The following is a 144,179-nucleotide window of genomic DNA, read 5'->3' as shown; positions in this document are numbered from 1 at the left end:
AAGCAGTCAACTCGCAGCCCGAACCGCAGGGAGCGCCGGGCTGGATGTTACCACAGCAACCGCGATCACAACAGAGAATAGCAGAGTGCATAAGGGACCAATGAATGACGTGGGACCCACTGGAAATGGGCTAAGTGCACTATTACTCGGACGTCCTAGCGTAACCTTGCAAGGTCTATTTGTTTTACCAGGAGTTATTGATGCAGACTATACATTTTGGTTATTGATCTGAAAGATTGTTTGTTCACTATCCCTTTACATGAATTTGACAAATGCTAATTTGCTTTTTCGATACCTAGTAGGAACAACATGGTGCCTTGTCAACGATATCAGTGGACGGTATTATCGCAAGGCATGAAAAACAATCCCACAATATGTCAATGGTATGCAACAGAAAAAGGTACATCGTGTGGATTTAGAGACACCAGTAAGTTTATATGTAGCCATTGCCAACTATCATCCCATGGGATTACTGGGCCAGTGGAAGGAGCGCTGGCAGGATCCGCTACACGTTATAGAGTGGCTGTTTTTATCCGTTCAATAACAAAACAAAACAAAACAAAACAAAAGCGTGCTGGGTATGAATGCAATTATATACTACTGTAAGACAAGGACCCAAGGAGCTCTCTTTATCTTTTGTTGAGAGGCTACAAGAAGCAGTTGAAAAGCAAGTTTTTGATGTTGGTTTACAAGATACTCTAGTTACGCAATTAGCTAGGGATAATGCTAATGCTGATTGTCAAAAGATCATTGAAGCTTTACCTGGAAAAACAGATTTGAATGCTATGATAAAGGCATGTGCAAAAGTGGGTACTGTGGAACATAAGGCTCAGGAGATGCAATGTTTTGGATGTGGAAAGAAGGGACACACTAAAGCGCAGAGGTACAGCAACTGATTACAGAAATAGAAAGCAGGCTACATTCCAAATTTGTACATCGTATTGATTTGAATCAGGAAAAACAAATTATCACTTTGTTTGATAGGCAAATTCCGTATGCAATAATTGGTCAATGGAATTCAGAATGATCAAATGCGTTACATGTATTGGAATTGGTTGTTTCTACCTTTAAGAACAAAGAAAACTGTCCCCATGACTGCAGAGCTATTGGCACAGATTATCATCAAAGGACGGATGCGATGTCGGGACCTTGTGGCCAGAGATCCTGCATCACTAACCGTTCCTATTGCAGCTCAGTATTTTGAGTGGTGTATGGCTAATAGCTTTGCTTTGCAAACAGCCATGGAGAATTTCTCGGGACAGGTTGTTTACCACTTGCCCTCCCATACTGTTATAAAATTGAGTGCGGAACTTCCAATTGCCACGAGAGTGTTGTGCGCAGACACTCCTGTGGAGGGAATTACCATTTTTATGGATGGATCTGGAAAAACAGGCAAGGTGGGCCTTGTCTGGTATTCTGACGGCAAGTGGGAATCTATGATAGTACAACAAGAGGGTTCACCTCAGGTGGTAGAATTACGAGCTGTATTAGAAATATTTCAGAATTTTCCCATTCCCTTTAATTTGGTTACTGATTCAGCATATGTAGCTGACATTATAAAGCAATTGGATAGATCTGTTATAGAGCATAAACGTAATCAGTGTGTTTTTGAATTGCTGCGAGCTCTGTGGCAAGAAATTCAAGTCCGACATGCATTGTTTTATGTTTTATATGTAAGAAATCATACTAATTTGCCTGGGTTTATTGCAGAAGGCAATGCTCGAGTGGACTCTTTGGTTTCTGACCCCACAAATTCTACTGCAATGACTGTACAGGTGCTGGACATTAAACAGCAGGCACGTATATCACATGAGTTTTTTCATCAAGGACATCGGGCACTGCGACGACAATTTCATTTGTCACACAGTGATGCTCGGAATATTGTGGCTATGTGTCCTGATTGTCAGCAACTGCCGCAACCTACGCCGATACAAGGAACCAATCCTCGAGGACTGCAGGCCTTGGACATTTGGCAAACAGATGTAACTCACATTGCTGAATTTGACAGGTTAAAATATGTGCATGTAACGATTGACACTTTTTCTTCTTTGATTATAGCTACAGTGCAAACAGGCGAATCCAGCAAACATGTTCAATGACACAGGCGTTCTGCTATTGCGGCCCTGGGCATTCCACAGACAATTAAAACGGACAATGGCCCAGGCTATGTGGCACGCGCCAGACAGGACTTTTTCCAACTGTGGGGTATAACACATGTAACGGGCGTCCCACATTCACCAACGGGACAAGCTATTGTGGAGCGCGTGAATCAAACTCTGAAACACCTTTTTCAAAAACAAAAAGGGGGAGAGCCAGGGCTATCTCCTCCTGACAGGTTGTGTAAAGCGCTTTATGTACTAAACTTTTTACGCTTGCCACAGGACTACTCTGTACCTCCAGCAGTAAAACATGGTGCAGGGTTAAAGGGAGGTATGGAGGATTTTCAGAAAGAACAGGAACAAGCCAAAGTGATGGTAAAAAATGGGGTGACTGGTGTGTGGGAAGGTCCAATGAAATTAATAACGTTGGGTCGAGGGTATGCATGTGTCGTTACAGATACAGGAGCCAAATGGGTACCAGCTAAGTGGGTTAAGCCGTGGCTACAAAAACAACCCGAACCACATGAGCCAACTCAGGATCTGCCTCGGAACACTGACCTCTCGAGAGATCCAGTGCCCTGACTGCGGGAAGTGTGAAAAAAGGTTTGCATGGGAGGTATAGAAAAGGGAGCAAAAGGCGCAGTCATGATGAAGCAAGGGGTTGTTTTTTCTGTGTTAAGCCTGCTTTGGATCCTGGACCTGACAAAAGGTCATCAACCGATAGTCCTTCCACCGACACCGTGGAAGGGGAGTCACAACGTTTGGGTGACTCTGATGCGGAGCCTGAACCCGACACAGTTTTGTGCCTCCTTAGCTCAGCCTGAGCAACCCTTTCATACATATCTAGTGGGGGTCCCCTTAAAGGGATCTGAAAGCAAATATTACCAAAGGGTCTATTCCTAATTTGTGGGGATAGGACTTGGCCAAGGTTGCCAGTAAGAAGGTGGGAAGTTCATGTACGATAAGCAAATTAAGTCTACTAATGCCTACACAAAAAGTCATACTAACCATACTAACCTACATAAGGCCAGGTAAAAAAGAAGTGTCGCTAACATAGGGATAGAATGTAACGATGCTGCACAAGGACTAACACAATTGCGAAATTTAGCTTGCTGGGTTGCAAAAAGAGCTGATCAAACTTCTAGAATTTTAGGAACATTAGCCAATGATGTAGATAGTATCTGACATGCTACCTTACAAAATAGAGCTGCTATAGACTTTTTATTATTAGTGCATGGTCATGGATGTCAGGATTTTGATGGGATGTGTTGCATGGATCTGAATGATCACTCCAAGTCAATTCATAAGCAGATCAAAGAGCTCATGGATACCACACAGAAAATATGGGAACAGCATGGGTTCCTGGATGGCTGGTTGGATTCATTAAAATGCTATTGATGGGATTGTTCGTGATTTGTATTATCATGCTTGTATTACCATTTTTATTCTCCTGCTTGCAAAGGGCCCTGCAGCGGATGATAAACACGGCCTTTCTGGCTCAAGAAAAGAAAGGGGGAATTGTAGAGGGGTTTTTGGAGGAGAATGGTCATGTAATGAGCCAGAAGTATGAGAGTATGGAGTGAGGGCCTAGCTGCGTGACAAGATTCATGTAGCTAGTGTCAACAAGCCGACCTTGGAGAGATGAGGAAAAACAGCAGTTGAGCAAACAAGAATTGAGGGAGTAGCCGGTGGGAGCCGAACACGGAGGAGAAGAAACAAGAACTGATGGAGCCAATTAAGAAAAGACCAGTGGCAGAGCAGTGACCAATCAACACATCAAAGAAGAGTATGTTTCGTAATATTAACCAATAGCAATGCACATGCTTACAGCCAGGGAAAGTACAAAATGTATAAAAGGGACAGCTTATGCTTAATAAAGCGTCTTCACTTTGATTCACATTGGATTGTGTGGAGGCGTGTTCCTTCGCCTCACTCTGCGCTCCAGCCTGCAGAGGAGCATTTGCAATCTCAGGCATCCACTCCTATTAACACCTTGGTGGATGTGAAGGAGCAACAGGAGCCTCTATATGAAACAGTCTTCAGAGAATCAGACGATCCTTACGATCCTGATTTCACAGATCCAGACATACAGTCCAATTTATACCCACCATTAACATCGGTAAAAGAAACGGCTGCGGACGTCCCTTCGGTACAGGGGATCTCGCAGCCGGCAGCAGCAGCGGCTACGGCCAGAGCACCATTAACACCAACAGCTCCTCCGTATCCTGCGTCTGCCGAGCCACGTATTGGCTTTGCTGAAAAGGCACCAGAGTCTCGTGTAACGAAATACAAAAGGCTGGCAGAAAAATGTAGAGAGGAAGCCAATCGTAAAGGAGATTTTACCATGCTGACGGCGATGCCGGTAATCTATCGCCCAAATCACCCTCCTGAGTATCAATACCTTACTTATGAAATGATTAAGGAAGTACGGAAGGCGGTGAGAGACTATGGTTTGCACAGTAACTATACTTCAAATTTAGTAACAGTCATTGAGGAATCCTATACTATGACTCCACATGATTGGAAGTCATTTTTACGGATGATTTTAACACCTGCACAATATTCAGTGTGGCTGGCAGAGTACCAGGAGGCTGCTTCTGCAGACACTTTGGAAAATAGGCAAGCTGGCTTAGATGAATATTTGGGAATTAATCACTATGTGACACCAGAGGTACAGGCACGGCTACCTCAACAGCGTTTACAACAGATATCTGCATTGGCTTTAAAGTGTCTGAAATGTGTTGCAGAGGCAGGGAAACGCCAGCCCTCTTTTGCGGCAGTCAGGCAAGGAGCTTCAGAGCCCTGTTACATTTATTGACCGTTTACAAGCTGCATTGAGCAGGCAGATTGATGATGAAAATACAGTAGAAACGCTGTTATTACAATTGGCTTATGAAAATGCAAATGCAGATTGTCAAAACATTTTGGCCCCTCTAAGAAACTCTTACAAAAGTATAGCAGAATTTATTAAAGCCTGTCAGAACATGGGTTCCGAAGAGCATAAAGCTACTTTACTTGCAAGTGCCTTGGCTCAGCAACTCATTGTGGGACGAGCAGAAATGAAATGTTTTGAGTGTAATCAAATGGGACATATTAGAAAGAACTGCCCAAAGCTGACAGTAAAGAGAAAAGATGAGCAGAAAGGATCAAAAAGACCCAGAACACCCAGAGGATTATGTCCTAAGTGTGAAAAGGGCTATCATTGGAGCAATCAGTGTCGATCAAGGTTTGATAAGGATGGAAACCCCATGCAGGGAAACTGGAGGAGGGGCGCGAGGCCCGGTGCCCTCCAATACAAGAGGGTCTGTTGTGCACATGCTCAGCCCGAGAATCCGATAAATGGACAATCTCAGAACTCATTGCCAGCACAGCTGGCAGCACCGGGTTGGATCTGGCCTCAGCCACCGATACAGAATTGAATGATAAAAGGACTAAGATCATAGATACCAATGTATATGGGCCTCTCCCTTCTGGACTGGTAGGATTGATTTTTGGGCGTTCTTCTGTGGGAAAGCAAAATATATTTGTCATACCCGGAGTTATTGTTTCAGATTATATGGGCCAAATTAAAATCATGTTATGGACATCAGAACCACCTTGTTTTATACCTAAAGGTCAGTGTGTGGCGCAGTTGCTATTGATACCATATACTGTGCCAGTGGCTAATCCACATCCACGCGGAACAGGAGGATTTGGTAGTACTAATACGCCACAGGTGTTGTGGAATCAAAAGGTAACTAATGATCGGCCTATGCTCACAATAAAAATTGATGGACGGTTATTCACAGGTCTGTTAGATACTGGAGCAGACGTGTCCATCATCAGGAAAAATGACTGGCCGTCAGATTGGCCTCTTAAACAAGTAGCTGCTGCTGTGAATGGAGTAGGAGGGTTGCAAATTCCATTGCAAAGTGCACGTACTCTGTGTGTGGTGGGCCCTGAAGGAAAAACAGCAACCTTAGTTCCTTTTGTTCTTTCAGTTCCTTTTACATTGTGTGGACGTGATCTTTTAGCTCAGTGGGGAATTGTATTGTCAGCTATGATGGCGCATTTAACCCAAGGGTCACTGATCTCTTACCCGGGCTCAAACTGACTTGGCTAACAACAAAACCGGTTTGGGTAAATCAGTGGCCCCTTAACGGGGAGGAAAAAAAAAACAGGCAGAGGAATGAACAATTAAGGGCTGGACATATTGTACCCTCAACTAGCCCTTGGAATACTCCTATATTTGTGATACCAAAGAAATCTGGCAAATGGCAATTACTGCAGGATCTTAGAGCTGTCAATGCAGTAATGCAGCCTATGGGAGCTTTACAGCCAGGTACACCCAGGCCAGCAATGATCCCTTCTGACTGGCAGTTATATATAATTGATTTGAAGGACTGCTTTTTTACTATACCTCTCCATCCTGACGATCAGCCACATTTTGCTTTCTCTGTACCTTCCATTAATAATCAGGCACCTATGAAAAGGTACCAATGGACAGTTCTCCCACAGGCCATGATGAACAGTCCCAGGATTTGTCAGTCAGTGGTCTCTACTGTGGCAGAGCTGACTCGAAGTGTTTTTAAACAGTCCCAGGACTAAACAATAACAGTTGTTCTCTCACCCAGTGTCCCTTCCCCAACAAAGGAAGGGAACTGGAAAAGGAGGGAGACTCGTGGATTGAAGTTGAACAAATTTAATAACATAAAGAAACCAATATCATAGAATGGTTTGGGTTAGAAGGGTTCTTAAAGATCATCTAGTTCCAACCCCCCTGCCACAGGCAGGGACACCTTTCTGCTACACCAGGTTGCTCAAAGCCTCATCCAACCTGGCCTTAAACACTGCCAGGGAGGGGGCAGCCACAACTTCTCTGGGCAACCTGTTCCAGTGTCTCACCACCCTCACAGTAAAGAATTTCTTCCTAATATCTAATCTAAATCTACCCTTTTTCAGTTTAAAACCATTCCCACTCATCCTGTCACTACTTGCCCTTGTAAAAAGTCCCTCTCCCACTTTCCTGTAGGCCCCTTTCAGATACTGGAAAGCTGCTATGAGGTCTCCCCGGTGCCTTCTCTTCTCCAGGCTGAACAGCCCCAACTCCCTCAGCGTGTCTTCATAGGAGAGGTGCTCCAGCCCTCTGATCATCTTCATTGCCTCCTCTGGACTCACTCCAACAGCTCCAAGTCCTTCTTATGTTGGTGGCCCCAGAGCTGAATGCAGTACTCCAGGTGGGGTCTCATGAGAGCAGAGTAAAGGGGCAGAATCACCTCCCTCGACCTGCTGGCCACGCTACTTTTGATGCAGCAACACAAAACACACAAAATTATACTTAGCCAACAGAGTTGCAGCAAATTGCTCCAGGAATAACAATCATTGAGTATGAGAAAGAGAAAGGACAGAGGAACAAAAAAAGAGCCCCTCCCTCTCCAGCAAGCTTTCCCTTTTATAGTCTGAGGGGGATGAAGAAAGGCTACAAGGCCCTAGGACGGTTGGTGAAAGAGTCTGGGGCACAAGTTGTTTTCTCCTCCCTCCTTCCATTTTCAGGTGATGACGTGGGATGGAATAGTAGGATTCTCTCTATTAATGCCTGGCTACGAGACTGGTGCTACAGGCAGGGCTTTGGGTTCTTTGATAATGGCTGGTTTTATAAGACACCAGGCGTGATGGTAATACATGGGAAAGGTTTATGTCGTAAGGGCAAAAGGGTTCTGGGACAGGAATTAGCAGGGCTCATTTGGAGAGCTTTAAACTAGATTCGAAGGGGGATGGGGTAGTAGCTGGGCTTGCACCACTGGGGCAACGCTCTAGTGTTGAGGTAGACCAGGAGGCCTCCCATCCCCCTGGGGTGAAATCGGTGTGCTCAGCTCGCTCCCTGAAATGCCTGTACACCAATGCACGCAGCATGGGGAATAAACAGGAGGAGTTGGAAATCCGTGTTCGGTCGGGGGTCTATGATCTAGTGGCAATTACAGAGACTTGGTGGGACACCTCGCATGACTGGAATGTGGTCATGGATGGCTATGTCCTGTTCAGGAAAGACAGGCCACTAAGAAGAGGTGGTGGAGTTGCTCTTTATGTGAGTGAGCAGCTAGAATGTATTGAGTTCTGTCCAGGGGCGGATCAGGAGCGAGTTGAGAGTTTGTGGGTGCGAATTAAGGGGCAGGCTGGCAGGGGTGATACTGTTGTGGGTGTCTATTACAGGCCACCAGATCAGGATGAGGAGGGTGATGAGGCCTTCTACAGGCAGCTGAGAGCAGTCTCTCAATTACAGGGCCTGGTTGTTGTGGGGGATTTCAACTACCCTGATATTTGCTGGGAGGCCTACTCAGCCAGCCATCCTCAGTCCAGGAGGTTCCTCCAGTGCATTGATGATAACTTTCTGATGCAAATGGTGGATGAGCCAACTAGGAGAGGAGCGCTGCTGGATCTTATCCTCACTAACAAGGAGGGTCTGGTTGAAGAGGTGAAGGTTGAGGGAAGCCTTGGTTGTAGTGACCATGAGATGGTAGAGTTCAGGATCTCATGTGGCAGGAACAGAATAGCTAGCAGAATCACAACCCTGGACTTCAGGAGGGCCAACTTTGGCCTTTTCAAGCAATTGCTAGGGGAAATCCCATGGGACAGGGTACTAGAAGGTAAGGGGGCCCAAGATAGTTGGTTAGCATTCAAGGACTGCTTCTTCTGAGCTCAAGATCAGAGCATCCCAGCAGGTAGGAAGTCAAGGAAGGGTACCAGGAGACCTGCATGGTTAAACAGGGAACTGCTGGGCAAACTCAAGTGGAAGAAGAGGGTGTACAGATCATGGAAGGAGGGGCTGGCCACTTGGGAGGAATATAAGTCTGTTGTCAGAGGATGTAGGGAGGCAACTAGGAAAGCTAAGGCCTCCTTGGAATTAAACCTTGCAAGAGAGGTCAAGGACAACAGAAAGGGCTTCTTCAAATACATTGCAGGTAAAGCCAACACTAGAGGCAATGTAGGCCCACTGATGAATGAGGTGGGGGCCCTGGAGACAGAGGATAAAAAGAAGGCGGAGTTACTGAATGCCTTCTTTGCCTCTGTCTATACTGCTGGAGGCTGTCCTGAGGAGCCCCGGACCCCTGCGGCCCCAGAGGAAGTCAGGATAGAGGAGGAATCTGTCTTGGTTGATGAGGGCTGGGTCAGGGACCAATTAAGCAATCTGGACATTCATAAATCCATGGGCCCTGATGGGATGCACCCGCGGGTGCTGAGGGAGCTGGCGGAAGTCATTGCTAGGCCACTCTCCATCATCTTTGCTAAGTCGTGGGCAACGGGAGAGGTGCCTGAGGACAGGAGGAAAGCGAATGTCACTCCAGTCTTCAAAAAGGGCAAGAAGGAGGACCCGGGTAACTATAGACCGGTCAGCCTCACCTCCATCCCCGGAAAGGTGATAGAACAACTTGTCCTTGGTGCTGTCTCTAGGCACATCAAGGATAGGGGGATCATTAGGGGCACTCAGCATGGCTTCACCAAGGGGAAGTCATGCTTAACCAACCTGATAGCCTTTTATGAGGACATAACCCGGTGGATAGATGATGGTAAAGCTGTGGATGTGGTCTATCTCGATTTCAGTAAAGCGTTTGACACGGTCTCCCACAGCATCCTTGCAGCTAAACTGAGGAAGTGTTGTCTGGATGATCGGGTAGTGAGGTGGATTGTGAACTGGCTGAAGGAAAGAAGCCAGAGAGTGGTGGTCAATGGGACAGAGTCCAGTTGGAGGCCTGTGTCTAGCGGAGTCCCTCAAGGGTCGGTACTGGGACCAGTTCTATTCAATATATTCATTAATGACTTGGATGAGGGAATAGAGTGCACTGTCAGCAAGTTTGCTGATGACACAAAACTGGGAGGAGTGGCTGACACACCGGAAGGCTGCGCAGCCATTCAGAGGGACCTGGACAGGCTGGAGAGTTGGGCGGGGAGAAATTTAATGAAATATAACAAGGGCAAGTGTAGAGTCCTGCATCTGGGCAAGAACAACCCCATGTACCAGTACAAGTTGGGGGCTGACCTGTTGGAGACCAGCGTAGGGGAAAGGGACCTGGGGGTCCTAGTGGACAGCAGGATGACCATGAGCCAGCAGTGTGCCCTTGTGGCCAAGAAGGCCAATGGCATCCTGGGGTGTATTAGAAGGGGTGTGGTTAGTAGGTCACGAGAGGTTCTCCTCCCCCTCTACTCTGCCCTGGTGAGGCCGCATCTGGAATATTGTGTCCAGTTCTGGGCCCCTCAGTTCAAGAAGGACAGGGAACTGCTAGAGAGAGTCCAGCGCAGAGCCACGAAGATGATTAAGGGAGTGGAACATCTCCCTTATGAGGAGAGGCTGAGGGAGCTGGGTCTCTTTAGCTTAGAGAAGAGGAGACTGAGGGGTGACCTCATTAATGTTTATAAATATGTAAAGGGCAAGTGTCATGAGGATGGAGCCAGGCTCTTCTCAGTGACATCCCTTGACAGGACAAGGGGCAATGGGTGCAAGCTGGAACACAGGAGGTTCCACATAAATATGAGGAAAAACTTCTTTACGGTGAGGGTGACCGAACACTGGAACAGGCTGCCCAGAGAGGTTGTGGAGTCTCCTTCTCTGGAGACATTCAAAACCCGCCTGGACGCGTTCCTGTGTGATATGGTCTAGGTAATCCTGCTCTGGCAAGGGGGATTGGACTAGATGATCTTTCAAGGTCCCTTCCAATCCCTAACATTCTGTGATTCTGTGATTCTGTGAAAATACACGTTTGTCCCTATCCTCCACCTGGCTGGAGGCAGGGCCCCTCTAATCCTGAACATAGTGTTCGTTATCGACATTTCGGTTCGAGCGGCTCACATAGATTTGATCCCCATTATTCACATCTGGTAAATAGGGATCCAAAGCCCATCTACGCTGTCTGGAGAGCTTCCCATTGGAAACTGGAGCAATAAGTTTCCTGGAAGAAGCCCCGTTCATAATAAGTTCACCTTGCAACTCAAGTATGCATGTCCGTAAAGCCGAGGTAGGTTTTCCATCCCATTTCCTCCTGTCTTCTCCATGGTCACGCAGGAAAAAACACAGGGTGCCTCGTGATGTATATACCCTCTCTCCTGAGCAGGTCTTGCAGGGGAACGCTGTCTCCTGATGGCTGAGACATTCATCGGTGCAGGCGGTGAGCGGGGTCTGTCCTCCATCTGGGACAATTTTTCCAACACCATACCAAGCAGTTCTGTGGATTTGTCAAACGTTTTTTCCACAGCAGAGACGCTCGCCCATGGGGAGGAAAAGAGATTGTCTGCATATTGCTGCATCTGATTACCTATGTCACCCACCATTGGTGCCTCGGCATCTGCCCAGCTAAATAATGCTAATGTGTTGCCACACGATGGTGGCACAGTCAGTACCCACTTGCGCCACATGGGTCTGGTAACTCTGAGTGCATCTGGATCTACTGGTGTCTGTGGGTCATCCAGGTCATCAAAAATTAGCTCCCACACAGCTATTTCCCTTAGATTCTTAACACCTCTCTCAATGGTTGTCCACTTGCCTGAGTAGTATATGACATCATCCCTAAAGAGATACCTGTTCCTTACGCTTTGCAGGAGTCGCTGCCAGAGAGTGAGGGGCTGTGCACCACTTGCGAGACCTCTATCAATACCCACTTCTCTAGCCATTGGTCCCAGCTGCTTGGTTTCTTTACCATCTAACTCGAAACCATCAGCTCCATTATCCCAGCAGTGGAGCAGCCAAGTAACAAGTTGTTCACCTTCATGATGGCTGTAATCTCTACGTATATCTCACAGCTCACTCAGGGATAGGGATCAAGTGGTTAAATCTGGCTCACCCTCCTGTGATGTCCCTGTTAGGCCATCACAATCTGCTCTTTTTGTGTTTTTCCTCTTCTGTACAGGGGCGACCGATACTGGCACTGGTTGGGTCCCTAGGTTAGCCACATCACCCATCACTGGGGGCTGATTAGCTGCAGCCCTTGTTGCCAAGGTCTGGGTCATTGCAGCAAGTGCTTCCTGGAGCTGAGTAATCACAGTGCCCAGTGCAGAGATCTGAATAGCCTCTGGGGTAGCTGGGGTGCCTGCTATAGGGACTGGCAGGGTCTGAGTATCTGCGATGCCAGTCAGGGGTGCTGGGGCAGCTGCAGTGTCTGTCATAGGGGCCAGGGCTACTGTGGGGCCCCTTACAGTGGTTACAGCAGCTGTGCTGTATCCACCCTTATACCCATGTTTAAGTGAGACCAAGAACTGAAAGACATTCAAAAGGCCTGACAATATGAGCATGGTGGTTGAAACATCCCAAGGGTATTCAAAATTCTCAAAAGCCATTGAGATCAGCCTCGAGGGAAAAGGAAAGTACATGTCACCCACTCCCATTCCATAGAAATCAGAAGTGGGCACAGTTCCAAAAGAATTTGTAATACCATAAACCAATGCCAAACCACATAGCAGAGTGATACCTCTCAGTCCATGCCCAGAAGTGACAAACCACACAAAACCAGTAACAAACAGCGGCAAAGCCACACATTTGATTAGCCACCACAAAAGCAACTGTAAAACCAAACCCCAGAGAATTCCACCCAGTGGCCCTGCTACTGACACCAACATAATGAATGCTCGTAACAAAAGCAGTGAAATCTGTGAAACCTTCAACCCTCCGAGACTCTTAGAGCAAAAAGTCTATGGTTCTCACAGGTGATCTATTTACCTTGGGCGCCAAATAAACTGTCCCTGTTTAGCCCGCACCCAGGGCTAGACAATAACAGTTTTTCTCTCACCCAATGTCCCTTCACTGACCAATGAAGGGAATTGGGAAAAGGAGGGAGTCTCGTGGGTTGAAGTTGAACAGATTTAATAAAATAAAAAAAACAATATCAATGATAACACAAAACACACAAAATTATACTTAGCTACAGAGTTGCAGCAAGTTGCTCCAGGAATAGCAATCATTGAGAATGCAGAAGAGGGAGAGAAGAGGGGGGGAAAGAAAGAGGGGGGGAAAGAAAGAGAGAGAACGAACTCCACCTCTCTCCAGCAGGCTTTCCCTTTTATAGTGAACTTTATGTTAGTGATATAGAATATACCTGTGGGCCAACCTGGGTCAGCTTCTCTGGGTTTAATTGCTAATGGCCTTGATCACCATGGCTGGCCACAAACTAAAATAAAATGTAACAGAAACTTGATTCTATAAATTTTATCCCCAGGAAACCAGGACACTACTGTGAAGAAAATTAACTCTATCCCAGCCAATCTAGCACATGCTCCACTCCTTATTCCATACCATTTATGTCATGCTCAGGTCTCACACTATCCAATAGGTGACTCCAGTGAACCAACAGGTGCCCCTTTTCACTCCTTTCACACACACATTCTCACTTTTGAGTGCTTCTCTTTCCCTCAGGTTCAGCCCTAGGTTTCCCGAAGCAGTCTCTGGTACAAAGTCTCATAAAGTAATTTAATTAAGTGGTACAGCGGTCGATAGATAAAGCTTGAGCTGGATGCCTCTGCAGAGGGACCCTGAGCAAAGAAATCCCTGAGCAATTATACCTTGTCAATCTAATGTTTCCCACCCCTCACGCAACAATTCAGACCAGTAGTAATATTAGGGTCTGGGGTCTTCCTGTTCCTCATTGGGTCCCTTCATTGTCTCTAGGCGGGCTATTTTTCTTCTTATCTCCAAGGCTCCGGCTTCTGCTGATGGCTGTAGCTTCCTTATCTTCCAGCCTGAACCGGCTCTGGGGCCTTCTCCTACTTAACTAGGTAGAAGCTCAAGAGAAGTTCAGCATATATCTAGGTGAAAGTTCACAGCTTGCAGCCTAAGGCTTCAACAAATTTAGCTACTAATGCTAAGCAAGGCTATTAATCCTAACAATTCTTAACATATCTGTCTCAGGAAAAACAGAAATGCCCATCCCTCTCTTTACAAAGGTTCAAGTACTTGACTTGAAGACCCAACTCATGTTCCAAATAAAAAAAAAAAAAAAAAAAAAGCAACGTTGCTTCTGCTTTCAATAGGAGCAAGACACTGGCTACCTGACCTTTGTGTAATGGGTTTTGTTCAGAGGTCTTCCCAGTAATTGAACTGGATTTTCCATAGGCCTTATGCATACATTTTTACAACTAGGCAGACTTAGAAAAAAATGCGATTCTTGAATTCCTGGCTGTCCAGAATTCATATACTCTGAGTACTCTGAGCCATACTGTGTCATATGTGTGCACTCTGATAGTTGCATACTCCATCTATGGCCAAAAGGGAAATGTAAAGCAAACAAGTGATGTAGCTTAGATGTGTTGGTCCAATCAAAACTAAACTGCAAGAGGAAATGAGGTGATATAATGTTGTGGTTTTAACCTGTCTGGCAGCCAACCACCACACAGCTACTCACTCACCCTCCCCTGCCCTGGGGTGATGGAGGAGAGTATCAGAGGGGTAAAGGTAGGGAGACTCATAGGTTGAGAAAAAAGCAATTTAATAAATGAAATAAAATTAAAATAATAATGATAATAACAGAAATAGAATATACAAATGAGTGATGCACAATGCAATTGCTCACCACCTGCTGACCAAGGACCAGCCCATTCCCGGCTAATGATCCCAGAGGAGAGAGAACCTGAAACCACAATCCCAGAAAAGAGAGAAAGCTTCCTGGCCACCTCTCATCTATATACTGAGCGTGACATTGCATAATATGGAATATTCCCTTGGCCAATTTGGATCCATTGCTCTGGCTATGCTCCCTCCCAGCTTCTTGTGCACCTGCACACTAGCAAACCATGGAAGTTGAAAAGTCCTTGGTTTCTCAGCAACAACTAAAAACATCAGTATATTATTAACATTCTTCTCATACCAAATCCCATACTAAATCCAAAACATAGTGCTATTGCAGCTACTAAAAAGAAAATTATCTCTATCCCAGCTGAAACCAGGACAGTATCCACCCCTTATTCCATACCATTTACATCATGCTCAGGTCCCACACTTTCCAATTAATCACTACCACTTTTCCTGGTTTTTGATATATGCACACGGATATCATTCCCTTCAAAATGTCTATTGAGTTCATGTTGTCCATAACTTTGGGTTCCATTTTCATGACAGTCTTTTCAAGGCAGAAGAGATGATTTGGTGCAATCCATGCCCATGGTCTGCAGGTTAAAGATGCCGATCCCAAGGAAGTTGCTGTGCACCAGTTGTTGAAACCAGTTCTGGCTCCATCAAAGTTTATTCTCCATTAATCTGTGTGATTCTTAATATAGTCCCATTAGTATAATATATAGCAACCATAGCAATGATGATTTGCAGTGGCAGGGTTATTTAGCAATTAATATCATACAATTCAACTCATTGGCTATTTTCACCCAAAATCAAATTCCCTTGAGGTACACATCAAGTATCCCCGTCCTTCTGCATCACCCACCAAGTGCACCCAGGTCCTTGAGCAAAAGCAATCCCACAAATGTGTTTACTTTTACCCGAGGTAGGAATAATCCAGACTGTCTTCCCCAGCATGTTTTTAATGTGCACTACAGGGACTTTATCCCCTTCTATAGTATGTAAAAGTTTTGATTGGGCAGGGCCAGCTCGATTGGCAGATCCTCTAGTGTTGGCTAACCAGGTGGCTTTTGCTAAATGTGTATCCCCATGTTTGAAAGTTCTACCACCCATTGCTCTCAGTATAGTTTTTAGCAATCCATTGTATCGTTCGATTTTCCTGGAGGCTGGTGCATGATAAGGGATGTGGTATACCCATTCAGTGCCATGTTCTTTGGCCCAAGTGTCTATGAGATTCATTTGGAAGTGAGTACCGTTGTCTGATTCAATTCTTTCTGGGGTGCCATGTCTCCACAAAATCTGCTTCTCAAGGCCCAGGATAGTGTTCCAGGCACTGGCATGGGGCATTGCATATGTTTCCAACCATCCAGTGATTGCTTCCACCATTGGGAGCACATAGCACTTGCCGTAACAGGTTTGTGGGAGTGTGATATAATGAATCTGCCAGGCCTCCCCATATTTATATTTTAAACATAGTCCTCCATACCAGAGGGGTTTTAACCCCTTGGCTTGTTTAATTGCAGCACATGTTTCACATTCATGGATAACCTATGCAATAGTATCCATGGTCAAATCCACCCCTCGCTCATGAGCCCATCTATATGTTGCATTCCTTCCTTGATGGCCTGAGGTGTCACAGATCCAGCAAGCTATAAATTTTTCACCCTTATGTTTCCAGTCCAGATCTACCTGAGCCACTTCCATCTTAGCAGCCTGATGCACCTGCTGGTTGTTCTGATGTTCTTCAGTGGCCCGACTCTTGGGTACATGAGCATCTATGTAACGTATTTTTACAACTAGCTTCTCTACCCAGGCAGCAATATCTTGCCACAAGGGGGCAGCCCAGATAGGTTTGCCTCTGCACTGCCAGTTGCTCTGCTTCCATTGCTGTAAGCACCCCCACAGGGCATTTGCCACCATCAATGAGTCAGTGTATAGATAAAGTGCTGGCCATTTTTCTCATTCAGCAATATCTAAAGCCAGTTAGATGGCTTTTACTTCTGCAAACTGTCTCAATTCAACTTTTCCTTCAGCAGCTTCTGCAACTCATCATGTGGGACTCCACACAGCAGCTTTCGGCCTTTGATGTTTTCCTACGATGCAACAAGACCCATCAGTGAACAGGGCATATCACTTCTCATTATCTGGTAGCTCATTATATGGTGGGGCCTCTTCAGCACGCATCACCTCCTCCTTGGGCGACATTCTGAAATCTTTGCCTTCTGGCCAGTTCATGATCATTTCCAAAATTCCTGGGCGATTGGGGTTCCCTATTGGAGCCTGTTGTGTGATCAGTGCGACCCACCTACTCCCTGTGGCCTCAGTTGCATGATGTGTAGAGGGGACCCTCCTTCTGAACATCTAGCCCAGCACCAGCAGTTGGGGTGCTAGGAGGAGCTGTGCTTCAGTACCAATCACTTCCAAAGCAACTCAAACTCCCTCATATGCTGTCAATATCTCTTTTTCAGCTGGAGTATATCAGGCCTTGGATCCTCTGTATCCCTGACTCCAAAACCCCAGGGGTCGACCTCTAGTCTCCCCTGCTGTCTTTTGCCAGAAGTTCCAGGTAGGGCCATTCTCCCTGGCTACAGTGTAGAGCACATTTTTTACATCTTGTCCTGTCCAGACTGGCCCAAGGGCTACTTCATGAACTATTTCCTGTTTAATTTGTTCAAAGGCCTGTCATTGCTCAGGGCCCCATGTAAAATCATTCTTCTTTCAGGTCACTTCATAGAGAGGGTTTACAATCTGGCTGTAATCTGGAATATGCATTCTCCAGAAACCTACAACACCTAAGAAAGCTTGTGCTTCCTTTTTGTTAGTTGGTGGGGACATAACTGTTGTTTTGTTGATCACATCCTGTGGGATATGATGACATCCATCTTGCCATTTTATTCCTAAAAATTGAATCTTTTGTGCAGGTCCCTTGACCTTACTTTGTTTTATGGCAAAATTGGCTCTCAGAAGGATTTGGATTATTTTCTCCCCTTTCTCAAAAACAACTTCTGCTGTATTGCCCCATACAATGATATCATCAATGTATTGCAGGTGTTCCAGAGCTTCACCCTGTTCCAGTGCATTATGAATCAGTCCATGGCAAATAGTTGGGCTGTGTTTCTAGCCCCAGGGCAGTCGATTCCAGGTGTACTGGACACTCATCCAAGTGAAAGCAAACTGTGGCCTGCACTCTGCTGCCAAAGGGATTGAGAAAAACACATTAGCGATATCAGCTGTGGCACATCACTTGGCTACCTTTGACTCCAGTTTGTACTGAAGTTCTAGTCCGTCTGGCACAGCAGCACTCGGCAGCAGCATGACTTCATTCAGGCCACGATAGTCTACTGTTAATTTCCACTCTCCATTAGACTTTCGCACTGGCCATATGAGACTGTTGAAGGGGGAGCGTGTTTTACTGATCACTCCTTGGCTCTCCAGTCGATGAATCAGCTTATGGATAGGAAACACAGAGTCTTGGTTGATGCAATATTGTCACCAGTGCACTGTTGTACTAGCGATTAGTACCTGTTGTTCTTTGACCCTCACCAATCCCACAACAGAAGGGTCCTCTGAGAGACCAGGCAAAGTAGACAGCCGTTTGATTTCCTCCATCTCCAAGGCAGCTATACTAAAAGCCCATCAGTACCCTTTTGGGTCCTTAAAATACCCTCTCCTGAGGTAATCTATGCTGAGAATGCACAGAGCTTCTGGGCCAGTCACAGTGGGGTGCTTTTGCCACTCATTCCCAGTTAGGCTCACTTCTGCCTCTAATACAGTCAGCTGTTGGACCCTCCTGTCACTCCAGAAATACAAATGAGTTCTGCCCCTTTAAAAGTTGATGGCATTGGGGTGCATTGGGTACTGGTGTACACTAGAGCCTGATACTTCTGTGGTTCTGATGTGCCAGGCCATTGAATCCACACAGTCCAGTAAATTCAATTGTCCCTTTCCTCCACTTGGCTGGAGGCAGGCCCCCTCTAATGCTGGTCATAGTATTCATTACTGATGAATGGGTTCGTGTGGTATGCACAGGTCTCAGTCTCATCTTGGTTACTCACTACTTTGTGAACACGGATCAGAAGTTCTCCTCATACGACTGAGAGTAAAGTCAACCCTCCTACTGTTTGGGGAACTGATTACTGGAAACTGGAGCAGCAACTCTCCTGGAAGAACACCTTGCAACTCACATACCCGCCCTTCTAGGATCGAGGTAGGTTTTCCATCCCATCTTTTCATGTCTTCTCCATGGTCACACAGGTAAAACCACAGTGTGCCCCGTGGTGTATACCATCTCTCTTGAGCAGGGGGATGCTTGCTCCTAATAGCAGAGATGTTGGTCTGAACAGGTGGGGGTAGAACCTATCCTCGAATTGCTGGAACTCTTGGGACAGTTTCTCCACATGTTTCTCCAAGATGTCTGGCAGTTTCTCCACAGCTGAGATGCAGGCCCACAGAGAGGAAGAGAGACTGTCTTCAAATCCCCAGAGTTGGGTAGCCACATCACTCATGGTTGGTGCCTCATCATCTTCCTTTAATTCTACTGCTGCCAATGAGTTGGCATACAATGCTGGTGCACTCTGTATAACCTTCCGCCACATGGATCGTGTGCACTGGACTTCATCTGGGTCGTCAGGTAATGTCACATCCTTTGGGTCATAATAAATCAGCTCCCACACAGCTAGTTCCCTCAGATACTAGATGCCTCTCTCCATGCTGGCCCACTTGCCTGGATTACATATAATCTCCTCAAAGATATACCTTTCCTTCACAACTGACAAAGAGCCACCTCCAAAGACTGCAGGCTTGTGCCCCTCTTCCAATTGCTTTATCAATGCCCCCTTCCCTAGAAAGGGATCCCAGCTGCCTGGCTTCTCTACCCTCTAAATTCAAGCTACTGGCCCCATTATCCCAGCATCTGAGCAGCCAAGTGACAAGGTGCTCACCTTGATGATGGTTGAAATGTTTTCATATATCCCACAGCTCACTCAGGGATAGAGATTGGGTGGTTACAGTCTCATCTTCCCTTTCCTCCTCCTCTTCTCCCTTAGGAAGATCATAAGGAGGATCTTCTTCATCCCTTTCTAAACGTGCTGACTTTTGTGCCCATTTCTTCTTCTGTACAGGGGTGACTGATACTGGCATGGGTTGGTTCTCTGGTCCATCTGCAGTGCTTCTCACCAGGGTTGGAGTAACTGTTGCAGGGGTTGGAGTAGCTGCAGTGTCTGTCACGGGGGTTGAAGTAGCCACAGTGTCTGTTGCTGGGGTTGGAGTAACTGTACCTGCCACGGAGGTTGGAGGTTGGAATAACTGCAGTATCTGTCACTGGGGTTGAAATAGCCGCACAGCGCCCGCATCTGCACTGAGCACCAGTAGCAGATAGAGTGGTCTTTTTAGATAGTTGTTTAACCCTAAGCAAAATCAAAGCTTGACAATACATTCAGGAACGTGCTGATTCCTAGCAATAGGACCATTCTGGTTCCTAGCAATAGGACCATGCTGGTTTCAACATCCCAAGGATATTCAAAATTTTCAAACGCTATTGTAATGAGCCTGGTGGAGAAGGGAAAGATGTGGGAAGGTGTCTACACAGGTGGCTCCCCAAGAAAAAAAGAAGTTAATTGTTAATAGTCTCCAGGAGATGGCACCCAAAGTACCATGGTGACAGCAATGCTGAGTACAAATACCAGATTAGTTTCAGGACCAGTGATTCTGTCATATTGTAAGTCAGTATTGCCTAGTACAACAACATGATAACTAGCCCATTTCCCACAGGTGATAAATAGCACAACAGGGAACATATATTGCAAGTAAAGTATTACAAAATGCAACTTTAAGAGCAAACATACCAACTCTGAGAGCAAATAAATCAACATTGTGACCAGCAACTATCAAACTAATATAACAAATGCTTATAACAAATTTGTTCTAACACATCCCAGTCAGATTTGTTCTTATCGCAACCTGTTGAGCCCCATGTTGGGTACCAAAAAAGGACTGTTATGGTTTTAACCTGACCAGCAAGCCAAACACCATGCAGCTGCTCACTCACCCTCCCCCACCCTGGGTGATGGAGAGTATCAGAGGGGTAAAGGTAGGAAGACGCATAGGTTGAGACAAAACCAATTTAATAAATGAAATAAAACTAAAATAATAATGATAATAGAAATAGTAGAATATACAAATGAGTGATGCACAATGCAATTGCTCATCACCTGCTGACCAAGGACCAGCCCGTTCCTGGCTAACAATCCCAGAGGAGAGAGATCCCGATACCACAGTCCCAGAAAAGAGAGAAAGCTTCCCAGCCACCTCTCATCTCTATACTGAGCATGACATTGCATAATATGGAATATTCCCTTGGCCAATTTGGATCCATTGCTCTGGTTATGCTCCCTCCCAGCTTCTTGTGCACCTGCACACTAGCAAAGCATGGGGAGTTGAAGAGTCCTTGATTTCTTAGCAACAACTAAAAACATCAGTGTATTATTAACATTCTTATACCAAATCCCATACTAAATGCAAAACATAGTGCTATTGTAGCTACTAAAAAGAAAATTAGCTCTATCCCAGCTGAAACCAGGACATATAATTACATGTTACATAGCTAGCACATCAATCACAAGATGTGTTTTGCACTTTGAAGCTGACCATGTAGCCTGCGTATTTTTGGAATACATATTTTACCTTTGAACTTAGGCTAAGCTAGCATTACAAGAAATTGTTGCTCTCTGCATGGAAGATTTTTTTAATGAGAGACAACAAAAGACCATCTGTTGGGAGACAGGCAGCTGACCCTGACCCTGCTGTCACTGACAGCTCTCTCTACTGTATCTTATTCCCTGCCCAGAAGATCCTTCCAGTAATATTGTTCCAGAATGACTGGAAGCCACTCATAACAGATTATAACAGCACACAGTGAGGCCTCTGTATCCTTTATACATAGGAAAATGTCAATAGATGATAGGTATTGGGATAGTGTGACACAATGCAGTGGGATTCTGCTTCTTTAAATCCATTGACTTATAGAATTTCATAGGAGAATTACAATTAATATTTTAGCTCTCAGGCCAGAGTAGGCAGCTGCAGGGAGTCAGAGAGAGGATTTTCTGAAGTCTCAGAATGCTCAAGACTGATCAGTAATAAATGGAAAAAAAAAATATCAGGTTCTGCTGTGGTGAAGAAAAGAAGTGGCAGGGCTCAGCAAGTGCATTTGAGGGTTTTGTTCTAAAGAACTGATTGGAAGCAGGGAAAGAGGAACTGGGAGTGAGTTTAGGGGGTTTTAATGGGAAGGATGACTGGAAAAAATCAGGTCTGTGGAAAGGAGTGGAATTATAGAAAGAGGAAGAGAAAAGGATCAGGGAAATTACAGGGCTTTGTGGAGTTTCTCCACACACTCACTAGTCCTCATGCCTTCAGAGGACAGGATACAGGACAAGTCCTTCTGCCTCCCTCACTTCCCAGTAGCCTCTCCTCCCTCCACAATCCATTCCTGTCTTAAAACCTAGAGGCCTCTTCTTCCTTATAACTTCCTTCCTCTTCCTTCCATTCAATGGCTGTCAGTTCTCATCCTCCCAGAGCAAGCATTCACCTGACTCTGCACAGACAGGATAGGGAAGGGATGACCAAAAATAAGCACAGAATCACAGAATCAACCAGGTTGGAAGAGACCTCTGGGATCATCGAGTCCAACCATTGCCCTGACACCACCCTGTCAACTAGACCATAGCACTAAGTGACATGTCCAGTCTTTTCTTAAACACATCCAGAGATGGTGACTCCACCACCTCCCTGGGCAGCCCATTCCAATGTCTAATAACCCTTTCTGAAAAGAAATTCTTCCTGATGTCCAACCTGAACCTCCCCTGGTGAAGCTTGAGGCTATGTCCTCTTGTCCTATCGCTAGTTGCCTGGGAGAAGAGGCCAACTCCCACTTCACTACAACCTCCCTTCAGGTAGTTGTAGACTGCAATAAGGTCACCTCTGAGCCTCCTCTTCTCCAGGCTAAACAACCCCAGCTCCCTCAGCCGTTCCTCATAGGTCAGACCCTCCAGACCCTTCACCAGCTTGGTCGCCCTCCTCTGGACTCGCTCCAACACCTCAACATCTTTCTTGAAGTGCGGGGCCAAGAACTGGACACAGTATTCAAGGTGTGGCCTCACCAGTGCCGAGTACAGAGGGACGATCACTTCCCTAGACCGGCTGGCTACACTATTCCTAAGAGAGGCCAGGATGCCATTGGCCTTCTTGGCCACCTGGGCACACTGCTGGCTCATGTTTAGCCAGCTGTCCATCAGCACCCCCAGGTCTCTTTCCGCCGGGCCGCTTTCTAACCACTCTTCCCCCAGCCTGTAGCGCTGCATGGGGTTGTTGTGGCCGAAGTGTAAGACCCGGCACTTGTTCTTGTTGAACCTCATGCCGTTGGTCTAGGCCCATCTATCTAACCTGTCCAGATCCCTCTGTAGGGCCTTCCTACCCTCTAGCAGATCGACACTCCCACCCAGCTTGGTGTCATCTGCAAATTTGCAGAGGGTGCACTCAATTCCTACGTCTAGATCATCTATAAAGATATTGAACAGCACCGGCCCCAGAACTGAGCCCTGGGGAACACCGCTAGTGACCGGCCGCCAGTTGGACTTTGCCCCATTCACCACCACTCTCTGGGCTCGGCCATCCAGCCAGTTTTTAACCCAGTGAAGAGTCCACCTATCCAAGCCCCAGGGAGGTTGTTGCCAGGTGTTAAAGAAAATTGGCAGAGTCCAGGTCTCTAGGTTTGCTGGTTTTATTAAACAACTCAGAGTTGGACCACCACCGCAGTGAATGGTACCTGACTCAAATTCACTATCGGTTTATATAGAAACTAATAATCAATTACATCATAAACTTTTCATAAGCTTCTGTTAAAATTCTACTAGCTATTTCAATTCTTCTTTTCTTCAATTGTTAGATGTCCACAAAAGTCCATTGTCAGGAGTCCACAAAAGTCCATTCTTTTCCATTGCTTAGCTGATCTTTATTTCTGGTTCTGCTCCAACTCCGCTCGACACCCCGTCCTTAATGTTCTTGCTGTGATCAGCGTCCCGTCTTGATCCGGGTTGACCAGAGTCTGGTTTCCACTGCCAGCATCTCCTAAGTATTAACCTAAAATAGCTAAAGTCTATTTAGAACTTTATTTCTATTAATGTTTATTTCTAAGTATCCTGTATTTCTTCTAAGGTAAAGAAAAGGTTAACCATACATCCCCTTTACTAAAATCATCAGAAGGTAATACTTCTAGGCCTGCTCCTGCTTAGCTACTCTTTAAGCTTTGATTGATGATTTGTTCAGTCATAGGTCAGGATTACACAAGGAGCTTTGAGAACAATATTCATGGATTGTGAAAGCCCACCTGTGTTTATCAGACAGACTTATATTTATTATTCTATTCTTCATTCTATTCCACCCCTATTAATCCTTGTCTCCCTAACTCATGAGAACTTTTTCATCAATTATGTGAAAATTTCTATAACAATTCCCTCCTTTTGTTTTTATTGCATCCCTGCAATTATTTGTATCTCCATGATGATCCTATTCTTGAAGCAAAGGAAGAAAAACATCTCATACAGCCTTATCCTAACACTAGTATAATCACAAGGATAATAATTATAAACAAGACAATTACAATCAGCTTCTTTATCCATAAAGCTAAGTCTGGGAACCAAGATATGAGCCAAGAGAGTGTTTCAGTAGATCCTCATGAGGCATCGTCCTTTTCTACCTTTTGCATCATAGAACTCACTTCCCAAATTTTGCGCACATTTGTGAGCAGTTCTCCAGATAGGTCTGTGTACGTACAGCAACTGATACTTAAAACTGTACATACTTCTCCTTGTGAGGCTAATATCATATCTAGAGCCATTCTGGTTTGAATTGTAAATTTTAGAGAGTTTTGTAATTTCTTTTTGCAATGTCAGAAATCCATGCATTGAGGCATTGGCTAATTTTTCTATCATCTCCCCAGATATATTTATTATTGTTTTTTTCCAAATTGATAAATAATTCCCCTGGGCTCAATCTTTGGATAGCTAGACGTAAAAATGAGTTCCCCAGTCTTTGTCTTAATTGCTGCAAAGAAGTCTGCAGATCGCCAAGAATAATTATTATAAAGCACACGAGAGGCATTGGTATTGGAATCTTGGTAACGAATAGCAAATCTTACACAAGGTGAAATAGCAACATTTACAGATGGAAAAAAAAAAAAGGAACAAACGAAAATATTTCATCTTTCCTCGGGTTCCTTGCGGACATGAGAATGATGGATGCAGGTCTCTTTCCCTGCAACTTTGACAGCATAAAAAGAAGTTAAAAGTACAACATAGGGTCCTTCCCACTTTGGTTCAAATCTATTTTTCCTCTTAAAGTTTTTTATCAATACTTTGTCTCCTGGTTGAATATTATGTACTTGTATCTCAGGAGATCCACCTTGATACCAATAGGTATGCTTTCACATTTCAAAGAAAGAATTTTGCAAGTACAGTATATATTGTGTCACTCGTTCATCTCCATCCAATAAACTTGTTTTTGCTGGCAAATAAGTGCCTGGAACAGCCAAAACTCACCCAAACAATATTTCTGCTGGCGATAACCCAACAGGTTGTCTGGGTGTGTTCCGAATGTCCCATAGAACCAAATTCAAAGCCTCTGGCCATTTCAATCCAGTTGTTTTACACACTTTAACAATTTTTTCCTTTATGGTCCCATTCATTCTCTCTACCTGTCCAGAGGACTCAGGGTGATAGGGTGTATGTAACTTCCCTGTGACTCCTAAAGCATTGTAAACTTATAACAGAATCGCCGCCGAAAAATGAGCTCCTCTATCCGAATCAATTACTTCAGGAACTCCATATCGGGGTATTAATTTTTTTAGCAAAGCTTTAACTACAGTTTTTGAATCATTCTTTCTTGCTGGGAAGGCTTCTACCCATCCTGATGATTGATCTACAATCACTAACAAGTATGAATACCCCATTGCCTTTGGCATTTCAGCATAATCAATTTGTAATCTTTGAAAAGGAAACACCGCGGGCGTGTTACCTTGAGGTGGCTGAATCCTAGTGGTAGCATATTGTCGGCAAAGTTTACAGCTTTCAGTAATCTTTTTTACTGCGGAGTAGGTTCCGGGTGCAGCCCACAGCTGTTGAATTCTCAGTGCAAGTCCCTCAGGTCCCCCATGGCATTTTTCATGGAACCACCGAACAAGAGGTAGTAAATACCTTTTTGGGAGTAGGGGCTTGTTGCCCAATGTCCATTGTCCATTCCATTGTTCTGCTCCAAGTCGTCTCCAAAATTACATTTCTTCCTCTGGAAGAGCCTCATACATCTCTTCTGCACTTGGAAGCCTGTCAAGTTTCTCTGCTACACACAAAGCTGCCGTAATAAGGTGAATTTGTTTGGCTGCAGCTTTCGCAGCTTGATCAGCCAAGCAATTTCCTCGCGACAGTGCACCTCAGCGGTTCGTGTGAGCTTTTATATGAATTACTGCTATTTGTGCAGGTAACTGTATAGCTTCTAAAAGTTCACGTACCTCCTTCCCATGTGCAATGTTTTTTTCCAGCTGAAGTCAAAAATCCTCTTTCTTTCCACAGGGTACCTGTAGCATGACAAACTCCAAAAGCGTATTTCAAGTCAGTGTAAATATCAGTTCTTTGACCTTTTGCCAACTTTGCAGCCTCAGTAAGCGCTATGATTTCCGCACCTTGTGCCCCCACAGCAACAGGAAGAGGATTAGCTTTTAACACAGGTTTTTTTCTGCTGTTACTGCAAAGCCAGTATACCTTTTTCCTTCTTCGTAAAAGGACGAGCCGTCTGTAAAAATGTTGATGTCTGGGTCACTCGGGGGTTGGTCTTGAAGATCATTACGTGGTTTACTGGAAATTGCTAACACCTAGGTACAGTCATGTTGATCTTTTTCCCCTTCAGTCGGCAAAGGTATTGAAGTGGCTGGATTCAAAGTATTTCATCTTTTAAGTGTGATGTTGTCAGCCAAAAGTAAAACCAGTTCATATCTATGTGCCCGTTGTGGTGAAAGTGATTTTTCTGCATATTGTTTCAATAATATTTCAACTTCATGGGGTACGCATACAGTTAGGGGATGTCCCAGCACTATTGATCTACATTTTTCTACCATTTCTGCTGCCGCAGCTACTGATTTTATACAAAATGGTGTTCCTTGTATAACTGGATCTAATTGAGCAGAGAAATATGCTACTGGTCTTTCATGTGGTCCTAAAGTTTGGACTAACACTCCTCTAGCATTTCCCTTTCACTCATCACAATACAATTTGAAAGGTTTACTATAATCTGGTAAACCTAAAGCCGGTGCTTGCATTAAGGCACCTTTCAGAGTTGTAAAAGCTTTTTGCCTCTCCGGACCCCATTTGATTGGTTCAATTTCCTCATTTTGTGTGGCAGCATGAAAGGGTTTTGCCAATTCGCTGAAATTGGGTATCCAAGGGCAACAAAATCCCACTTGTCCTAAAAACCCCCGAATTTGTTTCTTTGTTACAGGCCTAGGTAATTCTTGGATTATCTTAATTCGCTCAGGATCTCTCTCTCTCGTACCTGGACTTAATATAAATCCAAGGTACTTCACTTTTTGCTGGCAGAACTGCAATTTTGATGGAGATGCTCAGTGACCTTTTGCAACCAACTTATTACATAAATATCGAGTGTCTGTAACACAATCCTTCTTTGAACGACATACTAACAATAAATTATCTACATATTGTATTAATTCAGACTTGCATGGAAAAACCAAATCAGCCAAATCTCCTTTCAAAATTTGGGAGAATATTGTTGGTGAGCTTGTAAATCCCTGGGGTAACAGAGTCCAGGTTAATTGCTTCCCTTGCCAAGTGAAGGCAAAGATGTGCTGGCTTTCCTCAGCCACAGGTGTGCTAAAGAAAGCTCCAGTCAAATCCAATACAGTGTAAAATTTTCCCCAGATAGGTATTTGAGTAATAATCAAATTTGGATCAGGTACTACTGGATGGGGAACAATTACAAATTCATTTACTGCTCTTAAATCTTGTACAAATCTATAGTCTGGATCCCCATCTTTGTCAAGTCAGTGTTTACTAACCAGGAGTATGGATGTATTAAAAGAACTTTGACATTCTTTTAAAATCCCCTTTTCCAAAAATGATTTTATTTGTTTTCCAATACTTGGGATGGCTTCTGCCACAATTGGGTATTGCCTAATAGAAGGGGGAGTCTCTCCTTTTGTTTTAATCACTACAGGTTCTGCAGATTTTAACAGTCCAATATCATCTCTGGAGAGACTCCATAATTTTTTAGGTACATTCTTTAACTCTTTTGGGATTTTCAGCTCACCTTCTTGAATTTCTACAGTTTGCATTCCCATTATGATCAATTGAATTCCTTTGAGAGTTAAAGCTATGCATGTTTCCAATTCCTGCAATAAATCTCTCCCAAATAGTGAAATAGGAGAAGTTGGCGAAATAACAAATCAACCCCATATCAAATGATCATCAAAAACAATAGGAAGGGGAAGAGAAAGCGGTAACTTCTCTTCACCCAAAATTCCAGTAACCTTTACAAATTCATCAGATAGCGGTGACACATGAAAATTTAACAATTATAAAGTTGCACCAGTATCTATTAAGAACTTAACAGGAGTGCCATTTACCTTAGCTGTGATAAGTCCCTCATTATCTACCTTAATCCCAGAGTCCCGATCCATAAATTTCTCAGCGAGAATGTGGATGCCCCGGTCTTTCCGCTCCGTCTCTCCCACTGTTGTTGGAAGGTGGTATCAGAGGACAATAACGGACGATGTGCCCTAAATTACCACAGCAAAAACATTCCAGAGTATCAGTTCGAGAAGGAATGAATCTTTGTCTTCCTTGGTCTCCCCTTCCACGACCTCGCGAAAAACCTCTTCCCCTGCCGTGTTGGTAATTCTGAGTAATTGCGGCTGCCAAAAGGTTGATCTCTCTCTCTCTCGCTGCTTTCTTTCTTTTCTATGATCTTGTTTCTTTTGCTCTTTACTTCTCCCATCATATACAAAGGTGGCAATACTAAGAATCTTTGTGAGGCTTTCGCCTTGCCACCCTGGCATATGTTTCTCGAAATATTTATTAATATCAGGTGCAGATTGATCCACAAATACAGTGATTGCAAGGGGTTCCTGAAAATTGTCCCTTGTCATTCCTCCATATTTCAGGAGAGTAGCTTTTAACTGACTCCAGTAACCACTGGGATGTTCATCAGGTTTTTGCCTACATTCCATTACCTTTGTCCAATTAGTAATTTTTTCGCCAGCTTGCCGAACAGCCTCCACCAGTTGCTGTAAGGCTTCTCCTTGGAGTCTGGCGCCATCCTCAGTGGCCAAATTCCAATTTGGGTTTTGATCGGACCAGGGCTGTGGCCCTTGAGTTTGACCTCTTTGTGCAATTTCCCGATCCTTTTGGAAGATTTTTTTTTTCCCCCCTCTCTTTTGCTGTAAAGAGCTCTCTCATGAGAGTCTTTACATCATTCCAATTTGGAGAATAATCAGTAAAAATGCCAGATAGCATCTGAGCACATTTTTCAGCATCCTCTCTGATGCGTGGCATTTTTAATTGCCAATTTACTAAATCTCCTTGTTTCCAAGGTTCATGTCTCACAACAGCCTGGATTGATGAAACTTCTGGCGGAGCTCCAGGTCCAGCTCTAGGGTTTGGGATGTATTCCAACCTCATGGGATACATGCCAAATCCCTTGTCAGTGAAAGGGTTCGATTCCTCCAGCACGGGCGCTGAAGGAATGGAAGGTTTCACTTGTTTAGGCTCTCTCTTGCCCTTCATTGTATTTGACCAATAATACCAAATATACCAAAAATCAATATCTTGACTCCCTGCATCCTCGAGGATTATACTTAAAATTTTAACTTACGTGCATCAAAGGTCCCTTAGAGGGCCAGATGACTCTAGGTCCTCCACCTCGGACCCTAGTTAAAAATGGCCATTCTTCTTGACACAGCAAGAAGATCACTCCTTGGTTCTCCAGTTGACAGATCAGCTCATGGATGCCAACAAGGCATGTGCTCACAATGGTGGAAGCAAGTACTGGCTGGTTGGAAACATACACCATGCCACTGGCCGTAACACTATTATGGGCCTTGAAAAGCAGATTTTGTGGTGACATGGCACTCTGGAAAGAATCGAGTCAGACAAGGGGACTCATTTCTGAAATAGCCTCATAGACACCTGGGCTAAAGAGCATGGTGTTGAATGGATATATCGCATCCCCTCCCATGCACCAGCCATCAGGAAAGTGGAACGATGTAATGCACTGTTGAAGACTACATTGAAAGCAATGAGTGATGGGACTTTCAAAAATTGGGATGAACCCTTAGCAAAGGCCACCTGGTTAGTTAATAGCAGGGGATCTGTCAATCGGGCTGGTCCTGCTCAATCCGAGCTGTTGCGCGCTGTAGAGGGGGATAAAGTCCCTGTGGTTCATGCAAGAAATATGTTGGGGAAACCAGTTTGGATTACTCCTGCCTCGAGCAAAGGCAAACCCATGCATGGAATTGCTTTTGCTCAAGGACCTGGGTGCACCTGGTGGATGATGCAGGAGGATGGGGGAGTTAGATGTGTACCTCAAGGAGATTTGATTTTGGGTGAGAATAGCCAATATCTTGACCTGAATGATGCTAATTGTCATTTATCACAGTAATAATCACCCCAGACCCTCAACATGGGCTGCACCAGATACACCAGCTGCAAGTTCCAGATGCAATACATTATCCTGCTGTGCCCAGCTTCACCAGTCCATGACACTGTACTGAGCCCTGGCCCTGATCTGCTGACCAAGTGAATCCCACACCATTTTTTTTTTTTCCTGCCCTGAAAGACTATTATGGGAAATGGAACCCACAGTTTTCGACTAAATTGATTTAATGGACTTCTTAGAGAGAAAGCCTATAGACTAAAGAGAATGATATCTGTGTGTATATATGGATATATGTATGTTGAGAGATGGGGAAAATAGTAGCAACTTGATGTAAATGATATAGAATAAGGGGTGGAATCCTGTCCTGGTTTCCTGGGGATAACATTTATAGAATGAAGTTTCTGTTACATTTGGTTTCAGTTTGTGGCCAGCCATGGTGATCAAGGCCATTAGCAGTTAAATCCAGGGCAGCTGACCCAGGCTGGCCCACAGGTGTATTCTGTAAGATTAATGTCAGGTTCACTATAAAGGGGAAAGCTTACTAGGGATAGCTGGTTCTCTTTTTGCTCTTGTTTCTTCTCTCCTTTCCTATTTTTCTCAATGATTGTTATCTCTGGAGGGACTTGCCACCATTTTGTTGGCTAGGTATACTTTTGTGTGTTTTGTATTAGTATTGATATTGGTTTCTTTATTTTATTAAGTCTGTTTAAATTTTAACCTATGAGTCTTCTTCCTTTTCCCAGTTCCCTTTCTTGGTTGTGGAGAGGACATTTTGTGATAGAACAACTGCTTTTTGTTTAGCTCTGGGTGCTGCCTAAATGAAGACAGCCTGTTAATTCATTGACATGTAACTCTGTTAATACTGAGGGGGAATTAAGGCTATAGATTAATGTTACTGTGAACACATGAAAAATCATAAGTAGTGATAGTAAAATAACCAGAGACTAGGAGAATCCTTTAAGCAAAGCTATATGTATAGTGATGTTGTGCAAAAAGCACAGTATGTGTGTGTTTAGAGCAAATGATCCTCATTAGTATTGATCACTTATCCTTCATTTTCCCCCTGTTCAGCAGTTTGGCATGCATATTAATGCAGTGTCTGAGAACTGAGATGTGGGCAAAATTAATGTTTTTCACATGTTCCCTCTTTGATATCTAGGTTTCAGAAGTCTCGGACATATTACTGTGTACAAACAGATGTTGGTAAAATTCCCAATAATTTTAGTAGGATACAAATGGAAACTTCCAATAGAGACATTTTAACCTAGCTCCTACCAGGTCCTACCTACTTTTCCTGATATCATTCCTGCTGCAGTTCATGAAGTTCTTGTTTATCTCAGCTAGGACAGCGAGCAGAACATACTCTGTGGATTTGGTCTCCAGACAGATAACTGCCAAGAGGTTTCAATAAACCACATCAGCTGACTCATAATCCTCATGGAGGAGGGGTAGATGGGAATTGTAGTGTGGGCAGCTCTAACTTAATTTCAGATAACTTTACATTACTATCATCTGAATTATTTTTGAAATGTGATTCTATCTTTCTATGCATCCCACATTCTCATAGTGAATGATGTATCATACTGAAAAACAATGAGAGGAATAGGAAGTTAACAATTGTGGCTGTACTACACTAAATGTTCAAAACACAACATTAAATCCACTGTTGAAATCAGGCACTTAAGAAGAAAATGCTAGATTTAAGACTTCCTGTGCAGCTTTAATTTGGTCTGCATGTACCTTTCTATTATGATTGCTGTCTAATTATATAACTACCATATATTTTCCACTTGACTACAATCTTATTCAGTTTTCCTTTTTCTTTACTGTTATTGCTGTGTGTGGCCCCATGTATTTACTCACCACTTGTCAAATCCTGTCTGAGGACTGCATTATTCATTGCTTTGGAAAGCATTATGATATTATCTAAATGCTTCACAGATATTAATTAGTTAATTTCACAACAGTCCTTTAAGGTGAGAGATTATTATTATTGCTTTTTTTTTTCAGAAGCAGGAATGAGGCACAGAAAGTTAAAGGTCAAAGTATCTTGATTTTTGGGTACCTAATATAAGACAGACAGGATCTTGTAATATTTAGCATCACAGCCAGACCACTTTTAATATTATCTTCAAGTACAGCTCTGAGTGCCTAACACTGCTGCAGACCAGGTCTTGACATTCCAGCTCAGACCTGCTGTAGTCAAACAAAGCGTGGGCTAATGGAGCCAGGTATTTCTGCTAGCCTTTCTCTCCACATCTGGAGGTAATAACTGTAGGGGGTTGTATCTGGTAACATAAGGGATCAGTCCAGTCATTCTGTAAATGCAGGCAATTAATTCCATATTAGTTTGTACAAAAGGCATAGCTGACATGTAGCAGTCTCCTATGGCAGCCAATTTAGAGGCAGAAAGCTACCCCTTAATGAACTCACCCACGCATATGAGATGTGGATGTTAAGGGTAACAAGCTCTTGAATACAAGTGGACTGCAGCAGCTGCATTTTGGAAACCCCTAATGCCTTTTGCATGTTCAAATGAGGCTGAATTTTGCAAGTGGTCATGCACCTGATATGTAATTGGTATGTAGCAAGCATCTTTTGTAACCCCATTACCTAGTTATCTAAATGCTTACTTGGAACTTGAATATGGATAAAAATAAGCCTAAAATATGTGAAAATAATGCTGGACATTTTAGGTCAGGAAATTAAAATTATTATCAAAGTATGCAAAGTGACTTCAAAGACTAAAATTGAACATCTGCTAAGAAATATTAACTTCAAGTTTTTACATAATCAGAGTGTAGAACTGCAGCAGTAGAATAACTTAAAAAAAACCCCACACGTTTCCATCTTGCAGAATAGTCCAGTGTCTTTTTATAGTATAGTCAGGATGCATTGTTCACTCTGGGAACAAGTAAAATAAGAAGAACAGGAAACTGAATTTGATCTCTCAAAGTAGCACAGCCCTCTTGCACAATTTAAGTACCTAATCTTAGAGTATGCTGCTTTTCTATGGTGGTAGAATAGTCCCAAGATTACAGAATTACCAGTCATTTGTATGTTGGTCCCAAATCTCTATTGCTATGCAGTCTTTGCATGTTAGTCCTCCCAGAATTATCATAGAATCATAGAATGGTTTGGGTTGGAAGGGACCTTAAAGGTCATCTAGTTCCACCCCCCCTGCCATGGGCAGGGACACCTTCCACTAGACCAGGTTGCTCAAAGCCTCATCCAACCTGGCTTTAAACACTGCCAGGGAGGGGGCATCCACAACCTCTCTGGGCAACCTGTTCCACTGTCTCACCACCCTCACAGTAAAGGATTTCTTCCTAATATCTAATCTAAATCTACCCTATTTCAGTTTAAAACCATTCCCTCTTGTCCTATCACTACTTGCCCTTGTAAAAAGCCCCTCTCCCGCTTTCTTGTAGGCCCCCTTTGGGTACTGGAAGGCTGCTATGAGGTCTCCCCGGAGCCTTCTCTTCTCCAGGCTGAACAGCCCCAACTCCCTCAGCCTCCCTTCATAGGAGAGGTGCTCCAGCCCTCTAATCATCTTCGTGGCCCTCCTCTGGACTCGCTTCAACAGCTCCAAGTCCTTCTTATGTTGGGGGCCCCAGAGCTGAATGCAGTACTCTAGGTGGGGTCTCACAAGAGCAGAGTAGAGGGGCAGAATCACCTCCCTCGACCTGCTGGCCACGCTGCTTTTGATGCAGCCCAGGATATAGTTGGCCTTCTGGGCTGCAAGCGCTCAGTGCTGGCTCATGTTGAGCTTCTCATCAACCATCACCCCCAAGTCCTTCTCCTCAGGGCTGCTCTCAATCCATTCTCCGCCCAGCCTGTATTTGTGCTTGGGATTGCCCTGACCCACATGCAGGACCTTGCACTTGGCCTTGTTGAACTTCATGCGGTTTGCACAGGCCCAGCTCTCAAGCCTGTCAAGGTCCCTCTGGATGGCATCCCTTTCCTCCAGCGTGTCGACTGCACCGCACAGCTGGGTGTTGTCAGCAAACTTGCTGAGTGCGCACTCAATCCCACTGTCCATGTCGCCAACAAAGATGTTAAACAGGACTGGTCCCAATACTGACCCCTGAGGAACACTGTACATAGAAGAGCTCATTACTATTGTTTGCTCACTGATTGCTAACTGCTCTCTATGGCTTCTTATACCCAGGAATAATGAAGCATGGTTTGGCAACTGAGGCACTAATTCTTGTTCCTGAGCAGAAAAGGGGCCTCTCTCTGAATTACACAGATTCAGGTGGGAGAACTAAATCAAAACCAACATGCAAACTGTATCGAAGTGGACCATTGCCTCGCAGGGAGGAACTAGAAAGCATCCCCTCCTCAGTTAGGTCATGTGCTTAACCCTAAATTCTTGTACACTAAAAAAAACCCCACAAAAACATTGCTAAAAAGAAATATAACATTGCAGGAGCTGAAAAAAAAAATGCCATAGGCTGTAAACTGCTGGTATGTGACTTAATAGTCTGTCATTGTTCTTAATCCTGTTGTTTTCTTTGTTATTTGTTTCCACAACAATTCCAGCAGTGATAGAAAACGAATAGCAGTGAGAGAGTGTGGAGTCCATCTGAAACTGTCTGGTGGTTCTTTCTTTCTTAGATTGTTGCTAGAATAAGGTTTAATTCTGCAGCCTTTACTTCTCTGATATCCCCACTGAATGCTGTGGGAATAGCAATGTGAGTAGGGAGTTGGTTAACTGGACAATCACTCATTATTCAACATCCAACTGCCTTTGGCTACTATCACACAGTATACTTTGCTGAGTGAGAGCTTGCTTGTACACTAGTAATCATATTTCCTCTGTTTTAGAACATTTCTCTCTATCCATTATATCTTTCACTCTCATCTTCTGCTTCTAACTTCTTTATCCATCCATCAGTCATTCTCTGTATAACTGAATATATTTTGAATTGATAAAAAAAATGCCAACAACACTAACTCCTTTGACTGTATGTCAAAGCCCCCTCTGTGGTTTGTGGTTCTGCTTATGGTTAACTCTTCTGAATGATCTTCCTGTGGCTTTGTCCATCCCTAGCACAAAGAAGCCTCACCTCACTTATTTATAAATAAGAGTCCATACTCTCTGGCCATCTGTAAGTAGCTTTGACTGGCCCCAAAGAATGCTACAGTCTATTTGGAATAGCTAACATACTTAAAAATGCCCAGTAAAGATCTGAATTATTTTTGAAAACTTCTCTCCAAGAAAAGGTTCTAACTTAAAAGTCTTAAAAATATGATTATGAAACTATCCTATTAGCCTGTGCAGATCTAATTTTCCTACTTGGTACAGCAAAGATTAATATGGAAAAAAGCTTCTGCTGTGAAAATAAAACAGTTTCTATAACATGGGAGTTGAATCTGCCTTTATAAACATTAGAGCACTCTCATGATCTCACTAGAAATATTTTATTTCTTGCACAACATGCTATCTAAACATAAACCTTGGCACAGTAAAGTTTAATTAAGGGTCATCTTACCTTCATTAGTACAACAGACAAACAGTAGATTTTTGCACAGCAATTCTGCTCTATATTATAAAAAAAATAACTGTGTTAATAAATATTTGTTAGGAGAAAAGTATTGTAGTAATGGAAAGTGCTACCTTACCTATTAATCAGGTATCTGGCCATATTTTATAAATGTTTACGTGTACACAGATCATTGCTTAGAGGGTATGGTAAAGACTGAGTGAGATTATGTCAGTATGTTATGTGACACAATGACTTTTTTAAGAAGAAAAGCAAGTCTACCATCAGTTTTTTCCAACCTATGTGGCATGGCTTTACACTGATGGAATCTTTGCATATAGGTGAGTGTAGAAAGCAGGCCAGAAAATGTTTTCAGATTTTTCAAATACTAACATATATGAAGAGAAGCTCAAAGTAGGAGAAATAAGTTTTAAATTTCAAACATAACACTTCATTAAAGTGTTCACTACTCATGTCTGTGGAATATCATAACTGTCCAAGTTTTGTAAATTAAGATTCACCGTAAAATTAATCTGTGATATTAAAGAAAAGTCTGGCCAAGTGCTGTCTTCTGAGCTGAACCCATACTATGAAAGAACATGTCATTTCAAAACTAGTATGGATGATAATTTTAAAAATAAGGATGTAAATTATGCACTGATATACACTATGTACAACTAAAGTGAAGATAAAAGGATTATGTGGTTTATATATCAGAATTTGGTCCTCAGATTCAACTGAAAACTGTATCTGCAAAAAAGGATTTGTAACATGAGATTTTACCACCTCTGCAGCCTTCCAGACATCACCAAAATCAGGAAATTAAGACAGCATGAGAATATTGTTCTAACTCCAACACTGAAGGAAATAACAATTCTGACATAGAAGCTAGATTTTGGTTGTCTTTCTCCATGTGGACAGGCAAGGGGAAGCAGTATTTTTACCAATGAATTACTGGCTTTCCTTCTAAGACTGGAAACCTGGGGGGGGGCTGGCTTTGTGATACAAATAGATGGTCCATAGAACTGAAATGTGGCTACCAACAAATTTCACATTATCCCCTAAGTCAGCATATGAAGACAGCAGTGTTGGGCCACTATCAATCCACTATCAGTTACTCTAAACTTGAGATTTTGGGGCAAGCCTCCCACTCCCAATGCCAACCCACCCAGTCTCCTTGTCAGTTACAGATGCTCATCATAGAAGTTAATTCCCAAGGTACGTTGACATCAAACAGCACATTTATGTCACTTCAGAAAGGAATTGTTCACTAACCATAGCCAACTCTTTCCAGAAATCCTTCACAAATCACAGAAGTTGTTCTTTAAGGACTTTCTGGATGAGGTACTTCTACCCTGGAATCAGTATCTGACTGCCTTACAGACCAACATGTTGACTCTCAGCCTCAATGAGTTTTAGGCTGAGTGATCAGGGATTCTTTGCTTGGCCCTAGGGATCTTACCCATCTTGGTGATGCATGGTGATGGATGACTTGCATGGCATTTGGAGAAATTTTCATGAATTCTTGATGTTAAAGAAGAATCTCATGGGACTGATTCCAGTTGTGCTTACAAGACCAGTCACAAAGGATGCAGGGTGCAGTAAAGCAGGATGCCTTAAATCAGTGGCTTCATTTAGCATCTAGTGCCAAAGTCACAGACTTCAGCTAAAGCCACAAGCTACCTTCATATCAAGGGCCATTCAGCTGATATCTCATTGCTAGCAAATACTCAAAGTATTGCCCATAGCTCTAAAATTTCCTAAATACATGGGAATTTTTATTCTTTAATGTAGTTTTGACTCTAGCACTCACGTCATATTACAATAGTTTCATGGTAGCTGAGCAACGAAGTGTGTTCAGTTATACCTTTAGTCCCTTCCAGCACTTCATAGTGAAAATATTAAATCTCAGAATTCATTTAGCAAGTTCAATTATTTTCTTCCAAGTAAATATTTTGACAAACATATCCAGAGCTTCAGTACACCATAACTATTCAATTAATTCTAGCTATTTAACTTCAAGTGTTAACTTTGTTTTTAGGAGAAGCTATAAAAAATGAGATATTTTTTTGGTGCTAATTACAGGTTAGCATGTTTTGTGTGTAATTTAGGTCCTAGACTTTCCAGCCCTTACCCCTAGAAGCCTTAGACAGTACCTAATTTTAAACAACAAAAATATTCCTAATCCCAAAACTTCATAGGTGAGATTTTCAGTACTTCTATTATTTTTAATAAAGTGGTCAACCTCAAAACATGCAAACCCGAAGATCATCCTTGTCTCTAAATTGGAGAGACATGGACTTGACGGATGGACCACTCAGTGGATAAGGAATTGGCTGGATGGTCGCACTCAAAGAGTTGAGATCAGTTGTGATCAACGGCTTAATGTCCAAATGGAGACCAGTGACGAGTGGCATTCCTCAGGGAATGGGCTCTGTTTAATATCTTTGTCGGCGACATGGACAGTGGGATTGAGTGCAACCTTGGCAAGTTTTCAGATGACATCAAGCTGTGTGGTGTGGTTGACATGCTGGAGGGAAGGGATGCCATCCAGAGGGACCTTGACAGGCTTGAGAGGTAGACCCGTGTGAGCTGCATGAAGTTCAACAAGGCAAAGTGCAAGGTCTTGCACATGGGTCAGGGCAATTGTCCTGGTTTGGCCTAAACCAGGCCGATTTTCCTTTCAGTGATTTTTACTTTCAGCTAAGTCTCCTCTAAATAACTGCACTTTCTGAAACTAACTGCATGTTTTTGCAGACAGTGTCTGCTTCCAGGACTGATAACGCTCGAAGTTTGTAGTTATCGCTGAGGCACCGGTAGGGATGTTGTGCAGTAAGGCTCTTGCTGTACTTTTTTCTTAGAGAAACCAAGGTCACCGCTGGATTCCTCACTGCTTACAAGTGAAAAGCTGAAGGGGGGGTCGCAGCTGCAGGGGGGAGCAGACAGGGCAGGTGACCCAAAATTGACCAACGAGGGTATTCCATCCCATACACGTCATTCTCGGTATAAAGCGGGGGGATCACGAGGGTCTCGTTCCTCTTGCTGCCCTCTTGCTCGCTCTGGCTTTTTCTGCTATGGCTGGTGTCCAAGGAGGACTCCGACTGTTTTCCTGCTGCCCCCGATTCTGATCTGCATCCCTGAATCCAGCTCTCGACCGTCGCTAGGCCCAGCCTGGGCCTTCCCGGAGCCTGCCCTGCAGTGCCAGTGGTGACGTTGCCGACATCGGGGGAGCTCGATCTTGGTTTTGTATATATATTTGTATATATTTGATTATTCCAATATTATTATTATACTCTTTTTCATTATTATAGGTTTATTAAAACTGTTTTAACTTTCCAACCCATAAGTCTCTCTCCCTTTTCCCTTTCCCTTTCCCTTTGGGTGGGGGGGGAGGGTTAACAGAGAGCGTCTGCTGCAGGTTTAATCGCCAGCCCAGCTTTAAACCGTGACAGATATCCCAAGCACAAATACAGGCTGGGTGGAGAATGGATTGAGAGCAGCCCTGAGGAGAAGGACTTGGGGGTGATGATTGATGAGAAGCTCAACATGAGCTTCAACATGAGGACATGAGTCCTCCTCCCCCTCTACCCTGGTAAGACCTCACCTGGAATATTGTGTTCAGTTCTGGGCTCCCTAGTTCAAGAGGGACAGCGATCTACTGGAGAGAGTCCAACGGAGGGCTATGAGGATGATTAAGGGACTGGAACACCTGCATTATGAGGAAAGGTTGAGAGACCTGGGGCTTTTTAGTCTGGAGAAGAGAAGACTGAGAGGGGATCTGATTAATGTGTATAAATATATGAGGGCTGGGTGTTAAGAGGAAAGGAACAACCTCTTTTCACTTGTGCCCTGCGATAGTGATACCAGACGGTTTAGTAAAAGTAAGCCTCAAAACAGGCCCTAAAAGGCCTACTCTGTATAACCTTTAGACAGAATCAACTTTTCTTTCAGCAATTTTCCTTTCAGCTAAAATAACAGTACGTTCTGAAGCTAACAGCATGTTCTGAAGACAGGGTCTGCTTCTGGGACTGATAACACTTAGAGTTACAGTCATCACTGATTCTTGCTTGCGCTTAGTCTTAGAGAATCCAAGGTCTCTGTTAAATTCCTCACTAATTACAAAGAAGGGCCAGAGATAAGCAAGACTGTGAAAAACATCTTTGTAGTGTCTTAACTGACTTGATTCACAGCTTTGGCGCCAGGAGTAGAGATAAATCCTGTAAAAATAAGAACAATATCTTCTCCTTGGAGCCGCCTGCATGTGTCAGCAGAAAGGCCTCGAACACGCTTGCGCAGAAGCGGGGTTATACAGCGGACAGCATAACTATGGGGGATTACGACCACTAGAGACCCCCAGAGCCCACCCAAGACCTCTTCCCCAATTTAGTACGCATGCGCAAAGACAATTACATAATGTATTAGCATATGCATAAGGTTTCTTGGAATAGGTGAGCTTTACTCGGAATTGTATGAATATTCATTTTTCTATAATGTATATAATGAGTGTGCTTTTGTCCCCGGGTGTGCATGCTAGGAGGAGAGATCCCCCATGCACCCAGCGCTGCAATAAACCAATGTCGGCTTTCTAAACTATCATTTGGTTTGGAGAGTTTTCTTGGTTACTATTTTCTGGTAACAATAGGACAAGGGGCAGTGGATGCAAGCTAGACCACAGGAAGTTCAACCTCAACATGAGGAAGAACTTCTTTACTGTAAGGGTTACAGAGCACTGGAACAGGCTCCCCAGAGAGGATGTGGAGTCTCCTTCTCTGGAGACTTTCAAGACCCGTCTGGAGGCGTTCCTGTGTAACCTGCCCTAGACTGGTCCTGCTCTGGCAGGGGGGTTGGACTCGATGATCTCCAGAGGTCCCTTCCAACCCCTAACATTCTATGATTCTATGATTCTATGAGCCGGCAATGTGTGCTTGCAGCCCAGAAAGCCAACCGTATCCTGGGCTGTATCAAAAGCAGCGTGGCCAGCAGGTCGAGGGAGGTGATTCTCCCCCTCTACTCTGCTCTTGTGAGACCCCACCTAGAGTACTGTGTCCAGCTCTGGGGCCCCCAACATAAGAAGGACATGGAGCTGTTGGAGCGAGTCCAGAGGAGGGCCATGAAGATGATTAGAGGGCTGGAGCACCTCTCCTATGAAGGGAGGCTGAGGGAGTTGGGGCTGTTCAGCCTGGAGAAGAGAAGGCTCCGGGGAGACCTCATAGCAGCCTTCCAGTACCCAAAGGGGGCCTACAAGAAAGCGGGAGAGCGGCTTTTTACAAGGGCATGTAGTGATAGGACGAGGGGGAACAGTTTTAAACTGAAAGAGGGTAGATTTAGATTAGATATTAGGAAGAAATCCTTTACTGTGAGGGTGGTGAGACAGTGGAACAGGTTGCCCAGAGAAGTTGTGGATGCCCCCTCCCTGGCAGTGTTCAAGGCCAGGTTGGATGGGGCTTTGAGCAATCTGGTCTAGTGGAAGGTGTCCCTGCCCATGGCAGGGGGGGTGGAACTAGATGACCTTTAGGGACCCTTCCAACCCAAACCATTCTATGATTCTATGATCTGATCTATGGAATAAGAGTTTCACATTCTAAAGAAGTAAGTGAGGACTTGCTATGAAATTTAAACAGCTCCAAAATAAATAAATCAGTCTTACTGTAGTCAACTGCCTTGAATTATTTCGATCAAGTCTCAAGTCAAGACTTCAGTGAGAGAGAGGAGGAGGAAAACTGAAACCTGGCATTCTTCTTGGAACACTAGTTAATTTTTAACTGATGAAAAATAAGACTGTTTCTACAGCAAGAGTGCATTAGATCCTACCGTTCAGTGGCAAAACAGAGCTTTCAAGCCCTTAGGTACATTATTCTCTTTTAATTCTTCATTTCCTCTCTACTCTTCTTCTGTGTGCAAGTGAACAGATTTTTGTCACTCTAAATAAAATACTGTAGTTTGCTTTTTATAGAACTTCCTTAAGAATTTGTGAGGCAGAGATGCATTTGCCTATAACAGACATAAAAATGTTTAGAAAAGAAGCCATGTGAATAACAAAGCAAATACTTGTAGAGTTCCATGACATCACTTTAAAGTAACTTTTATAACAACTTGAAATTTTAAAATCGTTATTATACAAGTTGCATTTTTATTCCTTCACTTTTCTGTAAAGATGTTGCTCCAACAGAAGCTGCTGTGATCATTCTCATCCTTCATCTGCCCCTCTATCATCTCAACACATCAAACAAAAGTCTTGTAATAGTGGATGTAATGTGTCAAAATGATAGTCCTTTCCATGCTCACTTATATTTCTTACATAGCTTCCTAACAAATGAGCAAACGCTTGATTCTTAGTGCAAAAGCTGAGATTAGCTTTCCACTTCTTAAGAGGCCCCTAAAATTAGGAGATCGAGTTTACAGTTACAAGTGAGCATCAGTGCCCTGGAGAGATTTTCCAAGAGTTTGGGTGGATCCAGCCTTTTCCAGGTTTTGAAGGACGTGACCCACAAACTGAAGCCTTCCTTCAGTTAAGCTGGCTATGTAACAGCACAGCCCTTATAACTTGCAGGAAGTTTTATAACAGAGCATCAAGTCTTGCTGCAGGAAGAGTTATGTTGTGATTCACCGCCCAACGTAAATGCAGTGTAATTTGAATGAGACATTAATAAAAAAGAATCCCTCAATATTTCTTGAAAACAGAACACCTGATATCCACTGATTAAACACTTGCAGAAGTTGTGATTACATTTTTGATTCCTTCAGAGCTTACATATATCCAAATCTAACAATCTAGCTAAAAGGACAACTCATAGCTCTAAGTAGTAATGGACTCAAAGTGACACAAGTAGGAGACAATAATTTTCTCACTCTACAAAAATATATTAAATACCATGTAGAAAATACCTCTTTACCATCCAGTTTCCATAAGCGTCACCACACATTCCATTCTCACATACATTTTATTTTACTATGTAGTTCTCCAGTATCACCACAAAGCTTAAACTCCCATATTGTGTATAACAGAGCCAGAACCGTTAAAACCCCCTAAGTCCTGCTCTTCCTTATGTTTCTTATATATCGCCAAGTCTGAAGTGACAGTATCTCTTTTGAATGACATGAAATAGATTGTGAGTGACATCCTTGGTTGCTTTTGGTAAAAGTAATTGCAATGCTCAGCCTAAATTCATTTGGATAATTACATGGCTCTCATTTGAATTTAGCCTGTTAGCTTTTGTTAGAAGAGTTCTTGTTCACTTCATCCTGCCAGCCTTTTCGCGTTTTCTCCCTTTCAAGAGTTACTGAATTTCAATGGTAGTTGAAATACATCTCTTTGGGAAATCAAGCATGCAGAGAATCGCAACAAGGCAATCTATGATTTTAAAGTTGTGTCAAGCAGAATGTCTGTATTTCTTTAAGATATGCATCAAAAATTTGTTATTCTCATGAGTTTGTGCACCGTACATTTTTGTAATTTACAATACAGCTTTACCAGGATGGCTGCTTTCTATATTTTCCATGAGTGAATCAAATATTTATCCCTCCCCTTCCAAATTACTGAGAAAGAAGCTTATATTAGCTTGAAAATAGCCTGTTGTAAGTTAAAATCTTGGGGTTTTCTTCTTTTGATTTGTCTTTCCATATAAATATTTCACAGATTCATAATGATATCTGGTATTAGCATGCAGCAGGCAGCTTGTGATTTTCTTTTCGCAGCTATTTTCTCGTCTCACCACAAGATGCCAGTGTGACCCATTTATACTGGTACTGTGTTTCTCCCAGCCAACTGTAGCAAATTGTCAATGGATCCCATTTCTTTCTTTTAAAAATCCCCAAAAGATATTGAGATCATAAATATGTGTGATCAGCGAAAGAAAGCATGGACTAAGTGCAAGGCCACAATAACCAATTGCCTCACTTCAATTTTGCAAAGAACAGCTCTGCAATACTTCCCACGCCAGTCAGTGGTTTCCCACTCACTGCGTGGCACAGGGCAAGGCCTTCACATGCACAGAAAAACAGGGAAAGAAAACCCAAGTCACCGAGCTGGATATAAGGACATCGATTCTGCTCCTGCTGGATCTGCTCTGAAGGTTTAAAATGAACTCAGCAATCAATTGTTATTAAAATGCATTGCTCGACTGAAGCATGCTCTGCATATTTGAAGAGTATAGCATAAGCATCAAAAGTTCCTCAGTATTGCAGCACCACATCCATAGTTAAATTTGAAAGCCTGAAAATATATTCTAAATTGCTGGGATGTTTGCATTTCAAGGGTGTTTTGTTTTTCCAGTTGAGATATTCTCCATGTTAGCAACAAAGAGATAAGAAAGATGGTGCTAATTCCTGAGCCTGTAGGTGGCACTCAGAGAGAAAAAGGGACTGGGACTGAGGAGAGAGCAGGATGGGAGAGCAGAAAGAGGCTACACGGCTTCATTATCAAAATCTTTCCCGATTCCTTGTCCTACAGAGTAGAAAGGGATCCTATAAACTTTTGTAGAGCTTTGCGTAAGACGAATTTAAAGGATATTCAAAGCATCTTTCATGCTAATTAGACCAGACAGACAGTTCCAAGTATGCTTAACATAGACATTTAAAAGACTAACACAACTGTTTCTGGGAATAGATATAGCTGTCCCACAGTGAGCTGCACTGAGGTGGTGGTTTCTGTTTTCATTTAAAGTGTAAGTATAGGCAAGTTTACCTTTTTCCGGAGAAGATGGGAATAATTAAAATAAAATAAAAAAGTATTCCTGCACAGTACATTTATTTATGAAGTGCAAAATTGAAGTAAAATAAGTCAGGCTATCATCAGAGAATTCAGTAGAGACAGCAATAACTTTCAGCAATTTCTAAAAGCATAATATCACAACCAACCAGGCATACTGCTTCACTTCAGGGATAAAGTTTCTTCATCAAGTGAATCATTGGCCAGTGAAACAGAAAACAGTTGCTGAACAGATAACGGGCAACGTTCCAGGTTATTTCTATCACTATTTTAGCAAGCCATACATTCAGAATTGCATTTTTAAATGATTTCTGGAGGACAGTTTGACAAGAGAAGAGCCAATAGTTGAATAAAGTAACATCGTTTTCCTTTCCCACAATACAAATGATTGGCCATTAATGTAAGTTATCTTGAACCTTTGATCTACCTTCAAAAATTTCCTTACCTTGCGATGCAGCCTTCATGAGTCTAAATAAAATAGCAACCTTAGAACCTTAATTATAGATATGTCTGGTAATCCTGTTCTGCTATCGACTCAATAAAGAGGTTCATTTCTGATAACTATTGAAATTCACCTGCCTCTTTCTTTGTGAGCCTACAGTCCATTAGCAACCAAAGATCCCATATAAACTGGCTTTCCATTTTCATGGTAATGGAAGATGTAAGGACAAGAGAGAGACAGAGCTCTGAACAACAAAAGCCAAACAAGAAAGAATAAAAATATCTTGTCTGATTATTTCTAGTATTAGTCCAACTGATGGAAATAAACAGTTTTCACCATGAATTGCCATAGTGCATTCTGCTTTACATTACCAAGCCCGGCTAGAGGGTTTTTCTAGCAAGCATACTAAAATTTGGAAATGCTTTTCCCTTTTCACTGCACTTTCCTCTTTGGTCTTGTTAACCAAACTATTAACACTTATAGGCATTATTTGCCCTGAGATCCCAGAGTAACAAGAAGATTATACCACAGAGAGCCTTTGAGGTCATCAGTCCTGCTCCCCAGACATATGTGGTAGATGGGATCATAGATTCAAGCTGTTAAGCCCCAGAAAATGAAGGCTATTGGTACAAGGGGATAGCATTAAGGATTTGGAGTTGTCTTTACTACTCTGCTGGGGAAAAATAACTGCCCTCTCCTGGAAGCTGTGAAACGTGAGCTTTCACTGTAATTCTCCCTGCACTCTTGAGTCTGACTCCTTGACACATCAGAGAAGGCTCTGCTGTGTTTGTAGGTCACTAAGTGTGTGAGCCGACACAGGCAGGACGCAGGAACAGCCACAAGACCACGGATAAAATGCAAAGAGCAAATTTATTCCCGTTACCTTGCAAACCGGGGGATCTCCGAAGCAGCACCCGGGGCAAAGGCACGCAAGCGGGGACACAGGCACTGCGGAGCTCGGTTCCTGCTAGACAGAGAGTGAGAGATTCCGGGCCTGCTGCTTTCGCCTGTATATTAGGGGTTTCTTGCAGGCGGCAGTTTTCCACTGCGCTTTGATCTTTCTCACAGCAGGGCAGGAATCTCAGGCATGAACAATTAGGTGCTCTGAGTCTTATCACAGGCCTATGTTATCTGAATGCAGATGTTCTACTTGTCCAGCACACAAGACTAAACAACAGTTACTAGTATGATATATGTGTTTTTTTCGACACCCCAGGTGCAAGTCACTTGAGCGTGTTTACAATCCTCCTTGCCAATCTTCCGTTATATTCCCACATTCCACCCCCTCGCTCAAGAGACCGTTTCTCCTGGGGAGTACAAAGCTGGATGTGTACATTTGGGCTTGCAGGGTATAGAATAGAGTAATATACAGAGGCACGCAATAAATACATATAGGAAAGGAATAGACATATATATCTATAGAATAATATTGTAAATCAAGTGTCCCAATCATCCTGTCAGGGAATGAAACCACTCAGCCAGCCAGGCATAATCAGTAGATTGTTCCATTGGATGCTATAAGTCCTGGAGATGTTGAATGTTGTCCTCTGTGCTGGCTGATTCATCAGTGATGTTGAGGTTGCATTTATGGTGTTGGAGGAGGAAAGAGTCCATTGTCAATCAATGTTGTAATGTTCATTGGCATACAGTCGTTACCTACTCAGAAAAAATAGCAAAGGAAAAACATTAATATCACAATCACTTAGCATAATATAATTGTATAATACAGCTACTGGCATGCTAATGAGACACATCGTTAAAAGATCTGCATCTGTTGATCTTCCCTTAATATAAAAAGCAGATGAGTTAGTTACACAAAATCTAAGTATTTACATGTTGGCCTTGCAGAAATGTATCCAGGGCATGTGCTTTTTTCAGATTGAACTTCAATCTGATGTTGGGTTTGTGACAGCAATAAAACCTTTCCAATGCTATCTCCTCTAGATAAGGTACAGGTAGTCGTCGAAGATGCCTGAAATACAAGAACTCGAGAATCCAATATTAACAAAAGATGTAAAATAAGAGGAGAAGTACATGCCAATCTATTCCCCAAAATTGTATGGTGGTACTAGGGCCCTGTATTTTCTTGAATTAATTGCCCAGCCTTGGTCCTTTAAATGCATTTTCAGTGATTCAGCAGCTGCTGCTGTGGAAGACCCTCGGCCTGCAAACAGCTGTGCTTTACTTGGGGAGCAGAAGATTTGCTTGGGAACACTGCATTGAGAATAGTTTTTGCTTGCTTCTAAGATAAAGGAGCTGAGACCAGTTCACAGGGCCTTTTGAGGCATGAAAGAAGTAAACGTGTTGAAGGTCAGTTCTGAACACAGAGCTGAAAACAGGGAATGGTTGTTGTTATCTTGAACTGCATAGTCCGGCTCCTGCATTACAGCAGTTAAAGAGGGTAGTAGAATAACAATAAAAAAAAAAACGTAGGCCTTTCGGCTTCAGGCCCTTGCATCCTCGATCTCAGAGTCTGTGCCGCCTTTTCTGCCCGCCGCAGCTGCGATTTCTTGTTGTGACTCTGCCATAATCAATAGATTATCAATATAATGATAAACAGTAACAGTACCTGACCATAGGGCAACATCAGCTGCTATCATTTGGTGGCAGATGGAGGGACTGTGTTTGTATCCCTGAGGCAAAAACTTGGAAAGTATATTGTTTTTGTTGCCAGGTAAAGGCAAACTGGTCTTGGCTTTCTGAAGCAATGGCTAACGAAAAGAAAGCATTAGCAAGGTCTGTCACCACTCTCTAGGGTTGTAAACTTTTGCTGATTTTTTTTTATAAGAGTAACCGTGTCTGGTACAGTAACTGCATGGGGTGGGGGGGGACTTTATTCAATTCTCTGTAATATACAGTCATTCTCCAAGTGCCATCTGGTTTGGGTAATTTCCTCCTCCCCCCCTAGAATACGATACTGTTTTTACTGTTATCACCTTGGCAGGCACGGGCAGCACAACAGGATCCCACTTCAGGAATGCACGCAAGACAGTTATAGATCGAATAGCAAATCCTGCTTGCGAAGTTCCAAAGCAGAAGCAACCATTTAAAGTTTCAACTGTTCATCTTGTCAACATATCAATACTCAAGAAATATTCTTTAATTGGGGCAATTAACACAGTCGCAGTAAACGGTGTAGCATTTTCTATTGTTAAGGTCACCTTAGCTTGGAGGGCGGGGGTCAGATTTCCCCCCAGTCCACAGATCTGTGATGTGGCATCTTTATTATTAACAATACTATGCAATACAGTAACTTCAGCTCCAGTATTCACCAGAGCTAATACATGTAAACCCCCCCCCCCCCCGCCCCAAGACAGCTGCTTTATAGTTAATTTGCCAAGTAGTGTCGTGCATTGCGGTGACAGGAGGGGCGGAGGGTGGGCGCAGAGTTGGTGGTGGGGCTGGGGGTGGTCGGCTTTTTCGCGTAAATGCTAACTTTTGCCATTTGTGGAACATTTCTGATGTTGTGATCCCGTCTATTTCTGATCGTGGGATGCCGGCTTGTATAAGATCATTCCACATTTGTTTTCTTGTCACCCGTGCTGTAACCCCCTTTGCTTTTGCCGGCTTTCCTTTATTCACCACCTGAACAGATGGCCCTGAAAGTACAGCCCCAATTTCCCTTAAGGTATCTGCTAGGGCACCTATATTACTTGTAGCATTTGTCACTGATGATATAATGAGGGGCTTTAGTGAGGCAGGCACTCCTCTCAAGAACTGCATTTTGATACTTCTTGTTACGGGTGTACTGTTTGGACTAGATCCCATAACTAACACATGATCCATCCCCATCTGCCGCACCAAATTAATACCTTCTTCCAATGTGCACCAGCTTACAAGGGACGACACTAATTCAACAGGTTCTGCATATGCTGTTAAAACTGCTGCACACAACCACTGATACAGCGGAGGTGCAATAATGGCTCGCCCATCAGGGCCCCTGACACTTTGCAACTGAGCATATCCCCGCTGTATCTGATCATCATGGGCTATAGGGCTTAATAAATATTTTTCACCTGCTAATAAATGAATAGAGGCAGCCTCACTGTCCCAAGCTTGCAAAATCCATGCCAGTATGCCTTCCCCGCTCTTCTGCTGATAGATCTCTAAAAACTCCCTTAACTCTTTCGGAGTGTAAATACATGTGAAGGAAAGACTTCAGCCGTTATGACGGTGAACCTATTATTACCTGGTTGCTCCGATGCTGGGATAATGGGGCAGATAGCATGCAATTGGATGGCAGAGAAGCCAGACAGTTGGGATCCCTGTCCAGAGATGGTGGTATTGATAAGGCGCTCGCAAGGAAGTCAAACACTATCAGTCTCTGGAGGCGACTCTTGTCAGCTGTAAAGAGCAGGTATCCCTATAAAGATGATGTTATGAGCCACCTAAGCAAATGGACCACTATAGAAAAAGGTATTAACTACCTTAGAGAACTGGCTGTGCAAGAGATCATTTATAGACATCCACGGGAAATTGTAGATCCTGTAGATCCTGATGAAGTGGAATGCAACCGATCCATGTTCCGGAAGGTTGTGAAGAATGCTCCACCGACATATACCCATACATTGTCAATATTACTCTGGGGAGAAGATGATATGGCACGTTCTACTGTGGGTAAAATGGCTAACTGTATGCGACAGTATGAAGATAGTATTTCTTCCCCACTGCAGGCACGCATCTCGGCTGTGGAAAAACTGACTAAGGAAAACAAGGACTCATTTAAACAACTGTCAGACAAACTGTCCAGGATAGAGAATAAACTTGACTCTCTACCTACACAGGCGCGCGTTGCAGCTGTTAGGAGAAAACGCTCTCCTACAGTACCAGCTCAAAGGAAACGGAACACATCACGAGGTATCCTGTGGTTTGCCCTGCGTGATTATGGGGAGGACGTGAGCAGATGGCATGGACAACCTACCAGTACCCTACAGGCACAAGTACGTGAGTTGCAAGCTAAAAGAAATACCAGAGAGAATTTTTCTGGGAGGATGGCTGCTCCAGTTACCAGTGAGCAGGACCGCAGCCAGGGTAGATGGGCCTCAAATTCCTTTTTCCCAAGTGTGAATAGGAGAAATGAAGGTCCAGTCCCTGTGAGCAGCACAAATCCATTTCTTAATTGAGGTGACACGTGCTGAAGAAGCCCCACCATATAATGATCTACCAGAGGATGAGAAGCAGTATGCCCTGTTCACCGATGGATCCTGCCGTCTTGTAGGAAAGCATCGGAAGTGGAAAGCTGCTGTATGGAGTCCCATACAATGAGTCACAGAAGCCACAGAAGGACAAGGTGAATCGAGTCAATTCGCAGAGGTAAAAGCCATCCAGCTGGCTTTAGACATTGCTGAACGAGAAAAGTGGCCAAGGCTGTATCTTTATACTGACTCATGGATGGTGGCAAATGCCTTGTGGTGGTGGTTAAAGCAGTGGAAGCGAAGCAACTGGCAGCGCAAAGGTAAACCTATTTGGGCTGCTGAACTGTGGCAAGATATTTCTGCTCAGCTAGAGAAACTAGTCGTGAAGGTACGTCATGTAGATGCTCATGTACCTAAAAGTCGGGCAACTGAGGAACATCAAAACAACCAACAAGCAGATCAGGCTGCTAAAGTGTTCCAAATAGATTTGGACTGGGAACATAAAGGTGAACTATTTTTAGCTCGGTGGGCTCATGACACTTCAGGTCATCAAGGGAGAGATGCAACATACAGATGGGCTCGTGACCGAGGGGTGGACTTAACCATGGACTCTATTGCACAGGTTATCCATGATTGTGAAACATGCGCCGCAATTAAGCAAGCCAAACGGTTAAAACCTTTGTGGTATGGGGGGCGGTGGTTGAAATATAAATATGGGGAGGCCTGGCAAATTGACTATATCACACTCCCTCAAACCCGCCAGGGTAAACGCTATGTGCTTACCATGGTGGAGGTGACCACCGGATGGCTGGAAACATACTCTGTGCCCCATGCCACTGCCCGGAACACTATTCTGGGCCTTGAAAAGCGAATCTTGTGGCGACATGGCACGCCAGAGAGAATTGAGTCGGACAATGGGACTCATTTCAAAAACAGTCTCATAGACAACTGGGCCAAAGAGCATGGCATCAAATGGGTATACCACATCCCCTATCATGCACCAGCCTCTGGGAAAATTGAATGGTATAATGTGCTGTTAAAAACTACCCTGAAAGCAATGGGGGGTGGAACCTTTAAAAACTGGGATAAGCATCTGGCACAAGCTACCTGGCTAGTTAACACCAGGGGATCTATCAATCGAGCTGGCCCTGCTCAGTCAGACCTTTTACATACAGTAGAAGGGGATAAAGTCCCTGTGGTGCATGAAAGGAATCTGTTGGGAAAAACTGTCTGGGTTCTTCCTGCAACGGGCAAAGGTAAACCCATTCGTGGGATTGCTTTTGCTCAGGGACCTGGATGTACTTGGTGGGTGATGTTGCAACTGCAGGGCAGGCTCCGGGATGGCCCAGACTGGGCCTAGCAACGGTTGAGAGATGGATTCAGGAATGCACGGATCAGGATCGGGGGCAGCAGGAAAACAGAGAGAGTCCTCTTTGGACAACGGCCATACCAGAAGGTGGATTGTGAACTGGCTGAAGGAAAGAAGCCAGAGAGTGGTGGTCAATGGGACAGAGCCCAGTTGGAGGTCTGTGTCTAGCGGAGTCCCTCAAGGGTCGGTACTGGGACCAGTACTATTCAATATATTCATTAATGACTTGGATGAGGGAATAGAGTGCACTGTCAGCAAGTTCGCTGATGACACAAAACTGGGAGGAGTGGCTGACACAACGGAAGGCTGCGCAGCCATTCAGAGAGACCTGGACAGGCTGGAGAGTTGGGCGGGGAGAAATTTAATGAAATATAATAAGGGCAAGTGTAGAGTCCTGCATCTGGGCAAGAACAACCCCATGTACCAGTACAAGTTGGGGGCAGACCTGTTGGAAACCAGCGTAGGGGAAAGGGACCTGGGGGTCCTAGTGGACAACAGGATGACCATGAGCCAGCAGTGTGCCCTTGTGGCCAAGAAGGCCAATGGCATCCTGGGGTGTATTAGAAGGGGTGTGGTTAGCAGGTCACGAGAGGTTCTCCTCCCCCTCTACTCTGCCCTGGTGAGGCCGCATCTGGAATATTGTGTCCAGTTCTGGGCCCCTCAGTTCAAGAAGGACAGGGAACTGCTAGAGAGAGTCCAGCGCAGAGCCATGAAGATGATTAAGGGAGTAGAACATCTCCCTTATAAGGAGAGGCTGAGGGAGCTGGGTCTCTTTAGCTTAGAGAAGAGGAGACTGAGGGGTGACCTCATTAATGTTTATAAATATGTAAAGGGCAAGTGTCATGAGGATGGAGCCAGGCTCTTCTCAGTGACATCCCTTGACAGGACAAGGGGCAATGGGTGCAAGCTGGAACACAGGAGGTTCCACATAAATATGAGGAAAAACTTCTTTACGGTGAGGGTGACTGAACACTGGAACAGGCTGCCCAGAGAGGTTGTGGAGTCTCCTTCTCTGGAGACATTCAAAACCCGCCTGGACGCGTTCCTGTGTGATATGGTCTAGGTAATCCTGCTCCGGCAGGGGGATTGGACTAGATGATCTTTCGAGGTCCCTTCCAATCCCTAACATTCTGTGATCCTGTGAGAAGGGGCAAGAAGGGGAAGAAGAAGCGAGCGAGACCCTCGTGATCCCCCAGCTTTATACTGAGAATGACATGTATGGGATGGAATACCTTCGTTGGTCAGTTTTGGGTCACCTGTCCTGTCCGCTCCTCCCTGCAGGTGCGACCCCCCTTCGGCTCTTCACTTGTAAGCAGTGAGGAATTTAGCAGTGACCTCGGTTTCTCTAAGAATAAGTACAAGCAAGAGCCTTTCTGCATAACATCCCTACTGGTGCCTCACCAATAACTACAAACTTTGAGTGTTATCAGTCCTGGAAGCAGACACTGTCTGCAAAACATGCAGTTAGTTTCAGAAAGTGCAGTTACTTAGAGGAGACTGAGCTGAAAGTAAAAATCACTGAAAGGAAAACTGGCCTGGTTTAGGCCTAACCAGGACATTCCACCCCTTATTCCATACCATTCACGTCATACTCAGATCACCACTACCTTTTCATTTTCAAATATATACAGATATCACTAGTTTATGATTCATCTCTATACAAAAATTTCATCAAGTTCATTTAGTTCAGGATTGTGGGTTTCCATCTGGCATAGCAGTCTCTCAGGGCAGGAGACATAGTATGAGCTTTGTCACACTTCGTGCCCACGGGTTGCAGGTTAAAGATGTCAGTCTCGAGGAGGTTACTGGATGCCACTTGCAGCTAGCTCTGGTCTCATCACCACTGCCTTAACCTGAAAGACATTTATGAACACGGTTAGTATTATGTAACAATTAACATCATACAGTTCAGAATTAAGTATTCTCACCCAGAAGTAGATCACCTTCAGGGACACATCGGAGTTCACCATCCTGCAGCATCACCCACCAAGTACATCCAGGTCCCTGAGCAAAAGCAATCCCACGAATGGGTTTGCCCTTGCCCAAAGCAGGAAGAACCCAGACAGTTTTTCCCAACAGATTCCTTTCATGCACCACAGGGACTTTATCCCCTTCTACTGTATGTAGAAGGTCTGACTGAGCAGGGCCAGCTCGACTGATAGATCCCCTGGTGTTAACTAACCAGGTGGCTTGGGCCAAATGCTTATCCCAATTTTTAAAGGTTCTACCCCCCATTGCTTTCAGGGTAGTTTTCAACAGCCCATTATACCGTTCAATTTTCCCAGATGCTGGTGCATGATAGGGGATATGATATACCCATTCAATGCCATGCTCTTTGGCCCAGTTATCTATGAGACTGTTTTTGAAATGAGTCCCATTGTCCGACTCAATTCTCTCTGGCGTGCCGTGTCGCCACAAGATCTGCTTTTCGAGGCCCAGAATAGTGTTCCGGGCAGTGGCATGGGGCACAGAGTATGTTTCCAGCCATCCGGTGGTTGCCTCCACCATGGTAAGCACATAACGTTTACCCTGGCGGGTTTGAGGGAGTGTGATACAGTCCATCTGCCAGGCCTCCCCATATTTATATTTCAACCACCGCCCCCCATACCACAGAGGTTTTAACCTTTTAGCTTGCTTAATGGCGGTGCATGTTTCACAATCATGGATAACCTGTGCAATAGAGTCCATGGTTAAGTCCACCCCTCGGTCACGAGCCCATCTGTATGTTGCATCTCTCCCTTGATGACCTGAAGTGTCATGAGCCCACCGAGCTAAAAATAGTTCACCTTTATGTTCCCAGTCCAAATCTATTTGGAACACTTTAGCAGCCTGATCTGCTTGTTGGTTGTTTCGATGTTCCTCAGTGGCCTGACTTTTAGGTACATGAGCATCTACATGACGTACCTTCACGACTAGTTTCTCTAGCCGAGTAGCAATATCTTGCCACAGTTCAGCAGCCCAAATAGGTTTCCCTTTGCGCTGCCAGATGCTTCGCTTCCACTGCTTTAACCACCCCCACAAGGCAGTTGCTACCATCCATGAGTCAGTATAGAGATACAGCCTTGGCCTCTTTCCTCATTCAGCAATGTCTAAAGCCAGCTGGATGGCTTTTACCTCTGCGAATTGACTCGATTCACCTTGTCCTTCTGTGGCTTCTGTGACTCGTCGTATAGGACTCCATACAGCAGCTTTCCGCTTCCGATGTTTTCCTACAAGACGGCAGGATCCATTGGTGAACAGGGCATACTGCTTCTCATCCTCTGGTAGTTCATTATATGGTGGGGATTCTTCAGCACGTGTCACCTCCTCTTCTGGTGGCATTGCAAAGTCTTTGCCTTCTGGCCAGTCCATGATCACTTCTAAGATTCCTGGGCGATTAGGGTTTCCTATTCGAGCCCTCTGTGTAATTAATGTAATCCATTTACTCCACGTAGCATCAGTTGCATGATGAGTAGTAGGAACCTTACCCTTGAACATCCAGCCTAGTACTGGTAATCGGGGTGCCAGGAGGAGCTGTGCTTCAGTACCGATTACCTCTGAAGCAGCTCTAACTCCTTCATATGCTGCCAGTTGGAGTGTAATTGGCCTCGGAGCCCTTGTATCCTCAACTCCAAAATCCTAGGGGTCGACCTCGAGTCTCCCCTGGCACTTTCTGCCAGAGGCTCCAGGTAGGACCATTGTCCCCAGCTGCGGTATAGAGTACATTTTTAACATCTTGTCCCATACAGACTGGTCCAAGGGCTACTGCATGCACAATCTCTTGTTTAATCTGTTCAAAAGCCTGTCGTTGTTCTGGACCCCACTGAAAATCATTTTTCTTTCTGGTCACTTGATAAAGACGGCATACAATCTGGCTGTAATCTGGAATATGCATTCTCCAGAAACCCACAACGCCTAAGAAGGCTTGTGTTTCCTTTTTGTTAGTTGGTGGGGACATAGCTGTCATTTTGTTGATCACCTCTATCGGGATCTGGCGACGCCCATCTTGCCATTTAATCCCTAAAAACTGGATCTCCTGGGCAGGTCCCTTGACCTTGCCGCTTTTTATGGCAAAACCAGCTTTCAGAAGAATTTGGATTATTTTCTCCCCTTTGTCAAAAACTTCTGCTGCTGTATCACCCCATACAATGATGTCATCAATATATTGCAAATGTTCTGGAGCTCCACCCTTTTCTAGTGCAGTCTGAATCAGTCCATGGCAAATAGTAGGACTGTGTTTCCACCCCTGGGGCAGTCGATTCCAGGTGTACTGGATACCTCTCCAGGTAAAAGCAAACTGTGGCCTGCACTTTGGTGCCAAGGGAATAGAGAAAAATGCATTAGCAATGTCTATGGTGGCGTACCACTTGGCTGCCTTTGACTCCAGTTCGTATTGAAGTTCTAGCACATCTGGCACGGCAGCACTCAGCAGTGGCGTAACTTCATTTAGGCCACGATAGTCCACAGTTAATCTCCATTCTCCATTAGACTTTCACACTGGCCATATGGGACTATTAAAGGGTGAGCGAGTCTTGCTAATCACTCCTTGATTTTCTAATTGTCTAATCAGTTTATGAATGGGGATCAGGGAGTCTCGATTGGTGCGATATTGTCGTCGGTGCACCGTGGTAGTAGCAATTGGCACCTGTTGTTCTTCAACCTTCAGCAACCCCACAACAGAAGGATCCTCTGAGAGGCCAGGCAAGGTAAACAGCTGTTTAATGTCCTCAGTCTCTACAACTGCTATACCAAAGGCCCATTTATACCCTTTTGGGTCCTTAAAATACCCTCTCTTGAGGTAGTCTATGCCAAGGATGCACAGAGCATCTGGGCCAGTCACAATGGGGTGCTTTTTCCATTCATTTTTAGTTAGGGTCACTTCGGCCTCCAATACAGATAACACTTGAGATCCCCCTGTTATTCCCGAAATACTGATATAGATTCTGTCCCTTTATGATTTGACGGCATTAGGGTGCACTGTGCACCAGTGTCTACCAGGGCTCGATACCTTTGTGGTTTTAATGTGCCAGGCCATCGAATCCACACAGTCCAATAAACTCGGTTGTCCCTCTCCTCCACCTGGCTGGAGGCAGGGCCCCCCTAATTAAGGAATGGATTTGTGCTGCTCACGGGGATTGGACCCTCATTCCCCTTATTCACATTTTGGAAATAGGGATCTGAGGCCCATCTACCGTGACTGGAGTCCTGCTCACTCGTAACTGGAGCAGCCATCCTCCTAGGAAAATTCTCTCTGGTATTTCTTTTAGCCTGCAACTCACGTACTCGTGCCTGTAGGGTACTGGTAGGTTGTCCATGCCATCTGCTCACGTCCTCCCCATAATCACGCAGGGCAAACCACAGGATACCTCGTGATGTGTTCCATTTCCTTTGAGCTGGTCCTGTAGGAGGGCGTTTTCTCTTAATGGCTACAATGCGAGCTTGTGTAGGTAGAGAGTCAAGTTTATTCTCTATCCTGGACAGTTTGTCTGACAGTTGTTTAAATGAGTCCTGGTTTTCCTTAGTCAGTTTTTCCACAGCCAAGACGCGGCCTGCAATGGGGAAGAAATACTATCTTCATACTGTCGCATACAGTTAGCCATTTTACCCACAGTAGATGGTGCCATATCATCTTCTCCCCAGACTAATATTGACAATGTATGGGTGTATGCCAGTGGAGCATTCTTCACAACCTTCCGGAACATGGATCGGTTGCATTCCACTTCATCAGGATCTACAGGATCTACAATGTCCCGTGGGTGTCTATAAATGATCTCTCGCACAGCTAGTTCTCTAAGGTAGTTAATACCTTTTTCTATAGTGGTCCATTTTCTTGGGCGGCTCATAACATCATCCTTATAGGGATACCTGCTCTTTACGGCTGACAAGAGTCGCCTCCAGAGACTGATAGTGTTTGACCTTCTTGCAAGCACCTTATCAATACCACCATCTCTGGACAGGGATCCCAACTGTCTGGCTTCTCTACCATCCAGTTCCATGCTATCCGCCCCATTATCCCAGCATCGGAGCAACCAGGTAATAATTGGCTCACCGTCATAACGGCTGAAATCTTTCCTTATATTTCTCAGGTCCTTCAGGGATAGGGAGTGGTAGGTTACCTCTACGTCTGAGACTTCCTCCTGTGATAGTTCTGCTTTAGAAGGACCTTTCTTCTGTGGTGGGTCTGCTTTAAAAAGATGCTGAAGGAAACCCTCATCTGCATCGGGCCCTGACCTAGAATAACATGTGTCACATTTATTGCATTTTCTTCATTGCTTTGCTAGTTCAAAGTCTTTACTTGCTTTTAGTCTGGTATTTTAACCTGTGAGGATTTATGTGAATGCACAAGACTGCCCAGATCAAATCATGATCAGTGTTAGGGGTAACTTTGGAAGGAATACAAAACCCTGATCGCTTATCTTGATTTGCAGTAGTTAGAATTTGGGATGAAATCTAAGACAGAGGTTAAACTGATCCACATCTACCTTCTGTTGGGGTTTTAGTCCTTACTCTAAGTTGGCCACATGTGTGGAGGGCAGCACGCTCGACCGTGGATCAGGCACCATAGGAATCCCTGCATTTGGCAGAAGAGAACCACATGTGCATTGAAGGCAGACACTGATGGCACACCAGCTGCAGCAGAAGAAAGCTGACAATCAATCACTAGCCTTGACAGAAAAAGAGCTTTGGTGTGGGGTTACAGGAGTTAAACAGACCCCTGATAGAGGAAGATGACAATGCAAGCAGTGCTGCCAACCTGCTCGCCCTGATGGGAGGACGATCATGGGAGCGATACACAGAAGAATAAGAATGAGCCTTGTAAGGAAGAACAGGAGACACTGAGGACGAGGCTGGGGGGAGTGAGGTTTCGAAACAGGAAGACCTGGCCGACCACGGCTGGAACATTGCAACGCGCTGGAACATTGCATTGCAAAAGCTTATCTTGATGTAACCAAGTCTGCTATAAATATATGTGCTTATCCTGAATAAAGGAGCTCGGAGCTCGGTCTCCGCTTACTGACACAATTCGGAGTCCGTGCAGTTAATTGCCGCACTTTGGCAGTTCTAAGAGCGCTGACAAATGCTGATGCGGGGCTTGAGGAGCAATTGTGGGGTTAGGTCAGGATGTTTCCACTAGTACCAAGTGAGCTGGCGAGGAAACCCAGAAGCCTTGATACAGAGTTGTTTGAAGTCAAGGTCTTCAGCTGTACCATCCTGGGCAGCTGCCAGCTCTCTCTTGGGAGGAGACTGATGCTTCTTGCTTTATCACTGATGTGTATATTCAGTATTGCTCTCCGTAAACTTGCTGCTGCAAATTTAGCACTTGGGTTTGGAGATAGCGGCACAGATGATGCAACATGAATGTGTTCCACTGGGCTGGCCACCGAGGAGCTGGTTGCGTGGTGAACTATGTGGCTCTTTGGGCACTGTTGGTATTGGCTAATTAAAACAGACTTCCAGAGTTAAACAGTGAAGGAATTTGGGGCTAACATGATAGGCTGGGGTGAGCTGATATATTAAAAAAATGTTAAGTACACAAGCCAAGCAACAGTAATAGAAAAGCACTGTGATAATATATGCATTAACATTGGAAAAATGTTCAGAAGAAAAAAGTGAACAAAAGCAAATCCCAGGTATCAAACACTAAAACCAGCAGTGAATTGCCCCCAGATGAAGACAAATTATTTGACACAAAGACCTTTGAGAAGTAACATACACTTTGAACTACGTCAGAGAAATAAACAAGAACTGCCTATCTGGCAGGATGTTGATAGGAAAACATGAAGAACTGGGGCCAAACAGGCACAATCTCCTCCAGAGAACTTCTTTCCTAGCAGGGGCAAGAAAGCTCACTGCAACATGGCGAAGGCAGCGTTTAGACCCAGGAGGAAGACAGCAGGCAGAAAAAGGTTTGTAGGCAGTGCGTGCCACACAAACTTTATTTCAAATTGTTCTTTAACAGGTAGAAATCTTGAGAGAAACTTGTATCCAGGGATCCAAAGATAGCTCATCATTAATGAGATGGGATCCATGTGATTAGACAACACAGGACCAGGTACCACAGGAGTTATGAGGGGAAACGATCAGGGCAGGGGAAAAAAGCACAGGGACGGTACTGAGGCTGTTCCACAGAAAACCAACCTAAGCAGCATGACCACATATTTCAAGAGAGATAAAATACACATTATCCACAGCTAAAATGCACGCTTTCCTAATTCTAATCTTACTTTTCTTGCTTCTTTGTAAGCAAGAATCAGCTGGAGGACGACCACCAGAAACAGTGTAACCTTCCCATAGCATCTGTGTAACACATCTACTGCAGAAAAGTTCAAGAAGCGATGGCATAAATTCTTCCTTCTCACAACATGGAAACCCTGAAAAGAAAACAAAGCATCTGAGAAGATGCACAAGCTTCTTTGCCAAACCTGGAGAAGTGCTGAAACGTCTTTGATGGGGGTTGGAAGTAATCATCATGTGTTTGAGTCACAGAAATCTTGTAAACTTATGAAAATTTAATCAACAGATTTAAAGAGGCTTAACTTGCAAGTATTACAACCTGTAAAACTTGGTATAAAACACTCAAAACATGGCAGTTTGGAAACGCTACCAGATTATAACCGTGTTATTGTTCTGGCCGCGAGGCCGGGGTGCCGTTCTCGGGTGAGGGCAGAGGCCGCGGAGGGGAGGGTGAGCAGGGACACGGCCGGTGTTTGGCGCCCACCCCGCGGCCGGTCGGACGCCAGGGGCGGGCCAGGCCCATCGATGGGGGCGGCCGCTCTGCGCTCGGCTCCTCTGCCCTGCCTCTCGGTTCTGGATTAGCGAAACTGGCGACGTGGGACGGTCGCTGGCCCGGCCTCCGCGCCCTGCCTCGCCCGCCTGGGTGAAGCCGGGACTCGGAGCCGGCCGCGCCGTAGCGCAGCGGAGCCGGGGGAGCCAGCCGCTGCAGTGTCCACGCCGGCGGGACGCGGAGGCAGGGGGCGGTCCCGGCGCTCTCCTGCCGCAGCCCCACCGGAGCGGTGCGGTGAGGGGCGGCGGCACCACGGCGGCGGGGAGCCCCCGGGGGGGCAGTTGGGCGGTGGGGGCCATGGCGCTGCGGGCTCGGGCGCTGTACGACTTCAGATCGGAGAACCCGGGGGAGATCTCGCTGCAGGAGCACGAGGTGCTGAGCCTCTGCAGCGAGCAGGACATCGAGGGCTGGCTGGAGGGCGTCAACAGCCGCGGCGACCGCGGCCTCTTCCCGGCGTCCTACGTGCAGGTCATCCGCGCCCCGGCCGCTGAGCCGCCGCCGCCCGCCCGCTACACCAACCTCCCCGCTGGCGGCTTCAGGCTGCTGCCGTCCCCCGCCGCCTTCAAGCAGACGACACAGCAAGCCCCGCCGGCGGCGGCGCCCGAGCCCTTCTCGCTGCCCCCCGCCGCCAGGTACCCCTTCCCGCTGGCGCCCTACAACGGCTCCTACCAGCCCAGCCAGGGCAGCGATGACGACTGGGATGACGACTGGGACGAAAGCTCCATGGTGGCCAATGAGCCGGGTGCCCTGGGCAGCTCCTACCCCGACTACGAGGTGGCGGGCGGCCGGGCCTCTGGCCACTACCACCTGTCCACGCGGTCCGAGCTGTCCCTGAGCTCCCACGGTGGCCACCTGGCAGGCCACATGCACCTGCCTGGCAGTGGCGCCAAGAGCTTGGCCACGGTGAGCCGCAACCTCAACCGCTTCTCCACCTTCGTCAAGTCTGGCGGGGAGGCCTTTGTGCTGGGCGAGGCATCAGGCTTCGTGAAGGACGGGGACAAGCTGTGCGTGGTGCTGGGCCCCCAGGGCCCTGAGTGGCAGGAGAACCCCTACCCCTTCCAGTGCTCCATCGAGGACCCCACCAAGCAGACCAAGTTCAAGGGCATGAAGAGCTACATCGCCTACAAGCTGGTGCCCAGCCACACCGGGCAGCAGGTGCACCGCCGCTACAAGCACTTTGACTGGCTCTACGGGCGCCTGGCTGAGAAGTTCCCCGTCATCTCCGTGCCCCACTTGCCAGAGAAGCAGGCCACCGGCCGCTTTGAGGAGGACTTCATCTCCAAACGTCGCAAAGGCCTGGCCTGGTGGATGGACCACATGTGCAGCCACCCTGTGCTGGCTCAGTGCAATGCCTTCCAGCACTTCCTCACCTGTCCCAGCACAGATGAGAAGGCCTGGAAACAAGGCAAGCGCAAGGCTGAGAAGGACGAGATGGTGGGTGCCAACTTTTTCCTGACCATCAGTGTCTCCACTGGCCCTGGGGCCGGCCTGGACTTGCAGGAGGTGGAAAGCCAGGTGGATGGCTTCAAAGCCTTCACGAAGAAGATGGATGAGAGCACCCTGCAGCTTAATCACACGGCCAATGAGTTTGCCCGCAAACAAGTCACTGGTTTCAAGAAGGAATACCAGAAGGTGGGGCACTCCTTTAAGTGCCTCAGTCAGGCGTTTGAGCTAGACCAGCAGGCCTTTTCGGCTGGCTTCAACCAAGCCATAGCCTTCACTGCGGAAGCCTATGACGCCATCGGGGACCTCTTTGCAGATCAGCCCCGGCAGGACCTAGATGCTGTGATGGATTTGTTAGCACTGTATCAGGGGCATTTGGCCAACTTTCCAGACATCATCCACGTCCAGAAAGGTAACACCCTTACGTGTTTTCTGAAACTATCAGAAACAAACTGGCCACAAACTGAAACAAAATGTAACAGAAACTTGATTCTATAAATTTTATCCCCAGGAAACCAGGACAATAGACCAAACAAAAACCAGTTGTTGATAACAGATTGTCCTGGTTTCATTGGGATTTGGCTTCAGTTTGTGGCCAGCCATGGTGATCAGGGCCATTAGCAGTTAAATCCAGAGCAGCTGACCCAGGCTGGCCCACAGGTGTATTCTATATCATTGACATCATTGACATCAAGTTCACTATAAAAAGGAGGGCTTGGAGAAAAGAGGTGGGTTTCTTTTTGTTTTTCTCTCTTCTTCTTGTTGTCAGTGATTAGTATTCCTGGAAGAACCTGCTATAACTCTGTAGATAAATATAATTTTGTGTGTTTTGTGTTATGGTTGATATTTGGTTTCTTGATTTTATTAAATCTGTTTAATTTTAACCTATGAGTCTCCCTCTTTTTCCTAATTTCCTTCCTTGGTTGGGGAAGGGACATTGGGTGAGAGGAAAAACTGCTATTGTTTAAACCTGGGTGCAGGCTAAACACAGACAGTTTATTTCACACCCAATGTAAATATATCACCTGGGAGAACTGCAGACTTTTTCCTCTAAGAGTCTTAGAGGGTTGAAATTTTCACAAATTTGACTGCTTTTGTTACAAGCACTTATTGTGTTGGTGTCAGTAGCAGGGACACTGGGTGGAATTCTCTGGGGTTTAGTTTTTACAGTTCTTTTGGGGTGGCTAATCAAATGTGTGGCTTTGCTGCTGTTTGTTACTGGTTTTGTGCAGTTTATTACTTCGGGGCATGGACTGAGAGGTATCACTCTGCTATGTGGTTTGGCATTGGTTTATGGTATTATAAGTTCTTTTGGAACTGTGTCTATTTCTGATTTCTATGGAATGGGAGTGGGTGACATGTACTTTCCTTTTCCCCTGAGGCTGATTTCAATGGCTTTTGAGAATTTTGAATACCCTTAGGATGTTTCAACCACCATGCTCATATTGTCAGGCCTTTTGAATGTCTTTCAGTTCTTGGTCTTGCTTAAACATTGGTATAAGAGCAGACACAGCACAGCTGCTGCAACCACTGTAAGAGGCCCCTACAGCAGCTCCAGCCCCTATGACAGACACTGCAGCTGCCCCAGCACCCACAACTGAAATTGCAGATACTCAGACTCTGCCAGTCCCTACAGCAGACATCCCAGCTACCCCAGAGGCTATTCAGATTTCTGCCCTGGGTACTGTGATTACTTAACTCCAGGAAGCACTTGCTGTGATTACCCGGACCTTGGCAACAAGGGCTGCAGCTAATCAGCCCCCAGTGATGGGTGATGCAGCTAACCTAGGGACCCAACCAGTGCTGGGATCAGTTGCCTCTGTACAGAAGACAAAAACCATGAAAAGAGCAGGTCGTGATGGCCAACCAGGGACATCATGGGAGGATGAGCCAGAGGTAACCACTCAATCCCTATCCCTGAGTGAGCTGCAAGATATGCATAAAGATTACAGCTGTCATGAAGGCGAGCAGCTTGTTACTTGGCTGCTCTGCTGCTGGGATAATGGAGCTGATGGTTTCGAGTTAGATAGTAGAGAAGCCAAGCAGCTGGGACCAATGGCTAGAGAAGCAGGTATTGATAGGGGTCTTGCAAGTGGTGCAGAGCCCCTTACTCTCTGGCGGTGACTCCTGCAAAGTATAAGGAACAGGTATCCCTTTAGGGATGATGTCATATACCACCCAGGCAAGTGGACAACCATTGAGAGAGGTGTTAAGAATCTCAGGGAAATAGCTGTGTGGGAGCTGATTTTTGCTGACCTGGATGACCCACAGACACCAGTAGATCCAGATGCACTCAGAGTTACCAGACCCATGTGGCGCAAGTGGGTACTGACTGTGCCACCATCGTGTGGCAATACATTAGCATTATTTAGCTGGGGAGATGTTGATGCAGCAACGGTGGGTGACATAGATAATCGTATGCAGCAATATGCAGACAATCTCTTTTCCTTCCCATGGGCCAGCATCTCCGCTGTGGAAAAGCCATCTGACAAATCCAGAGAACTGCTCGGTGAGGTGTTGGAAAAATTGTCTCAGATGGAGGACAGACCCCACTCCCCACCTGCACCAAAGAATGTCTCAGCCATCAGGAGACTGCATTCTCCTGCAAGACCTTCTCGAGAGAGACAGTACACATCATGAGGCACCCTGTGCTTTTTCTTGCATGACCATGGAGAGGACGTGAAAAAATGGGATGGAAAACCTACCTTGGCTTTACAGACACGCATACATGAGTTGTAAGGTGAACCGATTAGGAATGGGGCTTCTTCCAGGAGACTTGTTGCTCCAGTTTCTAGTGGGAACCTCTCAAGACAGTGTAGATGGGCTTCAGATCCCTATTTACGAGATGTGAATAATGGGGGTCAAATCTATATGAGTTGCTCAAACCAGGATGTTGATAATGAACACTATGTTGGGGATTAGAGGGGCCCTGCCTCCAGCCAGGTGGAGGATAGGGACAACTGTGTTTTTTGGACTGTGTGGGTTTGATGGCCTGGCACATCAGAACCACAGCAGTATAAGGCTCTAGTGGACACTGGTGCACAATGCACCATAATGCTACCAATCTATAAAGGGACTGAATTGATTTCTATATCTGGTGTGTCAGGGGGCTCCTAAGAGCTGACTGTATTGGAAGCTGAAGTGAGTCTGAGTGGCAAGTGCACCCTATTGTGACTGGCCCAGATGCCCCATGCATTCTTGGCATAGATTACCTGAGAAGAGGGTATTTCAAGGACCCGAGGGGGTACCGGCGGGCGTTTGGTGTAGCGGCTATGGAGACAGAAGGAATTAAACAGCTGTCTACCCTGTCCAGTCTATCAAAGGGCCCTTCTATTGTGGGGCTGCTGAGGGTCGAGGAGCAAAAGGTGCCCATTGCTACTACAACGTTCCACTGATGGCAATATCGTACTAACAGACTGACTGATCCCCATCCATGAGCTGATCTGCCAACTGGAGAGCCAAGGAGTGATCAGCAAAATGTGCTCCCCCTTCAACAGTTCCATATGGCCAGTGTGAAGGTCTAATGGGGAATGGAGACTAACTGTGGACTATCGTGGCCTGAACGAAGTCACATCGCTGCTGAGTGCTGCCGTACTGGACATGTACTCAGAACTTTGTAGCGCTTATGGGTAGAAAGCTGCCTGGTGGAAAAGGACCTGGGGGTGTTGATCAATAGCCAGCCGCATATGAGCCAGCGGTGTGCCAAGGCGGCCAAGAGCATCCTGGCTTGTGTCAGAAATAGTGTGGCCAGCACGACTAGGGAAGTGATTGTCCTCCTGTACTCGGCACTGGTGAGGCCGCACCTTGAATACTGTGTTCAGTTTTGGGCCCCTTACTACAAGACAGACATTGAGGTGCTGGAGCAAGTCCAAAGAAGGGCAATGAAGCTGGTGAAGTGTCTGGAGAACAAGTCTTATGGGGGAGTGCCTGAGGGAACTGGGGTTATGTAGTCTAGAGCAAAGGAGGCTCAGGGGAGACCTAATTGCTGTATACAAGTACCTGAAAGAAGGTTGTAGCGAGGAGGGTGTTAGTCTGTTCTCCCAGTTAACAAACAATAGAACGAGAGGAAATGGCCTCAAGTTGCGCCGCGGATGTTTAGACTGGGTATCAGGAAAAACTTCTTCATGGAAAGGATTATAAAGCAGTGGAACAGGCTGCCCAGGGAAGTGACGGAGTCGCCATCCCTGGAGGTCTTTAAAAGACGAGTAGATGTGGTGCTTAGGGATCTTGTTTAGGGATATTGTTTAGTGGTTGACTTGGTAGTGTTAAATTAATGGTTGGACTCGATCTTAAATGTCCTTTTCAACCAAGATGGTTCTGTGATTCTGTGTTAGAACTCCATTACGAACTGGAGTCAAAGGCAGCCAAGTGGTATGCCACAATTGACATCGCTAATGTGTTTTTCTCCATTCCTTTGGCAGTGGAGTGTAGGCCACAGTCTGCCTTCACCTGGAGGGGCATCGAATACACCTGGAATCGACTGCCCCAGGGGTGGAAACATAGCCCCACCATTTACCATGGACTGATCCAGACTGCACTGGAGAAGGGTGGAGCTCTGGAACACCTGCAATATATTGATGACATCATTGTATGGGATAATATAGCAGGAGAAGTATTTGAAAAAGGGGAAAAAGTAATTCAAATCCTTCTAGAAGCTGGTTTTGCCATCAAATGCAGTAAGGTCAAGGGACCTGCAAAAGAGATGCAGTTTTTAGGGATCAAGTGGCAAGATGGCCACCATCAGATCCCAATGGATGTGATCAACAAAATAACAGCAATGTCTCTGCCAACTAACAAAAAGGAGACACAAGCTTTCCTAGGCATAGTAGGCTTCTGGAGGATGCACATTCCCCACTACAGTCAGATTGTGAGCCCTCTCTACGAAGTGACTTGGAAGAAGAATGACTTTAAATGGGGCCCTGAGCAACAACAGGCTTTTGAGCAAATTAAACAAGAGATAGTCCATGCAGTGGCCCTTGGACCAGTCTGGATGGGACCAGAAGTAAAGCATGTCCTCTATACCGCAGCCGGGGAGAACAGTCCTACCTGGAGCCTCTGGCAAAAGGCACCAGGAGAGACTCGAGGTCGACCCCCTGGGGTTTTGGAGGTAGGGATACAGAGGATCAGAGGACCGTTATACTCCAACAGAAAAAGAGATACTGGCAGCCTATGAAGGAGTCTGAGCTGCCTCATAAGTAATTGGTACTGAGGCACAGCTCCTCCTGGCACCCCGATTGCCAGTGTTGAACTGGATGTTTAAAGGACACACCCACTCTACCCATCATGCACCTGATGCTATGTGGAGTAAGTGGGTTGCATTGATTACTCAGTGGGCCTGAATAGGGAACCTTAATCGCCCAGGAATTCTGGAAGTAATCATGGACCGGCCGAAAGGCAAAGGTTTTGGAATGATGCCAGAAGGGGAGGTCATGCGCGCTGAAGAGGCCCCACCATACAATAGACTATCAGAGAATGAGAAGCATCATGCCTTGTTCGCCGATGGATCTTCTTGTATTGTAGGCAAGCAGCGAAGGTGGAAATCTGCTGTGTGGAGTCCTATGTGACAAGTGGCAGAAGTGGCTGAGGGAGAAGGTGAGTTGAGTCAGTTTGCAGAGGTAAAAGCCATCCAGCTGGCTCTAGACATTGCTGAGTGAGAAAAATGGCCAGTACTCTACCTGTATACTGAGTCGTGGATGGTAGTAAATGCCCTGTGGGGATAGCTGAAGCACTGGAAGGAAAACAACTGGCAGCGTGGAGGCAAACCCATCTGGGCAGCCGAATTGTGGCAGGATATTACTACCTGATTAGAGAAGCTGGTTGTGAAGGTATGTCACGTAGATGCCCCCGTCCCCAAGAGCAGAGCCACTGAGGAACAACAAAACAACCAGCAGGTGGTTCAAACTGCTAAGATCAAAGTGGCTCAAGTAGATCTGTACTGGCAGCATAAAGGTGAATTATTTTTAGCTCGGTGGGCCCATAATATATCAGGCCATCAAGGCAGAGATGCCACATATAGATGGGCCTGTGACCAAGGGGTGGATTTGACCATGGACAATAGTGCACAGGTCATCCACAAATGTGAAACATGCGCTGCAATTAAACAAGCCAAGAGACTAAAACCTCTGTGGTATGGAGGATGATGGCTGAAATATAAGTATGGAATGGTCTGGCAAATTGCTTACATCTCGCTTCCACAAACCCGCCAAGGCAAGTGCCGTGTGCTCACGATGGTGGAAGCAAGTACTGGCTGGTTGGAAACATACCCTGTGCCTTATGCCACTGCCCGGAACACTATTATGGGTCTTGAAAAGCATATTTTGTGGTGACAGTCATGTCACCACTGGCACTGCAGGGCAGGGTCTGGGAAGGCTCAGACTGGACTCAGTGATGGACAGGAACTGGATTCAGGAACACATGGATTGGGATTGAGGGCAGGAGAAAGACAGAGTCCTCTTCATACACCGGCCATAGCAGAAAGAGACCCTCGTTATCCCTCAGCTTTATACAGAGAATGACATGTATGGGATGGAATACCTTCGTTGGTCAGTTTTGGGTCACCTGTCCTGTGCACTCCACCCTGGAGGTGCGACCCTTCTATGCCTTTTCACTCGTAATTAGTGAGGAATTTAACAGTGACCTTGGTTTCTCTAGGAATAAGTACAGGAAGACCCTTTCTGCATATCATTCCTACTGGTACCTTAGTAATAACTATAAACTTCGAGCGTTATCAGTCCTGGAAGCAGACACTGTCTGCAAAACATGCAGTTAGTTTCAGAAACTGCAGTTACTTAGAAGAGACTTAGCTGAAAGGAAAAATCAGTTCTGTTTTAGTCCAAACCCAGCTGTTGAACAGCTGCTTAATGTGATTTGGAAGTGTGTTTTGTGGTATGGACTGAGAAGTCTGCATGTCTGGGGTTTTTGAATAATTTCTTCAACTTTTCTTTTGCAAAAAGGCAGCCAGAGAATCTCTGAGCCAGAGACAAAACTTTTCCTCTGTTTGGTCTTTTATCTTTTCTCCTAGAATTACGAACCAAAGCCATGTAAGCCCCACTATTGCTTCGTCTGCATATCAGCAGGAAAATGTGTTAACAATTGTGCTTTTAATTGGTCTGGGGTCCAGGTCTTTCTGCCTCCTGTGTTGAGGACATCATACATGATCCAAAGTATGCAGAAAGGGATTGTCATTTTGGTTGCTTGTGTAAAACATGTGGACCAATGGACTGTGGGAATGTTTCCAAACTGCTTATCTTATTAATATTGTAAGTATCTTATGAAATGGCAATAACTTCAACAGGAGATTTTAAAAGATTCATTTCCTTCATCTTGTGCACCCAGTGGTTTAAGGAATTTTCTGTGAAGGAAGGAAGAGTTGAAGTTCCTGCTCTGGAAGAGACAGAGGAAGGATTTGAACTCCCACATGTCAGTTGAGGACTAACTCCTAGTTTAGTAGGCTTGAAAACTAAGGTGCACTTTTATAACTTCTTTTGCAGAACTGGTGTATCTTTCAAGAAATACTAGTTTCAGTTGCTTTAATTTTGAGAAGAAAAGCAGCCTCCCCTCTTCATTTGTAATGAATAATGCCTTATTTTCTGTGTTTTTAAGGTCTACTTGTGGAAATTCCCTAGGCATTCTTGGCAAAATAATTCCTAAATATTAATTGCTAGAGCCTCATTCAACTGATGAGATCTTCTGACTTACATAATCTTCAACATAAATGCTCACTGTAGGCCCATGCCAGTTCAGGTTCAGAAAATTTATGCACATGTGATAATGTGAGATGGTGTATGCTAGTAGTATAGCTTGTGCTGGTCTGGCTATCTTGTCTTGATATTTGTTTAGGGAGAGTAAGGAAGTTATGGGGTTTGGGGTTTCTTTCATTCAAGTTTTGTTTGAGGAATTACTATAATTGGCCTCTTGTGATTCCTGAAAATGGAAGAAATAGTGCCTAACTTGCTGTTTCATCTCTGCTTTCCAGATTTCTCCTTTCTCTTAACATTATGATGTTAGCACTTGACAAACTTTTGGTTATGATTTTTGCAAAACAGATTTGAGAAAGTGGCCTAAATGTTTTCTAAGATGTAGGCAGCAATTCCATTTCCTCTCCATGCCAAGATTTCCAAGAATTATTTAAAAAAACATCTGAATGACCCTTTTGTGAAAAGTAAAATACAGCAACTGGTCTTATTTACCTGAAGCAAACTTAACCCTAGAAATGTCTAAAGAATGTTTAAAGAATGTGCTGGGAGTGTTTTTAGAATATCTTACAAAATTATAGGCAAAAACCCCCTGTTCCAGCTGGGAATGCATCAAAATTTCAAGCATTGAAAAACCTCAAACAGCACTGAAACCTGGAGCTCTCTATAACATTTTCAGTGAATTTTTTTTTTTGGGGGGGGGGGGAGTGTGTTGATTAATAAATCAGACTGGTCAAAATTCACACCTGAAATTTTATATCACAGTTTAAAAGCAGTGCTCTTCTCTCTTGCTTTCTAGCCTCTTAAATTTGTTGTGCAGATGTTTTTTCTGTCCCTATTTTTCCTTTATCCACTTTTTTTTTCTCCCTCCATTCCTCAGATACATACACTTTGCATGGGGTTCAACTCGGGTAACTTTACTATCTAAGAGCTAGGCATGTAATCCTAGCCAGATGACCTTCTCAACAGTAAAGAGAGAGATGGGTACCTACATTTCATCTATTTAAGGCCTTTGATGAAAAAGGATGGATTGCTGTTGTATTCCTTGCCCTCTCAGCTTCCCCATTGCTGTTACAGCAATGATGTAGTGTTGTCTGCTTGCTGCTGAATCATCCAATATTACCTCCCAGTGTTTGAAGGTAACCTGAAGGAAAGACTTTTAGATGGCTAAAATATGAAAGAATCTAGAAACTGTATAAGATTATAGCTTCCTTGGTGTGTGTAAATCACACAGAGGACAACAATGAGCAATACTAAAATTGAGCAATGGCCTTACTTGAAGAAAATTAAACAGGGAAAAAAAATTGACTTCTGTGTCCTGTCTACCTAGAAGATGCATAGGTCTTATGTTTGTTGTTTTTTTTCTCTTTTCCTCTCCCTCTCCCACTCTTCTTACCTTACCTTTCTAAAGGAGCAAGATTCACGCAGTCATGATGCGTTTCTTTCCTGTCACCTTTTGGAATCAGTTAGCCTGGTATCATACAAATTTGATGATGGAAAGATGTTTCATAGCTGATAAAATCCCAGTGCTGTTTTTCAAAAACAGCTGGTAGCAGAGGAAGAATATAACTGTTCCTCCCATGGGAAAGACTGCATGCATTACTGCATACCAGGAAGTCTATCCAGACTCCCCATTTCATAGAATCATTTTGGTTTGAAAGGACCTTTTAAGATATCTAGTCCAACCATTAACCTAACACTACCAAATCAACCACTAAACAATATCCCTAAGCACCACATCTACTCATCTTTTGAATACCTCCAGGGATGGTGACTCAACCACTTTCCTGGGCAGCCTGTTCCACTGCTTGATAACCCTTTCCATGAAGAAATCTTTCTTAATATCCAATCTAAACCTCCCCTGGCACAACTTGAGGATGTTTCCTCTTGTCCTATCACTTCTTACTTGGGAGAAGAGACTAACACCCTCTTTGCTACAACCTCCTTTCAGGTACTTGTACACAGCCATAAGGTCTCCTCTGAGCCTCCTTTGCTCTAGACTAAACAACCCCAGTTCCCTCAGCTGCTCCTCATAAGACTTGTGCTATAAACCCTTCACCAGCTTCATTGCCCTCTTTTGGACATGCTCCAGCACCTCAACATCTCTTGTGTAGTGAGGGGTCCAAAACTGCACACAGTATTCAAGGTGTAGCCTCACCAGTGCTGAGTACAGGGGGACGATCACTTCCCTAGTCCTCCTGGCCCCACTATTTCTGATACAAGCCAGGATGCTGTGGGCATTCTTGGCCACCTGGGCACACTGCTGGCTCATATGCAGCTGGCTATTGATCAACACCCCCAGGTCCTTTTCCACCAGGCAGCTTTCCAGCCACTCTTCCCCCAGCCTGTAGTGTTGCATGGGGTTGTTGTGCCCCAAGTGCAGGACCTGACCCTTAGCCTTGTTGAACCTCATACAGTTGGCCTAAACCATTTAATCCCAACAGGCTGGAGAAGTTTTGATCAGAGCTCAGACCCATGGATTTGACCAAAGGTAGTACATTGTCAGCTCTTCTGCTCTTACAGGTACATGGTCACCACAGGCATTAAGGCCTTCTCCACGGGGAAAGCCTTGGGGATAGCTAGAGAGTAGCAGAACAGCGTCGATATTGAAGAAGTAAAAATTATTTTGTACAAAGAGGAAGTAATTTTATGGAAAAGACTATGTAATGCCTTTTCAGCTTGAAGCTTATGAAGAATCTAGATGGTGAGATGGTTCTCTGATGCAGCTCAGAGAACTCCAGGTCTTGCTAAAAGAACTTCCATCCAAACAGGGAAGACAAGAATAGATAGACTGAAAACAGAAAGTAGCTCCCAGAGTTCTTTCAAGTCTTTGTAAGCACGTTATCAAAAAGAAACAAGCTGGCTGATTTTTTTCTATTTTGCAAGTCACCTTTGAAACAAGGACATGTTTCAACCTTTCCAGTATCTTTCCATGACTTGATTGTTAGACTTTGAACAGTTAAAATGCCAAGTCAATGCATAGAGACTTGTCCCCATTTAGCCCACATCCAGGGCTAAACAATAGCCAGTTTTGCTCTATCACCCAATGACCCCTCCCAGGCAAAAAAGGGAATTGGGAAAACAAGTAAGACTCAGGGGTTGAAATTGAAAGAGACTTAATAAAATAAGAAAACCCATATCAATACTAATGCAAACTACACAAAGTTATACTCAGCCTATATAGTGGTGGCAGGACCCACCAAGGACAGCAACCATCCCCAGCAAACTTTCCAATTTATAGTGAACATGACATTTATGGTATAGAATACACCTGTGGGCCAGCCTGGGCCAGCTGCCCTGGCTTTCACTCCTCATAGCTTAAGCACCTGGCTAACTCAAAACTGCTAATGGCCTTGATCACCATGGAAACCTGCATACAAGGGCTGGCCATGAACTAAAACAGAATGTAACAGAAAATTGATTCTGAGATTCTATCCCAGCAAAACCAGGACAGGATTCCACCCCTTATTCTATATCATTTACAACATGTCCAAGTCGCTACTATTTTCCCCATCTCTCAACATATATACACACAGATATCATTCCCTTAGTCTCTGGGCCATCTCTCTAAAAAGTTCATTGAACTCATTTAGTCCAAAAGCATGGGATCCATCTGTCATAATAGTCTTTCAGGGCAGGAAAAAAAAAAATGGTGTGGGATTCACTTGGTCAGCAGATCAGGGCCAGGGCTCAGTACAGTGTCATGGACTGGTGAAGCTGGGCACAGCAGGATAATGTATTGCATCTGGAACTTGCAGCTGGTGTATCTGGTGCAGCCCATGTTGAGGGTCTGGGGTGATTATTACTGTGATAAATGACAATTAGCATCATTCAGGTCAAGATATTGGCTATTCTCACCCAAAATCAAATCTCCTTGAGGTACACATCTAACTCCCCCATCCTCCTGCATCATCCACCAGGTGCACCCAGGTCCTTGAGCAAAAGGAATTCCACAAGTGGGTTTGCCTTTGCTCGAGGCAGGAGTAATCCAAACTGGTTTCCCCAACATATTTCTTGCATGAACCACAGGGACTTTATCCCCCTCTACAGCGCGCAACAGCTCGGATTGAGCAGGACCAACCCGATTGACAGATCCCCTGCTATTAACTAACCAGGTGGCCTTTGCTAAGGGTTCATCCCAATTTTGGAATGTCCCATTACCCATTGCTTTCAGGGTAGTCTTCAACAGTGCATTATATCATTCAACTTTCCTAGCAGCTGGTGCATGGTAGGAGATGTGATATATCCATTCAATACCATGCTCTTTAGCCCAGGTGTCTATGAGGCTATTTCAGAAATGAATCCCCTTGTCTGACTCGATTCTTTCCAGAGTGCCATGTCACCACAAAATCTGCTTTTCAAGGCCCACAATAGTGTTACGAGCAGTGGCATGAGGCACGGGGTATGTTTCCAACCAGCCAGTACTTGCTTCCACCATTGTGAGCACACAGCACTTGCCTTGGCGGGTTCGTAGAAGCGAGATGTAATCAATTTGCCAGGCCTCTCCATATTTATATTTCAGCCATCATCCTCCATACCACAGGGCTTTTAACCATTTGGCTTGTTTAATTGCAGCATGCGGAGAAAAGGACTCAGCACACGATCCAATATAAATCAAGCATAAACCGTTTATTACAAAAATAAGCCCCTTTTTATAACATATTTGCTTCCGTACATGCAGCCAGGCACTGTCCATGTAAAACCCAATTGGTCGCCCCGCTTCTGCCACACGCTGTCCACGCACCCCCTTGCAACCTCCCATTGGTCAGTCCTTTCACCATCCTCGTGTGCTGTAACGTGATCCTGCAGGTGCCAAGTCCAGCACTGTTCACAGTGATGTTTGTGGTCAAGTCTGGCAGAGGCTCTGTGAGAAGCACACAGGAGATGGGCCTGTGGCCTTGCTTGGAGAGCTTGTTGACTTCAGCTCTTGATTCTTTCCGTTAGCTGTAACAATATCCCCCAACAATTCCCCCTTTTTGTTTTAAAAAGATCATGGATACATCCGTATTTCCTTCATTCCCACCATTTCCTCAGGCATCATAGGATCAGCAGATCCTGTAAGTTCTTGAACCATCCATACCTTTTTCACTGCTGATTCTATCATGCCCGAGACACACCGCAACAAACACCATCCAAACAACAATATCAAAAATATTACCCGTGCCCATGTGCTAATAGAAGAAAATTAATAGCAGCCCTATTTTGCAGTGTAGCGTGTCTAACTGAGTCTACATCTAACAGCAAATTACTTAAGGCCGCAGAAGTAGCATTGGTCTGTGTTGAAAGCCAGCATCCCAACTTATTCAAGGTACTTAATGCTCTAGCAGCAGCTGCTCCAGGCACTAGTAAAGAAGCTGCAAAAAATTTTTAATGTGACGCAGACATTGGTTTTCGGTTGAGATGGTATCCATGCTGTAAGGCTTGCTATGAGAGTATATAGAAAAACAGCTATATACAACCCTCCCATCTTCAAGTGGCTGTCTCCTGATTCTGAGTTACTTCTTTTTCCTTTCCCACGGCGGGACGCACACACCTGGCTGGCATCCAACGAGGTCCTACATCTGTGGAAACACAAGCATAACCCCGTCCCCAGGTTAACAAATCATGTGGTCCCGTCCATTGCCCTGTTTGCAAATCTCAAATAAAAACTTTTACACCAGGTTCCATCTGCAATTGTCCTTTCATTGATCCAAAATGCATTACAACAGGAGGATCAGTTTTATCAGTTCGAATTTGGAGAAAGTTCAATACATATACTGCCTTGTCCGGTCTAGCTTCAGGTGTCTCACCACTCATTCCCCCTTTTTGTTTTAAAAGCATGTGTTTCAGAGTCTGATGTGCTCGCTCGATGATCGCTTGTCCCGTGTGAGAATGAGGGATTCCAGTGATATGAGTAACACCCCATGCCAGTAAAAAAGCCTGAACTTTAGTGGATCGATAAGCAGGTCCATTATCAGTCTTTATCTGTTTAGGGATGCCCGCAGTTGCAAAAGCTTTCCGCCAGTGTCGAATGACGTGGCCAGCATGCTCACCTGTTTGCGCTGTAGCAATAAGCAAGGAAGAAAAAGTGTCAATCGTTACATGAACATATTTTAACCTGCCAAATTCAGCAATGTGAGTTACATCTGTTTGCCAAATGTCCAAGGCCTGCAGTCCACGAGGATTAGTTCCTTGTATCTGCATAGGTCATGGTAGTTGTTGACAATCAGGACACATAGCCACGATATTCCGAGCATCACTGTGTGACAAATGAAATTGTCGTTGTAATGCCCGATATCCTTGATGAAAAAACTCATGTGACATACGTGCCTGCTGTTTAATGTCCGGTACCTGTACAGTCATTGCAGTAGAATTTGTAGGGTCAGAAACCAAAGAGTCCACTCGGGCATTGCCTTCTGCAATAAACCCAGGCAAATTAGTATGACTTCTTACATGTAGAACATAAAACAATGCAGTTCGGATTTGAATTTCTTGCCACAGAGCTCGCAGCAATTCAAAAACACACTGACTACGTGTATGCTCTATGACAGATCTGTCCAATTGTTTTACAATGCCAGCTACATATGCTGAATCAGTAATCAAATTAAAGGGAGTGAGGAAATTTTGAAATACTTCTAATACAGCTCGTAATTCTACTACCTGAGGTGAACCCTCTTGTTGTACTACTATAGATTCCCACTTGCCATCAGAATACCAGACAAGGCCCGCCTTGCCTGTTTTCCCAGATCCATCTGTAAAAATGGTAATTCCATCCACAGGAGTGTCTGCGCACAACACTCCTGTGGCAATTGGAAGTTCTGCACTCAATTTTACAACAGTATGGGAGGGCAAGTGGTAAACAACCTGTCCTGAGAAATTCTCCATGGTTGTTTGCAAAGCAAAGCTATTGGCCATACACCACTCAAAGTATTGAGCTGCAATAGGAACGGTTAGTGATGCAGGATCCCTGGCCACAAGCTCCCGACATCGCATCCGTCCTTTGATGATAATCTGTGCCAATAGCTCTGTAATCATGGGGACAGTTTTCTTTGTTTTCGAAGGTAGAAACAACCATTCCAATACATGTAACAAATCTGACCATTCTGAATTCCATTGACCAATTATTGCATACGGAATTTGCCTATCAAACAAAGTGATAACTTGTATTTCCTGATTCAAATCAATACGATGTATAAATTTGGAATGTAGCCTGCTTTCTACTTCTGTAATCAATTGCTGTACCTCTGCAGTAGTCTGTCGTGGTGCTCTTAATTTGTGTCCCCTGCTAACAATTGGAATAGAGGCTGCAATTGTGACGACGTAAGCCCCAAGTATGGCCGCAGCCAATTTATCGTTCCAGCGAGTTTTTGAACATCATTTAATATCTGAATATTAACTTCTAATTTTACTGGTTGAGGGATAATCTGTTTTTCCAATACTTTTAAACCTAAGTAGAGCCATGGAGCTTTTCTCTGAACTTTCTCAGGTGCGATACAGAGTCCAAATGCATAAAGACTACTTATAGTACATTTTTCCATTTCTTGTAATTTCTGAACTGTTGAAGCAGCCAATAAGATATCATCCATATAATGATAACAATATTCCTGATTGAATTGTTCTCTAATTGGACTAAGGGCCTGAGCTACAAACCATTGGCATATTGTAGGTGAATTTTTCATACCCTGAGGTAATACTTTCCAACGATACCTCTTTGCAGGGCCACTGTTGTTTATTGCAGGTACAGTGAAAGCAAATTTTTCCTTATCTTGTGGTGCCAAAGGAATGGTGAAAAAAAGAGTCTTTTAGGTCTATAACCAAAATTCTCCATTCTGAAGGGAGCATGGTGGGAGAAGGTAACTCAGGTTGTAGCGCTCCCATGGTAGCCATTACCTTATTAACTGCTCTCAAATCTTGCAATAGCCTCCATTTCCCTGATTTCTTCTTGATTACAAAAACAGGAGTGTTCCAAGGACTTTGCGATTCTTCAGTGTGTCCATGTCACGGTTTAAAGCTGGGCTGGCGATTAAACCTGCGGCAGATGCCCTCTGTTATCCCCCCCCCTCCCCCCAGAGGGAAAGGGAAAGGGAAAAGGGAGAGAGACTTCTGGGTTGGAAAATTAAAACAGTTTTAATAAACTATATTAATGAAAAAAAAAAAAGTATAATAATAATAATAATAATAATCATATATATACAAATATATATACAAAACCAAGATTGAGCTCCCCTGAAGTCAGCCACATCACCACCGGCACTGCAGGGCAGGCTCCGGGAAGGCCCAGCCTGGGCCTAGCGATGGTCGAGAGCTGGATTCAGGAACGCACGGATCGGGATCGGGGGCAGCAGGAAAACAGACGGAGTCCTCCCTGGACACCGGCCATAGCAGAAAGCGAGCGAGACCCTCGTGATCCCCCCACTTTATACCGAGAATGACGTGTATGGGATGGAATACCCTCGTTGGTCAATTTTGGGTCACCTGCCCTGTCTGCTCCCCACTGCAGCTGCGACCCCCCTTCGGCTCTTCACTCGTAAGCAATGAGGAATTCAGCAGTGACCTTGGTTTCTCTCAAGAATAAGTACAGCAAGAGCCTTTCTGCACAACATCCCTACCGGTGCCTCAGTGATAACTACAAACTTCGAGCGTTATCAGTCCTGGAAGCAGACACTGTCTGCAAAAACATGCAGTTAGTTTCAGAAAATGCAGTTACTTAAAGGAGACTTAGCTGAAAGTAAAAATCACTGAAAGGAAAATCGGCCTGGTTTAGGCCAAACCAGGACAGTCCATCAGTGAGTTGTTCATGCACCAGAAGGTGGAGGGCATCAAGCTTTTCTTTTGTTAGGGGCCACTGATCCACCCACACCGGAGTATCGGTGGTCCATGTTAACGCCAATGTAGGTTACTTGACACCAAATAAGACAGTGACCCCTGTCAAAAATCCGTGGTGACACGAACACCCCACTGGGACAACACATCCCTTCCCCATAGGGTAATTGGTGCAGATGTTACATATGGACGAACAGTAGCATGCTGTCCCTCAGGATTAGTGATTGTTACTACCTCTGTTGAAATCAGTCCCATAGCAATTCCACCTACCCCCATCACTCCTTGAGTAGTAGTCTTTAGAGGCCAGGAATTTGGCCATGCAGTTAGCGCAATCAAAGTAACATCTGCGCCTGTGTCCAACATTCCACTCAAGGTGATGGACCGGGGTGGGTGTGTGGCTGACTGAATAGTGCATATCAAATTTGGCTTTTTTGCAGTAATGTCTTGTGTCCAGTAAACAGCTGGAGGTCCCATAGATCCAAACCCTTGATCCCCTCTTTCATTTTCAAGGGTTTTTGCAACTGCACTCCTGAATGGTATCCATTGTGCTATGCGTGTATTGGCAGGGATAGTTACAGGAGGTGTCGCTGTAGAGATCATAGCTGATATTCGCCCAGTGTAATCTGCATCAATCACCCCTACATGTACTGTAAGTCCCATAATTGTGCTACTAGATCTACCTATTAATAAAGCACGTAGCCCTTTGCCAATCGGTCCCTTTGCATTTAATGGTACTTTATGGACTGCTGTGTCCATGATTGTTATTGACTTGGCGGTGGATACATCCATCCCTGCTGCCCCTGAGGTCTCCCCATGGAGGGTGTCAATAAGTTCTGATTCTTGAGTCCTGTCTGAGTTTTGAGTATTTGTGTCTGAGCGCGCCCATTCGCGCTCCTCCACCCGTTTCCCGACTTTGCTTTACATTCTTTCGCAAAATGTCCAGACCTTCCGCATTGGTAACGTAGCACATTAGGTCGAGTCATTTTGCCTTCATTCCCTTAGACACTGTGTTTTACTGTGCCCTTTTTTCCCACATCTATAACATTGCATCTCCTGAGTTCTAATCGCAGCCATAACTTGAGCCTTATGTTCCACAGTACCCACTTTTGCACATGCCTTTATCATAGCATTCAAATCTGGCTCTCCAGGTAAAGCTTCAATGATTTTTTGACAATCAATCAGCATTAGCATTATCCCTAGCTAATTGCATAACTAGAGTATCTTGTAAACCAACATCAAAAACTTGCTTTTCAACTGCTTCTTGTAGCCTCTCAACAAAGGATAAAAAGGGCTCCTTGGGTCCTTGTCTTACGGTAGTATATCTGCCTATTGGGGACGCCAATTGTGCAGTTTTTATAATTGCATTCATACCCAGCGCTTCTATTTGTTCCAGGATAAGAGGGTCCCATTGAGCCTCATGGCTAGGATTAGCAAATTGACCCTCTCCCATTAAAACATCCACCCCATTACCATACCTAGGGTCATTCTGATTGAGTTGAAAATTTATTGCAGCTTGCGCTTCACATGCACTTCTCCAATTTGACATAAACACTGAAAATTGCACAGGTTGAAAAATTATCCTCCCTAGTTGCTTAAAATCCCAAGGAGTCAAAGCATCCATTGTCAAAAGCCTTAACATTTGCATACATGGGGGAGAATTCACCCCATATCGAGCTACATTTCTTTGTAGATCTTGTACCACCTTCCATGAAAAAGGAACATGTGAATGAGGCTGTCCTGCTGCAGGGTCATTGAAAATCACAGGATAAGCAGAAGGACCAGTACTAAAAGACCCAGATTCACCCACTGCACCTCCCATGCCTCCCAGTTTCTCTACCACCTCCCACTCCCCCTCCTGAGCTGTCGATGATTTTACAGCCTCCCAAAATTTCCCAGGATCCCAAGGGAACACAGTAATCCCAGGTAAACTAAGTGATTTATCTGGTGTGGGCTGAGGGGTTCTATTCAATATATTCATTAATGACTTGGATGAGGGATTAGAGTGCACTGTCAGCAAGTTCGCTGATGACACAAAACTGGGAGGAGTGGCTGACGCGCCGGAAGGCTGCGCAGCCATTCAGAGGGACCTGGACAGGCTGGAGAGTTGGGCGGGGAGAAATTTAATGAAATATAACAAGGGCAAGTGTAGAGTCCTGCATCTGGGCAAGAACAACCCCATGTACCAGTACAAGTTGGGGACAGACCTGTTGGAAACCAGCGTAGGGGAAAGGGACCTGGGGGTCCTAGTGGACAACAGGATGACCATGAGCCAGCAGTGTGCCCTTGTGGCCAAGAAGGCCAATGGCATCCTGGGGTGTATTAGAAGGGGTGTGGTTAGTAGGTCAAGAGAGGTTCTCCTCCCTCTCTACTCTGCCCTGGTGAGGCCGCATCTGGAGTATTGTGTCCAGTTCTGGGCCCCTCAGTTCAAGAAGGACAGGGAACTGCTAGAGAGAGTCCAGCGCAGAGCCACGAAGATGATTAAGGGAGTGGAACATCTCCCTTATGAGGAGAGGCTGAGGGAGCTGGGTCTCTTTAGCTTGGAGAAGAGGAGACTGAGGGGTGACCTCATTAATGTTTATAAATATGTAAAGGGCAAGTGTCAAGAGGATGGAGCCAGGCTCTTCTCAGTGACATCCCTTGACAGGACAAGGGACAATGGGTGCAAGCTGGAACACAGGAGGTTCCACTTAAATTTGAGGAAAAACTTCTTTACGGTGAGGGTGACTGAACACTGGAACAGGCTGCCCAGAGAGGTTGTGGAGTCTCCTTCTCTGGAGACATTCAAAACCCGCCTGGACGCGTTCCTGTGTGATATGGTCTAGGCAATCCTGCCCCGGCAGGGGGATTGGACTAGATGATCTTTCGAGGTCCCTTCCAATCCCTAACATTCTGTGATTCTGTGATTCTGTGAATACTTAGCCGACTATGCGCCTGAGACAGTTCTTCATCGTCAGCAGGTGGCGCAGAAGGAGAAGGATGTGCAGCTCCTTCAGTTATCGTTAGGGTTGCTCCACTGAAGGGTGGCAATCTCGGGTTCGCAGAGGATGGTCGCTTTATGTGCCGGGGCTTCTGTACCACCCCTTCGTCATCCGATTCTGGGGTGCCCGTGATCAATAAGTCTTTATAATACTCGGCCACCGCATGAGGCGTGGTAGGTATTGGCAACTTCACCTTAACTGACGGTGCACTTGTAGATTCTTCTGTCATTACCTTCTTTGATTTTTTCTTCTCCTGGAACATTTGTCCCTTCATTCTTTGATGCAGGAGGAGGCACAGAAGTGCTGGGTACTAATACAGGAGGCTCCAAATCCTCCTTCTTTTCCTCTTTGTCTTGATGTATCTTTACTTTTTGTACAGTCTCTTTCATTACACGCCATGTCGTTAAAAGTTCCACGGCAGCTTTATCTCCCTTTGTCGCTGCCTCAAAAAGGGCAGATCCTAATCCTTCCCATACTGTTAAACTGAAGGCAGTAGTAGCAGATGTATCACATCCATGCTTTTTCCCCCACAACAACATTTTTCACAACGATGGGTCCGGGAGACTTACCCCCCGTTGTTTCAAGACAAGCTGCCACATAGACAAGACCGTACTTTCTTCTTTAGTTATAGTACCCCCCATCGTGCCCCTGGTGGCTCACCGAATCCACGGTGTCCTCTAAAAGTCCCGGGTAAAGCAGCTCTGCCTGCCGCTGTTCCACCAGTAAAACCTTCTTCCGAACGTGTCTCGCCGGCCGGACGATCACGTCGGGGTCACCAGTTGTGGAGAAAAGGACTCAGCACACGATTCAATGTGAATCAAGCATAAGCCCTTTATTACAAAAAAAAAGCCCCTTTTTATAACATATTTGCTTCCGTACATGCAGCCAGGCACTGTCCATGCAAAACCCAATTGGTCGCCCCGCTTCTGCCACACGCTGTCCACGCGCCCCCCTGCAACCTCCCATTGGTCAGTCCTTTCACCATCCCCCTGTGCTGTAACATGATCCTGCAGGTGCCAAGTCCAGCACTGTTCACAGTGATGTTTACGGTCAAGTATGCAGAGGCTCAGTGGGAAGCACACAGGAGATTGGCCTGTGGCCTTGCTTGGAGAGCTTGTTGACTTCAGTGCTTGATTCTTTCCGTTAACTGTAACAATATCCCCCAACAGCAGCACAAGTTTCACATTTGTGGATGACCTGAGTGATGGTGTCCATGGTCAAATCTACCCCTCGGTCACGGGCCCATGTGTATGTTGCATCTCTGCCTTGATGGCCCGATGTATTATGGGCCCACCAAGCTAAAAATAATTCACTATTATGCTGCCAGTCCAGGTCTACTTGAGACACTTTAATCTTAGCAGCTTGATGCACCTGCTGGTTTGTTTTGATGTTCTTGGGTATGTGGGCATCTACATGACATACCTTCACAACCAGCTTCTCTAATCAGGTAGCAATATCCTGCCATAATTCGGCTGCCCAGATGGGTTTGCCTCTGCGCTGCCAGTTTTTTTTCTTCCAGTGCTTCAGCCATCCCCACAGGGCATTTGTTGCCATCCACGACTCAGTATACAGGTAGAGTACTGGCCATTTTTCTCGCTCAGCAATGTCTAGAGGCAGCTGGATGGCTTTTACCTCTGCATACTGACTCTACTCACCTTCTCCCTCAGCCACTTCTGCCACTCGTCGCATAGGACTCCACACAGCAGCTTTCCACCTTCACTGTTTGCCTACAATATGAGATGATCCATCAGTGAACATGGTATGATACTTCTCATTTTCTGGTGGGGCTGCTTCAGCACGCATGACCTCCTCCTCTGGCACCATTCCAAAAAGCATTGCCTTCCGGCCAGTTCATGATTACTTCCAGAATTCCTGGGCAATTAAGGTTCCCTATTCGGGCCTGCTGAGTAATCAAATGGAACCCACTTACTCCACGTAGCATCAGTTGTATGATGTGTAGAGGGGGTCTGTCCTTTAAACATCCAGTTCAACACTGGCAATCGGGGCACCAGGAGGAGCTGTGCCTCAGCGCCAATTACTTCTGAGGCAGCTCAAATGCCTTCATAGGCTGTCAGTATCTCTTTTTTCTGTTGGAGTATAATGGTCCTCTGGATCCTCTCTATCCCCGGCTCCAAAACCCTAGGGGTCGACTGTTGTGGACTGCTTTCTGATGTTGAAGTGGGCTGGACGGAGCTCAGGCACTGATTGGTTTTCACAATCTATGCCTGCTCGTTCTGAGGAATGTCGCGGAGTTGTTAATTCGCCGCAGTGGCCGCGAATGGTGCTGCTGCTACTCCAGAACTGTTAGCGGACCCCGTCTCCTTGAGCCTGGAGACGTTTTATCTCTTGATTGCTGGGTGTGGCATTATCTGAGTCAGCAAGAGCAGCAAGTAGCTTCAGCCGTTCCTCTTGGCTCTTTCTTTGGCATAATAGGCTTCCCACATTTGACCTTTGGCCCTACCTGGAGCCTCTGGCAAAAGGCACCAGGGGAGACTCTTCTCCCCAGCTGCAATATAGAAGACATTGTTTACATCTGGTCCCATCCAGACTGGTCCAAGGGCCACTGCATGAACTCTCTCCTGTTTAATTTGCTCAAAAGTCTGTTGTTGCTCAGGGCCCCATTTAAAGTCATTCTTCTTCCAAGTCACTTCATAGAGAGGGCTCACAGTCTGACTGTAATGGGGAATGTGCATCCTCCAGAAGCCTACTATGCCTAGGAAAGCTTGTGTCTCCTTTTTGTTAGTTGGCAGAGACATGGCTGTTATTTTGTTGATCACATCCATTGGGATCTGACAACGGCCATCTTGCCGCTTGATCCCTAAAAACTGGATCTCTTCTGCAGGTCCCTTGAACTTTCCGCATTTGATGGCAAAACCAGCTTCTAGAAGGATTTGAATTACTTTTTCCCCTTTTTCAAAAACTTCTCCTGCTGTATTATCCCATACAATGATGTCATCAATGTACTACAGGTGTTCTGGAGCTCCACCCTTCTCCAGTGCAGTCTGGATCAGTCCATGGCAAATGGTGGGGCTATGTTTCTACCCCTGGAGCAGTCAATTCCAGGTGTACTGGATGCCCCTCCAGGTGAAGGCAAACTGTTGCCTACACTCTGCTGCAAAAGGAATAGAAAAAAACGCATTTGCAATATCAATCATGGCATACCACTTGGCTGCCTTTGACTCCAGTTCATAATGGAGTTCTAACATGTCCAGTACGGCAGCACTCCGTGGTGGTGTGACTTCATTCAGGCCACGATAGTCCACAGTTAGTCTCCACTCCCCATTGGACTTCCACACTGGCCCTATGATATTGTTGAAGGGGGAGCGCGTTTTGCTGACCACTCCTTGGTTCTCCAATTGACAGATCAGCTCATGGATGGGGATCAGAGAGGAACCTCATGAAGTTCAACAAAGGAAAGTGTAGGGTCCTGCACTGTCGTTATATTTGTCACGGCAGTCAAATAAAAACAGAAGACAGAAGGATAGTTTCAAGCAGGCAGCAAAGCAAGAGCAAAAGCAAAAAGAGCGCCTGTGTTTATTTTACACAGTCCTAGGTGACCCAGCCAGTCATCTAAGAACCCATGACCCTCTCGTATTTTATGCGTTGTGTCCATTCGTTCTTCGATTTGCTTATGAATTGATTTGGAGTGATCGTTCAGATCCATACAACACATTCCATCAAAATCCTGACACCCATGACCATGCGCTAACAATAAAAAGTCTATAGCAGCTCTATTTTGCAAGGTAGCATGTCAAATACGATCTACATCGTTGGCTAATGCTTCTAAAACTCTAGAAGTTTGGTTAGCTCTTTTTGCAACCCAGCAAGCTAAATTTCGCAGTTGTGTCAACCCTTGGTCAGCATCATTACATTCTATTCCTATGGTAGTGACACTTCTTTTTTGCCTGGCCTTATGTAGGTTAGTATGGTTTAGTATGACTTTTTGCATAGGCATTAGTAGACTTAATTTGCCTATGGTACATGGACCTCCCACCTTCTTACTGGGCAGCCCTGGCCAAGCCCTATCCCCACAAATTAGGAATAAACCCTTTGGTAATTTTTGCTTTCAGATCCCTTTAAGGGGACCCCCACTAGACATGTATGAAAGGGTTGTTCAGGCTGAGCTAAGGAGGCACAAAACTGCGTCTGGTTCAGGCTCCGCATCAGAGTCACCCAAACATTGTGACTCCCCTCCCAAGGTGTCGGCAGAAGGACTATCGGCTGGTGTCCTCTTGTCAGCTCCAGGATCCAAAGCAGGCTTAACACACCTGGTGGGAAACCACCGCGGCCCTGCATCTGTGGAGACAAAAGCATACCCACGTCCCCAGGTAATTAAATCCCATGGGCCTGTCCACTTTCCCGTTTGCAGGTCTTGTGCTAAAACCTTTGCCCTGACAAGAGGATCGCCTCCCTGCAAAGACAAAAAATGAGAGATAATTACAGGACACTCTTTCCCGGCTGGTACAGTTAAATGATTCAATGTGTACACAGCCTTCCATAGGTGAGCATGCGGGGTCTCAGAACTCATTCCCCCTTTTTGTTTTTCGAGAAGTTGCTTCAGAGTGTGGTGCACTCGTTCCACAATAGCCTGGCCAGTCGGGGAATGAGGAATGCCAGTAACATGTTCCACCCCCCAGAAGGCGAGAAATCGGGCCACGCGTGCAGGTACATACGCCGGCCCGTTGTCTGTCTTAATACGTTTCGGAATCCCAAGGGCAGCCCAGGCTTGCCGAAGATGTGAAATGGCGTTGATTGCTTTCTCGCCGGCACAGGCCGATGCCCACACGACCTTAGAAAAAGTATCCACAGAGACGTGAACATATTTTAGGCGACCAAAAGAGGGAATGTGTGTTACGTCCGTTGGCCACAGGTCCAAGGCTTGGCAGCCGCGTGGGTTAACCCCGCGTGGAAACACCAGTCCGGGTCCTAGGCGTTGACGCTCCAGACAAGCGGTGGTGATAGATTTCGCGTCTGCAAAAGAGATCTTGAATTGATGGACTAACGCCCGAGCCCCTTGGTGAAAAAACTGGTGAGACAGAAACGCTTGACGAACTAGGTCTGGCACTGGAGGGGTCCAAGCAGGGGCTGCGAGGGCATTGGCACGCGCGTTCCCTTCACATATGAATCCTGGCAGACCAGTGTGGCTGCGAATATGCAAGATATAATACCTATGCATACGTCTGTTCACTACAGTCCACAGCATTTTTAGCAACGAAAATAATTGTTCCGAGTTTACCTCTTTGAGCAGCGCACGATCAACGCACTGCGCAATATCTGCTACATAAGCAGAGTCCGTAACAATGTTTACAGCACAATGCGAAAATGTTTTAAAAGCAACAATGGCAGCACTAAGTTCAACCAATTGAGGTGATCCCTGTACTAAATGCACCAATTCCTGCCATTGCCTTCTGTCATACCAGGTAACTACTGCTTTTCCCGATTTTCCAGAGCCGTCAGTAAAGACCGTGGGGCCTTGTACTGGGCTATCCGCTGCCAGTGGCTTTTGAATCACTTGTAACTCTGAATGAGCTTGTAATAATTTGTGACTGGGAAGATGATAAGATACCTGCCCTTCAAATCCTTCCAGGGCCAATTGAAATGGTAAACTGTTTGCCATACACCAGCTTACATAATCGCGTTCAATGGGAATTATCAGTTAACCGGGGTCTCGGCCCGTGAGTTGAACACATCGTGTGCGTCCTTTCGTGATTATTTTCGATATCAGCTCAATCTGAGTGCTCACTGTTTTTCATGGTTGAACGGATAAAACCAGCCACTCTAGAACATGTAGCGGATCCTGCCAGCACTCATTCCACTGGCCCAGTAATCCCATGGGATGATAGTTGGCAATGGCTACATATAAACTTACTGGTGTCTCTAAATCCACATAATGTACCTTTTTCTGCCACATACCATTGGCCACTTCCTCTAAAGCCAAGGTGGCTTCCACTGTCAGTGACCAGGGAGACATCAAATCAGTGTCTCCTTTCAACAGGTCAAAGAGCGGCTTCAATTGAGCAGTCAGGAGGCCCAAGTATGGCCTTACCCAATTGATGGTCCCTAATAATTTCTGCACATCATTCAGGGTTTTTACATTTACTCGGAATTGGATGGATTGTGGCTCAATTGTCTGATCCAAGACCTTAACTCCCAAGTACTTCCATGGGGCCTGCTGCTGAACTTTTTCCGGTGCTATACACAGCCCGAAAGTGGCCAATGATTGCCGCAGAACTGGATATACTTGTTGAAGTTCTGCTTTATCTGCAGCTGACACAAGAATATCGTCCATGTAATGATAACAGTATACCTGTGGAAATTGCTCCCGTACTGGTATCAACGCCTTTGCTACATACCATTGACATATTGTGGGACTGTTTTTCATGCCTTGCGGTAATACCGTCCACTGATATCGTTGAGAAGGCGCCATGTTGTTCCTACTAGGTATTGAAAAAGCAAATTTGCATTTGTCAGTTTCATGTAAAGGGATGGTGAAAAAACAATCTTTCAGATCAATAACCAAAATGTCCCAGTTTTGTGGAATCATAGTCGGAGAGGGCATGCCTGGTTGTAAGGCTCCCATCCCCCTCCATCAAGTCATTTACTTTTCGCAGATCCTGCAGTAGTCGCCATTTTCCTGACTTTTTCTTAATCACAAACACAGGGGTGTTCCAGGGGCTATGGGAAGGTTTTAAGTGACCTTGTGCTACTTGTTCGTCCACTAATTGTTGGAGGGCTACACACTTTTCTTCAGGAAGGGGCCACTGCTCCACCCAGACAGGGGTGTTTGTTAGCCAAGTTAGATGCAGAGTTGGTCTCTGTGCACCCTCCACAACAGTGGCCCCTATTAAAAATCCTTTTGTGTACCAATGATCACTCCCCATTGTCCCAGAACATCCCATCCACACAAATTCAAGGGGACATCAAGCACGTAGGGTCGCACTGTCACCATCTGACCCTCAGGGCTCTGAACTTGCACCATAAATCGGCTCTGGACACTCTGTGTCGCACCACCTACTCCTGCCAGCATGGAGCCAGCCGAGCAGGTGGGCCAGGATCGAGGCCATATGTGTACAGATCTGATAGTCACATCTGCTCCCATATCAATCATCCCGGTCACCTGTATTGTCGAGGGGGTTCCTCTGGCGAAGGTGAGCATACAAGTTAAAGTTGGGCGGGTATTCTGTATGCTCTGAGCCCAAAAGATCTGCGGCATTCCTGTCAAACTGAACCCCCCCTCCCCTCTGATCTTATCCTGTTTACAACTGACTTGCGCTCGGAAAGGAATCAACTGTGCGATCTGGCTACCTTCGGAAATTGACACGGGGGGGGGTATATGGGTCCATACCATCGCACAAATTCGACCCATATAGTCTGCATCAATAACTCCTGGTAAAACAAATAGACCTTGCAAGGTTACACTAGGACGTCCGAGTAATAGTGCACTTAACCCGTTTCCAATGGGTCCCACGGCATTCGATGGAACCTTATGCACTCTGCTATTCTCTATTGTGATTGCTGTGGTAACATCCAGTCCGGCGCTCCCTGCGGTTCGGGCTGCGAGTTGACTGCATAGGCCTGGAACTGGTTAGGAAGATTCATTTGTGTCAGCACACGGTTCCCCCCTGCATTCTTTCTCCAGGTTCCCTGCACTCTGCAGCTGGTTGTTATCAGCTGACCTTGAGCATTATACTTAGACCTGCACAGCTTCACAAAATGCCCCAGCTTCCCACAGCAATGACACATCAAAACAGAGTTCTCTCTCCCACTCAGCTTCGACTTCTTAGGGCAGTTTTTCTTAAAGTGACCTTCTTGCCCGCATGTATAACAACGATGAGCTACCTTAACTGCTGCCGCAAATGGTTTTGCTAAATGCTCCATCTGAAACGTGGTGGTTCCTACTTTCCTGCAAGCATCCATTACCTCGGTTAAGGTGGGGTTGCGATTTGCCATCCCTGCAATAACTTTCCTGCAGTCCTCATTTGCGTTGTCCTTCGCTAACTGTAGTAACAACGCTTCTTTAGCAGCCCCGTTTTGTATTTGTTTGTCTAAGGCATCTCTCAACCTATCTAAAAATGACACGTATCCCTCACCTGGACCTTGTTTTATTGTGGTCCAAGATTGTTGAGGAGCACCGTTATCTGGGACCTGCAACAGGGCCTGGAAGGCCAGATCTTTTCCCTGTTGCAGGATTAAAGGATGCAAGCAAGCTTGCAATTGGGGAGAATTCATCAGAGGGTCTCCCATCAACTGCGGTATCCCGGCCCCAAAACGGGGATCATCTTTTGGATATTCCAAATTCATCAATGCCTGTTCGTTAGCAAATTGCCTCAAAAAGCAACATTTGCATAGGGGTCAGTATCACTTGAGCAATCGCATAGCAGTCATGGGCTGTCAAGTCTCCCGTAAAAATACCACGCAATAACAATTGAGCATAGGGCGAGCCCAGACCACGTTGCATACATGTAGCTCTTAACTCCTTAATTACTCCCCAATTGAATGGCTCCCACTCAGGTGGGCCATTTCCATCCCCCCGATATACCGGGCAAGCCAATACCCCACCACCCATAGCAGCCGCGGCCCTGAAATCACCGTCTGCAAGTGCGTGCTCTCTTAATTTTCTCCAGAACCTGGCCGGGTCCAGGCCAGACACAGTAACCTGGACTGGCTGCAGTGTGAATAACTCCTCCATGCTACTGCCTGACTTTCCAGACCCTCGAGCTCTGCAGCAATTATGTCCCGCTTGCATCTCTTCAGAAAGGTCTATTAAGGGTGGCTCAGCCTCAGATTCGGGTAACGGGACAGCAGAAGGATCAATTTTCTGCTGCTGTTCTCTGGGCGGCGCAGAGGGCGGGGGAGGGAGGAGGAGCAGCCCTGGCGGCGCGGAGGGAAGGGAGGAGGAGCAGCCCTGGCGGCGCGGAGGGAAGGGGAAGGGCAAAGTCACTGTGAAAAGAGCTGTAGCCGCCTCAGCCGCCGCCTTTGCCTCTCTGTCCGCCTTCATTTGCTCCAGTGAGTCTATAACTAATCTCCACGTCGTCAACGTCGCAGTGGCGATCTTGTCCCCCCTTGAAGCAGCCTCAAAGGGAGACGTTCCTGCGCTTTGCCACATACTAACTTCGAAAGCAGTCTGCGCCATAGCTGACAAATTATTCTTTTTACACCACACCAGCAATGTTCTCAGGGCATTCTCCTCATATTTGATGCCCCTCCTTTCAAGTATGCTTATCAGTATCATTAGTATGGAATTTTCCTCGGCTGAAATTTTAGCACCCACGTTAACTATTCCCCACGGCTCACCTCTCCAGGTGTCTGTTACAGTGGTCCAGACCCCAGGCTCAACTCCGCCTGTCTCAGCTACGTTGGGCACAGCCGTCACAGCTCATCGTCCGCGGGCAATTAGCACCTCTAAATCCTCCAGTCGTTCCTCACACACCCCGGTCGTGCCTCATACGGGGCACCATTTGTCATTATATTTGTCACGGCAGTCAAATAAAAACAGGAGACAGAAGGATAGTTTCAAGCAGGCAGCAAAGCAAGAACAAAAACAAAAAGAGCACCTGTGTTTATTTTACTCCATTTTTTTATACCCTCCCCCTCTAGCTGGCTAGCTTTATGATTGGTTGCACTCGCTGTTCACGCACCCAACCACAACCACTGATTGGCCATCACACACCAGCCACGAGTCCATAGTTGGCAGCTGGAATGTCACTCCGTATCTTGTTTTTCTCACATCCTGTTTTCTTGCTAAATTCCTTCAAGGTTGGGCCGCCAGCAGCCCAGTCCAATACCTCATTGCACCTAGGGAGGAATAACCCCATGCACCAGAACAGGTTGGGGGATGACATGCTGGAAAGCAGCTCTGCAGAGAAAGACCTGGGAGTTCTGGTGGACAAGTTCACCATGAGCCAGTAATGTGCCCTTGTGGCCAGGAAGGCCAATGGTATCCTGGGGTGCATTAGGAAGAGTGTGGCCAGCAGGTCGAGTGAGGTTATCCTCCCCCTCTACACAGCCCTAGTGAGGCCACACCTGGACTACTGTGTCCAGTTCTGGGCCCCCCAGTTCAAGAAAGATAAGGAACTACTGGAGAGAGTCCAGCAGAGGGTTACAAAGATGATCAGAGGACCGAAGCATCTCTCATGAGGAAAGGCTGAGGGAGCTGGGTCTGTTTAGCCTGGAGAAGACTGAGAGGGGATCTTATCAATGCTTACAAATACCTTAAGGGCAGGTGTCAAGAGGATGGGGACAGACTCTTCTCAGTGGTGCTCAGTGACAGGGCAAGGGGCAATGGGCACAAGCTGAAACATGGGGAGTTCCATCTGAATATGAGGAGGAACTTCTTTCCTTTGAGGGTGCCAGAGCCCTGGCACAGGCTGCCCAGGGAGGTTGTGTAGTCTCCTTCTCTGGAGATATTCAAAACCCACCTGGACATGACCCTGTGCAATGTGCTCTAAGGGAACCTGCTTTGGCAGGGGGTTGGACTAGATGCTCTCCAGAGGTCCCTTCCAACCCTAATCATTCTGTGATTCTGAGTATCTATTAATACAATATTGTCACTGGTGGACCGTTGTAGTAGCAATGGGCACCTTTTGTTCCTCAACCCTCAGCAGCCCCACAATAGAAGGGTCCTCTGATAGACCAGGCAGGGTAGACAGCTGTCTAATTTCTTCCATCTCCACAGCCACTACACCAAACACTCACCAGTACCCCCTCAGGTCCTTGAAATATCCTCTCCTCAGATAATCTATACCAAGAATGCATGGGGCTTCTGGGCCAGTCACAATAGGGTGCACTTGCCACTCAGTCCCAGTGAGACTCACTTCAGCTTCCAATACAGTCAGCTCTTGGGAGCCCCCTGTCACACCAGATATAGAAATCAATTCTGTGCCTTTATAGTTTGATGTTATTATGGTGCATTGTGCACCAGTGTCCACTAGAGCCCTCTACTGCTGTGGTTCTGATGTGCCAGGCCATCGAACCCACACAGTCCAAAACACACGGTTGTCCCTATCCTCCACCTGGCTGGAGGCAGGGCCCCTCTAACCCCCAACATAGTGTTCATTATCAACATCTCTGTTCGAGCAGCTCACACAGATTTGACCCCCATTATTCACATCTCGTAAATAGGGCTCTGAAGCCCATCTATGCTGTCTGGAGATCTTCCCATTGGAAAGTGGAGCAACAAGTCTCCTGGAAGAAGCCCCATTCCTAATCGGTTCACCTTGCAACTCACACATGTGTCCGTAATGCCGAGGTAGGTTTTCCATCCCATTTTCTCATGTCCTCCCCATGGTCACGCAGGAAAAACCACAGGGTGCCTCGTGATGTGTACTGTCTCTCCTGAGCAGGTCTTGCAGGGGAACGCTGTCTCCTGATGGCTGAGACATTCTTCAGTGCGGGTGGGGAGTGGGGTCTGTCCTCCATCTGGGACAATTTGTCTAACACCTCACTGGGCAGTTCTGCTGATTTTTCAGACAGTTTTTCCACAGCAGAGACGCTAGCCCATGGGGAAGAAGAGAGATCATCTGCATATTGCTGCATCCGATTATCTATGTTGCCCACCATTGGTGCCTCAGCATCTGCCCAGCTAAATAATGCTAATGTGTTGCCACACGATGGTGACACAGTCAGTACCCACTCGCGCCACATGGGTCCAGTAACTCTGAGTGCATCTGGATCTAATGGTGTCTGTGGGTCATCCAGGTCAGCAAAAATCAGCTCCCACACAACTATTTCCCTGAGATTCTTAACCTCTCTCAATGGTTATCCACTTACCTGGGTGGTATATGACACCATCCCTAAAGGGATACCTGTTCCTTATACTTTGCAGGAGTCACCGCCAGAGAGTGAGGGGCTGTGCACCACTTGCAAGACCCCTATCAATACCTGCTTCTCTAGCCATTGGTCCCAGCTGCTTGGCTTCTCTACTATCTAACTCAAAACCATCAGCTCCATTATCCCAGCAGCGGAGCAGCCAGGTAACACGTTGCTCGCCTTCATGATGGCTATAATCTTTACGTATATCTCGCAGCTCACTCAGGAATAGGGATTGAGTGGTTACCTCTGGCTCAGCCTCCTGTGATGTTCCTGGTAGGCCATCACGGCCTGGTCTTTTTGTGGTTTTTATCTTCTGTACAGGAGCCACCGATACTGGCACTGGTTGAGTCCCTAGGTTAGCTGCATCACCCATCACTGGGGGCTGATTAGCTGCAGCTCTTGTCAAAGTCTGGGTAATCACAGCAAGTGCTTCCTGGAGTTGAGTAATCATAGTACCCAGTGCAGAAATCTGAATGGCCTCTGGGGTAGCTGGGATGTCTGCTGTAGGGACTGGCAGGGTCTGAGTATCTGCTATGCGAGTTACCAGGGCTGGGGCAGCTGCGGTGTCTGTCATAGGGGCTGGAGCTCCTGGGGTGCCTGGTGTAGGGGCCAGGGCTGCTGCAGGGCCCATGGCAGCGGTTGTAGCAGCTGTGCTCTATCCACCCTTATACCCATGTTTAAGCAAGACCAAGAACTGAAAGATATTCAAAAGGCCTGACAATATGAGCATGGTGGTTGAAACATCCCAAGGGTATTCAAAATTCTCAAAAGCCAGTGAGATCAGCCTCAAGGGAAAAGGAAAGTATATGTCACCCACTCCCATTCTATAGCAATCAGAAATGGTCACAGTTCCAAAAGAATTTATAATACCATAAACCACTGCCAAACAACATAGCAGAGTGATACCTCTAAGTCCATGCCTAGAAGTGACAAACCACACAAAACCAGTAACAAACAGCAGCCAAACCACACATTTGATTAGCCACCACAAAAGCAACTATGAAACCAACCACCAGAGAATTCCACCCAGTGGCCCTGCTACTGACAGCAACATAATGAATGCTCATAACAAAAACAGTCAAATCTGTGAAAACTTCAACCCTCCGAGACTTAGCTGAGAAGTGTACAGTTCTCCCAGGTGAGCTATTTACCTTGGGCACCAAATAAACTGTCCCTGTTTAGCCCCCACCCAGGGCTAAACAATAAGCAGTTGTTCTATCACCCAATGTCCCTTCCCCAACCAAGGAAGGGAATTGGGAAAAGGAAAGAGACTCCTGGGTTGAAGTTTAAACAGATTTAATAAAATAAGGAAATCAATATCAATGGTAATACAAAACACACAAAATTATACTTAGCTCATAGAGCACTGGCAAGTACCTCCAGGCTTAGCAATCCTGAGAGGGAAACAGAAGAGAAAAGAACAAAGTGCGCAAAAAAAAAAACAAAAAAAAAAACACACCACAAACACCAACAAAAAAAACCCCCAACAACAAAAAAAAAAACACAACACACCAAAAACAAACAAACAAAAAAACAACAACAAACAAACCCCACCCCTTCCCTCCCAGCTTTCCCTTTTATAGTGAACTTGATGTCAATGATATAGGATACACCTGTGGGCCAGACTGAGTCAGCTGCTCTGGATTTAACTGCTGAGGGCCTTGATCACCATGGCTGGCCACACACTGAAACAAAATCTAACAGAAACTTGATTCTATAAAATTTATCCCCAGGAAACCAGGACATAATCATAACTGACATACATGTAAACTGTTATCTCACTACTAGTTAAAGAAATCTATTTGCTTTGTTTTAGCATAATTAATCACTAAAGTGAAAGAAATATTTTAATAACTGCAGTGATAAAGGCATTACAATTATATAGTATTTTAAAAAAATAATGTGTTTGCTCATATAAATTGGGTAAGTTTTTAAGTTCAGTATTTTGGACTGAGATACTGAAGACATTGATATATTGATGACTTAATGGATGATACACATTCCTGAGAGTGACTGACTGTGAATTGCAGACCTCCCTGACTTCAACAGATACTTAGTGCTGCATTCTAGCAATGTTGAGCCAAAGCTTCTTTGTGTTTCATCCCATATGCAATATTACTGTATGCAATGAAATCATTGCTGCTACAGCAGTTTCTTAGATGTTTTTCAGAAAAGAGTGATACAATTACGAAGCATGTCATTAATTACTACTTGTGTTTTTTAAGAATCACAGAATCACAGAATCACAGAATGTTAGGGATTGGAAGGGACCTCAAAAGATCATCTAGTCCAATCCCCCTGCCGGAGCAGGATTACCTAGACCATATCACACAGGAACGCGTCCAGGCGGGTTTTGAATGTCTCCAAAGAAGGAGACTCCACAACCTCTCTGGGCAGCCTGGTCCAGTGTTCGGTCACCCTCACCGTAAAGAAGTTTTTCCTCATATTTATGTGGAACCTCCTGTGTTCCAGCTTGCACCCATTGCCCCTTGTCCTGTCAAGGGATGTCACTGAGAAGAGCCTGGCTCCATCCTCATGACACTTGCCCTTTACATATTTAAAAACATTAATGAGGTCACCCCTCAGTCTCCTCTTCTCTAAGCTAAAGAGACCCAGCTCCCTCAGCCTCTCCTCATAAGGGAGATGTTCCACTCCCTTAATCATCTTCGTGGCTCTGCGCTGGACTCTCTCTAGCAGTTCCCTGTCCTTCTTGAACTGAGGGGCCCAGAACTGGACACAATATTCCAGATGCGGCCTCACCAGGGCAGAGTAGAGGGGGAGGAGAACCTCTCTTGACCTGCTAACCACACCCCTTCTAATACACCCCAGGATGCCATTGGCCTTCTTGGCCACAAGGGCACACTGCTGGCTCATGGTCATCCTGTTGTCCACTAGGACCCCCAGGTCCCTTTCCCCTACGCTGGTTTCCAACAGGTCTGCCCCCAACTTGTACTGGTACATGGGGTTGTTCTTGCCCAGATGCAGGACTCTACACTTGCCCTTGTTATATTTCATTAAATTTCTCCCCGCCCAACTCTCCAGCCTGTCCAGGTCCCTCTGAATGGCTGCGCAGCCTTCCATTGTGTCAGCCACTCCTTCCAGTTTTGTGTCATCAGCGAACTTGCTGACAGTGCACTCTATTCCCTCATCCAAGTCATTAATGAATATATTGAATAGTACTGGTCCCAGTACCGACCCTTGAGGGACTCCGCTAGACACAGGCCTCCAACTGGACTCTGTCCCATTGACCACCACTCTCTGGCTTCTTTCCTTCAGCCAGTTCACAAGCCACCTCACTACCCAATCATCCAGACCACACTTCCTCAGTTTAGCTGCGAGGATGCTGTGGGAGACCGTGTCAAACGCTTTACTGAAATCGAGATAGACCACATCCACAGCTTTACCATCATCTATCCACCGGGTTACGTCCTCATAAAAGGCTATCAAGTTGGTTAAGCATGACTTCCCCTTGGTGAAGCCATGCTGAGTGCCCCTAATGATCCCCCTATCCTTGATGTGCCTAGAGACAGCACCAAGGACAAGTTGTTCCATCACCTTTCTGGGGATGGAGGTGAGGCTGACTGGTCTATAGTTACCCGGGTCCTCCTTCTTGCCCTTTTTGAAGACTGGAGTGACATTCGCTTTCTTCCAGTCCTCAGGCACCTCTCCCGTTGCCCACGACTTAGCAAAGATGATGGAGAGTGGCCTAGCAATGACTTCCGCCAGCTCCCTCAGCACCCGCGGGTGCATCCCATCAGGGCCCATGGATTTATGGACGTCCAGGTTGCTTAATTGGTCCCTGACCCAGCCCTCATCAACCAAGACAGATTCCTCCTCTATCCTGACTTCTTCTGGGGCCGCAGGGGTCCGGGGCTCCTCAGGACAGCCTCCAGCAGTATAGACAGAGGCAAAGAAGGCCTTCAGTAACTCCGCCTTCTTTTTATCCTCTGTCTCCAGGGCCCCCACCTCATTCATCAGTGGGCCTACATTGCCTCTAGTGTTGGCTTTACCTGCAATGTATTTGAAGAAGCCCTTTCTGTTGTCCTTGACCTCTCTTGCAAGGTTTAATTCCAAGGAGGCCTTAGCTTTCCTAGTTGCCTCCCTACATCCTCTGACAACAGACTTATATTCCTCCCAAGTGGCCAGCCCCTCCTTCCATGATCTGTACACCCTCTTCTTCCACTTGAGTTTGCCCAGCAGTTCCCTGTTTAACCATGCAGGTCTCCTGGTACCCTTCCTTGACTTCCTACCTGCTGGGATGCTCTGATCTTGAGCTTGGAAGAAGCAGTCCTTGAATGCTAACCAACTATCTTGGGCCCCCTTACCTTCTAGTACCCTGTCCCATGGGATTTCCCCTAGCAATTGCTTGAAAAGGCCAAAGTTGGCCCTCCTGAAGTCCAGGGTTGTGATTCTGCTAGCTATTCTGTTCCTGCCACATGAGATCCTGAACTCTACCATCTCATGGTCACTACAACCAAGGCTTCCCTCAACCTTCACCTCTTCAACCAGACCCTCCTTGTTAGTGAGGATCAGATCCAGCAGCGCTCCTCTCCTAGTTGGCTCATCCACCATTTGCATCAGAAAGTTATCATCAATGCACTGGAGGAACCTCCTGGACTGAGGATGGCTGGCTGAGTAGGCCTCCCAGCAAATATCAGGGTAGTTGAAATCCCCCATGACAACCAGGCCCTGTAATTGCGAGACTGCTCTCAGCTGCCTGTAGAAGGCCTCATCACCCTCCTCATCCTGATCTGGTGGCCTGTAATAGACACCCACAACAGTATCACCCCTGCCAGCCTGCCCCTTAATTCGCACCCACAAACTCTCAACTCGCTCCTGATCCGCCCCTGGACAGAACTCAATACATTCTAGCTGCTCACTCACATAAAGAGCAACTCCACCACCTCTCCTTAGTGGCCTGTCTTTCCTGAACAGGACATAGCCATCCATGACCACATTCCAGTCATGCGAGGTGTCCCACCAAGTCTCTGTAATTGCCACTAAATCATAGCCCCCCGACCGAACACGGATTTCTAACTCCTCCTGTTTATTCCCCATGCTGCGTGCATTGGTGTACAGGCATTTCAGGGAGCGAGCTGAGCACACCGATTTCACCCCAGGGGGATGGGGGGCCTCCTGGTCTACCTCAACACTAGAGCGTTGCCCCAGTGGTGCAAGCCCAGCTACTACCCTATCCCCCTTCGAATCTAGTTCGAATCTTCGAATCGAGCAAGCCCAGCTATGGAACAGATGTCCTCTGTACTAAGCACTGTGCAAATAAAGAGAAGAAAAGGGCTCCTGCCCTAAAGAATTTCATTTCTCTAGGCTTGTCTTTATTTGGGTTAGTAATTAAAGACAGCTGAAGTTTCGCTCCTGACTGCTGTATGCAAAACTCCAAAGCTGATTTTCAGGTACTTTGGGGAGAGGTGGAGATGGGGCAGTAGGAAGATGGTACACCCTTAGCAGGTACTGCTGCTCGTCAGCTTCTGATTGCCCATGCTGGCAGGTGCGGGGGAGACCTACCTTCAAGTGAGACAAAGGAGTTGAGTGAAGAGCAGTCTTGATTGCAGTCTTTATGAGCTGAGCCCTGAAACTTTTTCCTTCTGATTACATTGCAGGCAGCAACTTGAGCTTATGTCATGTATGCTAAGCGTGAAGAACCAGTGTAAGGCTGGCTGCTGGTAGGCTGATCATACCATGCAATTGGAGAGCTTGGAGACATATATGCATCAGCATGGGTTTACATGTATATATGCATATGTATAGTGTCAGGGGGAGTAAGTACAAGCTCAAGTACGGAATCAAACCCACCCTTAGTTGACTGTTCACACAATCTCAAAGCATTTATTAGTGTAAAAAACTGCAGGTGATGGGAAAATATATTGCTTGACCCAAACCTGAGTGCTCTCAGGTTCAGGAATTATTTTTATTTCATTTTCCTGAATGTATTTGCATTTTCTTGCCTCATTGCAACCTCATGTCCAGCTTACTGACTCAATGAACTTTTTTTTTCCTGATAACTCCTCAGCACCTATTTAAGTTGCTGTTTGTATTGTGTGTTTCACAATTTAGAAGTATTTATTTCTAGCAGGAATTTTACATTGTCCCTGTCTTCTTGGCTGCTAGCACATTACTATAAATTTCCCTTGTTAAATGTGTTTAATCATCTTGTGTTGTCTAATCTCATACTTCAAAACAAGCAGTGAAACCTGCGAGTTTCTCTTAAGTCCTTAGCAGCATTCAGTGAGCACCACTGTCTATTTAACATCAGTCTTTGGGCAATGAAAAACAGCATTCACATCTGCTTTTCCCCACCTTTAAGAACAGAAATAGATGTAGCACACCTTTTTGCAGTGTCTTTGATCCAGGCCCTCTTCGCTGTTTGAAAGCTAGTCCTGATCACTGGAACATAATCTCCTGACAGAAGATCTTTTAATTGGACCAGAAGCTTTAAATGTATGGTCAAGTCTTTACAGAATCTGTAGGGCTGGAGCTAAAAAAAAAAAAAGATTTTTTTTATGTATTCCATCCCTCTGGGAACAGTGCATTGGCAGATATTTATGCCAGGTGTGTATTCAGCAGGAGGTTTCCTTGAGCTAATATGCAGTAGGAGGAAACTCCTGTTTCTTTTCCCTAAAATGTATGTTACCCTTTTCTAGGGCTGCCATAATTCTGTTTTTGTTTTGAAATACATCTGTGGTGGGTTGACCCTGGCTGGACGCGAGGTGCCCACCAAAGCCGCTCTATCACTCCCTTCCTCAGCTGGACAGAAGAGAGAAAATATAATGAAAGGCTCGTGGGTCGAGATAAGGACAGGGAAATCATTCAGCAATTACCGTCACGGGCAAAACAGAGAAATAAAAACTAAACCTTAAAACACCTTCCTCCCACCCCTCCCTTCTTCCTGGGCTTAACTTCACTCCCAGATTTCTCTGCCTCCTTCCCCCCCAGCGGCACATGGGGATGGGGAATGGGAGTTACGGTCAGTTCATCACACGTCATATCTGCTGCTCCTTCCTCCTCAGGGGGAGGACTCCTCACATCCATCCTCGCATGACATCCTTGTCTCTAAATTGGAGAGACATGGACTCAACGGATGGGCCACTCGGTGGATAAAGAACTGGCTGGATGGTCGCACTCAAAGAGTTACGGTCAACGGCTCAATGTCCAAGTGGACACCAGTGACGAGTGGCGTTCCTCAGGGGTCGGTATTGGGACCGGTCCTGTATAACATCTTTGTCGGCAACATGGACAGTGGGATTGAGTGCGCACTCAGCAAGTTTGCCAACGACACCAAGCTGTGTGGTGCGGTCGACACGCTGGAGGGAAGGGATGCCATCCAGAGGGACCTTGACAGGCTTGAGAGCTGGGCCTGTGCAAACTGCATGAAGTTCAACAAGGCCAAGTGCAAGGTCCTGCATGTGGGTCGGGGCAATCCCAAGCACAAATCCAGGCTGGGTGGAGAATGGATTGAGAGCAGCCCTGAGGAGAAGGACTTGGGGGTGATGGTTGATGAGAAGCTCAACATGAGCCGGCAATGTGCGCTTGCAGCCCAGAAGGCCAACCGTATCCTGGGCTGCATGAAAAGAAGCGTGGCCGGCAGGTTGAGGGAGGTGGTTCTGCCCCTTTACTCCGCTCTCGTGAGACCCCACCTGGAGTGCTGCATTCAGCTCTGGGGCCCCCAACATAAGAAGGACTTGGAGCTGTTGTAGCAAGTCCAGAGGAGGGCCACGGAGATGATCAGAGGGCTGGAGCACCTCTCCTATGAAGACAGGCTGAGAGAGTTGGGGCTGTTCAGCCTGGAGAAGAGAAGGCTCTGGGGAGACCTTATAGCAGCCTTCCAGTACCTGAAGGGGGCCTACAGGAAAGCGGGAGAGGGGCTTTTTACAAGGGCATGTAGTGATAGGATGAGGGGGAATGGTTTTAAACTAAAAGAGGGTAGATTTAGATTGGATATTAGGAGGAAGCTTCTAGCAGCTTCTCACAGAAGCCACCCCTGTAGCCCCCACTGCTACCAAAACCTTGCCACGCAAACTCAATAAAACATCTTACTTTTTTGAATTGTCTAAACCAATACTTGATGTTCACATCTTTAATTTCAGAAACCAGGAGATGCTTCTGCAGGTGTACTTAGGCCAGAGGGGGCTTGCTCTGCCACAACAGCCTGCAAGGGTGGCAGCAGGAGATGGAAGGTGCTGGATTAGGTGCTGAGGGCAATGGCTAGATTAGTGAGGATGGGGTGGGGGGATATGTTCATGGTGTACGGCCTGGGGTGAGACCGGTTAGGACTTGCGGTCTGGGAGGCATTAGGGGTTACCACAGGCCCTGCCCTCCACTCAGGCATCTCTGAGCAAAACCATTATTTTCAAGCAGGAATGCACATAAGGGGCTGCTCTCTTCTTCCCTCTTTCCTCACCCTGTCCTCCTCCCCGCTTTTGCCATTAGAAACCTGCGTGGATCATTGCACCCTTGACATCAATGAATGTCTGCTCTGGCTCAGAGTTTTGCTCATGTAGATTCAAATAAAAGGGCTGTAGGCTATGGAGAAGTGTTTTGAGAAAATTTGAGATGAAACGTGGTATTTTTTTGTTAGCAATGCTGTTTGCAAAGCTATGCAAACTAAAAACACTTTTTTCTAAGATTTACTAAGCTAAGTCTTGCAAACTTCAGTAGATACTGAACAAATTAAAAATGACATTTTAGAACAAATTGTCATTTGCTTTTTAAAATAAAGCACAACGTTTTTTTTAATATGTGTTTTGGGAAGGTTCTTTGTCCTAAGCTCTTGTCATACATTGCTGACATCCAGTTGTAGTCTGCCTAGGTTTTAAAGGAAATTCCAGTATAGGACCAGTATGAATCTATATGCATTAAGAGAGCAGTATTAATGGCTGCAAGTTTTCCCCTTGGATTCCTTTCCCTAATTATAATTTTTTTTAGTGGCATAAAATGCATAATGCATAATATGTCCAGTCTGGAGGGGTTTAGTGTTTAGTAATGTATGTTTTTTTATTGATGTAAAATCATTTGAAGATTATACATGCTCCAGAACTTAGTTATGCTTTCAGCTGCTGATGCTGTAAATTTCAGTATTTTTCTTCCAGTTTGGTCATTCTAGAAATAGCATCTAAAGCCACATCACAACTGAAGAGTTGTCGTGTTTATTTAACCAGCTCCATCTGGCTTCCATTAAGTCCCAAATTTCAGTTTTTCACAGCCTTGCATGGATTCCTGCTATGCCAACAGAACGCAGAGAAAATTTTTGCTAAGCTTGGGTTTGTTTGTTGAAAGAAGCATCCTTTTTGCAGAAGAGAGGATTAAATATTTTTCAGATTGTGCCCTACCTCACAGATTCCTCTCTCCTTGAAGGAGAAAATACAAGGACTTCTGGCATAGTCCTGCTGCTGGCACCACTCTGTGTGGAAAAGGTTTTTTGGTGGTGTTTTTTTGGGCCAGGCTGGAGATGATGAGGTCAATCGGCTGTAGCAGCCGGTGCCAAGCTTTTAGCCACCACGCTGGTGGGCCATGGGGACTGGGAAGGTGTAGAGCCAGGCCCTGCCCACCTCGCAGCCCCCAGGGAGAGTCGCTGCTCTTGGCCTCCGGGCAGCTCTTCCGCACACTGGGTTCAGAGTGTGGCCTCTGCCACTCAAATACCAGTGTCCTCGGCCATGCAGTCTTCAGTCTACGCTTACCTTGTTAATAACTTCCCTGCCACAGTTTAAAAAAGAAAAGGAAAATCTTCTATATGGTCTTTCTGCAAGTATGTCACACTGGAGGGGAATTTCTTATGCTTGCGACTCAGTTCATACCAGGGCTGCAGACAGGAGATGCCATGTAGAGCGTAGCCTAAATGCAAATTAAGGAGAAAAATATGATTTTAAGAGTAGAGAAGTACTGATAACAGAGGAAATATTTTCCAATGGAGAAAAATCACACATGCTTCTCTGAATTTAGGAATTCCAGATTTTATTTATAATGCAAGGCACAACCCCCATTTCATTTAAAAAATGCAACAAACTCTTTTTCCCCAAGTCTGCCAAATCATCTGGTATTTTAACTTGCCTGTAGTAAGAGCATACCTTGACCCTCCATTCTACCTGACTGCCTGGTGAGGGGTTGGAGATGGGCAGGGGATGAGCCGCAGCAGGCAGGGGAACGTGAGAAGCAAGAATGAAATGATGTGAGCAGCGGCCGTGCTGCCTGGTTCCCTCCCAACTTGCTGCCTGTAGAGCAAACCCAGACACTGTCGCGCACAATGTTCCAAATCTGAATTGCAGAGATGTGTCAGGGTGCTGGGGGAAGGCGTATTCAAAATGGCGTATTAAAAAGGCACAGTAAGGAAAGTATGGAAGATAATATTAACGCTGATGAACTGCATTTTTACTGTTTAATGGTGTTTACTACTTGTGTGGATTCAGGCTGATAAGAAGACAAACTTGCTTCCCCAGCAGATAGAGTGGAGGTTGTCCTCCTGAAAGATATAGGCAGAGAGGTTTCTCTGTTAGCTTGCTGTCTAGTGTCATTGTAGGGAGTACAGAAAAGCATTTCTTCAAGGCAATGTATAGGGAGTCCTGTCAGTGAACTGTATTCATTTGTATGGTGTATTGGGTTTGCATGGCAAGGTTTTGGTAGCGGGGGGGGGTACTGTAGGGGTGGCTTCTGTGAGAAGCTGCTAGAAGCTTCCCCTATGTCTGACAGAGCCAATGCCAGCTGGCTCCAAGACGGACCCACCACTGGCCAAGGCCGAGCCCATCAGCCACAGTGGTAGCGCCTCTGTGATAACATATTTAAGAAGGGGGGGAAAAACTGCTGAGCAACAACAGCAGTGGAGAGAGGAGTGAAAATATGTGAGAGAAACAACTCCGCAGACACCAAGGTCAGTGAAGAAGGAGGGGGAGGAGGTGCTCCAGGTGCCAGAGCAGAGATTCCCCTGCAGCCCGTGGTGAAGACTATGGTGAGGCAGGCTGTCCCCCTGCAGCCCATGGAGGTCCACGGTGGAGCTGATATCTACCTGCAGCCTGTGGAGGAGCCCATGCCAGAGCAGGTGGATGCACCCGAAGGAGGATGTGACCCGGTGGAGACCCTTTGCTGGAATAGGCTCCTGGCAGGACCTGTGACCTTGTGAAGAGAGGAGCTCATGCTGGAGCAGGTTTTCTGGCAGGACTTGTGACCCTGTGGGGGACCCACACTGGAGCAGTCTGTTCCTGATGGACTGCAGCCCGTGGAAAGGACACATGGAAAGTGCCCATACTGGAGCAGTTTGTGAAGAACTGTGGCCTGGGGAAGGACTCACGTTGGAGAAGTTCATGGAGGACTGTGTCCCGTGGGAGGGTCTCCACGCTGGAGCAGGGGAAGTGTGAGGAGGAAGTAGCAGCAACGTGTGATGAACTGACCACAACCCCCCTTCCCCGTCCCCCTGCGCCGCTCGGGGGGAGGAGGTAGAGAAAATTGGGAGCGAAATTGAACTCGGGTAGAGGGAGGGGTGGGGGGAAGATGTTTTTAGATTTGTTTTTATTTCTTATTACCCCACTCTGATTTTGATTGGCAATAAATTAAATTAATTTTCTGGAGTTGAGTCTGTTTTGCCCCTGATTGTAATTAGTGAGTGATCCCCCTGTCCTTATTTTGACCCATGAGCCTTTCATTATATTTTCTCTCCCCTGTCCAGCTGAGGAGGGGGAGTGATAGAGCGGCTTTGGTGGGCACCTGGCATCCAGCCAGGGTCAACCCTCCACATATGGAAAGAAGTGTAATATGAAAGGAGAGAGTTAGTTAAGACATTACAAATAGTTGAAGGAACAAGTAACTTAAGTGTGATCATAAAGGTTGTGAAAAATGCCATATCACTAATGTTTTGTGAGAAGATAAAAGCTTTATTGGTCTGACTGGGTTTAGTTATATGAATAAAATATGTATATAATATTTAAGGCAAAGAAGTTGCTCTTATGGGAAATTGAAACATGAACATAAATGTCTAAGATGCATCTTGGTATTCTGTGTCACTATATGAGTCTTCTTTGAGTGAGTCTGGTTTGGGTGATATTTTGTTTTTGTAGGATGTGTGTGCTTTAATTAGCTATTTGGAGGAGGAAGACTGTCAATTCTTTTGCTCTGTGTTTCTTCTAGCTCTTACAAGATTGTGTTAGCTCTACCTGGATGTCTACAAATTTGAATAAACTTTTAGATTCTCTAGTACTCAATAATTAATTTTTGGATATCTGTAGTGTAAAAGCAGAATGGTGTATTGGCAAGATTTTGTGTATTCAGATCTCCTTTTGACGTTTCACAAAGTCTGATTTCTGAATGAGGCTATTTTTCTGGTGTTTATGTAGGCTTAAATTGATCTCAATAGTTTTCTAGTGCTTTCATTTTTTTCCACTACTGGTATATTTATCAGATATTCTCTGAAGGACACCATCTGATTTTTAAGATTGTGAAATAGGCATGTTTTACTAACTTTTGTAAGCTAGAGCCTTAAAAACATTGTTTTTTTTGAACAAGGTTCACTGTTCTGTGATTTTTGATCTGAAAAAGCTTTTATTTTATTCCTTTTCATTCATATATATATGTGCACACATATAAATACATTTAGAATGAGCCTTCTATGAATCCTTGTTATTAAATCACTTGTTAAAGTACAGTAGTTGAGTCTACATTGTCCTCACAGTTCAACTATTTTGTTTTGTTCTTTACACAGGAGCTCTTACCAAAGTAAAGGAGAGTAAGCGACATGTGGAAGAGGGGAAGATGGAGCTCCAAAAAGCTGAGGGCATTCAAGAACGCTGTAACATTATTTCTTTTGCGACCCTAGCAGAAATTAATCATTTCCACAGAATTCGTGTGAGGGACTTTAAATCACAGATGCAGCATTTCTTGCAACAGCAAATACTCTTTTTTCAAAAAGTGACACAAAAGCTAGAAGCAGCTCTTCACAAGTATGACAGTGTTTAATCTTTGAACTTTGATTTGTGGACTTTCCTCAGTATGAATGTGACTCAAGCAGCAGAGCAAACATTGCTGCTGCTGAAGAACTGTTGCCAGTGGTAGATGGTGGTACAAGGATGGTTTTGTGTTCACCTGGAATCCTGGTTTAATCTCTCTTTATGTAGAAAGGAAACAGTTATAGGGCTATGTAGTAGAAACAGTACCATGCATTGTAACTAAGTTATACTGTGTATGCCTACACTACCATTGTAACTTTTTTTAAATAATGAGTATACTATTTGCCTTATTGCTTTTTGAAATATGGCATTTTAGTGCATACTTTGTAGACCTCAAAACCTTTTGGATCTTTAAGGAAGTTGGCTAGATAAAAGCCTGCTTCAGATGCCTTTTTACTTTCCTAGATTTGGATTTCCTGAATTCAAATGATTCTCTGTTTACAGACTCCTAGTAGAGCAGCCATGTGATTCTGTGCCTTTAGACTATTTTTCCTTTTCTAGTAAGTCACATTTTTATGATTGAATGAATGAAGGGTTAATGTCTATAACAGAAACCAATTATGAAACCTCACATTGACTGGAAAAAAATCAGCTGCCATCCAGTTTGCACAGCAAGTACTATCTTATGACAAATGTTGTCTCAAAAAGGAGAACTTAAATCTATTCACACTTGCCCTGAAAATGGAGACTACTTGTTACATGTACTAGGATGTTAAGCACATATACAAAAATGCACCACTAAATCCCCTTTCCAAAATGAACATTACAGTGAGGGTGTTTTTTTAAGTATAAAGCATTACTGTGAGTGTAAATTTAAAGAGCTAGACTAATAAAAATGATGTTTGTCAAGAGGATATGAATGCAAGTTGTGTAACTAGAACATTTTTTATGTTTGAAATGATCTGCTCATTGTTCATTGCTGATTTAGTTTATCTTCAGACTTGCATCTATATTGCCAGTTGTCGAGGTTGAGACTCCACTGTGATTCATTAGTTTACTAACTTGCAAATTTTCAGGGTTGTTCAGTAATATGAATGATCTGAAATAAGTCTTGGCTAAACTGACTTGGAAAACAGGTTGCATTTTTATGTTTATAACACTCAAGAATTAACAATTGTCTTAATTTTTGTATAAATATTTTTGACAAGCAGAGTGCATTTATATATATGTAAACACTATCTTTTAAAGAGTTTTCTGACTTATTTCCCTTGAATTAAGTCTGAAGTCTGTGTTTATAACCTATTGGTTTCCTTCTTATAGGTCAGTATGAAAGAGGGTTTTTATTTAACCTACCTTTTTTCTCCTAAACAAAAATAACAAAACCTTCTAAAGGAAGGAAAATGTTTACTTTTTTTTTGTTTTAATTAAATTAATCAAAGATAGCTTAAACAAATGAAAGCCTGGAAAAGGAAGTTAAGCAATAGTTACATTTAAGTACAAACCATTCCTCACCTATGCAGCAGAAATGTACAGGTTTTTTTGCTCAATCATGTGAGTTTCTTGTAGCTTAACCCCACAGCTCTGTTTTAGAGGAATAAATGTAAGAATGAAATTTTGGGTTGTTGGGGTCCATGCGAGGAACGGACTACAGCACACCAATGTGATGCTCTGATAGCCACTTTATTGCAGTTAACACAGCTCTTTTATAGCATACATACTTCCTTATCTTGCGATCACGCCTTAAGCTATTGGCTGCTGAGGAGAAGGAACACGCCTCCACACAATCCAATGTGAATCAAAGTGAAGACGTTTATTAAGCATAAGCTGTCCCTTTTATACATTTTGTACTTTCCCTGGCTGTAAGCATGTGCATTGCTATTGGTTAATATTACGAAACATACTCTTCTTTGATGTGTTGATTGGTCACTGCTCTGCCACTGGTCCTTCCTTAATTGGCTCCATCGGTTCTTGTTTCTTCTCCTCCGTGTTCGGCTCCCAGCGGCTACTCCCTCAATTCTTGTTTGCTCAGCTGCTGTTTTTCCTCATCTCTCCAAGGTCGGCTTGTTGACACTAGCTACATGAATCTTGTCACGCAGCTAGGCCCTCACTCCATACTCTCATACTTCTGGCTCATTACATGACCATTCTCCTCCAAAAACCCCTCTACAATTCCCCCTTTCTTTTCTTGAGCCAGAAAGGCCGTGTTTATCATCCGCTGCAGGGCCCTTTGCAAGCAGGAGAATAAACACAGTAATACAAGCATGATAATACAAATCACGAACAATCCCATCAATAGCATTTTAATCAATCCGACCAGCCATCCAGGAACCCATGCTGTTCCCGTATTTTCTGTGTGGTATCCATGAGCTCTTTGATCTGCTTATGAATTGACCTGGAATGATCGTTCAGATCCATGCAACACATCCCATCAAAATCCTGACATCCATGACCATGCACTAATAATAAAAAGTCTATAGCAGGTCTATTTTGTAAGGTAGCATGTCAGATACTATCTACATCATTGGCTAATGTTCCTAAAATTCTAGAAGTTTGATCAGCTCTTTTTGCAACCCAGCAAGCTAAATTTCGCAATTGTGTTAGTCCTTGTGCAGCAGCCACACCCGGTGCAAAAATAGAAGAAAGAACTACTTTGGTCCTAGACCATAGTTCTACCTCATCTTTACATTCTTTCCCCAAGGTAGTGACACTTCTTTTAATCTTGTGTAGGTTAGTGTGGTTTAACATGACCTTTCGTGTAGGCATTAGTAACTTAATTTACCTATGGTACACGGACCTCCCAGTTTCTTACTGGGCAGCCCTGGCCAAGCCCTATCTCCACAAATTAGGAATAAACCCTCTGGTAATTTTCTAGGCATGGCCAAATCCGGTGCTGGCTCTGTTCGACTGGGCCCTACGTTTGCACACCAGATAGATTCATTTTGCCACAATGGATTACTGGGTGTGACATTTTGTAATCTCTTTATGTTGTTCTGATAAATGTTTGATCCCTCTGTGTAATTGAAAAACACACAGGATTCTGCCTCTAAAGTTCCTAGGATGTCAAGTTCTTGGGGCTCTAAGGGACTGACAGGCAAGCTATCGTCCCATAAATCCCAATGTTCGCCACATTTCATTGCATTCTCACAGAGGCTCTGTTTCAGCACATTCGACCCTGCCACTATCTCCTTACTTTCAGATCCCTTTAAGGGGACCCCCACTAGAAATGTATGAAAGGGTTGCTCAGGCTGAGCTAAGGAGGCACAAAACTGCGTCTGGTTCAAGCTCCACATCAGAGTCACCCAAACGTTGTGACTCCCCTTCCATGGTGTAGGTGGAAGGACTATCGGTTGATGACCTTTTGTCAGGTCCAGGATCCAAAGCAGGCTTAACACAGAAAAAACAACCCCTGGCTTCATCATGACTGCGCCTTTTGCTCCCTTTTCTATACCTCCCACGCAAACCTTTTTTCACACTTCCCGCAGTCAGGGCACTGGATCTCTCGAGAGGTCAGTGTTCCGAGGCAGATCCTGAGTTGGCTCCTGTAGTTCGGGTTGTTTTTGTAGCCACAGCTTCACCCACTTAGCTGGTACCCATTTGGCTCCTGTATCTGTAACGACACATGCATACCCTCGACCCAACGTTATTAATTTCATTGGACCTTCCCACACACCAGTCACCCCATTTTTTACCATCACTTTGGCTTGTTCCTGTTCTTTCTGAAAAGCCTCCATATCTCCCTTTAACCCTGCACCATGTTTTACTGCTGGGGGTACAGAGTAGTCCTGTGGCAAGCATAAAAAGTTTAGTACATAAAGCGCTTTACACAACCTGTCAGGAGGAGATAGCCCTGGCTCTCCCCCTTTTTGTTTTTGTAAAAGGTGTTTCAGAGTTTGATTCATGCACTCCACAATAGCTTGTCACGTTGGTGAATGTGGGACGCCCGTTACATGTGTTATACCCCACAGTTGGAAAAAGTCCTGTGTGGCACGTGCCACATAGCCTGGGCCATTGTCCGTTTTAATCGTCTGTGGAATGCCCAGGACCGCAATAGCAGAACGCATGTGTCGTTGAACGTGTTTGCTGGATTCGCCTGTTTGCGCTGTAGCTATAATCAAAGAAGAAAAAGTGTCAATTGTTACATGAACATATTTTCACCTGCCAAATTCAGCAATGTGAGTTACATCTGTTTGCCAAATGTCCAAGGCCTGCAGTCCTCGAGGATTGGTTCCTTGTATCTGCGTAGGTTGCGGCAGTTGCTGACATCAGGACACATAGCCACGATATTCCGAGCATCACTGTGTGACAAATGAAATCGTCGTCGCAGTGCCCAATGTCCTTGATGAAAAAACTCATGTGACATACGTGCCTGCTGTTTAATGTCCGGCACCTGTACAGTCATTGTAGTAGAATTTGTGGGGTCAGAAACCAAAGAGTCTACTCGAGCATTGCCTTCTGCAATAAACCCAGGCAAATTAGTATGATTTCTTACATATAAAACATAAAACAATGCAGTTCGGATTTGAATTTCTTGCCACAGAGCTCGCAGCAATTCAAAAACACACTGATTACATATATGCTCTATAATAGATCTATCCAATTGCTATACAATGCCAGCTACATATGCTGAATCAGTAACCAAATTAAAGGGAATGGGAAAATTCTGAAATACTTCTAATACAGCTCGTAATTCTACCACCTGAGGTGAACCCTTTTGTTGTGCTACCATAGATTCCCACTTGCCGTCGGAATACGAGACAAGGCCCACCTTGCCTGTTTTTCCAGATCCATCCGTAAAAATGGTAATTCCATCCACAGGAGTGTCTGCGCACCACACTCCCGTGGCAATTGGAAGTTCCGCACTCAATTTTATAACAGTATGGGAGGGCAAGTGGTAAACAACCTGTCCTGAGAAATTCTCCATGGCTGTTTGCAAAGCAAAGCTATTGGCCATACACCACTCAAAATATTGAGCTGCAATAGGAACGGTTAGTGATGCAGGGATCTCTGGCCACAAGCTCCCGACATCGCATCCGTCCTTTGATGATAATCTGTGCCAATAGCTCTGCAATCATGGGGACAGTTTTCTTTGTTCTTGAAGGTAGAAACAACCAATTCCAATACATGTAACAAATCTGACCATTCTGAATTCCATTGACGAATTATTGCATACGGAATTTGCCTATCAAACAAAGTGATAATTTGTATTTCCTGATTCAAATCAATATGATGTATAAATTTGGAATGTAGCCTGCTTTCTATTTCTGTAATCAGTTGCTGTACCTCTGCAGTAGTCTGTCGTGGTGCTGTTAAATTTGTGTCCCCTGCTAACAATTGGAATAGAGACTGCAGTTGTGACGACGTAAGCCCCAAGTACGGCCGCAGCCATAACTTGAGCCTTATGTTCCACAGTACCCACTTTTGCACAAATCTTTATCATAGCATTCAAATCTGGTTTTCCAGGTAAAGCTTCAATGATCTTTTGACAATCAGCATTAGCATTATCCCTAGCTAATTGCGTAACTAGAGTATCTCGTAAACCAACATCAAAAACTTGCTTTTCAACTGCTTCTTGTAGCCTCTCAACAAAGGATAAAAAGAGCTCCTTGGGTCCTTGTCTTACAGTAGTATATAATTGCATTCATACCCAGCGCGCTTGCTTTTTTATTTTTTTTTTTTTTTTGTGATTGAACGGATAAAAACAGCCACTCTATAACGTGTAGCGGATCCTGCCAGGGCTCCTTCCACTGGCCCCGTAACCCCATGGGATGATAGTTGGCAATGGCTACATATAAACTTACTGGTGTCTCTAAATCCACACGATGTACCTTTTTCTGTTGCATACCATTGACATATTGTGGGATTGTTTTTCATGCCTTGCAGTAATACCGTCCACTGATATCGTTGACAAGGCACCATGTTGTTCCTACTAGGTATCGAAAAAGCAAATTAGTATTTGTCAATTTCATGTAAAGGGATAGTGAACAAACAATCTTTCAGATCAATAACCAAAATGTATAGTCTGCATCAATAACTCCTGGTAAAACAAATAGACCTTGCAAGGTTACGCTAGGACGTCCGAGTAATAGTGCACTTAACCCATTTCCAGTGGGTCCCACGTCATTCATTGGTACCTTATGCACTCTGCTATTCTCTGTTGTGATTGCAGTTGCTGTGGTAACATCCAGTCCGGCGCTCCCTGCAGTTTGGGCTGTGAGTTGACTGCTTAGGCCTGGAACTGGTTAGGAAGATTCATTTGTGTCAGCACACGGTTCCTCCCCATGTTCTTTCTCCAGTTTCCCTTCACTCTGCAGCTGGTTGTTATCAGCTGACCTTGAGCATTATACTTAGAGCTGCACTGCTTCACAAGATGCCCCAGCTTCCCACAGCAATGACACATCAAAACAGAGTTATCTCATCTCTCCCACTCAGCTTCGACTTCTTAAGGCAGTTTTTCTTAAAGTGACCTTCTTGCCCGCATGTATAACAACGATGAAGTACCTTAACTGCCGCCGCAAAAGTTTTTGCTAAATGCTCCATCTGAAATGTGGTGGTTCCTACTTTCCCGCAAGCATCCATGAGTTCGGTTAAGGTGGGGTTACGATTTGCCATCCCTGCAATAACTTTCCTGCAGTCCTCGTTTGCGTTGTCCTTCACTAACTGTAACAACAACGCTTCTTTAGCAGCCCCGTTTTGTATTTGTTTGTCTAAGGCAAATCACTCCCCAATTGAATGGCTCCCATTCGGGTGGGCTGCTCCCGTCCCCTTGATATACCGAGCAAGCCAATAGCCCGCCACCCATAGCAGCCGCAGCCCCGAAATCACCGTCTGCAAGTGCGTGCTCTCTTAATTTTCTCCAGAACCTGGCCGGGTCCGGGCCAGACACAGTAACCTGGACTGGCTGCAGCGTGAATAACTCCTCCACGCTACTGCCTGACTTTCCCGACCCTCGGGCTCTGCAGCAATTGTGTCCCGCTTCCACCTCTTCAGAAAGGTCTATTAAGGGTGGCTCAGTCTCAGATTCGGGTAACGGGACGGTAGAAGGATCAATGTTCTGCTGCTGTTCCCTGGGCGGTGGGGGGGGCTCTGGCGGCGCAGAGGGTGAAGGGGGGAGCTCTGACGGCACGGTGGGGGGGGAGCTCTGGCGGCGCGGAGGGTGAAGGTGGGGGGGGAGCTCTGGCGGTGCGGAGGGCAAAGTCACTGTGAAAGGAGCTGTAGCCGCCTCAGCCGCCGCCTTTGCCTCTCTGTCTGCCTTCAATTGCTCCAGTGAGTCTATAACTAATCTCCACGTCGTCAAATGACACAGTGGCTATCTTGTCCCTCCTTGAGGCAGCCTCAAACAGAGAAGTTCCAGCGCTTTGCCACATACTAACTTTGAAAGCAGTCTGCGCCGTGGCTGGCAAATTATTCTTTTTACACCATTATGTACAATTATTTACACCAATTATTTACATCAATAGTCTCCGGAGCAAATGCTCATCGTATTTTACCCCTCTCTTAGAGAGGATATGTAGGAGAAGCCTTACTAGTGCACTTTCTTCTTTAGAAATATTTTGGCCCATCTCCTTTTCCCCGGCTGCTCACCTCACTAAGTGTCCCATTGCAATGTACTATTCTTTTCTTGCGAGTCGTCCTCCGGCTCGCCCCGGTCTTCAGTCCCGCTGAGCCATACTCCAGCCGGTGTACCTCCTTCTGGGCTATTCCCCGAACTTGCCGTCAATCAGCGTCTCATCGGGGTCACCATCTGAGGAGAAGGAACATGCCTCCACACAATCCAATGTGAATCAAAGTGAAGACGCTTTATTAAGCATAAGCTGTCCCTTTTATACATTTTTTACTTTCCCTGGCTGTAAGCATGTGCATTGCTATTCGTTAATATTATTAAACATACTCTTCTTTGATGTGTTGATTGGTCACTGCTCTGTCACTGGTCCTTTCTTAATTGGCTCCGTCAGTTCTCGTTTCTTCTCCTCCATGTTCGGCTCCCAGCGGCTACTCCCTCAATTCTTGTTTGCTCAACTGCTGTTTTTCCTCATCTCTCCAAGGTCGGCTTGTTGACACTAGCTACATGAATCTTGTCACGCAGCTAGGCCCTCACTCCATACTCTCATACTTCTGGCTCATTACATGACCATTCTCCTCCAAAAACCCCTCTACAGGCTGCAAGCACTGTGCACGCTCTGTCCACGCGCCTCTTCTGCTGTTCCGATTGGATACTTGCTATGAGCCTAAGCAAAGCCACATCCTTATACTTTCTTGCTGTCTCATGCTGCCTCAGCACGTACACAACAGTGTACTCGTATGTCCTCTCTATAGTTCTTCCACGACCCAGGCCCCAACATTGGGTTTAAGGTTCATCCCCGGATGCTTGGAGATTGCTATTTTGAGCATGTTGCATTCGGCAGTGCTGCTAGTATGTACCCAAAGAAGTAAATTACAGAATAACGAAGAGGAAAAAAATAGTATTTGTAAAAGAAAGGACAGTCAGTGAGGAAATTCTCCATTTCCAGGCTATTAAAAGAGTGCTGCAAACAAGGTTGACCATAATATAAGGACCATAGTCATAGGGCTGACTTGCTCTTTATCTTCCTCATGGTGTCTCGTTCTACATTCAAAACTCACCACTTCCCATAATAGCTCTTCCCAGCAGTACTCCAGCTTCCCATTTGTTTTTTAATTACATGAGATAGTGATGAGCTAGGTTTGAGCTGAGTTCCATGGCTTGTGTTTGCTTAAGCCAGATACTGTTTTATTAAATGTCTTTGCAGTAATTAGATCAGACTACAATCAAATTAATTATACATGGAGGTATTAAGACCTGTTCAGAAATTGATCTTGTTCCAGTTGAAGTATTCTAGGAGGTTAATATTAATGACATGTATGTGTCCAGGGGGAAATTAAACTGCAATATGTATACATACAATATTATCAGATAGGTACAGTTTTCCCAAATAAACTGTCATGGCCTTCACCTTACTTTCTCATTTGTGAATTTTTGGGATGGGGGGAGAGTGGGGGTGCTAATTGGTTAAACTTGATGTACCAAAAAAACTTGACTGGAATCCTGGATCTGAACTGTTGCAGAGTTCGGAAAGGTTCAAATCCGCATCCATATTAGCATCTTCCTTTTTTCCTCACTCATTATAGAGTTGGAGTTAAACTGATATAGGGAGCCTAAACTCCATTAATGCTTACTGCACTATGTGAGAACTACAGTTTTAATTTTATTTGGAACAAGTATCACATTGACCACTCATGACTGATGGACTACTGGATGGTGTGGCCTGAGACCCAAATGTACTCTACAGTAAAGTGAATGTATATTGTGTGGGACTGTGGAAGCATCAAAGGAAATCTAACAGAATCCTTTTAAATAAATAAATGTGGAGGAAAGCAAATTAGCTCTATAGAATAACGTTAAATGCCTTTGTTTTATTCCATTCCTGTAATTTGTTTTTTGATGCATCACAATTTTTGCACTGACAGTAGTTAAGTATCTGGTATACTTGCTGGGGGTTAGAGAGGTTGAATTGAAAGCTGCAAGAAGATCCACTGAGGTATCGATTTCTGTGAAAGTGCTGAATCCAATTAAAACTGTGGAATAAACCCATCAGGGGAATATATCTATTTAGAATGACCAGCAAGTGGAGTGTGAATAATGTTTCTATTTAAATTGTAGGTTTTAGATTTAGAAATTAACAACCTGCTAAAATGATTAGATCCATGTGTTTCCTAGCCATTTTGTTGTCTGATACTTGCAGAGAAGACAGTTGCCTCTGACTTGTGCATGTTTTCTAGATTCTCTCTACCACTTTCAGGGTCCAATGGCATGGTACACTTCATTTAGAAGTGTTCTAAGACCCAGCTTAGAGAGATCAGTAGAAAAATTATGTGGTGATGAAACATTCAAGACAAGCACCAACAAAATCTGAAAAAAATTCAAAATGGAAGAATATGTTCCATATAAAATTGATATGTTTTTAGAAAATATTAATGAACTGCCTACACTGAAAATACCTACATTATTTGGTGAGGCACGGGTATCTCTGGTGAATTACAAGACCCTGTTTGCAGTATCTTCTTATTTTGCCAGATCTTCACTATTCCAGCTAACATATTCCATGCTGGTTGTCTGCTCCAGTCTGAATTCTTCTGGGAAACTTAAACGAAAGTTGTTCAGCTATTTCTCAGGAGGAGATGATAAAAATAAAAAAGTTTTTTTCCTCTTAGATTCTTTAAACAGTTTGGCTAGAAAGCTTTAGTTCTTTCATACTTTGGAACAAGGACTTGAAATTTGGCAGACTTGTTACCTTTTGCATCCTTAGATATGCCTGCTACACTGCCTGTGAAAGTTTGCCCAAATATTTTCAAGTTAAACTAAGGTTTCACAGAATCACAGAATCACAGAATGTTAGGGATTGGAAGGGACCTCGAAAGATCATCTAGTCCAATCCCCCTGCCGGAGCAGGCTAAAGTTTGACAGATAAATTTTCTGTAGCTCCCACTTGCTGCAAGCAATCTTGGTTCTAACCTTGGTCAGCAGCGACTAAGTGAGAATTTCTCTGTAATTGTTTTTCCCTTCATCCAGAAGGTGCTGAACCTCCCAGACCAGAAGCTGAGCAAAGCAGCTGTCGGTAGGTCCTGGCATTGCTGCTCTTTCTACCTGGCCACAGGAGGAGAGAAGCAGCAGCCTGGAATACAAGTTTGAAGTTGGGCCTGGCAACTACAGCAAGGTGGAGATTGGAGATGGGTGGGGAGGAACATATGGGGACAAAGAACAGAAAAAGGTGAGGACAGAAAGCCCTGTTGTCTTGGTTTGGCCTAAAACAGACCAATTTTCCTTTCAGTGATTTTTACTTTCAGCTAAGTCTCTTCTAATTAACTGCACTTTCTGAAACTAACTGCATGTTTTGCAGACAGTGTCTGCTTCCAGGACTGATAATGCTCGAAGTTTGTAGTTATCACTGAGGCACCGGTAGGGATGTTATGCAGAAAGACTCTTGCTGTACTTAGTCTTAGAGAAACCAAGGTCACTGCTAAATATCTCGCTGCTTACAAGTGAAGAGCCACAGGAGGCTATTAAACCAGTGGCAGATGCTCTCTGTTAACCCTCCTCCCCCCCCCCCAGGAAGGGGAAGGGAAAGAGAAAAGGGAGAGAGATTTACAGGTTGGAAAGTTAAAACAGTTTTAATGAGCTATAATAATGAAAAAGAGTATATTAATAATAATGGAAATAATTAAATATATACAAATATATACAAAACCAAGATCGAGCTCCCCCGATGTCAGGCACGTCACCCCCAGCACTGCAGGGCAAGCTCTGGGAAGGCCCAGGCTAGGCCCAGCAACAGACAGGAACTGGATTCAGGGATGCACAGATTGGGATCAGGGACAGCAGGAAAATGGACAGAGCCCTCTTCGGACACCGGCCGTAGCAGAAAGGGGTGAGACCCTTGTGATTCCCCCGCTTTATACTGAGAATGACGTGTATGGGATGGAATACCTCATTGGTGAATTACAGGTCACCTGTCCAGTCCGCTCCTCCCTGGAGGTACAACCCCCCTTCGGCTCTTCACTCGTAAGCAGTGAGGAATTTAGCCGTGACCTTGGTTTCTCTAAGACTAAGTACAGCAAGAACCTTTCTACATAACATCCCTACCAGTGTGTCTTCGTTTAGCCTGCACTGGGGGCTAAACAATAGCAGTTTTTCTATCACCCAATATCCCTTCCCCAAATGAGGAAGGGAATTGGGAAAAAGAGAGGGAGACTCATGGGATAAAGTTAACCAGATTTAATGAAATTAAGAAAATCAATATAAATGACAACACAAAGCAGACAACAGTATTCTCATCCACAGATATTACTAGCAGGTTGCTCCAGTAATCACAGGAAGAAGCAAAAACAGCAGGAAGAACCCCATCTCTTTCTAGCAAACCCTCTACATTTATAGTGAGCTTGATGTCAATGATATAGAATACACCTGTGGGCCAGCCAGGGTCAGCTGCCCCAGATTTAGCTGCTGAGGGCCTTGATCACCATGGTTGGCCACAAACTGAAACCAAACCCCAGTGAAACCAGGACACGGTGCTTCAGTGATAACTATAAACTTTGAGCGTTATCAGTCCTAGAAGCAGACACTGTCTGCAAAACATGCAGTTAGTTTTAGAAATTAGAGTTACTTAGAAGATACTTAGCGGAAAGTAAAAATCACTGACAGGAAAATTGGTCTGGTTTAGGCCAAACGAGGACAATGGTCAAAGGTCTGATATGGAAGTTGATAGAATCATAGAATGGTTTGGGTTGAAAGGGACCTTAAAGATCATCTAGTTCCAACCCCCCCTGCCACAGGCAGGGAAACCTTTCCAATAGACCTGGTTGTTTAAAGCCCCGTCCAATCTGGCCTTAAACACTTCCAGGGAGGGGGCATCCACAACTTCTCTGGGCAAAAGTTTTGAAAAATTTTAACTGTTGAAAATTTTTAACTGTTAATGAACTGTAGATTTTGGGGCTGGAGGAGATGCCATAATGCAGGCTCTGTGATGCAGCGCGAAGGGTATCACTATGGCTCCATATGTTCTATTATCTGTTTTTTTCTTGGAGAGGGAAGAGGGAATTGATTTAGGAAGTTGCACACAACAGACGACTGTGTTATAAGAATGCTAAGTTTGACCAGTAAAAAATAAGTTAGGAAATTAAACTAACGTTTAGAATTAAACTAAAATTAAACTAAATTTAATTTCTATAAACTAGAAATTAAACTGAAGTTTAAGAATTAGAGTTGCCTATGTAGCTAGTATATCAAGGCACATCGTGACACACAATCACATAACTGCTTTCCAACACTTCCCTGCCTGATTCAGTGCACTGGATATACTAAGGTCTTTCAGGGAGGGTGTTGTCTATATAATCTTTCCTTCTTTTGCAGCATCAGTTGTACTGTGCACAGTGAAAAAGAAAGGCAGCATGAAGATCAAGTAAGGGTGTAGGTAGATTAGGGTACGGCGACCAGAAAATCTCGGGCTGTAACGGAAAGGTAGGTGTGGCGAAAGAAGCAGGAAGTGCAAGTATCACGCGAGTTCGTACGGGACAAGACGACTATATAAGGCTGTTACGCAGTTAAATAAACGCCATTTGTTGCATCCTCACATTGGTGTCAGTGCTCAATGGCCCTGGGGTGCGGATAGCCTCAGGCCAGCCAGCAACCGAACGGAGCTTGCCTCAGACAAGCGGCAACAAATGGTGACCCCGACGTGATTGCTGTGCTGGCGGACCGCAGGCGGTCGGAGTGGGTTCGCGAACCATGGAAACCTTGATAAAGGTGATTTCGTTACTGGGCGGGAAATTTAAGATTTCTGTGAAATCGAAAGACGTAGCCCAGTGTGTGGACCGTCTCGTTAAAGAGGGGGCAGTGGCAGGACCGGCTGATTGTTTACAGCCGAATACCTGGGAGCGGTGCTCGATGCAGCTCGCTGAGCGAGCTATGGCAGCGGGTTCTGCCAAAGAATTAAAAACATGGGGAGTTATCTTGCGGCTGCTACGGGCTGCGCGGGAGGACCGGGCGGCATGGAATGCGGCTCGGGCGTGCTTATATGGGGAACCAGGGCTGGATACACGTTCGCGGGACGTGAATGATCGCGACACGCAAACGGAGCCCTTACCTCGGGAGAAGGAGGGGGAGGAATCCGGGCCAGGGGGTGGGCACGGGGAGGGGGATCAGCGTCCCAAGCCCTCGGCTCCAATGTATGCCTGGGGTGAGATGAATGCTCAGCCCCTGGCCCCCCCGGAGGATGGGGTACAGGCGTGGCCGGTGAATAAGCCGACGCCATTGTATCCCTGGGGTGAGATGCATGATCGGGACCCCGCGGTTCAGCCCTCTCAGTACACACCACCAGCGGGTAACCCCCCCGCGGAACCAGTGGTAGTTACCGACCCGCTGGACTGGCTCCCCGGGACATACATAAAGATGATGCCGGAGGAAGCGGGGGAGGGTCGGTCGCAAGCCTCAGGGGCGCGGCCTAAGACTTGCCCCAACCCACCTTCTGACCATAAAAGGCAACAGAACTTAGAAACCCTGCCCCTCCCGGCCATCCCGGAACAAGGGGGGGGGGGCAGGAGGTGGAGGAGCTCACCACCCGCTTGCAACAAGCGTGGAGCCCCGCCTCGGTACAGCGGACGCGTGGGGGGGGGGAACCGCCACAACCGACGCGACCGCACCTGGAGGTAGTCGACCAACTCGTGGAGGCGTTAGAGGAAATAAAGAGGGAGGTTCTGCACCAAAAACAGGTGTTGCAGCGAGTAGAGAAAGCAGGGGACAGAAAAGAGACCGAGGAGGCACCAAAGATCCCATTGACTAATTGGAGGATCATTGCAGAAAACTGTGCTTTGGAAGGGATCCAGCTACAATGCATGCCTGCTGTTTTTCCCGTCCGCGTGCAGGCAGGGGGCGTTGCAGAATGGGTCCCCTTGGAACCCAAGATAGTGCAGTCGCTGTTGCAAGCCATAAAAGATCATGGGCTGAAGCATCCCTCCACGTGGATACTGTTAGATAGCGTACATGCTCAGGGCCTGTTGCCCACAGATATACAACAGTTAGCACAATCTGTACTGACCCCAAGCTCATGGGTAATCTGGAAGGAGGCCTGGCAGACAAGGTGTTACCAGTTAGCTGCCGCTGCAGCCGCCAGTGAAGACCATCCACTTGCAGGAACCACTTATGACAGGCTTGTGGGGAAAGCTGCGAACATGTTAACACCACAACAGCAGGCAGGAGGCTTGCGGCCTAGAGAAATAACTGCTACAAGAGAGGCCTCAAGAATTGCTTATGAGGAAGTGGCTAGGGTGGTAAAATCGGAGCCTCCCTGGACAAAAATCAAGCAGGCAAATGCGGAGCTATTTGAGGTGTTTTGTGATCAGCTACAAAGGGCAATAGAGGACTCTGATTTGCCAGAGGAGGCTCGCACTGCCGTAATGATAGAGTGCATAAAGCAACAGAGTAATGATTCTGTGAAAGATATATTACAGCATTTACCTAAAGGATCCAATTTGGCACAAATAATTAGGTTTGTATTGGAACGTCAGTCCCGAGTTTCTGACACAACTCTCCAGACACTGTTGCAAGTTGCAGCAGCCTTTCCCCGTGATAACCAGCCTAGAGGCAGATGTTACAACTGTGGAGGAAAAGGTCACATAAAGATGCACTGTCCTACTAAAAGAGGATATGAGACCAGAAATGCACCGGGGCCGTGTTGGGCATGTGGAAGAACAGGACATATGGCCCGAGATTGTAGAAAAACCCAGGGAAACGGGAGGCGGGGAGGCCAGACCCGGGGGCCAGCCTTCCCGCAGAACCCAGTTTTTGCCCCTGGAATCCCTTCATACAGCCCTCCGGGCAAGCAGGACCAAATAGGGGGCCATCAGTGGCCCTGGCACTAGATTTTAAACAACGACCGATCACCCAAGTTTGCATGGAAATAATTGAACACCCCGAGGCAGGATTTATAGCTTTGAATATGTTGCTTGATTCCGGAGCAGATGTTTCTGTCGTATCCTTCCATATATGGCCGCCGCAGTGGCAGTTGGAAGGCGCCGGCTACATAGCCGGGGTGGGAGGCACCACCTCCACGTATAAAAGTAAGGAACTCATTCGATTCACCCTGTATGAACCTGATGGGCGCAGACTACAAGCCATCTCACAACTTTATGTAACAGATCTGTCGGAGTCCCTGATAGGCCGCGATGTGCTTGCTGCCCTGGGGATGCAAATCACCAATGTTGCTCCCGGCTTCCAGCATCAAGGAAAAGAGGTAACAAATTTATCCTAAGGGCCACTGCCCCAGCAGTTTCACCGATACCGCTGCAATGGAAAAACAATGATCCTGTCTGGGTGGAGCAGTGGCCATTAAACAAGGAAAAGCTTATAGCCATGCAGCAAATAATACAACGAGAGTTAGAGCAAGGCCACCTTGAGGAGAGCTTTAGCCCTTGGAACACACCCATATTTGTTACAAAAAAGAAGTCTGGTAAATTTCGTCTTTTGCATGACCTACGAGCAGTGAACCAACAGATGTGTGACATGGGGGCACTGCAACCTGGCCTGCCCCTTTCCTCAGCAATCCCTAGGGGATGGCCAATTGTGGTAATGGATATTCAAGATTGCTTCTTCTCCATCCCATTACATCTTAAGGACCGGCACAGGTTTGCATTCTCTGTCCCAACTACGAATTTGGAGGAGCCAGCTACACGCTATCAATGGAAGGTCCTTCCTCAAGGCATGAAGAACTCACCAACCATCTGCCAATATGTGGTGGCCCAAGTGCTCTCGCCGGTGCGCGCACACTTTCCTGAAGCGGTGATTATTCATTACATGGACGACATCCTGTTGGCGGCCCCAGAAACACCCCAAGTGGAAAAAATGGAGGAAGAAGTAAAAGCATCACTCCAGAGTGTCGGCCTTTTCATCGCAGATGCAAAAACCCAAAGAGGAGATGACGTTTCCTACCTGGGCACCTGTATAACAGGGAACACGGTGCGTCCTATGAACATCCAGTTAAATCCAAAAATTTCCACCCTGCATGATGTGCAGAAGTTAGTCGGAGCCCTGCAATGGATGCGACCGATCATCGGGATCCCTCCAGAGGTCATGGCGCCATTTTACGAGCTGTTAAAAGGGAAACACCTATGGGAACCAAGAACAATGTCAAAAGCAGGAGAAGAGAGCCTGAGACAAATTGAGAAGCTTCTGGCCACGGCAAGCCTCAGCAGATGGGATCCCAAAGAACCTATTGTTGCCCTGGTCATGTTGGGTTCAGAGGGGGCAACGGGAGCCCTCACACAACAGCTAGGACGATGTCCTCAAGTCTTATTGTGGCTTTTCTCTAACCAAATGACGACCGCGTACATGACATACATTAGAGCCACCACGTTGCTACTCCAAAAGGTTAGAACGGCTGCTGTTCGACACTTTGGACGTGATCCAGAGGAGATTCATGTGCCGTTCAAAAGAAAGGTGTGGGATACCTTAGTTGCAACTGATGACGAAATTATGCTAGCTCTGCACACATATCATGGAAGGATAATCCCTGGCCAGTCACACCCCTTGCTCCAGCATCTCCAGACCTGCCAACCCACGATCAGGATTTGAGTGCTTTCAACTCCAAAGCCTGGGACCACCTATTTCACCGATGCATCTTCGCGTACTAGTACAGCCGCTGTGATATGGGTCTCAGAAAAACAATGGAGGAAGGTCACATACACAGACAGCAATTCAAGCGTGCAACACCTAGAAGCTAAGGCAGTGTCATTGGCAGTGCAGATGGAACCCAATCAACACATTAACATCGTCACAGACTCCATTTTCGTTTGGAAATTGGCACAAAAAATGACCACTGCAGGGTACACTGGTTCAGCCATAGCCTGTATGCTAGAGGATGCGCTACAGCAGCGCCAACAAACATGTTCAATCATCCACGTTAACGGACATCAACGCTATCCAGGCCCCTTTAAGGAAGGCAACGCGATAGCGGACTGTAGGGGCCTGGACCGTGGGAAAGTTATAGAGAGAACATACCAGTACACTGTTATGTAACAGCATGAGATAGCAAGAAAGCATAGGGATGTGGCTTGCTTAAGTTTATAGTAAGTATCCAATTAGAACAGTAGAGGTGGCACACAGCCAGATTATGGACAATACTTGTAGCCAATAGCTTAGTGTGTAACCGTTACATAAGAGAGTATGTAGGTTATAAAAGTGTGTGTTAACCAAAATAAAGAAGCTACTAGAGCACCATATTGGTGTGCTGTAGTTCCTTCCTTGCGCGGACCCCAACAGCGGACAAAGCAGCGAATAAGATATGGACGCTATCTGAAGCCAAAGATCTCCACGGCTTTCTGCATATCGGAGCACGAGCGCTTGCAAAATGCTGTGGCATCCCTCTCACGCAGGCTCGAGAGGTCGTTGCGACCTGCCCGTACTGTCAGCATTCACCGTTATGGAGTGCTGGGGTCAACCCCCGTGGACTGAAGCCTAACGGCATATGGCAATCAGACTTCACCCTATGTCCTCAGCTCAGACCTCAACCATGGCTGGCAGTCACAATGGATACTTACAGTATGATGATTGTGGCCACCCCGCATCGGAAACAAACAGCACGCTCCATTCAGCTACATTGGAGTCTTGCAATTGCTTGGCTAGGCCTACCTGTCGAGATCAAAACTGATAATGGCCCCTGTTTTATTGCTCATACCACACGTCAGTGGTGTCAGCGGTGGGGTATCACGTTCAAACACGGCATTCCGTATAATTCTATCGGGCAGGCCATTGTAGAGCGCGCTAATCAGACGCTAAAACACAGAATTAAGATTCTTGGGGAGGGGGAAGGATTCCCAGACGTAATTCCTGTCAACTACCAATCTCACATTTTACATCGTGCTCTTTATTCTTTAAATCATTTTGCCCGGGGAGACCAAGAGCGTGCCCCAATTGAGCGACATTGGGGTCCAGGGGTGCCAGAAGTGGGCCCCCCAGTCAAGGTTCGGTTCCCTGGGACAGCGGAGTGGGAAACAGGTTGGGAGCTGCTACATCACGGGAGGGGGTATGCCGCCATCAAACGGGATGATGTTATACAGTGGGTCCCTACACGCTGTTTACGCCCTGATTTAAAAAAAAATCCTAACCCGAAGTAATATGTACACTGTCCGAGCTTTATGTTTTGCAGGAGTACCTGTGGGGGAAGCCGAAACAGCACCAGCCTCGACCTTCAGACGTGAGGAGAGGAGTCATGACAGTACAGAGAGTCTGGTGAAGCGGCGGGGCGCCAAGGACGATGAGGAACGGCGACCGTTGCTGAGTGAAACAAAAGCATTGAACAATGCGCTCATGATTAGCTTGCTTTTGCTTTGCATCTCAGGAGTTGCAGGGGAATCTTACTGGAGAACCTGGGCTCGGGATGTTGTATCCGCCAGCTACGCTTACGCTTTGATGCAAGGCTCCAGAATCAGCGATACGCTTTACTTCGCATGACTTGAAGCATGGGGAGGGGGAAATGTAGGTAGATTAGGGTACGGCGACCGGAAAATCTCGGGCTGTAACGGAAGGTAGGCGTGGCGAAAGGAGCAGGATGTGCAAGTATCGTGCGAGTTCGTACGGGACAAGACGACTATATAAGGCTGTTTCGCAGTTAAATAAACGCCATTTGTTGCATCCTCACATTGGTGTCAGTGCTCAATGGCCCTGGGGTGCGGATAGCCTCAGGCCAGCCAGCAACCGAACGGAGCTTGCCGCAGACAAGCGGCAACAGCCCAGAGTAGTTGTGGCTGCCCCCTCCCTGGCCGTGTTCAAGGCCAGGTTGGATGGGGCTTTGAGCAACCTGGTCTAGTGGAAGGTCTCCCTGCCCATGGCAGGGGGGTTGGAACTAGATGGTCTTTATGGTCCCTTCCAACCCAAACCATTCTGTTCTATGATTCTATGATTCTATGATTCTATGATTTCTTTAATAGACCACCACAAATTAGAGGACACTTGTAATCTATCAGCTGCAAAAGGGGAATAATAAACCCAGCTCATTTTGCTGGAATGTTGTGAATATAAACTCCTTGAAATAAATAGAGTTTTCAGACGTTGCTTTATTATGGTTAAAAAAACCACCCTCAAACCCTCATAACGAAATTAATACTCAGTCTTCAGCATGAGGTGTGAATATTATTTGGAAAATAAAAGATGGGGCCATGTGTAGAGCAGTGAGGTAAAATAAACCTCTAAAGGAAGCTCACTCAGGTACTGAACTGAAAGAGAGAAAGTCCTTCCCAAAAAAATCATATGTGATCATGTCATTGGAGCCCATTTTTGATGCATATTCACAAGAAAGCTGAATTAAGTCACATGGATTACCTTACTTCTGGCATTTCCTAAGTTTTGAGAATACTGGTTTTGTAATTTCAGTAACTTCTCAATATAACAGTGCAGAACAGTACGTTCTATACATAGAGATATAAATTGTGTAATACATAAAAGTACTGTAACTTCAGTATACTTCAGACTCATGCAGTTAACAGCAGAGCTCAGACATGCACTGAGTTAATTTCAATACATATGACTTAGATGCAGTAAAAACATGAGGAGCATAACATAAATGCACAAAAAAATAAAGAGCTAGGTGAGATATTACAACGTTTTATTTGTAGTGAGTTGGTACTGATTCACCCCATGCTTTTTTTTAAGATTTTTCTTTTGGAAAAAAAGCAAGACTCAGTTCTTTCATTAAAAATAAAAGTAGTGAAATAATATAAGAGCATCCCCCCCTTCCCTTTTTAATCACTAGCTCTCAAGTAAGAGCTGTAGGAGATGCTCAGTTCCTTCTCCGACCTTGAGGAGTACTCAGCCATCTTCCTGTCTTTCAGGAGAGTACCATGCCCATGCCATCTTCTTTGCTTGCAGCCTTGTTCAGGAGCATAGCAAGCTGTATCAGAGGGAAAGTCTCTGATGTCAGAGCATTGTACCAGTTCTGTGTTGCATCTGTGTGTAGCTACAGTATAGAAATGCAATCCGTCCACTAGATTCATGCAAACAAGACTGAATGTGCTAATGAAGGATTGCTAGACAGTAAGGAAAGTCTGTCTTCCCAACCTCAATTACCTTCTTCAGCAGAGTCTTTAATTTCAAAAATTTAGTGTATGCATTTTCTTTTTTTTTTCTTTTCTCCTTCCTACTGTCTCCCTGGGACTCACTTGTGATAAAAGCATAGGCAGTTGCTCTCAGACAGTTTGAACTGTTCCATAAGCAACATCCATTCACAAGCTGTGTGCCGAAAGGCAGATGGATCTCTACTTTGATTAAGATAAACAATGTGTCAGGGTGCCTTTAAGCTGAATTTTGAGTGGCATGAAAGTCAGATGGAAAATAGAAGTTGAGATGGTACACGTTAAACCCTGAATAAAAATGTGGCTGATGCATCATCCTGCAGTGGTGAGCAGCTGGAGCTGTTTTCTGTTCTGCCTGTCTTTTCCTCCAGGTGGTTGTAAGCAATGACAGTTCTGTCTTGCAGTGTCTTGAATAGGTAGTTTTCCAGGCTTAGCTGTCCATACCCCCGCAGCACACACAGTGATGAAGCAGCATGCTGTAGTTCAAGAACTGATTGCTCATGCTTTGAACCATAGTTAAAGAATGTGTTTGACCAGAACCATAGTTAAATAATGTGTTTGACCAAAAGGGTTGAGCAATATGCATACCCATGTCTGGGGGTGGGGAAGAAAGAAATTTAACTGCTCACAGTAGTAACCAGATAAAGGGCAGACTCTGCACCTTGGAGCATTGCTCAGTGTACCAATGTGGCAAGAAAAGCCTGGCTGGAACTTGATAGGGCAGGAGGACAGGAAGGAGGAAGCAATTTTTCTCTTTCCTTGCAGTCCGAGTAGAGCACAGATTGGGGAGCTGGAAGACGCTACAGGTTTCCCTCTGGACTGCTCTTAGATCATGAGTGCCCATCCAAAGGATGAAGTATCCCACAGAAGGCAGTTGTGGCCACTTTCTCTTTGAAATCCATTATTCCTTGTAAAATACAGGAGCAGCCCTGGGAGGAGGAACTATTGGCAGTAAATGCTCAGAGCACTGGGCCTCACAGTTGTCTCACAACCTCCCTTGGCATTCTTCTGCACTCAGAGACAAGAAGAGAAGGAAGAGCCCTAGCTCACACTTTGATCACAGATGCTTGCTCCTGGGTTATATGCACCTGAACCTCTGAGGCCGAAGGAGCTGGGATTCCCCTCCCCGTGGGTGAAGCTGCTTCACTGCTAGCCAGTGCAGTGTGCAGGAGGCAGTGGCGCTCCCACCAACATCTGTCAGGGCTGAGCTTTATGCTGTTCTTCAAAAGGAAACACTGAAGGTGCCCACCTGCCTAAAAGGACTCCAGGCTGTAGGTCCCAAGGTTATAAAATCATTCATCTGAAGCCATGAAACAGGCAAAAATGGGCTGGTAGAATTAGACTGGCATGTAGAGTCTGTGGTCTGTAGCAATTGGCAGAGTTAGCTATGTGTTTGTGGGCAGAGGTGACTCAACTTTTCCCTTATTATTGGTGTGTCAGGCATGTTCTGTTTGTAGCAACTCTATTTTTGTATAAATTTACCATATATATATCTTTTCTACATTCACTTTTTACTCCAGTTTGTCAGGCTACATTCTTAGAACTTACATTAAACATTCATTGTAGAGGGGTTTTTGGAGCAGAATGGTCATGTAATGAGCCAGAAGTATGAGAGTATGGAGTGAGGGCCTAGCTGCGTGACAAGATTCATGTAGCTAGTGTCAACAAGCCGACCTTCGAGAGATGAGGAAAAACAGCAGCTGAGCAAACAAGAATTGAGGGAGTAGCCGGTGGGAGCCGAACACGGAGGAGAAGAAACAAGAACTGATGGAGCCAATTAAGGAAGGACCAGTGGCAGAGCAGTGACCAATCAACACATCAAAGAAGAGTATGTTTAGTAATATTAACGAATAGCAATGCACATGCTTACAGCCAGGGAAAGTACAAAATGTATAAAAGGGACAGCTTATGCTTAATAAATGTCTTCACTTTGATTCACATTGGATTTTGTGGAGGCGTGTTCCTTCTCCACAGATGGTGACCCTGATGAGACGCTGATCGACGGCAAGTTCGGGGAATAGCCCAGAAGGAGGTACACCGGCTGGAGTACGGCTCAGCAGGTCTGAAGACCGGGGCGAGACGGAGGACGACTCGCAAGAAAAGAAAAGAACGTTGCAACGGGACACTTAGTGAGGTGAGCAGCCGGGGGAAAAAGGAGATGGGCCAAAATATTTCTAAAGAAGAAAGTGCGATAGTAAGGCTTCTCCTACATATCCTCTCTAAGAGAGGAGTGAAACATGATGAGCATTTGCTCCGGAGACTGTTAGTTTGGTGTCGAGAGCATGGGTTCCCTTCGGACCCCCAGAGCGCTTTTAAGGTGGACACTTGGGAAGATATTGGAAAGGGTTTATGGGAAGCGATAAGCAGTGGGGAAAAGGAGGCAATAGAACTGGCAACTGCATGGAGGGCTGTTCTTACTGCTCTTCAAGAAATGAAAGCAGAGAGGGCTGTTGCAGCAGGGGCTTTTACGGCTCTGCGTCCAACAGAGGTTAACCCTGGGGCGAGAGGTCTTCGTGTTTTTGGTCAGCCGCCAATACCGTTTTTTTCAACCCCCTCCGCACCACCAGAAGAGCAGGAGAAAATTGAAATACCCCCTAAATCAACAGGGGAGCCCCCTAAACCGGAGGAAATGGAGGTTGATGAGCATCAGCCCGAGCCCACCCCCCCACCCTTCAAGCCTCCGCGAGCCGCCAATCTCGCAAATCGCACCGAATACGAATATCCCCCTCTGCCCCCGTCGTCTCCCCCATCGCCTGCCGGCGGTCCAGGGAAATTTAAGGATCCGGTGGCTTGGGCGGAAAAATTGTTAGCAAAATTACAAGACCTGGAAAGACAGACGACCTTAACTGAGCGACAGCATAAGGAGGAGCAGAGGAGAGAAGAAGAAAGGGAACGCCTATGCGGGGGGGCCAGGGGGGCCGGGGGGGGTGCTGAGGCGGCTGGGACTAGCCGCATGAGAAATATGGATGGGAATGTTGGTATGCACTCTGTCATGGGGGACGGGGAGGAGACGATCCGCGATTACGGTGGCGAGGAGTTATACGGAATGCGCTAGTGGAGGGGGAGATTCTGCCCACAGCTTTCCCAGTTATTTTGGGAAATCGGAGAGAACCACCGCACTGGGTAGGATTACAGTGGGAGATTGTTAAGGAGGCACAGAAAGCGGTACAACAAAATGGGTTGCATGCACCTTATACCCAAGCATTTATAAATAGTATCTTTATGTCTACGCTTTTAACACCTTTTGATTTTAAGCAATTGATGGCGATGATTTTAACCCCGATGCAGGAACTCTTGTGGCAGACGAGGTGGCATGACGCAGCACAGGCTGCAGCGGTGGAAAACCTGGGGAGGGGAGATAATGATCCTCTTTTAGGGATAACATTTGACCAACTGGTGGGAGAAGGGCAGTTTAGTGATCCACAACGACAGGCACGACTTAGACCAGAAGCCTTGGCACTTACTGCCACCTTAGCCCGAGAGGCTTTTAAAACCCTCCCAGAAGATGGGAAAGTAATTCCTGCCTATACAAAAATAAGGCAAGGTCCATCTGAGCCTTATATGACATTTTTAGAAAGATTGCGTGAAGCATTGGAAAGGGCATCGCTGACCGATGTAGCTCGAGAGGCGTTGCTAATGTCGTTGGCAGTCGACAATGCTAATCCTACTTGTAAGCGCATTTTACAGACATTACCCAAAAATTCTAGCCTGGCAGAAATGATGGATGCGTGTGAGCGCGTAGGAACAACGGAAGAAACAGCAGGATACATGGCGTCAGCCTTTGCGGCTGCGGTGAAACCTCTAGTACGATCAGGGAGAGGCGATCAGGGACCAAAATGTTACAACTGTGGCAAACCGGGACACCTTAAGGCTCAATGCCGAGTAAAAAGTCACGAGTTTGCAGGGACCTGCAATCGCTGCCGGAAATACGGTCACCGTGCAGATGAATGCCGATCTAGATTCACTAAGCAGGGAACTCGGCTGGGAAACGGGGGAGGGGGCGAGCGCGAGGAGACCCAGCGCGATGACACAAAACAGGTCTTCCACCCGGGCTGCCTGGATGGCGTCGCCGCCGCCACAAGAGGGAGTGCTGGGGTCGACATTGCCACAGCAGTAGAGGTGACTCTGATAGACCCGCAAGTACAATGTATACCCACCGATATGAAAGGCCCACTGGGTCACGGGTTGAGTGCCTTACTTATCGGGCGATCCTCTACGACCCGAAAAGGTCTTTTCGTTTTACCCGGTATAATCGATGCCGATTTTACAGGGGTCATATCTATTATGGTATGGACCCCCCTGCCACCAATTCATATACCCAAAGGATTAAAAATTGGACAACTGGTCCCCTTTAAATCAGCTGTGCCCACAGCTGGGAATCAGATAAGAGGGGCTGGGGGTTTTGGATCAACAGGCCAGGCTGACATTTATCTGGCAATGGATATCAGCAAGGCAAAACCAACAGAACGGGTAACACTAAAAGAACCTGGTGGGAAAACTTGCGTGGTAATTATGCTGATTGATACTGGAGCAGACGTTACAATAATCAGTCAAGCAGCGTGGCCTCATTCGTGGCCATTGGAGATCCCCCCTACGCCCATTTTGGGGGTCGGGGGAATACAGACCACTAAAATCAGTACAAATGTGATTTGTTGCAAATTGCAGGATGGGAGTACCTGTACAGTAAGACCATATGTGATGCCTGTCCCCATTTGTTTACTGGGGAGAGACGCATTAAGTCAATTAGGGGCACGTTTGGTAACTAACAGTGAGGGTTTTTAGAGGCGGCCATTGATGAAGGGCGACCAATCCTAAAACTAACCTGGAAAACAGAAACCCCAGTTTGGGTTGATCAATGGCCGCTGTCTGCAGAAAAAATCGCCCACCTTGAAAGCTTGGTACAGGAGCAACTGGAAAAAGGTCATATTGAGCCCACAACAAGCCCATGGAACACCCCAATATTTACTATTCCGAAAAAAAAGTGGCAAATGGCGTTTGTTACATGACCTTCGAAAAATCAATGAGGTCATGGATGATATGGGAACCCTACAACCAGGGCTCCCATCCCCCAATATGATCCCTAAAGACTGGGACATTTTAATCATTGACTTAAAAGATTGTTTCTTCACCATCCCTTTGCACCCTGATGACTATCAGAAATTTGCTTTTTCGGTGCCATCAGTGAACAAAGCTGCACCTATGAAACGCTATCATTGGGTTGTGTTACCACAGGGAATGAAAAATTCACCGACAATGTGTCAAATGTATGTGGTCTGGGCACTTGCTCCTGTGCGAAGGAATTTTCCAAATTTGATTATATACCATTATATGGATGACATTCTAATAGCAGGGAAACAATTGGATAAAAAACAACTGATTAATACACTGCAGACTGAACTAGCAAAAGGTGGATTGCAAATAGCTCCAGAAAAGGTACAACAGGAGGAAAACTGGAAGTACCTTGGGTGGGAAATTACCAAAACAACTGTTAGACCCCAAAAACTAGAAATTCGTGTGAATATCAGTACTTTCAATGATGTACAAAAACTGTTGGGAGACCTCAATTGGGTGCGAACCCTGTGTGGTCTCACCAATGCTGAATTGGCACCTTTGATGCAATTGCTAAAGGGAGGAGGCGGTGCAGATGCCCCCTGCACATTGACACAGGAAGCTGAGCAGGCATTGAAACACCTGAGTACCAAAATAGCTATGGCATACACTCACCGTTGGGACCCAGATTACAGTATTGGAGTATTGGTTATCAATCACGATCGCCACCCCCTGGCATTAATTATGCAGTGGGTGACTGACAAGGATCCTCTACATGTGCTGGAATGGATCTTTTTGCCTATGCAACCAAAACGTACCATCACTACGAAAGTAGAGGCCATAGCACAACTTGTAATGAAAGGAAGGCAGAGGGTTGTAGAGATAGCAGGCGTCGAACCTGCTTTTTTGGTTATTCCACTGGTTGCAGAGTATCTACAATGGGCATTACAAAATTCCATACCATTACAAGTTGCGTTATTGGATTATAGGGGCGAGTTGAAGGTACATCTACCCCCTCACAAATACTTCTCCGTGCTGCAATTGGGTCAATGGGAAGAATTACCAAAAAGGTCAGAACGTCCGGTCAGTGGTGTCACCGTTTTTACAGATGCTGGAGGCAAAGCTCAAAAAGCAGCACTAACATGGTTAGACAATGGGAAGTGGCATGATGTAATTTTATCTGACATTCAAGGGTCTACACAACAATTAGAATTGCGAGCTGTGGTGGAGGTCTTCCAGCGATGGAACACAGCACCTGTTAATGTGGTATGTGACTCTTTATATGTCGTAGGGATTGTCCAGAGGATGGAGCGTGCTCTGCTCAAAGAGATAGCTAATGAACAACTATACCAACTTTTTCATGAATTATGGCTTTTGCTGACAGAGCGACTGCATCCATATTTCATCACACATATCCGTAGTCACACAGGACTCCTGGAAGGCTTAGCTGAAGGCAATGCTCGGGCAGACAAACTTGTCGCACCTGCCTGGGCTGCGCCTTCAATTGATCGCTTCGCTCAAGCACAACGATCCCATGCCTTTTTCCATCAATCTGCTAAGGTACTGCGGCGTCAGTTTGGGCTACGCAGTGCAGATGCACGTGGGATAGTCCAGTCCTGTCCAGACTGTCAACATCTTGGGGGTGGTTTAGCACCTGGTGTCAACCCCCACGGTACTGGACCGTTGGAGATATGGCAAATGGATGTAACACACATCCCCGAATTTGGACGGCTGAAATATGTCCACGTGAGTGTTGACTGTTTCTCCCTTGCTACCTGGGCTACAGCACAAACAGGCGAATCCAGCAAACACGTTCAACGACACATGCGTTCTGCTATTGCAGCCCTGGGCATTCCACAGACGATTAAAACGGACAATGGCCCAGGCTATGTGGCACGTGCCACACAGGACTTTTTCCAACTGTGGGGTATAACACATATAACAGGTGTCCCACATTCACCAACGGGACAAGCTATTGTGGAGCGCATGAATCAAACTCTGAAACACCTTTTACAAAAACAAAAAGGGGGAGAGCCAGGGCTATCTCCTCCTGACAGGTTGTGTAAAGCGCTTTATGTACTAAACTTTTTACGCTTGCCACAGGACTACTCTGTACCTCCAGCAGTAAAACATGGTGCAGGATTAAAGGGAGGTATGGAGGCTTTTCAGAAAGAACAGGAACAAGCCAAAGTGATGGTAAAAAATGGGGTGACTGGTGTGTGGGAAGGTCCAATGAAATTAATAACGTTGGGTCGAGGGTATGCATGTGTCGTTACAGATACAGGAGCCAAATGGGTACCAGCTAAGTGGGTGAAGCCGTGGCTACAAAAACAACCTGAACTACAGGAGCCAACTCAGGATCTGCCTCGGAACACTGACCTCTCGAGAGATCCAGTGCCCTGACTGCGGGAAGTGTGAAAAAAGGTTTGCGTGGGAGGTATAGAAAAGGGAGCAAAAGGCGCAGTCATGATGAAGCAAGGGGTTGTTTTTTCTGTGTTAAGCCTGCTTTGGATCCTGGACCTGACAAAAGGTCATCAACCGATAGTCCTTCCACCTACACCATGGAAGGGGAGTCACAACGTTTGGGTGACTCTGATGTGGAGCTTGAACCAGACACAGTTTTGTGCCTCCTTAGCTCAGCCTGAACAACCCTTTCATACATTTCTAGTGGGGGTCCCCTTAAACAGATCTGAAAGTAAGGAGATAGTGGCAGGGTCGAATGTGCTGAAACAGAGCCTCTGTGAGAATGCAATGAAATGTGGCGAACATTGGGATTTATGGGACGATAGCTTGCCTGTCAGTCCCTTAGAGCCCCAAGAACTTGACATCCTAGGAACTTTAGAGGCAGAATCCTGTGTGTTTTTCAATTACACAGAGGGATCAAACATTTATCAGAACGACATAAAGAGATTACAAAATGTCACACCCAGTAATCCATTGTGGCAAAATGAATCTATCTGGTGTGCAAACGTAGGGCCCAGTCGAACAGAGCCAGCACCGGATTTGGCCATGCCTAGAAAATTACCAGAGGGTTTATTCCTAATTTGTGGAGATAGGGCTTGGCCAGGGCTGCCCAGTAAAAAACTGGGAGGTCCGTGTACCATAGGTAAATTAAGCTTACTAATGCCTACACGAAAGGTCATATTAAATCACACTAACCTACACAAGATTAAAAGAAGTGTCACTACCTTAGGGAAAGAATGTAAAGATGAGGTAGAACTATGGTCTAGGACCAAAGTAGTTCTTTCTTCTGTTTTTGCACCGGGTGTGGCTGCTGCACAAGGACTAACACAATTGCGAAATTTAGCTTGCTGGGTTGCAAAAAGAGCTGATCAAACTTCTAGAATTTTAGGAACATTAGCCAATGATGTAGATAGTATCCGACATGCTACCTTACAAAATAGAGCTGCTATAGATTTTTTATTATTAGTGCACGGTCACGGATGTCAGGAGTTTGATGGGATGTGTTGCATGGATCTGAACGATCATTCCAGGTCAATTCATAAGCAGATCAAAGAGCTCATGGATGCCACACAGAAAATACGGGAACAGCATGGGTTCCTGGATGACTGGTTGGGTAATTTGGGAATTGGAGGGTGGCTGGTCGGATTGATTAAAATGCTATTGATGGGATTGTTTGTGATTTGTATTATCATCCTTGTATTACCGTGTTTATTCTCCTGCTTGCAAAGGGCCCTGCAGCGGATGATAAACACGGCCTTTCTGGCTCAAGAAAAGAAAGGGGGAATTGTAGAGGGGTTTTTGGAGGAGAATGGTCATGTAATGAGCCAGAAGTATGAGAGTATGGAGTGAAGGCCTAGCTGCGTGAGAAGATTCATGTAGCTAGTGTCAACAAGCCGACCTTCGAGAGATGAGGAAAAACAGCAGCTGAGCAAACAAGAATTGAGGGAGTAGCCGGTGGGAGCCGAACACGGAGGAGAAGAAACAAGAACTGATGGAGCCAATTAAGGAAGGACCAGTGGCAGAGCAGTGACCAATCAACACATCAAAGAAGAGTATGTTTAGTAATATTAACGAATAGCAATGCACATGCTTACAGCCAGGGAAAGTACAAAATGTATAAAAGGGACAGCTTATGCTTAATAAATGTCTTCACTTTGATTCACATTGGATTTTGTGGAGGCGTGTTCCTTCTCCTCAATTCATGAAACCATTTTTCAAGATTTTACCTGTTGGATACTTTTTTGTCTCTTGTGAATAACTGTCACTGAGATATCATTTCAGTGGTGAATTTGAACTCTTTCTTGGTTCATTTTTAATTCCTGCTCAAAGGTTTGTAATTTGAAAGTAGTCTGACAATGAGCAGAACCTAATCTCTATCAATAAGAAGGGAGATAACCCAGATAATTTTTTTACCCTATCTAAGGGTCCTGATGAACAACAAGCAGCCCAGAGCAGAGGTGTGTCCCAGATTGCAGAAGAGTGATGCAGTAAAGCCAATATACAGGCTGCTGTAGTGAGCTGTAGAATGAGAATGATTTGGACTACAGTCAAGGAAGCACTTAGGCACCCAATTCCCAAAATTATGCACTTAAAATACCTTCATAAGCCACTGCTCAGTCCTGGAAGCGCCTAATTCCTTAGCCACCTACCTTTTCAGGTTTAAGTTCTTGGGGCTGCTACAGGTGCACTTTGTACCTCCCTCAATGTTGCTTAAGTCTTTATAGGGTCAAGCAGCTCATTGCTTAATGTGCATCTAAGATTCACCAACACAAATTAACTGGGCATTTCTCTGCTTGAGTGTCCTGATTTCATTGGGATTTTGTTTCAGTTTGTGGCCAGCCATGGTGATCAAGGCCCTCAGCAGTTAAATCCAGGGCAGCTGACCCTGGCTGGCCCACAGGTATATTCTATATCATTGACATCAAGCTCACTATAAAAGAGAGGGTTTGCTGCTCTTCTTGCCTCTTCTTCTTTTTTTCTCATTGTGATTCCTGGAGCATCTTGCTAGTGATCTGTGGATGCTTTTGTCTGTTTTGTGTTGTCATTTATGTTGATTTCTTCATTTCATTAAATCTGGTTAACTTCAATGTACAAGTCTCTCTCCTTTTCCCAATTCCCTTCCTCATTTGGGGAAGGGACATTGGGTGAGAGAAAAACTGCTATTGTTTAGCCCTGGGTGCAGGCTAAATGAAGGCAGTTCTTCACAGGTGCTTGTATTCAGCAAACAGAAAAAACAGACTTTTTTCCCCCTGCATTTTGGTATTTATAATAAATAAAATCTTCTGCTGTATGGACTTAAATAATATCAGGTTAATTCCTGCTTTTTCAGTCCCAAGAGAGCAAACACTTGTGTAAGTTTTTTTCCTCCCTTCACAATTCACTTTCTTCAAGAAAAGTCCTGGGCTAAGACTTTTTGAAATCATATCTCAGACTCAAGGGGAAAAAAAAACAACTATAAAATTAAGTCATTCATATCAAACGTGTTATCAAGTAATTATTAGAACTGCTATGTACAACATGATCGCAACAAAGAATAACACCCAATATTTCACATATGAAATGTGGTGACCTTGTGTTGTGCTGGCTTGGACAATAAGTACTTCTGGAACCAGTGACCAAAGTTTCAAGTGTTTACAATAAAGAATTTCCTCTAGAAAGAAGGTTTCTAGTCTGCCAGAGGGTTAGTTTATGTTTGAAATGTTCTTACCAAAGAAACAAATTGAGATGCACTAGTTGTCTGCTTGGTCACTGATGTTAGGAAGAACAAGTAATGGGCATGCAGCAGAACATGAGGAGCTCTTCTCCATAGAGTTTTCCTTCTGATGCCACCATTCATTGGGGTGGAAATGAAATTCATAGATTGAACGAATCTATAGGGCATTAGATGTTTTATTGGACAGCAGGTCACAACCATTAGAAAATGAGGCTGGATTAGGGTAAAACAGGCTGCAACAACAGTCTGCTTTTTCACTCTTCTATATGTGTATTTTTTAAGATAGGAGAGGGTTAATTATCAGCACATTTTGAATTGGACTCTATCTCTGTGTCAATGTTGTGTTGATCTAGGTGCCTCTGAGCAACTTGCTAAGCCTGCTTTGTGAAAAAGGTTTGTTGTCCTTTCAACAGCAGGTGACATCTCTGTTTTAAGGTTGAATGAAAGCAAATGATAGGGGGACACTTGCTCAGCTCTTGTGCACATTTATTTAGCAACATATGTTAGGAAAGTGACATCCTTCGCTAAAATTAATCCAATTCATGTTGACAGCAGGATCTGCCAGCTATGGTTTGTTGGATATTTATTACCCACATTGCCAGTAGGCAGCAGATGTGTACATTTCTATTACTGATGACTCCCTGAAAAAAAGACAAAAAGGCTTAATGGGAAAGTAATGTGCTGAAGTATCTCCTCAATCAGGTGGTATTTTCTTGTTTTAACTAGAATTCTATACATTAGGCAACATGTCAGTACAGCTATGCCCCTAGTTCAGTGCTGAATTTTTAGGTAATTTTATTGTTCTGTTAATTGGTTTGCAACTGACAGACTTTGTAGTAGTATATTTTCCTCTTATACAAGCTGGAAAATCACCCAAAGCATATTAGCTCATCAGCCAGCCATTTGTACCTACTGCTCACTGTCTACTACTGCTAAATATATGCTAATGATGCTGCTATCTGAATCTTGGGAGGACCATGAGGAATGTGTAAATTGTGCTCATGACAGGAAAATGAATGCTACTTACAAAGATGATGAAGAAAGCAGCTGTTTTTAAATTAGATGAATCACCACATTACATATTACTCTGGAGTAATAAATTATATTTTCTCTCTTGAATTCTTTTTTTTTGGAAGCATGTGGTTATATGGCAACTATAGCATGTGAGAAACCTTTCAAAGCCTTCTGAGATGGAATAAAGAGACAGTATCAGATTTATTATTTTTAATAGACTTATGTTTAAATACATACAATTCTGTTATAATGTCGATTTTTTTAGAGGTATTTTCACATATTGCATCCTAATTAGAAAACTGCAGCCTTTAAATATTTTATAAGGGTTTTTTTCCTTTCTTTTAGTTATTAATTACAAGGGTCTTTTCAGCAACAGTGAGCAATGTTCAGCATGTCTGAAATGCTTATGTATAAAATATATCCAAAACAATGGAATAATATGAGAGTCAATAAAGCCAATTTGAAATTCCAATGTGGTGTAAAATAATGCAGCCTCTGTTAAATATGTTTGGTATGAAAGAACAATTTAAGATAATTGTAAGTACAGCTGGAGTTTGAATTTGTTTTAACATTTTTGGAAGATGATTAAGACATGTAAACAACTGGCTGAAAACAGGTACTGCATTTAACAAAGATGCAGATAGGAGTTGGACTGAGGAGTAGAGGTGGGGATTATTTTGGAAAGCACAGCAGTTCTCCTTTCTGTAGTATTTCTGTGGCATCAGGGCAGGCAGTGTGCTTCCAAAGTGCTTTTCCCTGTCCTACCCACCAAACTAAAACTGGAACAGAAGAGGTAAAGAGAAATGGTCAGAGACACAGAACAGATAGTTTGGCCATCCCCCAGTGAAGTTGGCGATAGGCATCACAGGGTACGGATCTCTTGCCTGGCCGCGGGGCTCTGCAGAGAAAAGGACTCAGCACACGATTCAATGTGAATCAAGCATAAGCCGTTTATTACAAAAAAAAAAAGCCCCTTTTTATAACATATTTGCTTCCGTACATGCAGCCAGGCACTGTCCATGCAAAACCTGATTGGTCGCCCCGCTTCTGCCACACGCTGTCCACGCACCCCCCTGCAACCTCCCATTGTGGTCAGTCCTTTCACCATCCCCCTGTGCTGTAACATGATCCTGCAGGTGCCAAGTCCAGCACTGTTCACAGTGATGTTTGTGGTCAAGTATGCAGAGGCTCCGTGGGAAGCACACAGGAGATTGGCCCGTGGCTCAAACTTGGAGAGCTTGTTGACTTCAGCTCTTGATTCTTTCCGTTAGCTGTAACAATATCCCCCAACAATTCCCCCTTTTTGTTTTAAAAAGATCATGGATACATCCGTATTTTCTTCATTCCCACCATTTCCTCAGGCATCATAGGATCAGCAGATCCTGTAAGTTCTTGAACCATCCATACCTTTTTCACTGCTGATTCTATCATGCCCGAGACACACCGCAACAAACACCATCCAAACAACAATATCAAAAATATTACCCGTGCCCATGTGCTAATAGAAGAAAATTAATAGCAGCCCTATTTTGCAGTGTAGCGTGTCTAACTGAGTCTACATCTAACAGCAAATTACTTAAGGCCGCAGAAGTAGCATTGGTCTGTGTTGAAAGCCAGCATCCCAACTTATTCAAGGTACTTAATGCTCTAGCAGCAGCTGCTCCAGGCACTAGTAAAGAAGCTGCAAAAATTTTTAATGTGACGTAGACATTGGTTTTCGGTTGAGATGGTATCCATGCTGTAAGGCTTGCTATGAGAGTATATAGAAAAACAGCTATATACAACCCTCCCATCTTCAAGTGGCTGTCTCCTGATTCTGAGTTTCTTCTTTTTCCTTTCCCACGGCGGGACGCACACGCCTGGCTGGCATCCAACGAGGTCCTACATCTGTGGAAACACAAGCATAACCCCGTCCCCAGGTTAACAAATCATGTGGTCCCGTCCATTGCCCTGTTTGCAAATCTCAAATAAAAACTTTTACACCAGGTTCCATCTGCGATCGTCCTTTCATTGATCCAAAATGCATTACAACAGGAGGATCAGTTTTATCAGTTCGAATTTGGAGAAAGTTCAATACATATACTGCCTTGTCCAGTCTAGCTTCAGGTGTCTCACCACTCATTCCCCCTTTTTGTTTTAAAAGCATGTGTTTCAGAGTCTGATGTGCTCGCTCGATGATCGCTTGTCCCGTGGGAGAATGAGGGATTCCAGTGATATGAGTAACACCCCGTGCCAGTAAAAAAGCCTGAACTTTAGTGGATCGATAAGCAGGTCCATTATCATCAGTCTTTATCTGTTTAGGGATGCCCGCAGTTGCAAAAGCTTTCCGCCAGTGTCGAATGACGTGGCCAGCATGCTCACCTGTTTGCGCTGTAGCAATAAGCAAGGAAGAAAAAGTGTCAATCGTTACATGAACATATTTTAACCTGCCGAATTCAGCAATGTGAGTTACATCTGTTTGCAAATGTCCAAGGCCTGCAGTCCATGAGGATTAGTTCCTTGTATCTGCATATGTTGTGGTACTTGTTGACAATCAGGACACATAGCCACAATATTCCGAGCATCACTGTGTGACAAATGAAATTGTCGTTGTAATGCCCGATATCCTTGATGAAAAAACTCATGTGACATACGTGCCTGCTGTTTAATGTCCGGTACCTGTACAGTCATTGCAGTAGAATTTGTAGGGTCAGAAACCAAAGAGTCCACTCGGGCATTGCCTTCTGCAATAAACCCAGGCAAATTAGTATGACTTCTTACATGTAGAACATAAAACAATGCAGTTCGGACTTGAATTTCTTGCCACAGAGCTCGCAGCAATTCAAAAAACACACTGATTACATATATGCTCTATGACAGATCTGTCCAATTGTTTTACAATGCCAGCTACATATGCTGAATCAGTAATCAAATTAAAGGGAGTGAGGAAATTTTGAAATACTTCTAATACAGCTCGTAATTCTACTACCTGAGGTGAACCCTCTTGTTGTACTACTATAGATTCCCACTTGCCCTCAAAATACCAGACAAGGCCTGCCTTGCCTGTTTTCCCAGATCCATCTGTAAAAATGGTAATTCCATCCACAGGAGTGTCTGCGCACAACACTCTCATGGCAATTGGAAGTTCCGCACTCAATTTTATAACAGGATGGGAGGGCAAGTGGTAAACAACCTGTCCCGAGAAATTCTCCATGGCTGTTTGCAAAGCAAAGCTATTAGTCATACACCACTCAAAGTATTGAGCTGCAATAGGAACGGTTAGTGATGCAGGATCCCTGGCCACAAGCTCCCGACATCGCATCCGTCCTTTGATGATAATCTGTGCCAATAGCTCTGTAATCATGGGGACAGTTTTCTTTGTTTTCGAAGGTAGAAACAACCAATTCCAATATGTGTAACGGATCTGACCATTCTGAATTCCATTGACGAATTATTGCATACGGAATTTGCCTATCAAACAAAGTGATAATTTGTATTTCCTGATTCAAATCAATACGATGTGCAAATTTGGAATGTAGCCTGCTTTCTATTTCTGTAATCAGTTGCTGTACCTCTGCAGTAGTCTGTCATGGTGCTATTAAATTTGTGTCCCCTGCTAACAATTGGAATAGAGGCTGCAATTAATCGCAGCCATAACTTGAGCCTTATGTTCCACAGTACCCACTTTTGCACATGCCTTTATCATAGCATTCAAATCTGGCTCTCCAGGTAAAGCTTCAATGATTTTTTTGACAATCAGCATTAGCATTATCCCTAGCTAATTGCATAACTAGAGTATCTTGTAAACCAACATCAAAAACTTGCTTTTCAACTGCTTCTTGTAGCCTCTCAACAAAGGATAAAAAGGGCTCCTTGGGTCCTTATCTTACGGTAGTATATCTGCCTATTGGGGACGCCAATTGTGCAGTTTTTACAATTGCATTCATACCCAGCGCTTCTATTTGTTCCAGGATAAGAGGGTCCCATTGAGCCTGATGGCTAGGATTAGCAAATTGACCCTCTCCCATTAAAAAATCCACCCCATTACCATACCTAGGGTCATTCTGATTGAGTTGAAAATTTATTACAGCTTGCGCTTCACATGCACTTCTCCAATTTGACATAAACACCGAAAATTGCACAGGTTGAAAAATTATCCTCCCTAGTTGCTTAAAATCCCAAGGAGTCAAAGCATCCATTGTCAAAAGCCTTAACATTTGCATACATGGGGGAGAATTCACCCCATATCGAGCTACATTTCTTTGTAGATCTTGTACCACCTTCCATGAAAAAGGAACATGTGAATGAGGCTGTCCTGCTGCAGGGTCATTGAAAATCACAGGATAAGCAGAAGGACCAGTACTAAAAGACCCAGATTCACCCACTGCACCTCCCATGCCTCCCAGTTTCTCTACCACCTCCCACTCCCCCTCCTGAGATGCCGATGATTTTACAGCCTCCCAAAATTTCCCAGGATCCCGAGGGAACACAGTAATCCCAGGTAAACTAAGTGATTTATCTGGTGTGGGCTGAGGGGTTTTAATACTTAGCCGACTATGCACCTGAGACAGTTCTTCATCGTCAGCAGGTGGCGCAGAAGGAGAAGGATGTGCAGCTCCTTCAGTTATCGTCGGGGTTGCTCCACTGAAGGGTGGCAATCTCGGGTTCGCAGAGGATGGTCGCTTTATGTGCCGGGGCTTCTGTACCACCCCTTCGTCATCCGATTCTGGGGTGCCCGTGATCAATAAGTCTTTATAATACTCGGTCACCGCATGAGGAGTGGTAGGTATTGGCAACTTCACCTTAACTGACAGTGCACTTGTAGATTCTTCTGTCATTACCTTCTTTGATTTTTTCTTCTCCTGGAACATTTGTCCCTTCATTCTTTGATGCAGGAGGAGGCACAGAAGTGCTGGGTACTAATACAGGAGGCTCCAAATCCTCCTTCTTTTCCTCTTTGTCTTGATGTTGCTTTACTTTTTGTACAGTCTCTTTCATTGCACGCCATGTCGTTAAAAGTTCCACGGCAGCTTTATCTCCCTTTGTCGCTGCCTCAAAAAGGGCAGATCCTAATCCTTCCCATGCTGTTAAACTGAAGGCAGTAGTAGCAGATGTATCACATCCATGCTTTTTCCCCCACAACAACATTTTTCGCAACGATGGGTCCGGGAGACTTACCCCCCGTTGTTTCAAGACAAGCTGCCACATAGGCAAGACCATACTTTCTTCTTTAGTTATAGTACCCCCCATCGTGCCCCTGGTGGCTTACCGAATCCACGGTGTCCTCTAAAAGTCCCGGGTAAAGCAGCTCTGCCTGCCGCTGTTCCACCAGTAAAACCTTCTTCCGAACGTGTCTCGCCAGCCGGACGATCACGTCGGGGTCACCAGTTGTGGAGAAAAGGACTCAGCACACGATTCAATGTGAATCAAGCATAAGCCGTTTATTACAAAAAAAAGCGCCCCTTTTTATAACATATTTGCTTCCGTACATGCAGCCAGGCACTGTCTATGCAAAACCTGATTGGTCGCTCCGCTTCTGCCACACGCTGTCCACGCACCCCCCTGCAACCTCCCATTGGTCAGTCCTTTCACCATCCCCCTGTGCTGTACCATGATCCTGCAGGTGCCAAGTCCAGAACTGTTCACAGTGATGTTTGTGGTCAAGTATGCAGAGGCTCCGTGGGAAGCACACAGGAGATTGGCCCGTGGCTCAAACTTGGAGAGCTTGTTGACTTCAGCTCTTGATTCTTTCCATTAGCTGCAACAGTATCCCCCAACAGGGCTCAGCAATTCCCAGGGCTGGCTGGCTGGGCTGGGAGGCAGACTCCGGGGGGAGGGGAGGGGGGCGCTCCTGGGAGGGGTTTGCAAATGAACCGTGTTGTCCAGGCCCAGAGATGGTGAATCGCCGGGAGCTGGGCTGGCACCGAGGGCAGGGCTGCCATCTCACGGGGAGTCCAGCAAAGACAGCTCTAGTTTTC

At 45.3% G+C, this 144,179-nt stretch overlaps 1 protein-coding gene and 1 long non-coding RNA gene across 2 annotated transcripts; both read left to right on the top strand.

Moving 5' to 3' along the window:
• The first annotated feature begins 60,338 nt into the window (after nucleotides 1-60,338).
• LOC137677109 (sorting nexin-18-like) lies at nucleotides 60,339-107,179 on the top strand. Its single transcript, XM_068424299.1, has 2 exons — nucleotides 60,339-62,097; nucleotides 105,668-107,179. The coding sequence occupies exons 1-2, from the start codon at nucleotides 60,540-60,542 to the stop codon at nucleotides 105,919-105,921; spliced, it is 1,812 nt and encodes a 603-aa protein (XP_068280400.1). The 5' UTR covers nucleotides 60,339-60,539; the 3' UTR covers nucleotides 105,922-107,179.
• An 11,810-nt stretch (nucleotides 107,180-118,989) lies between these two features.
• On the top strand, nucleotides 118,990-125,052 carry LOC137677129 (uncharacterized). Its single transcript, XR_011050223.1, has 2 exons — nucleotides 118,990-119,166; nucleotides 124,562-125,052. It is a non-coding gene; the product is annotated as an uncharacterized lncRNA (long non-coding RNA).
• The last annotated feature ends 19,127 nt before the right edge of the window (nucleotides 125,053-144,179 follow it).

This window comes from Nyctibius grandis (assembly GCF_013368605.1).
Source record: "Nyctibius grandis isolate bNycGra1 chromosome W unlocalized genomic scaffold, bNycGra1.pri SUPER_W_unloc_1, whole genome shotgun sequence".
In the NCBI taxonomy this organism is placed as follows: Eukaryota; Metazoa; Chordata; class Aves; order Nyctibiiformes; family Nyctibiidae; genus Nyctibius; species Nyctibius grandis.
Note: the sequence above shows the minus strand (reverse complement) of the source record. Positions and strands in the feature narration are given on the sequence as shown.

What these genes read in the sequence shown, in the direction of transcription:
- LOC137677109 (XM_068424299.1), top strand. Translation starts at nt 60,540, where the DNA reads ATGGCGCTGCGGGCTCGGGCGCTGTACGACTTCAGATCGGAGAACCCG. An exon ending in CATCATCCACGTCCAGAAAG is followed by an intron (nt 62,098 to 105,667) that starts GTAACACCCTTA and finishes TTCTTTACACAG; the next exon opens with GAGCTCTTACCAAAGTAAAG.